The sequence below is a fragment of the Schistocerca piceifrons genome, chromosome 6 (assembly GCF_021461385.2).
Source record: "Schistocerca piceifrons isolate TAMUIC-IGC-003096 chromosome 6, iqSchPice1.1, whole genome shotgun sequence".
NCBI classification, from domain to species: domain Eukaryota; kingdom Metazoa; phylum Arthropoda; class Insecta; order Orthoptera; family Acrididae; genus Schistocerca; species Schistocerca piceifrons.
Genome location: NC_060143.1, coordinates 288,653,841 through 288,798,019, shown reverse-complemented (window position 1 = coordinate 288,798,019; position 144,179 = coordinate 288,653,841). Strand labels below are relative to the sequence as shown.

Here is a 144,179-nt window from a genome sequence, read left to right as displayed (position 1 = left end):
GAACAGCAAAGTTTAAAACGAGAAATATACAATCCAGAAATTTACAACCCGAAGAAAGAGACTTTACGACAATACTTTGAACGCTACCTAGACAAAACATTATATTGGACAAAACCAGCAGATTTACCAGACGTAATTAGAACACTTAAAAGCCACTTACCATTTCCTTAGCATGATAAATTAATAGGAGTGTCCGAGGACAACATAAAGAATTTTTTTAGCTATGTTGATGAGACAGATGTTGATTACAGAGATGAGATCAGGAATTTCAATCAATTGTATCCGATCCATCCAAGCAATTCGCGTACGCACAACAGAAATGACAGAGGCTATTGGAATCCGCCTCCGACACCACAACAAAACACTCAAAGAAACAATTCACACTACACTGGGACAAATCCATTCAACATTAGGAGAAACAACTCGCAGCATTGGCAAGGAGACAGTAATTATTACTATAATGGTTATCCGAACAGTAATTACAATCAGAACAATAACAGTTATATTCAAAATAACAACAGAAGAAGGAACCGAAATCATAGAGATCAAAGAAGAGAGGATAACAGGTACCATCCAGGATATTTTCAGAGAAACAACATCCAAACATGTATTGCAGGAATAACAGTAATGACAATACCAGTTACAGTCATGGGCGAAATAATGTATGTGGACCACCGCCACGACACATGCAATACAGCAACCCTCAATTCGTACCTAACGGAACTCCCAATGCGACGCGAGGTAATGTCAACAACCAAACAGCTGATACTTGGGTGACGCGCGACAGAAATGTAAATATTATTGAGTTGGGCAATGAACCCAACCCGCAGCAACAACCGAATTTGCCGGAAAACGAACGACGACCGAGGTAAGCACTCGAGTTACGGTCAATAGGGAGCAGAGCGCAACGGAACCGACAATTTGTTTTCTCTGATGTGATGACAGTAAGAAAATAGAAAAAGAATTATATCAGGATGTAGATTTTAATAGTACCAGTAAAACAAAGAAGATTATTCAGGCTATAACACGAGTTATGGTTGGTAGTTATGAAGTGGAAGTAATGTTAGATACAGGAGCAGCAGCACGTGTCATTTCAATGTCCTTATATAATGAACTCAAACAAATAATGAACATACAAACATTGCCAGTACAGAATTGTCACATTATAAGTGCCACCGGTAACAAATCAAAGAATGTGAAATTTCAAGTGCTAATTAACTTCACATTTTCAAATATACCACTCAATTACAGTTTTCTGGTAGTAGACAAATTAGTTATGCATTGCATATTAGGAATTGACTTTTTGAATGAATATCAAGCAATCATAGATTTAGGAAAAGGGAAATGTCATTTAACTGTAAACCAACAACAACTGACAATAGAGTTAACACAGGGTAAAAACTTAAACAGTAAACAAGGTAAATTTGAACAGTTACATTTTGTGTATCCACCAGCAATAAACATATGTGATTTAACTTTTAATGAAGCTGTATCTCAGGGAATTAAACCTAATGATTTATATGAGAAATGCACAGAATCTGAATATCTGACGAAGGAACAACAACTTGAATTACTTGAAGTTTTGCACCAATTTGCTGAGGTATTTGTGGAGGAACCTGGAATTATTAGAGGCTATACTTATGAGATGGATGTTAAACCACACAAAACATACTGTAGAACATATTATAATATTCCTTGGTCAAAGAAACCTGCAGTTTTGAAAGAGATTGAAAAAATGCAAGCTTGGGGTATCATTGAAAGGTCACATTCACCATATTGCAGTCCGATACTAGCAGTTAATAAAGAGGATGGTAGTGTAAGGTTAGTGCTGGACGCACGAGAAATTAACAAAGTTATAATCCCAATCAACACACGACCTATTAATTTGGAAGAACAACTCTTAAAATTTCATAATGTACAGTATTTAACCAATATCGACCTCCGCTCATCATTTTGGCAGGTGAACCTCCATAAAAACAGTCGTAAATACACTGCATTTCTATGTGAGGGACGTAGTTATCAATTTTGTGCTCTACCCTTTGGTCTACGAGTGAGTGCTGGAGTATTTATTGAAGCCTTAGCTGCTGTTCTTGGACCACAATTCTTATCGCAAATCACAGTTTATGTTGACGACATCGTCATTGCCACCACTACTTGGGAAGAACATGTAAATCTTTTGAAGCAACTTCTGACTAAATTTTCTGATGCAGGTGTCACTATCAGTTTATCAAAGACGAAATTAGGGAGGAGAGAAATCAAATTCCTTGGTCACATCATATCAACTGAAGGCATTCATCCAGACTCAAGAAAAATTGATGCAATAAAGAATTTTCCATCCTCACAGAATCGTAAACAACTCAAAGCCTTTCTTGGTCTATCTTCATTCTTCAGGAAATTTGTACCCTACCACCTTCTTAACAGTCCACATCTTCTATCTTTACTCAAAAGAAATAATATTTGGAAATGGACAGAGTTCTTTCAGACAGATTTTGAAGCGATTAAGAATGCTTTAGTTAATGCACCGTTGTTATGTCATCCTGACATGACGTCAGACTTTTGCCTAGTAACAGATGCAAGTTCCTATGGGCTCGGAGCATTTTTATTCCAAATTCATGTAGAAGATGAACAAACAGTCATCAAACCTATAAGTTTTGCTAGCCGCACGCTCACTGAATGCGAAAAGTCATATTCAGTGACCGAGCGCGAAACACTTGCCATAGTATGGGCATTTCGCAAGTTTTGCTACTTTCTATGGGGAAAACGTACTAAGCTTTATACTGATCATCAAGCTCTTTCTTTCCTGCTATCATGCAAGTTATTACATTCACGTCTTGCACGCTGGTGTGCATCACTATAAGAATACGATTTTGATATTATGTATATAAAAGGAGAATCCAACATTATAGCCGATGCTCTATCTCGTTTGCCACAAGGCCTACAAGAATTTTCAGATGTGACAGAACAAACATCAGATTTCAAAATTTTACTCATGTATGACGGTACATTTGCACCTTACTACAAAAACATGTGCAGGAAGTTAGCCATATTGCAGGACAATGATCCCAGGTGGATCCAGATAAAGAATAAATTACGTGCAGGAACAGACCCACATCTTGAAAAATATTACACGTTACACAAGGAAGTATTATTTCACCGACGAAACCCTGAATCACAGCATTGGTGTGTTTGCTTACCTGAAGCTCATGTTGATGATTTCATTTTATTTACACACAGAACTTGGGGACACTATGGTGTAACCAAATGTACAGATAAGATTATACAATATTGCTACTTTCCAAATTTAAGCCGAAGAGTATTGAGTAATATTAGGAAATGCATCATATGTCAGAAAGCCAAATATTCTAATCACACAAGCATGAATGAATTGCACCCAATCATACCTAAGAGGCCATTACAGCTAATTTCTTTAGATATTGCAGGACCCTATCCACAAGCACGTGGAGGAATGAAATACATCCTTGCTGTGTTAGATGTTTTCACAAAGTATTTAAAATTATATGCTTTACGTTCAGTTTCTACCACTGCTATTACCAGACATCTATTAACAGATTATTTTTTAAGAATAGGAAAACCTGAAGTTATGATCACGGATAATGCAGCATATTTTACCAGTTTAAAATGGAAGACTTTTATTGAAGAAGAGAATGTTAAACATATTTTAATTTCAAGATTTCACGCAGCAGGAAACCCAGTAGAAAGAACATTTCGAGAATTTGGACAGTTTATGAGAACACACACACCAGAGAAGCACACAAAATGGGTAGAATACCTAGCACCATTTGAACAAATAGTGAACAATTTAACTCACATTTCTACTGGATACACACCAACTGAATTAATTATGGATAAAACAGAAAGAAATAAATGGACAGACCCTCTACCTAAATTTACAGCAACAACAAATCATGTTAGTTTAGAAGAAAAGGCAAGACAAGCTTACACAACATTATGTGACAAAGCTAAGGAAAGAAAGCAGAAATATGACAGAGGTGTCAGGAAAGCACAAACATTTCAAGTTGATGAGTTAGTTTTACTAAGAACACACCCTAAACCCACAAAACTGAAACATTTAAACAGGAAATGGCAGATCTTATACTCTGGACCATACCGAATTGCAAATATTCCACACCCTGGCTGTTATTCATTAGAATATCCATTAACATATAAACCCAGAGGTCTACATCCACACAGACATTTGAAAAAATACATACAGTAAAATGTTAGCTAATGAGGAGAAGATAATTAATATGATATACAGTTATGATGAGCCTACATTTAAGTTATACAGATACTTACAATCTAATGAATGCAGGTAAGTCTAGAAAGCAATGTGAGCCATCCAATAGCTAATAAGATATTTGGTTATAAGAGGAGTTGCTATTGAGGCATATACACATTAGAGGAGGCATATACACATTAGAGGCGGCATATACACATTAGAGGAGGCAGAGAACTGAACAGAATTATTTTCTTTAGGAGGCATGTAATAATAGTAATGTTGATACGAGTGATGTGACTGACTGAATGAGATGAGTGAATGTAATTTTAGTTTAATAAGAGGACAAATAGTAATACGGAGAGAGGTAAATGGAATATAAGATGAGAAAAGGGTATTATTATTATTATTGTTGTTGTTGTTGTTGTTGTTGAAGTAAAAAGTAAGTGGTGATGAATAAGAGGAAAATATATATATAATGCTGAGGAATAAGTATGTTATTTTGTGAAGAATGAATAATGGATAGGTGAGAATGTTATGAGTAATTGAGAATATGTTGAGAGGAGAGAAACTAGATTTGAACGCTATATCACACGTACTCATGGAATACAGAATGAAAGTAGTGGAAAGAATATTATTTATTGAAAGATTGGTATGCCTGAGAGAATAACTTATGTGGTGTCTTATATATTCTTATAACTAAAGGTGAAAGTATAGATTTATGTAGAAAGAATTATTTACAGCAGCCACTGTTGGAAATATACCAGAAGATTTAAATCTATAACACTTTAACACTAATCTAGGGTTGACAGAAGCGTCCGATCCCACGCGTCGGCTCTGACCCGTGACGTAAGGGTGTTGTGTGTGACGTCATGACGGCGCGGAGTTTGGTTTCAGTGTGGCTGTCTCCAGTTCTGTTTGATCTTATTTTATTTACTTTTCTGATCTGTTCGTTCTATCTCGTGAGATTTTTTTAAAATTTAAAAACACTTATTACTTATTTTAATTATCTGTTTCCTCGAATTTCTGTTTTAGTTTATTATATTTATCTTTCTGATCTGTTCATTCTATCCCGTGAGACTTTTTTTTTTTGAAAGACAAAAACACTAATCAGCTACTGAAGCATCTTTATCTTCTATGGGTTGCAGGGGTTACGACCCCTGGGGAGGTGGGTGGGTATTCATGCATGGCTGTCTTCACTTACACGTTGTAGCTACGCAAGGCGTCTAAATTTGTTTATATTTAGTTTGCCCCCCACCCAAAACACCCCATTTCCCGCGCTTGTCCCGTTAGTGTCATTAGGCTTCTTGTGGAAAGTGTGTGTGTTTGTTTTGTTTCCACCATATTTGTGACGTCATGGGTCAAAGCAGACGGGTGGGATCGGACGCTTCCGTATTTCCCTAATCTAATGGGAACTTGTAATGAAATTTTTGGAGTTATGTAGGCTTGACACTTCAGATTGGAAGAATTATTTAAGAGAACATATTTAGCAGTCATCTAATGACATAATTAAAGCTCATCTACTGAACTGAACTAATGCACCATTAAATAGAAAGGAGAATAAGGAGAAAACAAAACGTCAGTCCTCTGTTGCGGCTCATACTCTCATCCCTCCCTTAGAAAAATTTATACATGTTGATGAAATATTTGACATTATATATGACAGTATGGAGAGACATACACAAATATTTATTTATGAATAGAATTTTACAGGTACCACAAGGTAAATACAGAATGGATATACAGCATGGAACGCAGCAGCAATTATCGAAGAAGATTTATTTATTTATTAAGTAAAACATTTATTTATATTGCTTGATACTCATGAAGGAAGGAGATGAACTACACAAACTTTATAGGAACATGATTGACTTGAACTATATATATATGGATATATATGTGTGTGTGTGTGTGTGTGTGTACCCGTCCTTTTTTCCCCCTTTCCTGATGAGGCAACAGTTTGTTGCGAAAGCTTGAATTTTGTGTGTATGTTTGTGTGTCTGTCGACCTGCCAGCACTTCACTTTCATTTGGTAAGTCACATCATCTTTGTTTTTAGATATATTTTTCCTACGTGGAATGTTTTACACACACACACACACACACACACACACACACACACACTCTCTCTCTCTCTCTCTCTCTCTCTCTCTCTCTCTCTCTCTCTCTCTCTCTTACCACACTGATGTACATACTTGTAGGATCCTAAGATATTTAGAGGGGCACTGCTCTTAGAAATGGTAATAGAGGGGTACCACTCTTAGAAACAGAAATAGTGGGGACACCAAAGCAAGATGAATTTTAAGTTGAATATTCTAGCGAGCTGCCACAATTATCTTCAAATGTTGCAAGTGTAACGGAAAGAAAAAAGAATGAGCTAACAAATAAAATAAAATGTATATTTCAATCTGAATGTAATGTAATTCACATGTCAGCACAATGATATTGAATGTAACGTAAAAATTTACTATATTTTTCATATAATTCTGTATATGTGCTATATGACAACAATGTAACTATCTCAATCTCATGTAATGATTAATTGTAAATGTTTGTATATTTATGTACTTACTATATCAAGAAATGTATTTTAAGTAGATGTTAATCAGCTGCAAAGGACTTGTGCATGTAGCACATGATTCATATAAATGGAACTGAAAATGCAAAGAAGAAACCAACGTGATGGAACACTGGTCAAGCAATATTTACGTAGAGTCAATATGCTTTGAAGTGTATGGTGTTGTGGAAGCCGGCAGGTCTTCAGGTTGGTGTAAAAGACAAGCTCATCACCTATCGTAGGCAGTGAGGTGTTTCCTGTGCCCTCATTGACCATTTATACCCCGGTAGGCACCACCAACATTCGACTGCTGGAGATCACAATTTCGTGTTGACACATTGAACAAACTTTGGATTTTCTTCAAGTCACACGCAAGAGATCCAGGCAGTACACACACACACTCAGAATCCGATACTACGTTTAAAGACATTGGAGCAATATAATAGAAACATTTATTTTTCGAATTAATTCCATTGTAAACACGAATCATGTGAACTGAATTCAAACGCTGTGCTAAGCAACGATAATACGCTGCAATTCAAAGACATTAATGTTACGACTCCTAAAGAAGATACACACCAAAAAGACTGTATACAAAGACTGATATGCAAAGAGCATTGTGCTCAGAAATATTTTTTGTAATATGTAAATTTCTTATTTTCTCATATATATATATATATGTATCTATGTAAATTTTCTATACTGCCACGCTCGCTTGCGGAGCGTGTCAGTAGAGGAGGCATTGTAATGGTACTTTGACTTCCGCGCCTCCGCCAACACAAAGATATAATTTACGATCGCGCACGCAGAAGAGCGCTGCGCCAGCGACCGATTTTATAAATAATTTTGTTCGTCCTTTTACTTTTGCGTAGGTTTTTGTTTTTGTTTTTTAAGAACTAATTGAGGACTCTCTCGTCTTCATACGAAAGATGTGTATTTTTCCGCGCTGTGTTGAATGTGCCTTTGGGTGAAAATTAAAATTACATTACAAAGCGAGGTTGTTTCAATAGCTAATGAGGAGAAGATAATAAAGGTAACACTACAATGGCACTATCGATAGGAGATGCCACTGTGTTCAGCATAAGACTGGTGCACTGTACTGCACCTGCAGCATCAATCTGAGCAGCAGTTGGCACCACAGTGACACAACAAACTGCTACAAATCAGTTACTTCAAGGTCATCTTGTGGCGAAGCAAGCTGGGATATTTTTACTTCCCCTCTTGTTTTGCCATCTGCCTCCTTAAAATTCATTTTTTTTGCTTTTAACTCACTACTATTAACATACGTGAATATAATCTGCATTTTCAAAAAAGAGAAAGGTTGGCTCTTCGTTTTAAAGAATATAACACCAGATCTAATTTTGTGCTTAGTTTTATGTATTTAATTGATTTTCTAATTTATTTTGACTATGCCTAATTAGTATTGTTTGTTTCAGGGCAAAACCAGTATTTGTTTCATAACTTAAATTGTATTGTTGACATATAACCAAATATAAATTCTGTAATGACTGTAAACATTTTTGAAGACGGAATACTAGTCATCTTAAAGTATATATTCAGCTCTATTCGAAAACATGTTAGCAAAGCCAGCCCTTAATTAATCCCCAAGTACTTTTCAGTTTTGTCAAAAGTATTGTTTGCGTACTTATATTTGTTAATTCCATGATTTAAACAAATAATTCAACCTAACTCCTGTAGTGGAAGAAGCTGTTAAAAAGAACCAATTTTTTGATGTATTCAGTTGATTTAATGAGTTAAGTTTTAATTGCAATTTCTGTAAACAATGTGTAGTTTCAGCACATATTATTGTGATAATATATACGGGCCCGATTTTTGGTCACGAGACAGTCAGTCCACAGCCGAGTTTCAGACGAGGAACCTGTGTTGGTTGGAATGACAACAATACATCAACTTAACAGTGAAATAAGTGTTAGACCAATAGGCCGTGGGCAAAAACAATGACACTGTCTGTTTCCATATGTACCTGTTTACGGTTCAAGAACTGTGAATTATGTGGTAATGTGTTTACTGCTCGTTGATGTTCAACAGGAAACTATTGTAACAGTATGTGGATGTTCATGTGCTAACCATTAATGAGGCGTATCGAAAGTTAGAACAATAGTGCACTGGCCATATATAACCATGTATTATTGGGGGGGGGGGGGGGTTGTGAAAAGTGAATGTAAGATACTGAAACGCAACTGTGCATCTGTCAGCAACATCATTTACAGTATGTTGACATCCAGGACAATCAACAAAGAAATAACGCACGTGGAATAGCTCACAAACTGCGAGCCACATGCCCTGTAGTGTGCTTTCCACTGAACCCAAATCGCTGCCATTTGTGACTTCTCTGTTGTCAAGAGAGAGATCATTGGAGGTCACTTGCACTTTCTGACGAAAGCTGGTTTTGTCTCGGTGCCCGCGATGGCCAGGTGTTTTAGGAGGGAGCCAGCTGAGGGCCTGCAACCAACCTGCCTGCATGCGTGGACCTACAAAGGGAGTTTTGGTCTGGGGTGCAATTTTGTATGACAGCAGGACGACTCTCATGGTTATCCCATGCAGCCTCACTGCACATTTGTTTGTCATTCTGGTGATTCAACCTGTTGTGCTGCCATTCAAAAACGGCATTCCAGGGGATGTTTTCCAACAGGATAACACTCACCCACATGCCATTGTTGTAACCCACCACGCTCTGCAGGCTATTGACATGACGCCTTGGCCTGCTTGATCACCAGATCTGTCTCCGATTGAACACATATGGGACATCATCGGATGACAACTCCAGTGTCGTCTACATCCAGCATTAACCGTTCCTGTACTGACTGACCCAGTGCAGCACGCACGGAAATCCATCTCACAAACTGACATCCAAAACCTATATGACATAATGTATGGGTGTTTGCATGCCTGCATTCAATTCTTTGCAAGTTACACCAGTGATTCGTGTACCAGCATTTCACATTTGCAATAGCTCATCTCCTGCTTACATTAACCTGGGATCTTGCAATGTTAATCTCTTAAATATGTTGCGTAGACAAATTTATTTCCAAAACTACATTACTCTACATTAATTATTTTTTGGTGCTGTGATTTTTTTTCTGTCAGTGTCTGTTTAAACTGTGTACACAATGTAACAGCATAATGACAGTCTGCACCCAACATTTCATAGTTACGGAGTACAGGATCTCTACATGGTATCTTTGGTATTACACCATTATATATCATGTGACTAAATGTTTTATGAATTATTCATTCAAGATGGCACATCTGAATGAAGTGCTACTTCTTCACTTCATAAATACAGGCTGTCCCCACATAAAACCAGTACACCTCACATCTGAGATTCAAGCAACAACGAAGAGACACAAACTAACCCAAGAAAGCCTTCTTACAAAGGTTGAAGATCCAATTTTAAATGATGACTAAGTATACTACAACTGTCTACATATTACACAGGTAGGGATTGTGAGAACAAGACCAGACTAATTACAGCATGCACAGAGCCATTTAAATATTCTTCCCATGCTCCATGTATTAATGTAATGGGAAGAAATCCCGATAACCAGTAATGCAGTTAAGTACCCTCGGCCATGCACTTTACAGTGGGAGTATGAATACAGATATAGATTCCTGTAACCTGCAGTATTAAGCGAAAAACTGTTCAAAACCTTCATTCCCAACTAAGGCACACACTCCGTTTACTGTAACTAGTGTTTTCTCCTATACTTTCAAAGTAACTTCTTTCAAACCACATTTCAGTACACACAGAATATCTGTAAACCAGTATACACAACAAAATGCAATCTGTATCATAATAACAAAGAACTATGTCATGCTAAAACTTTTAGAATGATACACCCTTATTTCAGCTTTATTCACTCAGCTGTCCTCATGACAGTCAGTCCCTTATTAACTGAAAAATTTCTCACTGCAATTAGTAAAGCCATTCTTCTCATTCTAACATTCAATTTTAGTAACATTATGTAGAGGACAAGTGGTTATTTTTAGGAAATATGGTGCGAAATTGTGATTTAGTGTGTTTCAGTGCACGATGCGTCAGCCTCACGGCAGGCGGCGGACGAAGCCTGGCCGGCGCGTTATGCAGGCGACACAGTTTGCAACGAGCGAGTGTATGTGTGCGGCAGCCATCAACAGCCAGAATGCAGCATTAGCAGAATTACGCAGGCGCGGGCTGCGTGTGGTGTGGCTGCGTTAGCCAACTCATCGAGAACGTTCTATTAAACACGAAACACGGCGCCGCGTAACCGGCAGATTCAGCAGCGGTCTGCACTATTTAAGGGCATCAGAGGTGGGCATCGGCATCAATTTGACCGATTGGGGGTTCGGTCGCTGTTACGTCGTCGGCATCAGTGATGCTGTCCCTGAGGACTGGCCGGCGGAGGTGCTGCACCGGTGGCTCCCGGCGTCGTCACAAGCCGCCGTGTCTGCAGGAGGCGAGCTGGGCCGGGCCTTGTGCTGCTAACCTCCTACCTACCGTCTGCGCAGCCGCTGACCGAGCACGGTGTCGCGTTCCCCGGGCTGCATGCATCAGCACGTCTCCACCACGACACGAGCGGTGGGGCTGAGCTACCAGAAAATGCATTGGGAGAACCAACAATAAAGAGGAAGATTACTATAAGCAGCTACCTTCTTCTACCCAGCCACGCCCTACAACCCCGACCACGTCACCTGCTCCGGTCATCCTATTACAATTATAAAATGACTCATTCCAACACAGGCTTAAGATGAAATTCAATATTTCCTCAAAAATAATGCCTGAGGCCAAAAGCTACATGCAAGCATTATGCAGGGAGCAGATAATTAACCATACTTCCCCAGCTGTGTGCTAATCTGATTTAATATGATAATTGTCACTTTTCATTCACAGACAAAAAAAAAAGCTTAAAATTTGTTGGTTTTTAATATTACGTAGTAATCAACAAAAGCAAAATCAGGATAATGGAATGTAGTCGAATTAAGTCAGGTGATGCTGAGGGAATTAGATTAGGAAATGAGACACTTAAAGTAGTAAAGGAGTTTTGCTATTTGGGGAGCAAAATAACTGATGATGGTCGAAGTAGAGCGGATATAAAATGTAGACTGGCAATGGCAACTAAATCGTTTCTGAAGAAGAAAAATTTGTTTACATCGAGTATAGATTTAAGTGTCAGGAAGTCATTTCTGAAAGTATTTGTATGGAGTGTAGCCGTGTATGGAAGTGAAACATGGACGATAACTAGTGTGGACAAGAAGAGAATAGAAGCTTTCGAAATGTGGTGCTACAGAAGAATGCTGAAGATAATGTGGGTAGAACACGTAACTAATGAGGAGGTATTGAATAGGATTGGGGAGAAGAGAAGTTTGTGGCCCAACTTGACTAGAAGAAGGGATCGGTTGGTAGGACATGTTCTGAGACATTGATGGATCACCAATTTAGCATTGGAGGGCAGTGTGGAGGGTAAAAATCGTAGAAGGAGACCTAGAGATGAATACACCAAGCAGATTCAGAAGGATGTAGGTTGCAGTAGGTACTAGGAGATGAAGAAGCTTGCACAGGATAGGGTAGCATGGGGAGCTGCATCAAACCAGTCTCAGGACTGAAGACCACAACAACAACAACAGCTGTTACTGATATTTGAGCAAAGCAGTGGGTATGTTTCGTCATGATGAGTGATGGTGAGTAAGAAAGCTGGTAATTTTATGAGATGTCTGTTATATAATGGTGTAGAGAAGTATGTTACAAATGTATGCAGTGCCAGTATGTAACTGTATAATGAACGTGTTTCTATTATTTTGCTGTATGTAGAGTCTGAGAGCATGCATTACATTTCCTAATTATATTTAAAAAATGTCTCAATTTATTACATTTATGCAGCAGAAGAGCTTTCTCTGCCTCATCTAGTACTGGATGTGAGATTTTCACACCAGAGCAAAACACAACATTTCTCTCTTCCATTTTAATGTGTTTCAGTATCTACATTTTTGAACCCTCCTCCTATGATGACTAATTTATGATTAAGGTAGTCAGCTAATAGATCATAATTGCATGCAGCCTCACCAAAAGCCTCCCACATTCCATTGCCGTACAACCCGTAAAGTTGAGAGACTTCAAGCATCCTGGAAGCTGTCAGAGATGTGTGACACTCACGGTCTAAGATGTGATTGGATTGTGTCTGTTCTAATATCTCTGTAGCTCTTAAACTACCTTATGTACTACATCCACGTTCTGGCAGACATTACATTGATCTAAGGTTTGCTGGATTTGTGCAACTTTCACAGTTTGAGGTTTCTTAGAACTATGGTTCTTAGGCTTACCGTCCACTTTTATTGTTACACCTCCACCAAAACTCACAAGCTGTGTCAGTTGGTGCAGGAACTCAGTATCATGCACTACATGCACAAATACATTGGATTTGCACAAAATAATGTATCGACAGTAAGAGTCACCAACCACCACACCAGTGTTGTCTGCATGCCACTCATGTATACCATATTTAAAAATATTAATAATTTAAAACAGGTACAACTTTGTAAAGCACTCTATAGTCTTTCTCAGGGTTCAGGCTATGTTGTTGTTGTTGTTGTTGTCTTCAGTCCTGAGACTGGTTTGATGCAGCTCTCCATGCTACTCTGTCCTGTGCAAGCTTCATCATCTCCCAGTACTTACTGCAACCTACATCCTTCTGAATCGGCTTAGTGTATTCATCTCTTGGTCTCCCTCTATGATTTTTACCCTCCACGCTGCCCTCCAATGCTAAATTTGTGATCCCTTGATGCCTCAGAACATGTCCTAACAACCGGTCCCTTCTTCCTGTCAAGTTGTGCCACAAACTCCTCTTCTCCCCAATTCTATTCAATACCTCCTCATTAGTTATGTGATCTACCCATCTAATCTTCAGCATTCTTCTGTAGCACCACATTCCGAAAGCTTCTATTCTCTTCTTGTCCAAACTATTTATGGCCCATGTTTCACTTCCATACATTGCTACACTCCATACAAATACTTTCAGAAACGACTTCCTGACAAATCTATACTCGGTGTTAACAAATTTCTCTTCTTCAGAAACGATTTACTTGCCATTGCCAGTCTACATTTTATATCCTCTCTACTTCGGTCATCATCAGTTATTTTGTTCCCCAAATAGCAAAACTCCTTTACTACTTTAAGTGTCTCATTTCCTAATCTAATTCCCTCAGCATCACCCGATTTAATTTGACTACATTCCATTATCCTCGTTATGCTTTTGTTGATGTTCATCTTATATCCTCCTTTCAAGACACTGTCCATTCCATTCAACTGCTCTTCCAAGTCCTTTGCTGTCTCTGACAGAATTACAATGTCATCGGCGAACCCCAACGTTTTTATTTCTTCTCCATGGACTTTAATACCTACTCCGAACTTTTCTTTTGTTTCCTTTACTACTTGCTCAATATACAAATTGAATAACATCAGGGACAGGCTACAACCCTGTCTCACTCCCTTCCCAACCACTGCTTCCCTTTCATGCCCCTCGACTCTTATAACTGCCATCTGGTTTCTGTACAAATTGTAAATAGCCTTTTGCTCTCTGTATTTTACCCCTGCCACCTTTAGAATTTGAAAGAGAATATTCCAGTCAACATTGTCGAAAGCTTTCTCTAAGTTTACAAATGTTAGAAATCTAGGTTTGCCTTTCCTTAATCTTTCTTCTAAGATAAGTCGTAGGGTCAGTATTGCCTCCCGTGTTCCAACATTTCTACAGAATCCAAACTGATCTTCGCCGAGGTCGGCTTCTACCAGTTTTTCCATTCATCTGTAAAGAATTCGTGTTAGTATTTTGCAACTGTGACTTATTAAACTGATAGTTTGGTAATTTTCACATCTGTCAACACCTGCTTTCTTTGGGATTGGAATTATTATATTCTTCTTGAAGTCTGAGGGTATTTCGCCTGTCTCATACATGTTGCTCACCAGATGGTAGAGTTGTCAGGACTGGCTCTCCCAAGGCCGTCAGTAGTTCCAATGGAATGTTGTCTACTCCCGGGGCCTTGTTTCGGCTCAGGTCTTTCAGCGCTCTGTCAAACTCTTCATGCAGTATCGTATCTCCCATTTCATCTTCATCTACATCCTCTTCCATTTCCATAATATTGTCCTCAAGTACATCACCCTTATATAGACCCCTCTATATACTCCTTCCACCTTTCTGCTTTCCCTTCTTTGCTTAGAACTGGGTTTCCATCTGAGCTCTTGATATTCATACAAGTGGTTCTCTTCTCTCCAAAGGTCTCTTTAATTTTCCTGTAGGCAGTATCTATCTTACCCCTAGTGAGACAAGCCTCTACATCCTTACATTTGTCCTCTAGCCATCCCTGCTTAGCCATTTTGCACTTCCTGTCGATCTCATTTTTGAGACGTTTGTATTCCCTTTTGCCTGCTTCATTTACTGCATTTTTATATTTTCTCCTTTCATCAATTAAATTCAATATTTCTTCTGTTACCCAAGGATTTCTATTAGCCCTAGTCTTTTTACCTACTTGATCCTCTGCTGCCTTCAATACTTCATCCCTCAGAGCTACCCATTCTTCTTCTACTGTATTTCTCTCCCCCACTGCTGTCAATTGTTCCCTTATGCACTTCCTGAAACTCTGTACAACCTCTGGTTTAGTCAGTTTATCCAGGTCCCATCTCCATAAATTCCCACCTTTTTGCAGTTTCTTCAGTTTCAATCTACAGTTCATAACCAATAGATTGTGGTCAGAGTCCACATCTGCCCCTGGAAATGTCTTAAAATTTAAAACCTGGTTCCTAAATCTCTGTCTTACCATTATATAATCTATCTGATACCTTCTAGTATCTCCAGAATTCTTCCGTTTATACAACTTTCTTTTATGAGTCTTGAACCAAGTGTTAGCTATGATTAAGTTATGCTCTGTGCAAAATTCTACCAGATGCCTTCCTCTTTCATTTCTCTCCCCCAATCCATATTCACCCACTATGTTTCCTTTTCTCCCTTTTCCTACTCTCTAATTCCAGTTACCCATGACTATTAAATTTTCGTCTCCCTTCACTACCTGAATAATTTCTTTTACCTCATCATACATTTCAGGCTATCTCCATACCAAATACCACTGTAATCGGTTCAGAGGTAGAGTCATGAAAACATAGCAGACAGAGTTACTTTCTCTTTTATATTATTATTATGGGAATATGGATTGACACAAATTAAACATGTAGGGGACCTGTATAAGCATTCTATTGTAGCCATTGCCCACAACTGTCGTCACGTATCAGTAAAATGAAATGGGCTGGGAGACAATGGTTGGGCTGTTCAGGAGCTTGGCGCGAGTATTTTTCTGTGACACCACTTCAGGAGCTTGGTGCGAGTAATTTTTCTGTGACACCACTTCAGTGATTTGCATGCCGATGATGATGATGATGATGATGATGATAAGATGAGGACAATGCACACACCTAGATGTGAAAAGAAAAAAAAACTGGCATTTGTAGGTACTGTGTTTGGGAACCATGATCTGGAAACAGCAATGGTAACCACATGACAACGACCTGTCGCTGAAATTAGAATGCAACAAGGAAATTATAAGAAATGATTGACACTTGGTGATTAAAATCTGATGGGTTTGTGACTGATATTAGTATGGAAGTATGGATTAAACATGTAGAGAATTGTGTAAACATTATAATCGTTACATTGAATCATATTACTGAGAACATATCAAACAATAAAAGCATTTTCAGAAATATGATAGAGTTCGGAAGTCAAAGAGCAAATAACTTTCTCAAAGACTAATTATTGTTCCATATTTTGCATTATATTCTTCAAATCAATAAATATGTTGTACTATATACTTTCTAAAATAGCCTATATTCTTCCTCGGTGTTCAAATTATTTCCATAACTTATTTTATCAAAATCGGTTCAGCAGTTTAGTTGTGAAAGTTTAACAGAGAGAGTTACTTATGCATTTATAATAATAGTATGTATTTGCCAGTTGTATTGTAGCAAAGCTTACATTATCAAGTACTGTAGTTAACTGTTTTGTAGCAGATTGTGATGGCAATCAATGCTATGGAGGGCTTCAAGAGCTGTTTTTCTAGCGGTCAGGACAACGATGGCTTTCCCCCCTGGACACTGTGTTCAATGGGATGGCAAGGGGTAGAATTGAACGTTGTGAGGAGAAGTTAGCTGCAGCAAGACAGACGGTGCACATGTGAGCTGTTTATTACTCCCAACAGGATACAGCAGTTACAGGTGCTCTCTTGTTCAGTGCCTGGCCTGGTGTCCGTCCATGGTGCTCATTTCAGTCAGTCTTGTAGCCCACAGTGGTGAGAATTGGTGCCATAAGTACGACAGTAGCAGCTGCCCCAATAGTGTCAAGGTCTTGTACGGCATGGTCAGCATACCTTGGAGGTGCTGTCAGACGTAGCAGCCTTATGTTGTTTACATGCCACGTGGTGGTAGAACACACATATAAAAGACTGTTGTAATTGGCCAATTACAACAGTCTTTTATTTGAGTGTTCTGCCACCGCTTGGTGAGTAGATCTTTTTATCTATCCAATTAAATAATTTTGTCAGTAATTGATTGTTTTCACTGTTATAAAATGTCTCGGTTGTATGCAAGCCTCTTATGTAAATGCCACACCTTCTACAATTTGAATCCCAGTGTTCTCATATACATTCAAACATGTCCGTACCACACACACATATATGTGCACAAGAAGATCTTAATCTAAACAATACACAAAAAGTTAGTAATCTCCGATCGAGTCACTTCAGTTGTGTTACAACACCCCTTCGCGTCGGAGAACTATCATTTAAACCTAAAACTGTATTATTTGCCCAAAGAGACCTGTACATTGTATTATGATTCATGACTCCTGTGATCCCACTGAGCTATTTCACCAAAGGCACTTTTCCAGCTACAACCTGTCTCTCATAGCACACATATATCACTCAAAAAAACTTCGTAGTTTCTGATTTGTCCTCCCTTACACTGACTCCGACTGTTGTACCTGGCAGGTTTCCTACTATTATGTGCACCATTTCTTGGCAAACTTGGAGCAGTGACAAAGTCAAGGCCATTGTGATCTCTCAGGTTTTTCCAGCATGACTGTTTAATAGTGAGCTTCTGGTTGTTCAGCCGACTTTTTATTTCCATTTTCTGCACAATACTTTTAAGACTGACCCAGCCACTGTCTTCAGGTGGTGTGAGTTTTCAGGGTAGCTTTTCAAATCTGGGGGAAAAAATTCCCTACGAATTCTAGTTGTGAGGAGGAAGATAGTGTCAAGAAGATCCTGATAAATTAATGGTGAGTGGGAAGGGGTCAGCATACCACAATGAGCTTTCTTTCCTCTCAGATGGGCTACATACTAGCCATAAAGAGCAGTTCAACAACAGTTTTTAACCGTTAATAATTTATATGGAATAATATTCATGTAATTAACACACTTTGAAATACTAATTATTTTAAAATTTGTGGTATGAAACTTAATAAAATTTCATTTCAATGCTAGGTTAAAAACTCAGAATTCTCTGAGATTTTATGAAATTCCTGGAATTTCCTAAGATTTCCCCAATTTTTTCAGGTAAAATTTAATTCCTTCAAAATTCCACGTTTTGCAGAAGAATTGCCTCCATGATTTTGCTATTATTTGTACTTGATACCTGGACTTCAACCAGACTGTTAGCTATTGTTGGTCTCACTCTGCTATTCACAGCTGAGTTTGATTTCCGACAACCACGGCATCCTCTGATGTTCTTTTGTTAACACAGCATGGGCTGATACTCTGTATAATGCAAATTCACTCACTGTTTTACAACTTTGATGGATGGCAACATTTTAATATACTGAATGCCGAACCTGAAGTGTTATTTACATTGAAGCCACCATCCCTGTTTATTAGATTTCCTGACATCTTTATTTTGACAGACTCTTAATTAAGGTGCCCAGAAACTTGGAACTTGCACCATGATACTGCTCTCAGCATATTCCATTTCATCATTATATTTGAGGCAGTGCTCAATGAAAGCTGATTTGCTTGTTTGTTTTAGTCAAGTGTGTCACTGATATTCCTTGCATCTTTTTTCAACTGTTCTCGTCGTCTGCCCACTGGAAGACATGCCACATTCGCATGGAATATGATACACACCCCGCTTTCAGACACTTAGGTGGTCTTTAACTTTACAAATAATACTTTCATCTTAGCTGAAGGGAGTGAAATACACTGGATGCCACATTCTGTAGGAGTCTACCGATCTTTCCGGATACTGGGCCAGCACAACGCAGTGCAGGGTTCAATGGACATCGAAAAACAAACTTGGCTATAAAGAGTGGGGTGAGACCAACAACAGCTCTCAGTCTGGTTGCAGTCCAGGCAGTGAGGACACACAACAGAAAACTCACAGCCCCTGTGGAAGGTGGCACTATTGGTCTCTGAAATACTGTGCAGAAAATGGAAACAACAACTCTGCTGAATGCAAGGAAGGTTACGATTAATAAAGGCCCTCAGCGTACTGCTGCTTTGAGTCACTCCGTATGATATAAAGACAAGAGACCCAAACCATAAGATCCTGCTGTGACACTGTTCTACCTTTCACTATGTGTCAGTGCTGTCCAAAGATTTGCAACTGAATTACCAGAACATAGAGTAAGCAGTAGGAGAGCGGGACAAAAACGAAATAAGAAAACTTCTGCACACAACTAGGCACTCTGTGGACGAAAAACCACATATTTACTAGCATAGACCCTCTGAGAACTCTTAATTCAGAAACCTACATGACAACAATAAATGACGTCTACATTTGCCTACTATTTACACAACCTACTTACACTTGCCTATATCTCACTTGCCTTCATTTCCGAGATATTCTGCACAGAAAGTGAAAAAAAAGGAGACCGAAACAAAGACAAGTACAATGGGAACAAGGACCCTACAAGCAATTACGTAAACACATATGCAGCTACTTACTTGCATTGCCGATGATTGTAGTGCTTTTGCCCATCCCACTGCTGCCACCAAAATGTAGTGGTGGAATAAGATGGATGGCTGCTTGTGCCCCATTGGGTGCCAAATGTAGCAGGTTGGGGTTACAATGGCCAGTACAGAGGGGTGGAGCATTTCTTCTAGATCACAGGAAGGCTACGGTTTTCTCACCTGAGCACTGTGGGTTCGATGGGTTGGCAAGCACTAAGGGAGGCCGGGCTGAGGAGAAGGTGACTACAGCAAGACAGATGGCATGGTTGTAAACATATTATTACTCCAATAAGCTACAGCAGATCGTGGTTCAGGATAGCGAGAAACGGTGTCACGGAGGTGGTGATAGCTGCTGCCCCACTAATGCCAAGGCCTTCTGCGGTAGGCATAACCTGCCAGTGCTGTGTCAGATGTGGTAACATTATGGTTTTTTTTTTTAACACAGCTGGTGGGCCAGTTACATCCTGCCCAGCTGAGTGTAGGGTGCTGCCAAGTCCCAGCAGCTCGGTGACTTGGAGGGCATCAGTTCAACGCTTGCGCCGTCTAGCAGTGGCCTACAGCAAGAAGAAAGTTGGCAGTATCATGGCATTATCCAACACACAGGAGGTGCTGATTCAAAGCCCGGCTGACATGGCCAGCTTTCATGCAAGACAAAACTGTCTCTGTCGCAGGGAGGTCATGTACGCCGCTCACCAAGCGCTGTCAAAATCTCTCAAAATGCCAGTTATTGCCATTAGCGCCAGGAGTATGATTGTAGAGCTGCTGGCATGGTGTAACAGGGTGTGTACATGGACAAGGGGAAAAAATCCCGGATTTCCTGGTTGAAAATAAACTTTTTCCGTGTTAAGTGACAGTACACTTTTCCTCGGCACTGTAAAACTTATCAATCCTTTGATCGTTTATGGTTTTATTCACCGACGTAGAATTTCCCAGCACTTTAGAAAACGAAACTAAGGGGGAAACACGTTTTGGAAAGATCTTTGACGTGCAGCAACATGTACGCTACATATTTTCGTGTTACAAAGGTATAAATTCGAATTCCACCAAACACCGCATGTTACTTTCCGAAGCATAGAAATCGAGATTGCGACGCGCTTTGGTAAGCCAGTCATAGCTCATGTCACGTGATCTCGCCAGCTATGACAGCATAGGACACGTGATGTAGTCGGCCAATAGCAAGATCACTCTTAAGTAGCGCGAACACACAAATTAGAAAAGTTAATGGTTTAAATTAATATGCACAGTGTTTCTACAAGAGAAACAAACCTTTCACATATAATATTGGTCTCTAAGATTAAGAAGCTGCAAGAGAAGCTAAGCTTCCACGTACAGGGTGCGGCAGCGTTCATAGTAGGATATTAAAAACACACCATCAGGCAGCAACTGTAATTTATTTATTAACTCTTATGTCAATTAATAGTTAAAGGTATGTCATTTACTAATGTGTAAGTCATTGTCCATTGCATGGATTACTTTTTGAATATAACTCCTGTCACATGATGCCCCCTCTGCACAACACATTGATTTAGGCGGTGATGGAAGCTTTCCATAACTCGGCGTAACGTATTCCCTGGGAGGGGACATTACCGATGGCAGTTTTGATGCGCTCCAACTCAGGAATGGTCGCCAGAATTGGCAGACACTTCCCGGTAGAGTAATTTCCTGTTCCGGTGACATTTCCTGGCCACCTCGCTCACCTGACCTTTGATGTGCAGACTTTTTCCTTTGGGGCTACCTGAAGCAAGAAGTGTTCCGAACACGTTGTGCCACCATTCTGGAGTTGAAGGATTGCATCAGAAATGCTGACAGTAATGTCCCCTCCCAGGGAATACGTTACACCGAGTTATGGAAAGCTTCCATTGCCACCTACATGAATGTCGTGTGCAGACGGGGGCATCATTTGACAGGAGTCATATTCAAAAAGTAATCCACACAATGGAAAATGACTTACACATTAGTAAATGACATACCTTTTACTATTAATTGACATAAGAGTTAATAAATAAATTACAGTTAGTGCCTAATGGTGTGTTTTTAATATACTACTATGAACGCTGCTGCACCCTGTATAATGTTGATCTTTTGCACGTGTTACACTTTAAGATACATCACACAAATGTGCCAGTAAAATTTTTAATAATGACGTAAATGTCTGATCTTCTGGGCTCGGAATTCTTCTAGATGGTCGTCCTCAAAGAGTTGAATTTCATAAATCACAGAGTGTTTGTCTCATTTAAAAATCATTGTACATTCTCGCACATAGTTCATCTTGGGTAAAAGGAAATTTACTTTGGAAGTAACGCTTTTTAAACCACCATTCGCAATATTTTACCGTGACCTGTTAGAAATTGGTTCGTTTCAGTAGTGGTCAGAGAGCGCCAGATAACAGGCGTCACTGCGCTTGCGCAGCTGCGATGACGCAGGAAGCCCGCATGTTCGTACATGTAAAACATTGAAAGATCTTGCATTATGTCATAAAAGAAACAAGAGCATTGAATTTCTTGAACCATACTAAAACGCATAATTCGGTTTAAAGTGCACATTAGTATGTCCAAATTATCTCATGTTTGGTTCAATGAGCTACAAGATGGAAAACATGCACTTGAAATGCAGCGAACAGTTGAAACTAGTCAACAGTGTGAAATTAAACACTTCGTTTCAAATAAATTGACTGCCTTGGCGGAAAGGATTAATAAAAGCCAAATCTCTTTAGCAAACCGACAACAGTAACTTCAATGTTCTGCAAGGCAATTAATGCTCGACTGTCAGAAACGTGGAAATAAAACCTGAAATTAGTAACATATTTTAGCCTTCCGTAATTATGCGAACGTATTTTAATTCATTTGATAGCTCCCGGCCACAGAAATCCGTTTTGTTTTCATTTAATGTGAGAGCAATAAATGAAGAGGAAACAGCAAAATCAATAAACGTAAACACAGATCACGTGGAGACTACCCATCTCCCCACTACAACTCTAACTGCTCTGTGGGTCAGCCCCGGATCTCCGATATTTCCGAACCGGGGCAATATTGGAGTGGCGCCCAGCCACATGTCTGTAGCCAGAAGCGGGAGAAGGTACTACTCATACGCGACTCAACTGCGGGTGCACAAGAGCCCGCCAGCAATTGCTCAACGAATCTAATGTAAACAGCTGTTGTGTCACGCTCATCGGACGCAATTTGTTGTTAGGAAGCATTGCATAGTCTTCCTAAAGCCTTTGTTACACTTTACTGTTGGCAGACACTTGTATGAGCACTGTTTTGTTGTTGTATATGGCGTATTTCCTTTGCGGTGTATGTTTTATTTTCGTTTTTCTCTTGTTCATGTTTGGTTGCTGCAGTATTATTCTGCAGAAGTGGGATACAGCAATATCCTTTGTCAGAGCATTGGTTCTTACCAGTCAAAATCACAAAAACTTAACTGAAAACTAAAAGAATGAAAAATTCCCGGAATTCTAAAAAATTCCCTTTTTTCCGGTTTTCCCTGGATGAAAAACTTCCTGGGTTTTTCCCGGATCTCCCGGGTCGTATACACCCTGCATAAATACTGAGCTTGCAGGTGTTGGCAAGCATTTGGGTATTTGCATCAGGTTCCGTCTTATGACCAAGCTGTTACAGTTTCAAAGCCAAAGACTCCTCTTTTCTGCTAGAAAGTTTTTCCATGCATGAAAAATCCAGAAAGAATAAGATGGGATGATAGTTCTTATTTCCACTGATCTAATTTTGCTCTTCTTTCATTAAACATAGGCAACAAATTATTCATTACAAAGAACTTTTTGTGTCCTTTTCATTCTCATGCCCTTCTCCCATAAGGTTAAAATGGCTGTCATATTATTTTAGTCTAAAGAGGTAAGTGATTTTCTCCTGATGGTAGTTCCAAACGCGAGGTTTTAGTTGGCCGACAGGGTTGTTAACAGTAATAAGTGGTGGTGCTAGTCCTTATGGGTCTGGTCTCTGTCCTATACACAGCTCCTTGTGAGAGGTGTGAACAAGTTCTGTCACTGCAGCACACAGCAGTAAAGCTAGACAGCAAACACTGTGTCCTTTGTCAGCTAAAATTATTTTGCATTGCAGTCTAATCAGTAAGTCACGTACCCTTTCTTTACGGTCATCTCTGGCCAGTGGTGGCATCTTCTGCCTTCTTCCAAGTATATCCTGATGTTCCACCACAGGCTCGTCAGTGTGCTCCAGAAGACTGCACTCCACTTTCACACTTAACATTACTTCTGCTGAATTTATGTTGGATGTGGTGTACTGTGAGAACAGCAAACCATTTGACAATCAATTGAAGGAAACAGGGAACAATTTTGCTTGTAATTGCTGTAGTGTGACTGTCTGTTGGTGAAAACCATGTGACCAGGCAATAAAGTGAGGCCTTGGCATCAGTAAAAGATCAGGAGGGGTGTCTTTCTTCTTTTTTCTTCATACTGTCGATAGTCTCAGTAAGTGCTAAATATTAGGGTGCTGTCAGGTCTGTATCCAAATCGACAAATGACATTAATTTTAAAAGCACAGGAATGATATAATATTTAAAGAAGTTACAGGGAAACTGAGTGCAAAGTACTGTTCAGTTGATTATAAAAAGGTCCTCTACTTTTTATTTAGACTTACAGGTTGTGCTAACTGGTTACAAGAGCTGACATTCGTGGTGCTACTGGCAGAAAATGGGGCCTTTACGATTAATATGCCGATATTAGACTAGCTAAGAGTTTTTCTGATTTAACTACATACATGTAAATTATGATAAGCCAGTGATGGTGTGACCATTTTTGTAGTGTACTTGAATCTTCTGCCCACAGTGCAGAATTTATATAAGCTGACCAGTTAGATAGGATAAAAGGATTTTGAACATTACTTGATAAAATTGCAAATTTTTATCTAGAATAAGTCTCTTCATAATAAATTTGAAATCTTTACAAAAAAGAGTCCATCTTACATAGATATGTAGGAAAAAGAGAACAGCAATCATGAAAAGCACTCGTTTGTATCTCAATAAAGATGTTCCATTGGTATAACCTCAAAGCAATATACTTGGCATTTTGCTAAAAATTTAAATAATGAACAAAATCACTGATATCTCTTGAGACAAAAGATGTGGCACCTATCCAAGGGGAGGAGCATGAAACATTCGGTTGGCAAGTAGCCCTCTAGCTATCTTCCATTTGCTCAACACTGTATTCATCTTCTCTCACTAACATACTCAGCAAATTGTAATAGTTTTAATTTTTCACCGTGTATAGCAATTTATGAATTAGAATAGTACAGTTTTCTTCATAAGATGTTTCTACAAAGGAAGCTCCAGGTTGAAATATCAAGTGTAAAGAAAAGAGAGGCTCGTACTTACCTTTATGACGACACATTAAGTTGCAGCCAGGCACAATTAAAAGACACTTACAAATTAGCTTTCAGTCACAGCCTTCATCACAAAGAGGAAGAAAAACATGCACACATCCATTCATGCAAGCAAGCACACCTTATGGATACAGGACCAATCTCTGGCAGCTCAGACCAAAATGCCCTGTTTTTTAGCCACCAACCTACACTAATAATAAAACTGTAGAACCACTGTGTCTGTTGACTGAAGGTATTTGCCAAAACCTGACTCTGGGTGATGAGGGAGTGTAACAGAATACAATAAGACTATTTTTAAAAACTTTGTCTGGTTGTACACGCTAATCTCCAAAACTACTAGACGAATTTGCATGGGGGTCTCATAAGTAATCTGAGTAAGGCTTGGGGCCACACACAGGCTTGAATTTCATCAAAATTGGAATATGGAAAAAAAGATAATTTAAAGTTTTAAGAGTTTGCCCAGCCTAGTAGTTTGTATGTTCACCACAGTGACTATCATCATGGCATAATACACCAAAGAATCAATAGAGTGCACCAGTGTTCGATTTGTAGAAAAGAGGTTCTGGTACTGGTACTGCGACCTCCTGTAGGTGTTTTTTTTTTTAAATTTAAATGTCTTAAAAAATTATTTTAATGCTTTATTTTTGTTCTAGGTACTGGTAGGCATACTGTCACATATAAAGCACTGGATGGCATTGTTCATTTTCTTTTATTATTATTATTATTATTATTATTATTATTATTTTACCTCAGTGACAAAAGTATTTCTGGAAGTCTACATCAGTGACAGAATTAAGTGCTGCAATCCTATCTTTATGACTACAAACTGACATTGAATTTACTTGGCTAAGATATACGGATTTACTGATTTTACTCTGTGTATTAAAAACTTAAACAGAAATGTTTTCCTTCTTTCAAGAGGTTTAATTTATATTGGTCTTCTTGGGTAGGAAAAACGAATTTTTGCAATTTGAGTGCCTACTTATAACATTTTGATTTCGTTTAGTTTATGAATAAAAGTGCGTAAAATGGACAAATTTTTTTCAGTACACTAGAATGGGTGAAAGACTGAGGGCTGTATGGTCTCAAGAGTGCAGTTAAGGTCGTGAGGTGAGATTTGCTGCAGCTCAAGAAAATCAGGCTTTACCTTGTGCTTTGGAAACTCCTCCCAAAAGTGAGGTGGGACACAATTCTAACAGAGTGTCACATATTACCTTGCTCCTCACTACATATTATAAACAACTCATCTGGCTATAGATATTTAGTGCCAACCATGTGAAGCTGTGGTGGGTTGCTTGTCTGCAATAAAGTTAGCACTTCTTTATGAAATGATAAAGTTTTTGTTAATGCAATTTCAGCATCAACTGTCCAAAGACATTATGAAACAAATTCCTAATTTTTTCATTCTTCTGAAGTAAAACGCGAACTTAGAGCAATGAGCAGTTACTTCCAACAACTGTTGTCGAAACTCCCATTACTGAATCAGAAATGGCAACTGACAAGACTATGTGACTCAACCCATTTTGACGTGTCTCACTGGCTGAACCTGCTCCATTTTCTGGAGTTAGCTATCTGAATTGAGGGTCAGGAACAAGAATTTCTTTTATACAGGGTGGTCCATTGATCTAGAACGGGCCAAATATCTCACAAAATAAGTGTCAAATGAAAAAACTACAAAGAACGAAACTTGTCTAGCTTGAAGGGGCAAACCAGATGGCGCTATGATTGGCCCACTAGATGGCACTGCCATAGGTCAAATGGATGTCAACAGCGTTTTTAAAAATAGGAACGCCCATTTTTTATTACATATTCGTGTAGCACATAAAGAAATATGAATGTTTTAGTTGGACCACTTTTTTCGCTTTGTGATAGATGGCGCTGTAATAGTCACAAACATATGGCTTCAATTTTAGATGAACAGTTGGTAACAGGTAGGTTTTTTAAATTAAAATACAGAGCGTAGGTACATTTGAACATTTTATTTCGGTTGTTACAATGTGATTACATGTACCTTTGTGAACTTATCATTCCTGAGAATGCAGGCTGTTACAGTATGATTATCTGTAAATACCACATTAATGCAATAAATGCTCAAAATGATGTCCGTCAACCTCAATGCATTTAGCAATATGTGTAACAACATTCCTCTCAACAATGACTTGTTCGCCTTCCGTAATGTTCGCACATGCATTGACAATGCGCTGACGCATGTTGTCAGGCGTTGTCGGCGTATCACGATAGCAAATATCCTTCAACTTTCCCCACAGAAAGAAATTCGGGGACGTCAGATCTGGTGAATGTGCGGGCCATGGTATGGTGCTTTGATGTCCAATCCACCTGTCGTGAAATATGCTAGTCAATACCGCACGCGAGCTATGTGGCGGACATCCATCATGTTGGAAGTACATCGCCATTCTGTCATGCAGTGAAACACCTTGTAGTAACATCGGTAGAACATTATGTAGAAAATCCGCGTACATTGCACCATTTAGATAGCCATCGACAAAATGGGGGTCAATTATCCTTCCTCCCATAATGCCGCACCATACATTAACCCGCCAAGGTCGCTGATGTTCCACTTGTCACAGCCATCGTGGATTTTCCGTTGCCCAATAGTGCATATTATGCTGGTGTATGTTACCGCTGTTGGTGAATGACGCTTCGTCGCTAAATAGAAAGTGTGCAAAAAATCTGTCATCGTCCCGTAATTTCCTCTTGCGCCCAGTGGCAGAACTGTACACGACATTCAAAGTCGTCGCCATGCAATTCCTGGTGCATAGAAATATGGTACGGGTACAATCGATTCTCGTGCAGTTTCTCTGCTACTGATGTGCGGATTAGCCACGACAGCAGATAAAACACCTAGTTGGGCATCACTTGTTGCAGGTCGTGGTTGACGTTTCACATGTGGCTGAACACTTCCTGTTTCTTTAAATAACGTAACTATCCGGCGAACGGTTCGGACACTTGGATGTCGTCGTCTAGGATACTGAGCAGCATACATAGCACACTCCCGTTGGGCATTTTGATCATAATAGCCATACATCAACACGATGTCGACCTTTTCCGCAATTGGTAAACGGTCCATTTTAACATGGGTAATGTATCACAAAGCAAATGCAGTCCACACTGGCGGAATGTTACATGATGCCACGTACTTATACGTTTGTGACTATTTCAGCACCATCTATCACAAAGCGAAAAAAGTGGTCCAACTAAAACATTCATATTTCTTTACATACTACATGAATATGTAATAAAAAATGGTGGTTCCTATTAAAAAAAAAAAAAAAAACAAAAATGCAGTTGATATCCATTTGACCTATGGCAGCGCGATCTAGCGGGCCAACCATAGCGCCATCTGGTTTCCACCTTCAAGCTAGATGAGTTTTGTTCTTTGTAGTTTTTTCGTTTGATGCTTATTTCACGAGATATTTGACCCGGTCACTATCAACGGACCACCCTGTATAGTATGACTGACTTTCAACAATTACATCTTCAGAATAATTAAGCCACAGAAAAGTAACCAATATATATTGTACTCCAATATTTTGATGCACCAAGAATAGTGTATCACAAGAAAACTTATCTCAATGGGCAAAACTGACCTCAATTTTCAAGTTCAGCTCCCGTGACTAAAACCTCCTTCAAATTCTTTGTGACGAAAATTGTGATGAGCAGCGAAAAATAAGTCAGGTCTTCGTTGGGCAAGGTCAATATGATACTGACTTCAGAAAATATTTAGTTACGGTGTGGGACATTGGGTATTATGGCAAATAATGCCCGCAAAACAGCTGTTGGTGTGTGGACTGCTTCAAACAACTTCTCCACAGGGAGAAACAACAGCCGGGAAAGAAATACCAATGTTAGGGCATAGTGGTGTTGGAGAAAATGAAACATGCTAGAAACATCAGGTACATGGAGCAATGTGTTTGACAATACACAACAGAAATTTCCATCTGCCTCATGATTAATGACATCTGAAGCGACATAGGGCTAGTCAGAGGGTTTGGTGTCATAAGCAGGCATTTTACAACAATTCACCAACTCAGTGTTATGCCAATGCACTGCAGCCCACCTGCATGATGCTGCCCCAGCTCTGCTGTAACCAGAAGCCCTTTGATATGTGAGCAAATGCGACTTCAGTAGCTGTAATGCCACAAGAGACCCACTTTTGAGAGTATAAAAACTGACCATGCAGATCCCTGAAGTATCATGCTGGCTTCTGCTGAGAGGCTACTGATGTTTTGCCTTCTCAATATGACACCCAGCCCAGTGGTCCAGCTGCAGCCTTGACAGGCCGAGAGTTGAACTACAGACCTCCAGCCGTGAGTGAATGGGGTCCGCCAGGGTCAGCCAACCCTCTCCACTCACCGGTCTGGGGTTTGACTCTGAACAATACCACTGGGGCTGCATGCTGACTTACTATAATCACAATTATAAGAGTTTAGCTGATGCTGCCTGATGCAGCATTACATGGCAGTTCAGAATGCACTGCTAGCACGGTCAACGAGCTGCTATGTAGATGAGAGATGCTGTCATCGGTGTTTCTGTGCAATTTCGTCTCAGCCAGAGGATCACTCTTGCTGCTTCCTGTTGGTGCGCATTATCTATGCCTGTCTGGTAAGAAAAGAACCACTTGTCCACATCCACCTATGCCATTACAAATTTATGCAAACTGCCCGAGAGAGAAAATACATACCAGTTAAATTTCACTGAATCATCTTGTACTCAATACAACTTCTACTGAATATTATATCTTAAGGCACAAGAAGTATGAAGCTCTAGCATTTTGCCGAGTACAATTGGATCAGTTATGATAACATGATGTTATACTAAGGAAAGTCAAATAAGAGTCTTGCAATCTTGTGCATACCTGCGGAAAAAGTGACATGCTTTACATGATGATGTGGTTTTCAGACCAAATACTGATTTAATGCAGCTCTCCACACTGATGTACCCTGTGCAGGTCTGTTTTATCTCTGGGTAACTACAGTGATTTACATCCATCTGAATTTATTTACTGTAGTAAAAGTCTTTAACTCGCTCTATAGTGTTTAGTCCTCAACTTTCCCTCCACTAGCAAACTAATGATTCCTTGATGCCTTAGGATCTCCCTCACCCACGGATCCCTTCTTTTAGTCAGGTTGTGTCACCAACCCCCCCCCCCCCCCCCCCCCCCCCCCCAGTTTGATCAAGTGCCTCCTCATTAGTTACTCTATCTTTCCATGCACCCCTATTCTCCTGTAGTATCACATTTCAAAAGATTTTATTCTCTTCATGTCTGATTGTTTAACACACACGTCCCTTACATAAACTCGAGACAAATGTCTTTCAAAAAACAAATTTATATTCAGTGTTAATAAATTTATCTTTTTTTTGGCCCAAATAGCAAAACTCATATCCAGCTTTTTGTGCGGCAGTTCCTAATCAAATTTTACCAGGATCACCCAATTTAATTCAACTACAATATTTGTTGTGTATTGTTCCTTCTCCAATGTAAGAGAGATCCTGAAGGCCTTATTTGCTTAGGCTAAATAAGTAATAAATAAATACAATTCTTTTACTTCTGTTATTCATCTTATAATCTCTTTTTCAGGACTCCATCCATTCCATTTAACTGATCTTTCCAAGTCACTGGACATCCCTCAGGCAATTACAGTGTCATCAGCAAATATCAAAGATTTTTTTCCCTTCCAGAACTTTTAATTCGTTTTTCTAATTTCTCCTTGGTTTCCTTTACTGCTTCCGCAATGTACAGACTGAATACCATTGGGGATAGGCTACAATCTTGCTTCACTCCTTTCTTAACTACTGCATCCCTATGTCCAATTCTTACAACTGAAGTTTGGTTTCTGAACAAGTCATAGAAAATCTTTCAGTGCCTGTTTTCTATCTCCACTATCTTCAGAATTTCAACAGCTGTATCCAGTCAGCATTATTAAAAGCTTTCTCTGTATGTACAAGCATTCGCTCTTCTCCCACCTATCTTTTGAGGCCAGTCGTGGATCAGTACTCTCTCTCTAACATTGTTCCACTTTTTCAGAACCCAGACGGGTGTTTCTCAATGTCAGCTTCTCCAAGTTTTTCTATTCTTTTGTAAAAACTGTGTCATCATTTTGCAAACATTACCTATTAAAATTATGGCTCAGTCATTTTCACAAACTTCTTTGTAACTTGATTTATTCTATTCAATTCTGGGAGTATTTCAACTGTCTTACATCCTCCTTACCAAGTGTCTTTTACAACGATCTTACGAGGGCGGTTTGAAAAGTGCTCAGAACTAAATACAAAAAAAGTACTTACATCACTGAAACTTTATTTTTCAATGTAGCAGATTAATGCACTTGGTCCAATAATGTTCCAGTGCCTTGATCCCATGTTGAAAATGAGTTTCCTCCAGGCCTGCAAAAACTTTGTCAACTCCAGCTATCAATTCTTCGTTTGAAGTGAATCTTTGTCCACCAAGAAAAATTTTCAGTTTTGAGAAGATGGCAGTCTGATGGAGTCATATCAGGTGAAAAAGGCAGGTGTGGCAACAATTCATACCTTAGTTCGTGTAATTTTGCCATGGCGATGGTACATATGGGCTGGCGCGCATTGTCTTGATGGAAGATGATATTCTTCCTCATTAAACCTGGCCTTTTTTCACCTAGCTTTTGTGGCACTTTGTCCAGGAGGTTAGCATAGTATTCTCCAGTAATTGTTTGCTCAGTGGGGAGATATAATCTAGGAACAGAATCCCCTTCTCATCCCCAAACAGTGATGCCATGACCTTTCCCGCTGAAGGGATTGTTTTTGCTTTATTTGGTGGTGGAGAATCAGCATGTTTCCAGTGCTCTGCTTATTTTGTCCCTGGGGTGTAGTAGTGCACCCAAGTTTCATCTGTGGTCACAAACCAGTCCAAAAAATCTTGTTCGTTTCTCCTAAAATTGGCCAAACACTGTTCCAATATGTCCATTTTCGTGCGTTTTTGATCCAGCATCAAGAGTTGCGGCACCCATCTTGTAGATAATTTTTTCATTTCTAATTTTCCAGCTAAAATGTGATATATCCTTTCAGATGACATCTGGCAAGCATGAGCAATTTCACACACTTTCAATTGGTGACTCTCCATGGCCATTTTGTGTGCTTTTGCAATGATTTCTGGAGTAGTGACACACCTTGGCCAACCACAGCACGGATCGTCATCTAAGCTCTCCTGACCAAATTTAAATTCATTGTCCACTTGGCAACAGTTGAATATGAAAGAGCAGAGTCCCCCAGTGCATTCTGGAAATCGGCATGAATGTCCTTTGCTTTCATACTTTTCTTTACAAAGTACTTAATCACTGCTCAAATCTCTATTTTTTCCATCTTCGTAAATCACTACACGGGAACAACAACAGAGCCACGTCACCGCCACAGCTGTCTTCCAAGAGGACTGATACGACTCATGTTTACAGGCAAAAGTTCAATGAATATCACGCGAACAGCTTGTTGAGCTAACACTGACCTCTCATGGTGATTCCGAGAACTTCTCAAACCACCCTCATAATAATTCTAAGGGAATGTGGACTTCTACAGTGCCTCGTTTGGACTTGGGTCTCTTAATGCTCTGTCAAATTTTTTCTTGCAGTGTTAAGAGTTCCTGTATCATCATCATCATCATCATCATCATCATCATCTTCTTCTTCTTCTTCTTCTTCTTCTTCTTCTTCTGCTCCTCCTCCTCCTCTTTCTATAATATTGTCTTCAAATTATTTTTGCTTCTATATATTCCTTACAGCTATCAGATTTCCCTCCTTGGCTTGGTATTGGCTTGCCATCAATTCATACAAGTGCTTCTCTTTTCTCCAAACATCTCTTCAGTCTTCCTGTAGGTGACATCTATTTTTCCCCTAGTTATGCATGCTAATACAGCCACACATTTGTCCCCCAGCCATACCTGATTTGTCATTTTGCACTTTCTATCAATCTCATTTTTTAGATGTCTATTCCCTCTTACCTGTTTTATTATTTTATTTTCCCCTTCCGTCAATTAAATTCAGTTTCTGATGTTATATGAGGATTTCTACTGGGCCATGTCTTTTTTCCTACATGATATGCGGCTGCTTTCACTATTCCAGAGCTACCCATTCATCTTCTATTGTATTACATTCCCTTCTTTCAGTCAATCGTTGACTAATGCTCCCTCTGAAACTCTCGGCAACCTCTGTTTCTTTCGATTTACCTAGGTTCCACCTCTTATTCCTAACTTTCTGCAATTCTTTCAGTCTCAATCTGCAGTCAATAACTAGAACCATCTTGGTATTAGCCTTAAGCGATTTAGTGAATTCATGAAAAACCACAGTCTGGATGATTGATAGGGGATTTGGACTGTCGCCTTCCCGAATAAAAGTCCAGTGTGCTAACCACTGTGCCACTACACCCTGTCTTTGCAGTTTAAAATCTGGATTTGAAGTCTCTGTGTTAGATTAAGAAATTTATCTTAACACTAGAAAACAGAAGAGGTCAAAGTTACGCCCCACTTCTTTCTCCATCATTGCATTCAATAATTTTTACCTCAGTCATGAAATTTTAGAACTTTCTCTAATTTTTCCTCCTCTTTTCAAAGATGCTTAAAGATTTTACAAAATATATTTTGTTGGACATTTCATTTGCTACATCTAGAATGGTGGAAGTGGTCAATCTGACACCACTGTAATTTCTCTTGTGAATATATGTAAGTAAACTAACAATGAATTTGCAACAATCAGCACTGTTGTGGAGTTGTTGCAGTTCATTGTTGTATCTTGGCACATACACATTCCAATCTGCAACAGTTTATATCTTGTAATTGGATACATGAAAAGTCTCACTGAGCAGGGGCAGGAGCACGCACATATAAAGGTATAGAAATTTACAAGCTTTCGGAGCAGTACATGGTGATGAAAGGAGCAGAACTTCGAAAAAGCCCGGAATAAAATTTTCAGTGCGATGGGGATTTCCCAAAGTCTTTTTAAAATTATTAACTGAATATGTCTGAAATTCTCAGTATGTCGACTAGTGATTCAGAAAATGAAACTGAAAATTTGAATCAATATTTTTATTATTTCTTAACAGACTTTTTTCCTCCCTGATTCCCTCTCTCTCTAACAATAACTTATAAAAACGAAAATAATAAATTTTTGACAATATAATGTAAATGGATAGATAAAAATCGAATCTCCAACCGGCGGCAGGAGAACACGCACATAAAAAAAGGTTTTACTTACACAAGCTTTCGGAACCAGTGGCTTCTCCTTCCAGCAGAAGGGTTGAAGGAGAATGAAGAGGGGTGTAGGAAACACACTGGAGAGGTTTAGGAAAAGGGGTAGAGTTCGGAAAAGTCATGCAGAACTCGGGATCAGGGGAGACTTACTGGATCGGATGAGAAGTCACCTGTACAGAAGACTTGTTTATGTGCCATATACCACCAATCCCCACTAAAGTTCCATTTCTGATTTGTAACTTACTTACCCTACCCACCCAATTAGGGGCTCCAACATTTCATGCTCTGACTCAGTATTGCAGGGCAAGATTAGTCAATCATCCAGCATGTTGCCCTGAAAAGGTTGCCGATCCTCTTCAGAAACCTTGTTAGTCTGGCCTCCTCACAAATATCCCTTCAATGTGGTTGCAGCTACAGTATGATTACCTGTATTATATATGCAAGCGAGCCCTCACACAATGAGTGGACGAAATAGTTAATTATTAAACTACAGCCACTGTAATGAGGAATAGATCTATTTAGGACCAAGTAAATATACAAATGAAGTACGATAATACGGGTAAAAATAAGAAGGTGCAGATTAGAGTTACATATTTATTTGTTCACATCAATATTGGAATTGACATCTCCAACTTAGATTCTGCTGTACAAACCAATAGCATACAAGATGTCACAGTACTTCAGTCATATTTTGTTATATTAATTCTGTAAGAATATTCAATTCCTGTATATATTACTTCACAAAACAAACGATCACATAATTCGATTGCCTATTCCTTTTATGTGAATGAACTTCCTCATTTCAATAAAAGGTAAACCATTCCGTAATGATACAAAACAATTTAACTTCACAGACACTTTCTGTAAATAACACAAATTTTAAAATCTGAAAGCACATTTCCATGCATGCAGATTGTAAAACTTCTTCACAAAAGAAGGCAGCAGAAGTTTACTTTTCATTTAAATTTGTTTTTTATGATAATGTCAGTGCCTTCAATTTCTATCTGTTCATAAACAAATTTCCTGTTGACTCTGGAAAAGAAAAAAATGTTTGTAATTTTGTTGATACTCATTATTCAGGCTTAGCAAATAAAAAATATAGTCTTAATTTGAAATATTTTATTTCAGCTAATATCTAACACATAAACTAAAAATTCGAAAATGGGTGGCAATGGCAAAGGGCATAGGGATCTTAGTGCACATTGTATCAAAAAAACACTTTACCAACTTCAGGTGCACATTATTTACACTAGAACAAGGAAACAAATACAAATAAACATATCCTCAAAACAATAATCATATTGAGTAATTGAAAAAGTTAATGTTGAACGTGTTACACATCTAAAATTTTATTTGAACTTGTAATACTTGTGCGCAAAATACTTTTTGCCACATATCGTACTATGGCTTGCAGAATACAGACGTAGAGGTAGAGAAAAGCTGAAGGAGTGTGTGAGAAAAATTAGGAAAGATGCAAATTGCAATACAACAGAATAAGGTGAACTAAGTGAAATATGTGCTACACTCTTTAGTAAACAAGCTGATCTAGCTTTTATAAGGCACGTTAATGCTTATTATTGTAATTTTTATGTTTCAATCATTGTAAGAAGGGCCATTTTCAAGAACATTTTCCCCACACAAGTGACTTATTATTTAACACGCCCTCCTACCACCCTTTTCCCTCGTACACCATCATCTGTCAGTTTTTACTACTAACTATGACACACTGTATACTAATCTTGCACTTGTTGTCCCTTTCAACTTGGCACCTCAACCACTACAAACTGTGATACGTCCTGTAACATATCTTACAATTCTGATACCTCTAGCATCCCAAGCAATGGCTTGTCATTTGGGCCTACTGGCCCTGATTGTAACTATTGATTCATTATACTATATGCATACATAATTATCATTTTATGGAACCTATGTTTGTTAGTCATAGAAATACTGTCAGATTTCCAGTATTATGTAACTCACTCTCGAAGTGAGAACAGAGACACTGTTGTTGTGGTCTTCAGTCTGAAGACAGGTTTGATGCAGCACTCCATGCTACTCTATCCGGTGCAGACCTCTTCATCTCTGAGTAACTAATGCAAGCTACATCCTTCTGGATCTGTTTACTGTATTCACCTCTTGGTCTCCCTCTACGATTTTTATACCCCCCCCCCCCCCCCCCCCCCTCCACGAAGTACTAAATTGGTCATTCCTTGATCTCTCAGAATGTGTCGTACCAACCGATCCATTCTTCTAGTCAAGGTGTGCCACAAATTTATTTTCTCCCCAATTCTTTTCAGTGCCACCTCATTAGTTACATGATTTACCCATCTGTTCTTCAGCATTCTTCTGTAGGATCACATTTAAAAAGCTTCTATTCTCGTCTTGTCTAAACTATTTATTGTCCATGTTTCACTTCTGTACACGGCTACACTCCACACAAATACTTTCAAGAAAATACTTCCTGATGCTTAAATCTATACTCAATGTTAACAAATTTCTTTCCTTGCCGTTGCCAGTCTACATTTTATATTCTCCCTACTTCAACCATCATCAGTTATTTTGCTGCCCAAATAGCAAAACTCTTCTAGTACTTTAAGTGTCTCATTTCTTAATCTAATGCCCTCAGCATCACCTGATTTAATTCGGCTACATTCCACTATCCTTGTTTTGTTTTTGTTGATGTTCATCTTACATCCTTGTTTCAAGACACTGTCCATTCTGTTCAAATACTCTTGCAAGTCATTTTCTGTCTCTGACTGAATTACAATGTCATTGGCAAACCTTAAAGCTTTTTATTTCTCCTCCTTGAACTCAAACTCCTAAACATGAAACTTTCTTTTGTTTCCTTTACTGCTCACTCGATATACAGACTGAATAACATTGGGGATAGGCTGCTACCCTGTCTCACTCCCTACTTCCCTTCCATTCCCATCGACTTATAAGATGGAAGTGGCAGAAATGAGAATGTTAAGGTGGATGAGTGGGGTGACACGAAAGGATAGGCTCAGGAATCAGTACATCAGGGGAACAGTGAAAGTGGGGCCCAGAGGGAAGAAGATCCAAGAAAGTAGGCTAAGATGGTATGGACATGTGCAGAGAAGAGGGGAGTACTATGTGGGGAGAAGGGTTTTAAGACCTAGAAATTGATGACTTAAGGAGAAGAGGAAGACTGAAACTGAGATGGAAAGACAAGATAGCAGGGGGCCTACAGGAGAAAGGGTGGCTAAGAGAAGAAACACTAGATAGGCATTTATGGAAGAGAAGGATCCAGCAAAGCAACGCCAACCCCACATGACATGGGAAAAGGCTGAGATGATGAGTACCACAATCAGTCTGAAACCTGCCAATGTTTCCAGGTTCCTTCCATGTATATAACCTTCTTTCAAGATTCTTAAACCAAATGTTAGCTATTATTAAATTACTCTCTGTGCAAAATTCCAACAGACAGCTTCCTCTTTCATTCCTTTCCCCTAGTCCACATTCACATACTATTTTTCCTTCCCTTTCTTTTCCTACTATTGAATTCCAGTCCCTCTTAACTATCTGAATATTTCTTTTATTTCATAATATATTTCTTCAATCTCTTCATCATCTGCAGAGCCAGTTAGCATATAAACTCTCACTACTGTTGTGGGCGTGGGCTTCGTGTCTATCTTGGCTACAATAATGCTGACACTAAAAAAAGCCAAGCCACAAATATTGGTAATGTAACTGGAAAAGTAATAATGTGTGTAGTTATAATTTGATAATTCATAATTGTTAAAGACAATCACAATAAAACTTAAAACTGTATCATATTTATTTCTTATTTCTGAGTATACCTCGAAGTTAACTTGCTATTAGCACTTCAACACCATGTGCATCATATTTGACGCACATTAATTTTTCCATTTTCGCCATGTCCATCATATTCGATCATGCGAGGGTTTGAGAGTATTTGCCTGTGGTGCATACACGATCACACCTGCGTTGGAATCAAATCGGCGTCGAATAATACTGGCCAGTGGGAGAAGTACTGTGATGTTGGTTTTGTAGTGGCAGCAATGGCTGACAGGCAATTGTTACCCGTTTACAATGTAGCATCAATACATGTTCCTTGCTGGCACTGAAATTTTGTTTACAGATGTGGCGTGAGTAGTGCTTGTTTTCAGTAAGATTTTGTGGATGTATGGTGAAAAATGGATTCACATGAGGACAGAATCCGAAAATGGTTGGAGGAATCGAGTTTATCAGGTGAATCACTGTTTGGAAGTGGTAGCGATTCCGACCCAGATTACTGTGCTCATTCCTTGATCGAGAGTAGTAGTGAAGATGAAATAATTCCTCTGAAGAAACAGAAGGTACATATGCAAGTTACGAATAATACGTCTATAAATGTTGCAAACAAAGTTTCATCTTCCACTGACAAAAACCGTGAAAGTGAGACGTTACCTGAAGAGATCTCTTGTGCTGATGGGTTCCCTACTTCATGAATGAAGTGGTTTGATGTAAAGGGAAACCTCAACTTTTTTCTTCTGGTAACTGTGGAATAAGCAATGCACTTTTGGACAATCTACCTGCAAATAGTCATCCCATTGATGTCTACAATTTTTTTTTCTTGGTGAAGAAATGTGCAATCTCATAGTGAATGAAACAAACCATTATGCTGAGCGAAAGATTGTTAGTGGAATAGCTGCATGAACATTATCACCATCATCCAGACTGACTTTATGGAGTAATATCAGTGTTGATAATTTGAGGAAATTTATGGGGCTTATGTTGTGATGGGGCTTGATCATAAACCAAGATTGGAGGATTCTGGGGGCCAGAATCCGCTTTTCAAAAAACCAGGTGTCTTCTATCAAGTCCTGAAATATGTTTGATTTGTTCCTCAGTTGCATACATTTTTGCGACAAAACAAAGATGAACATAACAAGGTGTCCAAAATTAGGAAGCTTGTGAATTCTCTGAACACAAAATTCCAGGAAGCTTTCATTCCACGTGAAGCTGTTTGTATCTATGAAACAATGGTTCGATTTCGTGGAAGGTTACGATTTCACCAGTACATTCCTGGAAAACTGTTTTCAATATGGAGTGACATTATACAAAGTGTGTGCTGTAGGTGAATATACTTGGAATGTTAAAGTGTATTGTGGAAAATAAATTATGCTATAGACTTAACAACAGCAACTTTTTAGAGTTAATGGATTCACTTTTGAATTCTGAAAGGACACTCTTTGTAGATAACTTTTACACTTCTATGAAGTTGGTGCACATTCTTCTAGAAAAACGAACTCATCTGGTGGGAACACTATGCGCAAAGAGGAGGAGTAATCTGAAAACTTTCATGACAAAAAAGTTGAAGGGGGAAACAATGATTGCAGAAAGCAATTCAAAGGTGGTTGTTAGAAAGTGATGTGACAAGAGGGACATAATAATTATTTTTTTGACAACCAAACACAAACCTGAGCTTGTGGCTGTGAAAACAAGGAGAGGTGAAGTGAAAAAACCAAATGCAATCGTGGATTACAATGTAGTCAAGCGCTTCATTGATCTTTCAGATAAAAAGAAAACCTATGGCTCATGCTTGAGGAAGTCAGTGAAGCGGTATCACAAAGTGGCCTTTAAATTACTATACAATACTACTCTTGTAAATATATATGAAAATAGTAGCTGTTCTTTAAAGAACAGATACCATTGATGACCGTGCAGCTTCTCTAGAATAAATGATAATTAATTGAAACCCTCAGCTGCCGACAGGTGTTGTTGACATACAGTACCTTGGTGGGGGCAGCTGAAAACGTGTGCCCCTACCGGGACTCAAACCCAGGATCTGCTGTTTACATGCCAGACGCTCTATCCATCTGAGCCACCGAGGACACAGATGAATAGCGCGACTGCAGGGACTTATCTCTCTGATGCTTCTCGTGAGACCCACATTCCGAACTGTCCACAATGTACATAAGTAATGTTCCTAATAGGTACTTTGCCCATCCACTCATTAGTCACGCCTACTAAGGTGACGATTCGGCAGCTGGGGGTTTCAATTAATCATCATTTACTCTTGTAAATGCTCATACTTTGTATGTTCAAATTACAAAACAAAAAATGGGTATCACTGCTTTCCCCAAGGCTGTTGCAAATGCGTTACTTGGGATTGACGATGTTTGGGAGACATCAATGAATGGCAATCACAAACTGGTTGAAACTCCAGTGATAAGACATTTTAACAGCTGATACCACAAACTCTCCAAAGCAAGTGGGTGAAAGCATGCCATCAAACATAGCAAGCAGGTGTCAATGATATGCCAAATTTGTCCACATAGTTTCATGTGCATGGAATATTTTTTTTTCTGCAATGCATAAATGTGTAAAAATGTAAGTTTTTTATTTTGATAGTTAAAGCAATTATACAACAGCTAGTTGGCGTTTTTATTTTCCAATAATAACCTCTTCCTCAAATATATGGGTGTGCATCAGGAAAGATGTTCATTTGCATATAAAGCTTCTAGTTGCATCAGAAGTTTAAAATGGGCAATGTGTATCATGTTTAATCATACCGCATTTATCAGGTTAGAACCTGATTTTTTACAATGTTAAGCATGATCACATGTAAGAACTTCAATGTTTTAAAATAATGTGTAGGGAAAAAAACATGGCCAAAATTTTAATTAGTTTTCGTTATTGCCAACACAATTTGCATGTTGAGAATTAATTATTTTTCTTCATTTTGTTGTTGGATGTTGTGCAAGTTTTTTTTTATGAACACACATCAAAAACAGTTTTCCATCACCCCGGTTCCCAGAACTCTTGAAGACAGATGTTGACTGTGGATATTATATCACAGACACAGTCCCTTTGACTGTTCACAGATGTCTCTAAACCCGCCCAAAGATGTAAACAACCATGCCTGAACAGCGCGTATTAGATAGAGGGGGTCTGACAGCTGATCAGTTCCATTCACTCCACCAGGAAGGAGGTGCACCGCTTCTGTTGTCTGTAGTTCAACTACGCCTAGTCTGTCAATACCGCGGTTTGATCGCATCTGTACTGGTACTTTGTGCCAGGAAGGGCTCTCAAAAGGAGATGTATGCAGATGTCTCTGAGTGAACCAAAGTGATGTTGTGCGGACATGGAGGAGATACAGAGACAGGAACTATCGATGACATGCCTCACTCAGGCTGCCCAATGGCTACTACGGCAGTGGATGACCGCTACCTAAAGATTATGGCTTGGGGGAACCCTGAGAGCAACACCACCATGTTGACTAATACTTTTCGTGCAGCCACAGGACATTGTGTTGTGACTCAAACTGTGCACACTAGGCTGCATGATGCGCAACTTCATTCCTGACATCCATGGCGAGGTCCATCTTTGCAACCACAACACGATGCAGCATGGTACAGATGGGCCCCCCCAACAATGTGCTGAATGGACCGCTCAAGATTGGCATCACGTTCTCTTCACTGATGAGGGTCACATATGCCTTCAACCAGACAATCGTCTGAGACGTGTTTGGAGACAACCCAATCAGGCTGAACGCCTCAGACACACTATCCAGCGTGTGCATCAAGGTGGAGGTTCTTGATGTTTTGGGGTGGCATTATGTGGGGCTGACGTACGCCGCTGGTGGTCATGGAATGACTGCCATCCTCCAACCAATAGCGCAAAAATATCAACAGCATATTGGCGAGGCACTCATCTTCATGGACATCAATTCATGCCCCCATTGTGCACATCTTGTGAATGACTTTCTTCAGGATAACGACATCGGTGGACTAGAGTGGCCACATGATCTCCAGACATGAACCCTACTGAACATGCCTGGGACAGATTGAAAAGGGCTGTTTATGGACGACGTGACCCACCAACCACTTTGAGGGATCCATGCCGAATCGCCATTGAGGAGTGGGAAAATCTGGACCAACAGTGCCTTGATGAACTTGTAGAAAGTATGCCACTTAGTATACAGGCATTCATCAGTGCAAGAGGACATGCTACTGGGTATTAAGAGGTACCAGTGTGTACAGCAATCTGCACGACCACCTCTTAAGGTCTCGCTGTATGGTGGTACAACATGCAATGTGTGGTTTTCATGAGCAATAAAGAAAGCGGAAATGATGTTTATGTTGATCTCTACTCCAATTTTCTGCACAGGTTCCGGAACCGAGGCGATGCAAAACTTGGTTTGACGTGTGTATGTTCCACGTATCTTTTTTTTTAAAGTAACATTACAGTAATTACTCTTTGCCCAGTAAGTTGTTTCTTGTCCAAGCACGCTGGATGTAAAGATGTTAACATGTGCTCCTGTAAACATCACCAAATAGATAGTTGCAACTAAAATCGAAATTTATCGACAGGTTATGGGCCAGTCTGGAGTAGCATCACTGAATGAAGAGGATGTAATTATTTTATTAATCATCAATAAACACACAGTTAGGGAAGTCAATTATACACTTTAACGTCACAGATACTAGATATTTGTCTGTTTTCAACGGATTCTATTAAGTCATAAATGGAACTTTTGTCAGAGAAACACAATGGAAATGTCAATTACATCTTTTAGCAATTTAAGCTAGACTTAACATTAAAGTCTAAGAAGTTGTATAGAAACAATCCATGGTAAGAAATAAGATTTAACCACTGAAGGTTTGCAAAGAAATTTTTTGCTCCTAATACAATACTACTATGGCCATCGCAAAATTGAGACACCTCAAGGTCACACCCACTCCCTGGAATCTGCCGGCACTATGCCTCATGACTTTGTAGCCACACGTACACTGTTAACAGAGCACAAGGTCAGTGCCAGCTGAATGATCTCTCTTTCTGTGTGATATCATCTGTTCATGGGTGGTTTCAATCTTCCATGGCACAGTTCACAGTAGTGAGTAAAATGCAGGAGCATGGGCCCATGTGTAATGCTACTCCTGTTGGTGAGTGCAAAGGGTGAGAAGACATTTGGAAGCAATATAAAATTGTCACATCAGATGTACTGCAGTTTTTTACTGATCTGGCTGAAAGGGAAGAAGCCAGGAATAATGTAAATTTTGTGCAGTAACGTCAGCAGAATCTCTAGATATGAGCACCAGTTTTGAATTTCCAAGAAAAAAATATAGATGAAAACTGGAATTACAGAATTTGACAATTCTGAAAATAAGTTAGTGCGTAGAACTGTGCTTCGATACTACGGCGGAGAAGCGCATCCAACAGGTGGAAAAATAAAGGGTGATCTAGATGAAAAATGTTTGTTGGTTGGTTGACTGATTGTTTTAGGGAGGGAACCAAACAGTGAGACCATTGGTCCCACAATCTAGGATGGCAGGAATCAAGGAATGAACAACACAAACAGCACAGCCCAGTCAAGGAAAGGGATAACGTACAAACAATGAGGGAAAAGGGGCATCAGGGCAGCATGAAGAAGAAAGAAGAGGCGCAGGATAGGTGGAAACTGGGAGAGCAGGGGTGCCCCAGAAATGCTATGCATGATAGGGCACCAGTACCACCACAGACTCGTTCCAACACCCACATCATACCATTATCACAACAGAACAGGGACGACACCTGGGGAAGAAGGCACAAGAAAAGGGGAAACAAATCAGACAAAAGTAGAGAAAAAAGGGGGGGGGGGGGGGACCTGGCCGGGGTGGAGGCATGGCGAAAGACTCTGTAACCAATGCCTATGCTGAGAGACTCAAATATGCTAGAGGAAAATTCAAGGACATATACCTGAAAGCACAAACGACTTTCATGAAGAAAACTGAAAACAGCCTAACCATGCAAGGATTGTTCGCTAACATCTGAGACAAAGAAGGTGGGAGGGCATATTTAGTGCAAAAGGCCGAAAGGCAAGGGCAGTCCAGCAAAATATGGATCACTGTGAGCGGAGCCCCACAACTGTAAGGGAGGCAGGGGGCTCGTGACGGAGTAAAAACCAATGGGTGAACCTAATATGGCCAATACGAAGATGGCAAAGGATAGCAGATACTCACCAGGAGGGACACAGGGAAGAATGCCACATGGTGGTGGTCTCCTTTATGGTGCCAATTTTATTACACAGGGGCATGACCTCCTAAGGGTCAGCCCAAGATTGAGCAAAAAGACATTTGATGTAAAGCTGTGAATCTGTCCCCAGAGGGGTCATGGAGAATGGGGGATAGGTGGTTGCGGCCCTCAGCCAGATGATCAGCAATTTCATTACCTGGAATACCTACATGGCCAAGAACCCAAAGGAAATCAACTGAACAAGCAACATCACGATTAGCTAGGAGGTCACGGATGGCATAGACCAGGGGTGGCAGAAAAACACCGAGTGAGAGCCTGAAACCCACTCACTGAGTTTGTGGCTAATAAAACTTGGGTGAGGTAGGACTGTTTAATAAATCAGAGACCCCAATAGATGGCTACCAATTCCACAGTCAACACCCCACACGTGGCAGGCAAGAGATGGTTTTCTGTGCCAATAGAAGACATATCCCACAGGATCATCAGCAGATTTAGAGCCATCAGTGTAAAAGAACGTCATCCTGAAACTCCTGTAAGAGCATCTGGAAGAAACAATGGAACACTACTGGAACAATGGAGGCATCTGGTTCCTGATCAAATCCATCTGAATCCGAGGCCGAGGAACTAAGCAAGGCGGGAGGAGGGGGGGGGGGGGTCGGGAAAGAACGTGGGGAAGAGGATAAGGAGGGGAGATGGAAGTCATGCTGGAGAGAAGTGAGGCAGAGCCCAACTGGTAAACCCACCCGAAAGTGGGCTGTGGAAGGGTAATGACCTGAAACTGTGAAAAAAATAGAATAGGAAGAGTGAGCAGGGGATGAGTGATACTGGTGGCATAGGAAACCAGGATCTGGGACAGCTGAATCTAAAGGGGAGCAATCCCAGTGTCAACCAGAAGACTATAAACAGGGCTGGTGTGGAAAGCACTAGATGCTACACCGATATCACAATGGTGAACTGGGTGCAAGAGGAGCAGCATGGAAGGGGCAGCTAATCTATAAACTTGACAACTGTAGTCCAGATGGGACAGAACTAATAGCCAGTAAGGGCAGAGAAGGGTTGAATGATCTACATCCCAAGAGGTGTGGGCACGAAAGCAATGAACACCGAGTTTACACGTACAGCCAACCTTCAGATGACTGATAAGGGGGCAAACAAGTAAGCTTGTTGACAAAAAGAAAACCCAAGAAACAGAACTGCAGGACCACAGTCACGTGTTGGGCATCTAGGTAGAACTCTGGTTCAGGATGAACCATAGTATGCCAACAGAAATGCACCATCGTTGACTTACTTGATAAATGCGTGTGAATGTCCACATGGAAGCATGCCGGTTGGCATCCTGGACCTGTTCTGCTGAGCTCTCCAATTGGGAGCTAGCCCAAATACAGAAATCACCCACATACAGAGCAGAGTGATCAATGATTTGGAAGAGGTCAAAAGTCCATTAATTTTGATTAGAAAAAGGACCTTAATACAGAACCCTGTAGAATGCCATTCTCCTGGGTCTGCGGAGAACTAAGAACAGAGCCAACCTGGACTCTGAACGACCGGTGGAAGAGTAACTGGGGAATAAAAACCAGGAGGGAGCCCTAAGATTCCACTCATCGAGCATAAGAACGATGTGATGGCACCAAACTGTGTCGTAGGCCTTACAAATATCGAAGAAAATTGCAATAAAATGGCAGTGCTAAGAAAAGGCCTGCTGAACTGTGGCAGATGATCAACTGGAGACTGCCCCTCCTGAAAGGACAGAAAAATCTAGAGGAGGCAAAGTGTTAGTGCTCCACCACAGAACTGGCCGACGGTGAACAGGGCACTTCAAGTGAGGAATGGCAATGCTGGCAGCACGGATTATTTTATCAGACACATCACAGACAACTTCATCTATACAACCTGAGAAAGAAGGTGGAGAAATGACCTGTGAGGTCAATTGGCACAATGGGAAGTCCAGTGGCGAAACCTGGACATTGGGAGGCAGGAAGGGAATGAGAGAATCACTGGAAAGCGGTCACTACTACACAGGTCATAGTACGGTGACCAGTATAAGAAAGGAAGTAGGGGAGAAGAAGAGAGCAAAAGCGTAACTGCAAAGAATGTGCCTTATGTAGCACTAAAATGAGCAGGGAAACCATTATTCAGAAGGCACAGGTCGTGGTCCACAAAAAATTGGACAATGAGGAGCCCCCAACAAGATGACGAAGCACTGCCCCACAAACGGTGATGGGCATTAAAATCCCTAAGGAGAAGGGAGGGTGAGGGGAAAGCGGGAGTTGCTGAAGAAAGGCAGTTAGGAGGGAGACACCGATTGCAGACCGTGACCACAAAAAGTGGGACCATACAGCAACCACTTCCGATATGATATGAAGTGGGATCCGTGCACTAACAATACCTGTATGGACCAATGCACAGACATCGCCAGTAGCCCTAAAAGCACTGACCTGGTTCTGGAAGAAAGCACGAAACCCGTAAAGGGTTGGTGAGTGAGCATCAGTAAGAGGAGAATCCTGGGGAACAATAGAAGCTGCTGAGTAATAGGCAATAAGAGATTGCACCGAGGTGATGGTAGTATCCATTACAGTTCCACTGAATAATCATGGAGTGAGTATCCAAGTGGGAGGCGGACGGGCTGGAACCAATCACGCTACTCGGTCATCATCCTTGACCAATGACAATGGGGTGACATCCATAAGACAGATGTCAGACTAAGGTTGTGGGTGGAGGGGTGAGGGAGATAGTCATCCAAGGGGCAAAGGGAGGAGCCTTCTCCTGGGACTTGGGTTTCCTCTTCTGCTCTTTCGTAGGTTGAGGAGGGCAGGGCACAACGTGAGAGCAGGCTTCTGTAAGATCCCGAACTGAAAGAGAGTGGGTGACCTTGGGGTGCACTGAGTGTGTGTCATGTGTCTGAGTTGTGGTAGCAGGCAATCTTTTTTTTCTTTTTAGTGGCTTTGTGGTGGTGAACGACCCCCCCCCCCCCCCTACCCCGGCTGTCTTAGTACAGACCAGGTACAGGAGAAGTGTGTCACTCCAAGCTGATGACTCAGGCCATCCTCTCCAGCAAAGGAAGGCAAGAGTCCTAATAAGCAGAATTCGATTATCCTCATTACCACTCAAAGAGACGGCTGTCAAAGAACGGTCAGTTTATTGGAGCTTAAAGCTCTCCCCGTGGGTGCCATCCAGCCACTGTAAGGGCCACCTAGCATGGAGGCCGTTGCTAGAAGTTCCTATGCTCCAGAATACCAGCAATCATTCTTGGGCATACCTGGGGTGGCAACAGCTCAGGTATTGGAATAGAGATCCCTGTGTTGTCAGAGGCTCAGCCAGATGGGTACATAAACAGCCCCACCACATGGACTGGCTACACATGCTGGTGGCCTAACGGGGTGGAGGGGGGCTACGGCGGGGAAGGAAGAGGGAAAGTAACAGGGGAGAGGAAGCCAAGCCACAGATGCTAATGAGCAAGTTCTTCGACAGAAGGTTCACACTACAGAGGGAAAATTTAGAAGTGGGGATCAAACCCCTAAGGGGACCAAAAACACAAAAGGATGAAAGAGAAAATGCTTGGGAAACAAAATCGCAAGGAATACAGGAAACCAGGTGGACATAAGTAAGAACACCGAAGGAGAGGCAGCTGTGAAGGAACGAGGATGGGGGGGGGGGCCACAAAGAAGGAAATGCAGCTTGAGTAGGCGAATGGGCTGCAGTAGCTTGGGGCCCTGTGAGCGCCACACAAGAACTCACGAAAGAACCATGAGCCCCCTGAGGGGGTTCATGAAAAAATTAATTATTCTGCCTCAGAGACCTCCATTGTCAGTCTTCTCTGTTCACGTGGTTTTTTATTCAGAAAGTGTAACGATGGAGAGACACTGCAGCAGCAAGAACAAAGTTTTGTCTAGAATGCACTTACTGCATGCAGAGACCAATACTCTTTGTAGTGCACTTTGATATAACTTGGGTTTTACAAAGCCACATGCAAAAATACATTTTGTTCATTTTCAATGGCAATACTGGCTGAAAGTAGCAAGAGTTACTTCTGTACAATGTATTGGGTTACGGGTGCAGTGAGGAGGGGTCAGTGAGAGCTGCAAATAAAAAAAAATTCTTTAGGTAGGGAATATTCTCGGTACTATTTAGGCCAGCTGTCTGAACTAAAATCCTAGCAGCAGCATACCCTATACTTGTGCACTGTTGTGCACAGAGTCTCTTTTAAATAAAATGTGTTCATAGGTGACAATACGTTAATGATATCCTGGCAACAGCATACGCTATACTTGCGCACTGTCGTGCACGGAGTCTCTTTTAAATAAAATGTTTTCATAGGTGACAATACAGTAGTGGTATCTCGGCACGACCAACATTAAATTCATAGTTTTCTTAACAACATTCTCACTGGAAGTTTCTACAAGGTCCAACGGAACAACAAGAATTAATTTTTTGTTACACAGGCAGATCAGTTTCCCACCTATTTTGGTATTTTATTTTTTAATTCTGAATACTTTTACATTCTCATGATAAAAGATGGATCACATGCATCTATAAAATCTGAGACTGTTTTTATATTATTTTAGTCAAAATATGTCAGTTCTGCTTCTTCCAGTGTGATGAAAAAAAATTTTTTCTTCAAAATTTCTTGTAAGATTAGTTTTTATATTTCTCCGTAGCAGCTAGCAAGAGTGTTCTTAAGGAATGTACTCCAATTCTAGACTGAAAACACACGTATCTAATATTTTATTCACAGCTTTTATTAACATTTGACATTACCACAACTGGTAATGCTGTATGACAGTGAGATGGCTTTCAGGCACCTGTTTTCATGATACTGCCTCAGCAAATCAGCTATTCAAACTGTATGCAGATTCAAGAATACATGGAAGTTCTAACAGCAGAAGGCATATCTCGGAAAGAGAGCTCAATTTTGTCATGAATTCTTGGAACGTTACATGCGAAGCTTCACCATTTTCGTACTGCATGGGATAATGTAGCAGCAGCTGACAAAAATGTTGACATTATTTGAATGTTTGCAACTGGAAGAACATAGATTAACTGAGGCAAAACAGTCAAATACATCCCAAAATACTTTCATCTCTAAACAAAATAAGCAATCTGTCAAAACAAGCCAGCAGCAAAAGTTTACAGTTCTGTGCTTCACATGCAACAAAAAATGCGTATGTAGAGAAAATTGCAGAAATAAACCATATAACAAATATTTAGCACATTGTAAGCAAAGAAAATCAATCTGACAGCTGCAAACAAAAGGGTCATTTTGTCAGATAATGCCAAACATATCCTAAAGACAGAAATCAGGCAAGCGAAAAACCCAAAACCGTACAGAATCAAAAGATTTTAAACACAAAGCACTAGCCACTGCTATATTATCTACTGCCAATATAAAGGACAAGTTTACAATCCGACTGAGAAAAATATTTTGGCGCAAAGATTGTAGTGCCACGCAACATATGACATTTAGAACGGACTGGCTAATAAATTACATAAAAATAAATCAGTATATGAAAGTTTTGATTGGCGACACTATTGCATTAGAAGCATATGGAGTTGGGAATGTCAAATCAGAAGCCTTTGATGTAGAAGTGGTGTAAAATAGTGGAAAATGTTTTATTTGACTGAATATAAACTTTATTTACTGTTTCTCAAATCTTATGCACAGGCTTTGTTCAGACTGCAAATGGAGACATCTCAATTTTCAAAACTGCTGACATTCTGGAAACTGTAGGAACAGGTAGACATGAGTGACAGCTGTAAAAAATCTTGTTTTGTAAGAGATGACGTAACAAATGTTTGACAGCAATCTCAATTAAAATGTGGCTTAGAAAATTAGTACATCAAAATGTGATGTACTAAAAAGAAATGGCAACGGTTATATTCATGATTGGAATATGTATTGTATGTGTGTGTATCTACTGCAAACAACATCACAAATCTCATCCAATAAATATGAATGTTGTTAAAAATATTCTGCACGCATTTCTTGTTGACTGGTGTGAAATGAATCTCATATGATTAAGCGGAACAAGGTATTTTTTGTTATATAAGATGATTTTACCATTTCTGCACTGTTTATTTTCTGATGACTTAAGAGGAAGCTGTCTCCAAATTAGAAACTTCGAAAAAAAAAAATAAAATTAAAAAAAATTGGTGCAGTAACAGCCAGCAGTGTTAAGCCAAGAGCCCCATTGCGCAAAGACAGGCTGCGTAGGGAGGGGCCAGTGAAGATGCTTGTTCCTTGAATTTCTGACCCATAGCTGAGATATCACAGAGATTTTCTTGCCTCGGGGTACTACGAAGGCGTTTGGAAAGTCTGTGCAAAAATAAAAACCACTTATGTTTTTACGATAAACCTTTTTATTTTTTGACATAGTCTCCTTTTAGACTTATACACTTCGTCCAACGCTGTTCTAATTTGTTGATCCTTTCCGAATAATATGAATTGTCCAAGTCTGCAAAATAGCTATTAGTTGCTGCAATCACCTCCTCATTTGAATAAAATCTTTGTCCCACCTGCCATTTCTTCAAATTGGGGAGCAAATACTAGTCCGAGGGGGCCAAGTCTGGAGAATAGGAGGATGTGGGGAGGGGGGGGGGGATGATGATGTGAAACGAGTTCCATTAATTTTGTGACCGCAACTGCTGAGGTGTGTGTGCGCTGGTGCATTGTTGTGATGGAAAAGGGCTTTTATGCATCCAATCGCCAGTGTTTTTCTTGCTGCTCTGTTTTCAAAAGGTCCAATGATGATGAATAATATGCAACTATAATAGTTTTACCCTTTTCCAGATAGGGAATGAGGATTATCCCTTGCGAATCCCAAAAGACAGTCGCCATAACCTTTATGGCCGACGGAATGGTCTTCGCCTTTTTTGGTGCAGATTCTCCCTTGGTAACCCATTGTTGTTTGGCCTCAGGAGTATAGTAATGTATCCATGTTTCACCCAGTGATGAAACGACGCTTAAAGTCCTGCGGATTCTTCCTGAACAGCTTCAAACCATCCTTGCAACAGTTCACACGATTCTGTTTTTGGTCAAGCGTGAGCAGTTGCAGAACCTATCTTGCGGATAACCTTCTCATGTCCAAATGTTTATGCAAAATATGTACCTGTTCCTTCAAGATGCCCACAGCACTAGCAAACTCGCGCACCTTAACTCTTCTGTCATCCATCACCATATCATGAATTTTGTGGTGTCACCGCCAGACACCACACTTGCTAGGTGGTAGCTTTAAATCGGCCGCGGTCCATTAGTACATGTCGGACCCGCGTGTCGCCACTTTCAGTGATAGCAGACCGAGCGCCACCACACGGCAGGTCTAGAGAGACGCACTAGCACTCGCCCCAGTTGTACAGACGACGTAGCTAGCGAGGCACACTCACGAAGCCTCGCTCATTTGCAGAGCAGATAGTTAGAATAGCCTTCAGCTAAGCCAATGGCTACGACCTAGCAAGGCGCCATTAGCCTTACATAGCTTGTATCTAAAGAGTCTCACTTGTATCGCCACAATCTCCAGATGTAAACAAGAATGGATTAAAGTTAAGTATTCGCGAAGCTACGTACTTTTCTTTATAGCATTCATTACGTATCCTGTTTCAGACCTCACGCCATCCTTCGTGAGCTTATAGCGCGCATTGCGGTGTCCTCAAACCACACTGTGTCGGCACTTCTGTCGACACATCATATGGCGACGAGTCAAAAAAGGGTCTTGTTCTTTCTACTTGCTTACATTTACTTGTGTCATGGCTTCGCCAGATGTTCTGTCCGAATTTTATCGCTCGCAGAATCAGCAGACGCAGGCGTTATTGGATGCCCCTGGACAGCTCGTTCAGGGTCAACGTGCAATGCAAAACGATGCGGCAGCCGCCGCTTCACCGCTACCGCAGCCACAACATGCAGTTGCACCCCCATTTTGACTGTATGATGCGGCGATGGAAACATGGACAGAGTGGTCATGCCAATTTGGATTTCATCTCGCCGCCTACAGAATTCAAGGTAACGAGCGGCAGCCTCATTTATTGGCGTGTGTAGGGGTGCAAACGTACCGTGTGATAGAGAAATTATTTCCCCGACGCGACGTAGCAACTCTGTCCTACGACGAAATTTTGTCGGCATTAGATGCCTATTTCAAAGAAACAGTCAATGTCGTTGCAAAAAGGTATACGTTCTTTCGTACGAAACGTACGGCCGGTCAGACTAATAGGGAGTGGGTTGCAATATTGCAAGGCCTTACAAGGGATTGTGCTTTTGAGTGTGAATGTGGACTCCCTTATTCAGATACAATGGTACGTGATGCAATTGCACAGAACGTTTCTGATGTTCGTATACGGGAACAGATTTTGAAACTAGTTAATCCCTCCCTTCAACAAGTAATCGACATATTGGATAGGCAAGACACACTTGACTTTGCACAGGAATCATCTGAAACTTCGCCAGCCGTGTGTCACATTAACCGGCCCGCCGGGCGCGCTGCACGGAACGATAAACAGCCCTCGCGCTTGTCCGCGCAGCTGCCGCCTAGCTCTCCACGTGTGCCGCGTAAGCGAGCAAATGCAGTGAAATCATGCCCGCGGTGTGCAACTAGACATTCGCGTGACACTTGCCCGTCACGCCAAGCTATTTGTTTTTACTGTAATAAGAAAGGACATGTTCAAAGTGTTTGCCAGAAAAAGCTCAGAACAATCACAACCATTCCAGGCCCTTTGCTTCGCGCCGGAATCGAACCAAGGACAATCAGGCTCGTGGACCTTCGCCCATGGACATTCATGTAGTTAATTCCATTCCGTCCAGTGCCACTTTCTCTAACAGTGACTGTGTTCGTCCCACAAAACATGTGCGTCGACGTCGACGGAAATCCCATCAGGTCGCAAGTGCTTCTGTACCTGTATCAGTTCAAATTGCACGAGACAGTCGCTCTTGTCGTCGGCAGGACAATAAACTTTTTGTAGACTTGGACTCTGAAGGCAAAGTGATCCCATTCCAGCTCGATACCGGAGCTGCAGTTTCATTGATCAATCACGACACGTACAAACAACTGGGCAAACCTCTGTTGCGTGCCGCAACCGTTCAGCTCACTAGTTATTCAGGACAGCATATCCCTGTGTTAGGACAGTGCAGTCTTCTTGCAACATACAAGGGACAAACAAAACTTGTGTCATTTTACGTTCTTCGTTCTTCTACTGCAGTGAACTTGTTTGGTTTAGATTTATTTCAATTGTTTAACATGTCTATAGTCAATCAGTGAACGAGACTGTGCCTTTCGCCAGTGTTTCTCGTCTATGTGAAGAATTTGCAGACATTTTAGCACCGGGCCTTGGTTGCGCTAAGAACTATGAAGCACATTTGGAACTGAAAGTCAACGCGCAACCGAAATTTTTCAGAGCGCGCAATGTTCCCCACGCATTGCGTGATGAGGTAGCAAGAACATTACACGATTTGGGATCACAAGGTGTGACTGAATGTGCGCAATGCCTCTTCTCTTTCAGCTCCGCTTCATCGCTTACGCCGTCAAGGTGTTCCGTTTGTCTGGACGATGGAATGCGAACGCGCCTTTCGCCAGTTGAAATCAGCGTTGCTTTCTAATACTTGGCTTACGCCATTCGATCCCCAGAAACCCCTTTTGTTGACGGTAGATGCATCAGATTTCGGGATCGGTGCTGTGCTTGCGCACAAAGATGGATTGCATGATCGCCCTATTGCCTTTGCGTCAAATTAGCTCTCATCTGCGCAAAGAAATTATTCACAGATAGAGAAAGTAGCTTTGGCTCTCGTATTTGGTGTTACAAAGTTCCATGATTTCTTGTATGGTCGTCACTTTACCATCATCACAGACCACAAACCTTTGACATCACTTTTTCATCCGAACAAGCCTGTACCTCCACGTACAACGCAGAAATTCATTCGCTGGTCAATTTTCCTCTCGCAATACCGCTACGATATCTTGTATCGGTCCACTGCTAAGCACGGAAATGTCGATGCGTTGTCCCGTTTGCCTGTTGCCGAGGATAAAGCATTCGATTCTTCCGAACTTGCTTGCATGTTCATTGATGCGGAAACCGATGACGTGGTCGAATCGTTTCCGATTGATTTTCGTCGTGTAGCTACGGCCACAGCTGCTGACCCTGTCCTTGTTACCATTTTGCGTTTTGTTGCTACGCAATGGCCCTTGTCAAAGTCACGGATCGAGGATCCGTTGATTCGCCGATTTTTGCTCACAAGGAGAGACTTTTTGTACGACATGGTGTTTTGTTGTTGCGTTCTGATAATGATCAGTCCAGAGTCGTGGTCCCACGTTTGTTACAGTCCTCTGTCTTACGGCTTCTTCACCAAGGACATTGGGGTATAGTGCAAACGAAACAACTTGCTCGTCAGCACTGTATTTGGTTCGGAATCGATGCTGCGATTGCGAATATGTGCTCTTCTTGGATGGCGTGTGCCGAACAACAATCCGCACCCCCGCGGAACTTCTTTGCATGGCCAAAAGCCACTTCCCCTTGGCAACGCTTGCACATCGATTTTGCTGGCCCATTCTGGAATGCTCGATGGTTGGTTGTGGTCAATTCTTTCAGTAATTTTCCTTTTGTTGTCTGGTTGTCTTCCACGTCGTCATCTGCCACCATCCAAGCGTTATCTGCTATCTTTTGCATTGAAGGCCTTCCAGAGACTATTGTTTCAGACAATGGCCCACAATTCATGTCCGCAGAATTTCAGTCATTCTGCAGGGCCAATGGTATTCACCATCTGACATCCGCGCCGTTTTCGCCTCAGTCGAACGGTGCTGCTGAACGATTGGCCCGGTCTTTCAAGTCACAGATGTTTAAGTTGAAAGAGTCGCATTCTCGGGAGGACGCGTTGTTGCTCTTTTTGTCTTCGTATCGCTCTCAGCCCCGTGATGGTCGCTCGCCGGCTGAGTTACTCCACGGTCGTCCTCATCGAACCTTGATGTCTTTGCTGCATCCGCCGAATCAGGTTCCTGTGCAGCGGCAGCCACCTGCTTTTGCTCCAGGCGACGTTGTCTATTATCGTAACTATCGCGGTTCACGGCGTTGGCTCACAGGGTGCATTCTTCGCTGCCTCGGCCGCGCGATGTATTTGGTTTTGGGGGCCTCTGGTGAGGTGCGTCGGCATCTCAATCAGCTGCGCCTCTGCCGTCGCCCGGGTTCTGCCGCTCCCCGTCTGCTTTCAGCGACGGTGCCGTCCGGTCAGCGCCCTGGGGACCCATCTACTGGCTCGCCTCATCCCCAGGTGTTACCGACGCTGCCTTCCATTTTGCCCCATGGCGGTGCGCCGCCGCCGCCGCCAGCGGTGGACGCGTCGCTGCTACCGCCTGGCGCCTCCCTGGGTCACGCGCCGCCGATCGTCTCCCGTGACCAGATGTCCTCCGCCATGGAACTTTTGCCCGCTCCGGACCAGATGTCGTCTTCGCCCGTCGGGTGCCCGAACGCAATGGAGGTCGACCCTTCGGCCCCTCCTATATCTCTAAGGGCGCATACACCGCATGTTGACGTGCACCCTGGACTAGGTTTTCAGGCGTTTCCTAGCTCCCCTCGGACCGAATGGCAGGGTGCAGGTGGCACAGCCTCGCCTGTTGTTGGGCTCCCCACCTCATCGCATACGTCAACATGGGGTCCTCCCCACGGCGGGCAGAAGCCTTATAACACGACCGTTCGCCGATTTGCGGGGGAGGAATGTGGTGTCACTGCCAGACACCACACTTGCTAGGTGGTAGCTTTAAATCGGCCGCGGTCCATTAGTACATGTCGGACCCGCGTGTCGCCACTTTCAGTGATAGCAGACCGAGTGCCACCACACGGCAGGTCTAGAGAGACGCACTAGCACTCGCCCCAGTTGTACGGACGACGTAGCTAGCGAGGCACACTCACGAAGCCTCGCTCATTTGCAGAGCAGATAGTTAGAATAGCCTTCAGCTAAGTCAATGGCTACGACCTAGCAAGGCGCCATTAGCCTTACATAGCTTGTATCTAAAGAGTCTCACTTGTATCGCCACAATCTCCAGATGTAAACAAGAATGGATTAAAGTTAAGTATTCGCGAAGCTACGTACTTTTCTTTATAGCATTCATTACGTATCCTGTTTCAGACCTCACGCCATCCTTCGTGAGCTTATAGCGTGCATTGCGGTGTCCTCAAACCACACTGTGTCGGCACTTCTGTCGACACATCAAATTTTATCAATGATTTCTGGAGTTATAAACTCCACAGGGCATCCAGAACGTTCAGCATCACTTGTGCCCATATGCCAACTCCGAATATTTTGAAACCACTTATAAACTGTTCTAATCAAAGATGCAGAGTCATTGTAATGTTAGTTCTCTTTACTCTCCCGAGACATTTTACCTTTCATAAAGTAACGTTTAACCACTACACAAAATTCTTTTTCGTCCATTTTTGACAATCACCCGACTTCCCTGATTCACACCAATGCCAAACACAAAGAAATAGACCAATATGGCTGAAACTTGGTGTGCGTTCTTTTGAAAGATGCTACTAACTAAACATGACCTTGATACGTGCCGGTGGTGCCATCTCTCTGACTTTTCAAATGCCCCTTGTAATTTGTCCACTTCAGAGTAATCTGATTGCAACTCTGTAACGCTTGCAAGGAAAGTGACAGACATAATATGGGGGGTAGGGAATCTAAAGCCCCTTAGTTGCTCTAGCTATGCATGAAGCACCATCAGTTACTAGCAGCAAAATATTGCCTCTATTCACACACTTTGGTCACAAGAGCTTCACAGACTTGTCAAACAAAATGGCAATTAAGTTGTTTACTCTCTTGAGAGCTTCACTTGCTAGCATACGGATTGACACGAGTTCCCACACTTTTGTTTGTCGCACCCCTCTACTGCCAAAAATGGAAACTTATGGATTCATAAAGACTCACCATTACAGCCCCAATTTTCGTGCCCTATCGTATCTTAAACGTGTGTATTAAGTAACTGTCACAAGATCAAAATAGCACAATGAAGCAAAAAACAATATAAATACACAGTATCAAAATTCAGTTTCAGTTTCATATTTATATTTATTTCACGTTGGCACCTGCTTTTATCCAAAACATTGGCCAATGGGCATTAGTTCCATTCTGTAGGAAGTACACACACCTGTGGGTTGACAGCACCTATGTGGAGTCAAGTCGACATTCCCCCTCTCACAAACACGGAGGCTAAACACACTCCCTCTGCATCACACACACCTTTGAGGTAAGTGACTCATAAAATGGCACATACAACAACAATGTCTGCTCTTAAAAACTTTTTCCTCAGTTCATTTTGGGACAAGGTCTCAAGTTGCAATACTGGAAAGTGCGATGAGCACACTTCACAGTTTTACACAAATTTATACTGATGTTTGTGTGTTCATTGGATTATGAGCAGTGGAGTATTTGTTACAGTACAAACATTTGAAGTTAGTGTTTTATCTCGAGGGCGTGAAGTTGGAGGAGAGCAAGAGAGTACCACTATCACTGCAATAAGATGAGGCTTGAGAGGGGGAATGTCTATCTGTCTCTGGTTTGGAACTGCTAACAGACGAGTTCATACACACTGTACCAAAAAGATACAATGGTATAAATTTGACATGAAAGAAACAGGTTTGAGATTGCTCATTATACAGACAGATGTTGATCTTCAAATGTGTTACTCACATGGATAAAGGAAAATGAGACTGTTTTAAAGGTGTTCTAGCATTAAGAAATAAGAACAGAAAAATGACACTTCAAAAACGATCTGACCATTCTAAGTGGTGACATAATCTTATCAAAATACAATTATTACCACTAGTCATTATCACTCATTTCGTTATTATTTACACTGTCAATGCCAGACACTACACCACGGCAAAGCACCACTTCCCTCACATCTTTAGTGCCACAACAGTAAGATTTTGACTATGGCACCAATGGAAAAAAAAGAGGTTTAATGATACAAAATATTCTGACTTGTTCTGAAAAGCCATGGGAATAGCTGAAAATGCGTGTTCTGTAGTTCTGTCGGCCACTTTTCATTGTGGGTGACAAGGAAAAACTTTTGTTTTGTCAATTAACATCTTAACATAGATGTGATAAGAAAATGGTTCAGGCCTATTGTGCTCTATTTTACACACAATTCTTTGAAACAAAGGCCTCCAGAAACTGCCAAAATTTCTCAGTTCTAAAATAATAATTAAGTCATCCAAATTACCATAAATTTTACATAATCTTCAATTTGATCATAATTCACATGAGAAATGAGTGTACCTACCATGTCTATGCAAGCCAGGAAAATTAACTGTATCCCTTATAAATTTCTAAATATGAGATATTAAATTAAAAAGTCTTTGACATAAGAATTTATTCCCTAAAATGGTCAATACACGCATTTGCTTGGAAATTCAGGCTCTGGCCGTTATAGAGCTGGCCAATTTCAAATGTGACACTTACTTGTAGAAAATATTGTGGAAAAAATTAAGTCTGCTGGAATACATCACAGTGAATAGAAGAAAAATGATAGATCAGTGAGGCTGCAAACAGTCAAACACAAGACAGCTCGCACAAAGTGCTTCGAATGGGGGCAATATTGGATGACAGGACTATGGATTGTTGCAACTATTAGTGCAGCTACGGGTAATAATAAAAAATTGTAAGGGAACGGGTGAAGTAGGCAAGCAATCGTTCACCCTCCAGCGTGGTACACATATTTCCGTCACCGCTGATTCCGCATTGCCGGGACGCTGCCCACGCAAGTCAGCTAGCAACGCAGAATAAAAGTGGGTCTTTCTGTCGACCGGGTGGCTGTTCTCATCAGACACCCTGCTGCGTCGTCAGACACCAGGCTTCCGCATCGCGTTCAGGTCGGTAGGCTGCGAGGACACTGACCGCTTCTGAGTATGTATGTAACGAGTTTTTAATAAAAGTTAAAGTAAATTATTCGAATGTGTTCAAATGCTGATCACCGGCTCGCCCTAAGACTATCACGCACATCCGCTATCATCCTGACCAGTCAAATACCTTATAAAATGGTGTCAGAAGTGGGATCCTCTGGAAATCCTTTCCTGGGGAGAGAAGAAAACCTGGTCTTCTAATAGGGTATAGCGATGATTGGCATTGTTCACGAAGTTCGTGTTTCGTATCCGTACGTGGAACCAGCACAAGGCAGATACTATCCTCTGTCGGAGCACATCTCTGTAGACGATGCAACGGAACGAGACCCAGCACTGAAGGTAGGACTGCAGCAGATACTGGCTTTGCTTGGCGTGCATGCGAATGACAGTGATGGCAAATTTTTAAATAAATAGAGTGACCGGGTTATTCAGTATGGCAGAGGCACAACAAGATTTGCAGACTGTTATAGCACAATTACGAGAAGAAATGCAGCGATTGCAAACAGATGCAGAAAGTAGAAGGGATGTGGGACAAGTGAATAGTAGCCTTCGGAATGTAGCCGATGAAAGCACAACAGATTCCACAGTAGTTAAAAATTTTTCTTTGAACCCCACAGTTCCGGTCTTTCGTGGGAAGCCTGATGAGGATATTCATGTGTTTTTTAGTAAACTGGAAAACACAGCAAGTTTAGGATCCTGTAGTGATTCAGATAAAGTAACCGTGGTGAAATTGTGAATTCAAGATGATGCACTCTATTTTTTTACGTGTGATACCATGTGCACTAGAGCAGCTACCTATGACTTTTTAAGCAGACACTGGTGCAACGGTACAAAGGGAAGAAGACAGCAAGATTTTACAGGGAACAACTGCACAACATGCGTATATTGGACGGAGAATCTATTGAGCATTTTGCTGATCGCATTTGAAAAGTTAACGCTAATACACATGAGCTCAGTGAGAGCGATTCGCACAATGAGGAAAAATTGTTTGAAGCAGGACAAAGGGCATTAGATAAGTTTTTGAATGGGTTACAGGGTGAAGTTGGTCATGCAGTCAGATTGGCACGTTGTGAGACATTTGAAGAAGCCACACAGACGGCCGTTCGATTTGTGGAAGAGCTACGGAGACCTCAAATGGACCGCAAACCGGATCGGCGTGTGTTCGAAGCTTATTCAGGAACCAGTTATCGTGGGAATGGGCAACAGGCGGCCAATACTCGTGGGAAGAAGATTCGATGTTTTGTTTGTGGAAGGGAAGGCCACATAGCGCGGAACTGTAGAGGAAGGAATGCAAGGAGTACGTTAAACGACAGAGGGCACGGGAGGGTCACCACTACTTCCGCCCCCAAGAAGCAATAGTTACTGCGAGCTCCATAATGACAGTTCTGAAGACCTGCTTGTTAACGCAATTTACCGTGGACAGGGGCTCAAATTTCTCTAATGTGGTGCCATGTGGTTAAAGAGAGAAGCTGGAAGCAGCTGAGCTGTACCATTAAAGGGTTAAGTGGCAACCAGGTGCACAATTACGGAAAAGTTGTGATTAACTTTGTGATAGGCCAAGATGAATATGAGGCCGGAATGCAAGTGATAAGAAGTAGAGAGAAATGCTACGAAGGTATACTAGGGTTGGATTTCCTTTCAGCTAACCACGCTCAGATCGATGTAGCAAAGAGAGAAATCCGATTCGGTCATAATGATTATGGCTGCAATGGGAACTCTAAGAGTCAGACTCAAAAGAATGTTAGGGACACTGAGGTAATGGGCAAACCGAGTAGCATCACAAGTATACCGTTCCGAGTCGACGTACATTTGACTAAAAGTGAGCGCATCCCCCCGGGAAAAGGAAAAACAATCTATATCGACGTGAAGATACCGAAGTGCCGAGGAAGTAATTTGTTGTTAACAGAGCCATCAGTAAACGGTGATATGCTAGACCGGAAGCACTGTTACGTAACAAGAACTGTCAGTGTTATTGAGGACGAACCAAATGGCAAACTGCGAGTTCCAGTGAACATTGCTAACATGAGTAATGCGGAAGTGGAACTACCACGCGGAACTACTGTGGCAACAGTATCGAACCTAGACCCACAAGACATGATAGAAATCCCTACTAAGGAGAAAGAGGTACAAGTAGCAACTTATGGTCCACCGAATGTCAATACAGGAGGGGCAACGGTCGAAGCATGTGGATCAATCGAACAAGAGCTGGTTACTAAATTATACCATTTATAGCCGGAGGATCGGGAAATAATTTTACCAGTGCTACTTAGCTACTCGGATCTCTTCCGTCAGCAGGATAATCTTCCAGCAACTCCATTAGTTCAACATAGAATACATACCGTAGGAGCAGCACCCATCGCTCAACGACCATGCAGAATTCTTTACAGCCAACAAGCCTTAGTCTATTTGAGTAACCCCGTGTTGAAGAAGGGTCACGTTAAGAAATTTAAATTGCATTGGAAAGGGCCATATAAGGTCCTTGAAATTATCTCCCCGGTCACATTAAAAGTCCAATTGCCGTTTCGCTCTATCATAGTGCACGTGAACCGTGTAAAGCCATTTCTGAGCAATCCAGTGCTAGAACCAGCTGATGAACCAGAAGAACGACCCCGAGGCAGACCCCGGAAGCAGCTGAGACATCCGCAGAGAGACGGTAACCAGCCGGTGTGCCGTCAACGCCGAGATCCACAGTTCGATGCTGAGGAGCCAGGTTGCCACCGAAAGTGCCCCGGTGCGGCCCCGAGCTCCCCCTCGTCAAGGTATCTGCTACGGCCGAGACAATGCTAAGCGTGTGCAAAGTGCGTATACATCGTTTACAGCAGTGTGCAGTGTCTAATTGCATATGTGCAGAAGTGGAAGTGTATTATTCTGGTAACAACCGAGTCAGTGTTAACATTGTTCTTATTGCAGAAGACTAACTTCTTGCCTTTATTATGATAAATTTAAGGATAATGATTGATTTTGCTTTGATCACTTGCTTTTATTTTAGGTTTTGTTTGTCTTTTAGAATCCTTCTGCATCAATCTGGTGTTCTTTTCAAACCACAAACTAATATGGTAGTAGCTAGTGGTAATTTTAAGATTATTTTGAAGTATAACCTAAGTGAGGTCGAAGAGCAGTTTCAGAACATAAGGGTTTTTTTTTTTTTTTTTTTTTTGTGGTTTTAGGGCGCAAAACTTCTATGGTCATTAGCGCCCAGCCCGTGACATAGGAAACAGGAAAAAAACGAAATTTAAAATCAGCAGAAATGGGAACAAAGTCATAAAATTTGAGAAACTAAAGGCAGAAGGAATGCTTAAAAATCCACTATAAAAAGGGGTTGGTTGTCCCCTAAAAAGCTTCAAATGACTGACGTCATTTCACTGTCACTAATAAACTGTAGAACGCGGTCAGCTGAGCGCGTGTCATGTGCTAAAATAGACGATAGATCAGGCGATAGCTGTAGACGGGAGCGTAACGGATTAAAATAGGGGCATTCAATTAAAAGGTGTCTGACCGTCCACAGCTGAGAGCAGTGGGGACAGAGTGGGGGAGGATCACCGCTTAAAAGATGTCGATGGCTAAAAAGACAGTGCCCTATCCGGAGTCTAGCTAAAATTACCTCCTCCCGACGACGCGTTCCGGAGGAAGAGGTCCAAGCGCAAGGAAGGGCTTTCACTTCCCGCAATTTATTATGGGGAAGTGTTGACCAATGCGCATGCCATAAATGAGCAACTTGGCGACATAAACTGCTCCGGAGATCGGTAAACGGAAGAGACTGAATAGCTGGCCGAGGAAGAGAGACTGCAGCCTTGGCCGCTATATTGGCCGCCTCATTCCCACAGATACCAGCGTGTTCCGGGAGCCAGAGGAACACCACTGAGACACCCCCCAGGTGGAGCAAGCGTAGACAGTCCTGAATCCGGTGGACCAGAGGGTGCACAGGGTACAGAGCTTGGAGACTTAGGAGAGAGCTGAGAGAATCTGAGCAGATTATGTACTGTATCCGCTGATGGCGGCGGATGTAGTGGACAGCCTGGAGTACAGCGTAAAGCTCCGCAGTATAAACCGAACACTGGTCGGGAAGCCGAAAGTGGTTTGGGGTGTCGCCAACAATATAGGCACTCCCTACACCTAACGATGTTTTCGAGCCATCTGTGTAAATAAATGTGGCTTCCGTCATTTGTGCACATAGAGCAGCAAATGCCCGACGGTAAACAAGTGTAGGGGTACCATCCTTGGGAAATTGACATAGGTCTCGGAGCAAGTCGATCCGGGGACGGAGCCAAGGCGGTGCTGTACCCCAAATTGTCAAGAAGGTTTTAGAAAAGCGGAAGGAAAGAGAATGGAGCAGTTTTTGACGGAAGCGGACTCCCGGGGGTAGGAGGGAGGAGGAGCGGCCTGCATACCCGACATCAAAGGAGGCGTCGAAAAAAAGGTCATGGGCTGGATTAGCAGGCATGGAAGACAGATGGCTAGCATTACGACTCAGAAGGACTGCCCGCCGATTGGACAGCGGAGGTTCAGCAGTCTCAGCATAAAGGCTTTCCACAGGGCTGGTGTAAAAAGCTCCAGACACTAAACGTAATCCACGGTGGTGGATAGAGTCGAGACGCCGAAGAATAGACGGCCGAGCAGAGGAGTGGACTATGCTTCCATAATCCAATTTCGAGCGCACTAAGGCGCGATAGAGGCGGAGAAGGACCACTCGGTCCGCTCCCCAGGAGGTACCATTCAGGACACGGAGGGTGTTAAGGGAACGCAGACAGCGAGCCGAAAGATAGGAAACGTGGGAGGACCAGCACAGTTTTCTGTCAAACATAAGATCCAAGAATTTAGCGACGTCGGAAAACGGAAGGTTGACAGGACCTAGATGTAAGGAGGGCGAAAGAAACTCCTTACGTCGCCAAAAATTAACACAAACGGTCTTACTGGGTGAGAAACGGAAGCCGGTTTCGATGCTCCACGAGTGGAGGCGATCGAGACATCCTTGAAGACGTCTTTCAAGAAGGCTGGTCCGTTGAGAGCTGTAGTAGATCGCAAAATCGTCCACAAAGAGGGAGCCCGAGACATCAGGAAGGAGACAATCCATAATTGGATTAATGGCGATGGCAAAGAGTACAACACTCAGCACGGAGCCCTGGGGTACCCCGTTTTCTTGGGAGAAAGTACGGGAGAGAGTAGTGTTCACCCGCACCCTAAATGTGCGCTCTGCCATAAATTCGCGAAGAAAAAAGGGCAGCCGGCCTCGAAAGCCCCAAGAGAACAGTGTGCGGAGGATGCCTGTCCTCCAACAGGTATCGTATGCTCTCTCCAGATCAAAAAATATTGCTACCGTTTGGCGTTTCCGGAGAAAATTGTTCATGATATAAGTGGAGAGAGCAACAAGATGGTCAACGGCAGAACGATGCTTTCGGAATCCGCATTGGGCTGGTGTTAAAAGACTGCGGGATTCCAGCCACCAAGCTAAACGGTAATTCACCATACGCTCCAAAACTTTACAGACACTACTCGTGAGAGAAATGGGGCGATAGCTAGAGGGGAGATGTTTGTCCTTTCCAGGTTTCGGAACGGGAACGACAATAGCTTCCCGCCATCGCCTGGGAAAGGTACTGTCGGTCCAAATTCGATTATAAAGGCGAAGGAGGTAACGCAGGCTATGGGTTGATAAATGCAGCAACATTTGGACATGGATACCATCCGGTCCTGGGGCGGAGGAGCGAGAAGAAGAGAGGGCATGTTGGAGATCCCGCATGGAGAAAACAGTATTGTAGCTTTCATGATTTTGAGAAGAGAAAGCAAGATGTCGCACTTCCGCTGCACGTTTCTTCGGGAGAAACGCTGGTGGGTAATTTGAAGAGCTCGAAATCTCAGCAAAGTGCTGACCCAATGAGTTAGAAATTGCGACGGGGTCCACTAAGGTATCATGCGCAACAGTGAGCCCAGAGACCGGGGAGAAACTAGGCGCGCCTGAGAACCGTCGAAGCCGACTCTAAACTTCCGAGGAGGGAGTGAAGGTGTTAAATGAGCTAATAAAGAATTTCCAGCTTGCCTTCTTGCTATCGCGGATGACGCGACGGCATCGTGCACGGAGCTGCTTATATCGGATACAGTTGGCCAAAGTTGGATGGTGACGGAAAATGCGAAGAGCACGTCGCCGTTCACGTATTGCGTCACGGCATGCCTCGTTCCACCAAGGAACTGGGGGGCGCCGGGGCAATTCGGAGGTGCGTGGTATTGAACGTTCCGCAGCTGTGAGAATAACGTCAGTAACATGTGTGACCTCATCGTCGACGCTGGGAAAGCGACGGTCATCGAATGTCGCTAGAGACGAAAAAAGTGTCCAATCGGCTTGGGCAAACTTCCAGCGTCGCGAGCGCATATATGGCAGTTGAGGCTGCAGTCTAAGAACACGTGGAAAGTGATCACTCGAGTGTGTATCATCAAGGGCGAACCATTCGAAGCGCCGAGGTAGCGGAACAGTACCGACCGCAAGGTCCAAATGAGATAAATTTGTTGTGGAGGCAGACAAAAATGTGGGGACCCCAGTGTTTAGGCAGACTAGATCCGCTTGGTGGAAGACGTCTGGCAATAGTGAGCCACGTGGACAAGGATGTGGAGATCCCCAAAGCGGGTGGTGGGCATTGAAGTCCCCAACCAGCAAATAGGGGGGTGGAAGCTGATCAAGAAGATGAAGGAGATCAGCTCGTGCCATTGGTGTGGACGATGGAATGTATACTGTACAAAGAGAGAACGTGTATCCAGAAAGGGAAAGACGGACGGCGACAGCTTGGAAGGAACTGTTTAAGGGGATTGGGTGATAATGGAGAGTATCATGGAGCAGAATCATGAGTCCTCCATGGACTGGAGTGCCTTCAACAGAGGGGAGGTCGTATCGGACGGACTGAAAATGAGGGAGAACAAAGCGGTCATGGGGACGCAGCTTTGTTTCCTGAAGACAGAAGATGACCGGCGAGTAGGATCGTAAGAGGATCGACAATTCATCCCGATTGGCTCGAATGCCGCGGATATTCCAGTGGATAATGGACATAGGGTGAACAGAAAATGGAGGAACGTGACCAAGGGTGCTGTCAACTCAACGACTGCTCAGAGCTTGCGACTGACAGCATGGAATGGCATTCAGTCGAAGGCAGAAGATCCTGATCCATAGGTTGGTCAGGAGCAGCTCCTGCCACCAACGATCGGCCAGTTGACCGGCCACCAGCAGTGCGCCTCGATGACACAGAAGACGGCCGAGGGCGATTTCCGCCAGGTGGTGCAGTAGATGGGACACGCCTTGGCGGAGAAGGAGAGGAACTGTGTTTCTTCGTAGCCTTCTTGGAAGTATGATGTTTAGATGAAGGAGGAACCGATGGTTGTGAAGTTGCGGTACGTAAAAACTCATCACGAGAATGCTCTTTTTTCGAAGACTTGGCGTCTGACTTTTGGGCTTGAGATTTAGCAGAACCCGACGAAGGGTGAGCCATAGAGTGGGCAGGCGAAAGAGGTGAGGTTGAACGGGCGATCTTTGCGCTGGCCGATCTGACGACCGTGGTACTAAAGGTGAGGTCGCAAGTCTGCGTGGCCGCCTCCTTTGTTGTCCGAGGAGAAGCAAGGACAGTGCTGTATTTTCCTTTCTGAGGCACGGTGGGCTGTCGACTGGCAAGTAACTTTCGAGCAGCAAAGGTCGACACCTTTTCCTTCACTCTTATTTCCTGGATGAGCTTTTCGTCCTTAAAAACGGGGCAATCTCAAGAGGAAGCAGCGTGGTCACCCATACAGTTGATGCAGCGAGGGGATGGAGGTGGACAAGCACCCTCATGGGCATCCTGGCCACACGTAACACATTTGGCCGGATTGGAACAGGACTGGCTGGTGTGATTGAACCGCTGACATCGATAGCAACACGTAGGGTTTGGGACATAAGGGCGAACGGAAATTATCTCATAGCCTGCTTTGATTTTTGATGGGAGTTGAACTTTGTGAAATGTCAAGAAGACAGTGTGGGTTGGAATGATGTTCGAGTCAACCCTTTTCATAACCCGATGAACAGCTGTGACGCCCTGGTCAGACAGGTAGTGCTGAATTTCTTCGTCAGACAATCCATCGAGGGAGCGGGTATAAACGACTCCACGCGAGGAATTTAAGGTACTGTGCGGTTCCACCCGGACAGGGAAGGTGTGGAGCAGAGAAGTACGCAGCAATTTTTGAGCCTGGAGGGCACTGTGTGTTTCTAACAACAGGGTGCCATTCCGTAATCTGGAACAAGACTTTACAGGACCCGCAATTGCGTCGACACCTTTCTGAATAATGAAAGGGTTGACCGTGGAAAAGTCGTGACCTTCGTCAGACCGAGAAACAACAAGGAACTGTGGCAACGATGGAAGAACCGTCTGTGGCTGAGACTCAGTGAACTTACGTTTGTGAGCAGACATAGTGGAAGGTGAGGAAACCATTGCGGAAGAATCCCCCATGATTACCGGCGTCTCCGATGGCGCGCTCCTCCCTTGTGGGGGCCCTCACCGAGGGCACACCCGCCCTAGGTGATCGTTCACACCTCAGGTCACACCTCCCGACAAAAGGACGGAGGGACCAATCGGCACTTTCGGAAGGTATCAGCTAGGGTAATCACCCCTCCCTGGGCCTGGCCGTTACCAGGGGGTACGTACGTGTCCTACCTGTCTACCCGGGGCGGGGAATTACGCGTTACCCTGTCACCGGCTACGCATGGAAGTGCGTGGGTTGGCCTTCAGACACGCACAGGGAGGAAAAAAGAGAAAGGGAAAGGAAAGAAGAGGGGGTCTCAAACGCCGCAGCGGAGAAAAGGGCAAGGAGAAGAGGGAAGGAAAAGGGAAGGACAGAGGAAGGACGAGGACTTGCACATGTAGAAAGCAAGGAATTTGGAACAGTTTCGAGCGTCCATCTCCGGACGTAGGCACAAACCATACTCCCAGAGGGGGAGAAAGGGAAGGAAAGAGCCAGAGGTGAGGGGGGGGGGGGGGGCGAAGATGGGGGACGGGGAGGGATGCGGAAAGGGAAGGGAAGGTATGCAGCCCGGAAAGGAAGGAGGGCCACATTAGCTCGGGGTCCCGTGCTCGCTACGCACGTGTCCACAAAAGAGTTGTGGACCCCCTGGGGGGCAGAACATAAGTGAACTCATGAACCTTACTGAGGCAATTCCAGTCAACCATACGATATGGGATCCAACACTGTCATGGTATCATAGTTGGGTTATGGCTAAAAACCAAGTCAAGGTAGCATTTACTGCGTATAGAAGGGAAATTGATTGCTTTTTAAATCTTTTACCCCACAATAATTTTGTTAGACGTAAGTGGGCTTGGTTTGAGTTTGGTGGCAATATACTCAGAACTGTCTTCGGAACATTAACTAACAGGGACTTGGTTGACGTGAATAACAAGTTAGAGCAGCTAGGGGAAGAAGTACATTCCAATGGTAAAGATCTCTGAACATTTAGTGATACTACGCGATATGCAGCAGATAATTACCAATAATACCATGTTCCTTGGTAAGGTTGTTAAGCAGTTCATAGCTCATTTTAGGGATCTGTACAATGAGACTACAAGAGTCCAAAGGGAATTATGGAACAAAGTCAATATCTTGAATGCCCATGTAGAATTAAATACTTTGTTGTTTAGGATTACAGATAGTTTGTCAAATGCAGGACTATTGAAACTAGCTCAGCTAATCATTTGAACTGTGTTTTCCTGCACCCTGAAGATTTTTTGGCATTGCTAATAGCTATGGAAAGGAAACTAATTAATCCTGCGACTATGATCCTACCTGTCAATATGCAAAATATGTATTTCTACTACCAATTGAGTGATGTAGATGCAATCATGATGAACAATGAATTGGCTCTAATTGTCACCATTCCCTTAGCAGACTCCAGACGTCACTTTGAAGTTTACCGCATGTATAACTATCCAGTATTTTGGGCGCCCCTCCATACCTATGTTCAGTACCATCTGCGGGAGTACTTTTTAATTAGTCAGGACCAAAGATATTTCTTAGCTCTATCTCAGAGCACTTTTCAAGAATGTGAGCAAACAAAAAAACTTGTTTGTCCTTTGAATATCATATTTTTCAACAGTCGTGTATACAGCTGTGAGAGAGATCTTTTCAGGAATGTTCAACCCTGGAACTACTGTCACAGGAACCTGAAAACACTCACTCAAACCTTCCTACAACGGTTCGCAGAAGGTATCATCTACTTTTTCAACTCAACAATTGACCTGACCTTCATGTGTAACAAGTCCTTCTCCCCCTTTATTCAAAAGATACAAGGTAGTGGTTTTGTGGTACACATAGAAAACTGTGAGCTGTCAAGTGACTTTTTCCATGTACCCCAAATATCCCAGGGCACCTTGTATGTAGAAGGCAAGTTATCTGTAACTCCGATTTCTACTGTGTTCCACAATAATACTTACTTATTTGAGTCAATGAATTCATTCAACTTTAATTTAAGTGGGACAGTCGAACTGTACAACCAATTAGTTCAATCCATAAGTACTAGTGGCAACGATTTGAATATGATTCATGCTTTTACCAGTATTAACCAGTATCAACAAACTACTCGGAGTACCATTACTTTAAAGCTTTCCATTGGACTAACTACAACTTTTGCAATAATTTTGTTATGTTTGATCACCTTTGGTTTTTATGTATTAAAGCGGTCAAAGCCCTCTGCACCTGCTGAGCTCAAATGCGTTACTGCAGGTGACATTGTAGTTGACTTGGCACCTATTGTGAATGAAGCCTAAGGTTATTAGAAGTTATTTGGTAAAGGATTGTTAATGAGCCACCAGGTAGCTCAATTTTAATTGGGAGGGTGGTGTAAGGGAACGGGTGAAACAGGCAAGCGATCATTCACCCTCCAGCGCTGTACACATATTTCCGTCACCGCTGATTCCGCATTGCCGGGACGCTGCCCGCGCAAGTCAGTTAGCAACACAGAATAAAAGTGGGTCTTTCTGTCGGCCGGGTGGCTGTTGTCATCAGATACCCTGCTGCGTCGTCAGACATCAGGCTTCTACGTCTCATTCGGGTCGGTAGGCTGCGAGGACACTGACTGCTTCCGAGTATGTATGTAATGAGTTTTTAATAAAAGTTAAAGTAAATTATTCGACCGTGTTCAAATGCTGATCACCGGCTTGCCCTAAGACCCTCACGCCCACCTGCCATCATCCTGACCAGTCAAATACCTTATAAAATGTTAATAAATTAGTAATGTAAGTATTTTATTGTAGACATGTACAATTTGCACACACATTTGGTAATAAAAAACAAATACATCAATGTAATGAAAGAGCTTGCATATTTTTGCAAATATTTTCAATTCTTGGTTGAACAGAAGAAAGTGCACGAGGTAAATCATTAGCAATACTGAGTTTGCTGCTTTTATTTTGATCGCTACGACTGCTGAAGATGCTCTTTCACATAACTAAGTGCTTGAAAAATGATAAGTTGCTGTGCTTGCTTTGCTATGCTTGGATAAACTTCAAGATATTTTATCCAAGATAATGACTCATCCATCTTCTCTAAGTCATATTTGGCTGCAGAATCTTTTTAATTTCCACAGCTTGTTCTTGTAGTGTTTCTCACAGTATATCAACATGAAAAGGATCTGTTGCCAATCTGTAAATCACATGAGGTAGGTAAGTAGCATTTGAATTCGTCAGTGAGATGCTGAAAATGATTTGATATTTTAATTGTAGTATCAGATTGCTTAAATATATCAAAGCGCGATTCTTCCAGGAATCCAAGTAATGTGGGAAAACAGGAATAATTGCAGGGCTACAATTTTATATTTCCGAAGTTGCAACTTGTCTGTGATCGCATCCTGATGACAAATTATGTTACAATCTACACCTTGCAATTTCAAGTTCACAGAGTTCAATGAGCCAAAAATATCTGACAGGTAAGTCAACACAACTTTAACACTTGGCTTATAGAGTTCCACATACAATTCAGTTTGGTGTGGATTTTCCAAAAACTGAACCACCTCATCTCATAAGTTCAAATAATCTAGCTAACATATTTCATTTCCAGAGCCAGTGTACTTTTATATGAAATAGCAATTTTTTACGTTCTGTTCCCAAATCTCCACAAAGGGCCGTAAAAATACAAGTATTTAACACACTCTTTTTAACATTATTCACAATTTTGATGCATAATTTTAAGATGTCATTCATTTCGTTTGGGAGCGTCTTAGCTGCCAGGGCTTGATAGTGTATAACAGAGAATTGAAAAAACACTGGTTCTTTTCTCTGACCATCTGCACGAATTCTGAGCGAGATTCCCGGTTTCCCAGTTAAAAATACACTTTCTCTCAGGTGAAAGTACATTTTTTCCGTGTTAAGTGACAACATTACTTTTCACTGGAGCTGTAAAACTTATCAATCCTTCAAATGGTAAAGGTTTTGTTTGTCAGTGTACAGCCTCTAGGCACGTTAGGAAAAAAACCATTTTGGAAAGATCTTTGTTGCATGACAATACGCACACTGCATAAATGCAAATTCCACCAATTACAGCATGCTGCTTCCGAAGCACTGAAATACAGAGTGCGATCTCACCACCCAATGACAGCACATATTCAGAGAATATGGCACGTTATGTAGTCAGCCAAATGGCAACACCAGTGTTTAATAGTGTGACCACACAAATACATACACTATTGCTACAAGAGAAGCTAAGCTTTCACATATAATATTTGTAGTCAAAACTTTTTTGCTGTTTTTTTTTTTTTTTCCAAAGGCTGTGATTAAGCAAAATCCTTAGGGCACAGCTTAATTTCAGCAATTGAATATTTCTAACAAGCAAGATTATAAATTTCACTGCTGCATAGCGAACATCTTGTGGATTACCTGGTTGAATATATGTTCTATCAAGCAATTCAACTTTTACATTGGAAAGTCAATTATGAATAGACTTGCTCAAGAACTAACCCCACACTTTTAAGGATAATTATACTCTTTGCCATCAATATTATACAATTTGTAAGCTATGAAAGACAGAAAACAAATGAGAAAAACTAAACTTGAAGCTTGGCCTTTCTGGTGTGTGTTAACCTTAAAGATACAGAAAACACAAAAGCGCCAGTAAAATTTGAAATAATGGCATGAAATGCTGGTCTTCTGGGCACAAAATTTTGCTAAATGGCTGGTCCTCAAAGTTAAGTTTTAAGTGAGAATCAAATGCTCTTAAGATTTAAGAAATTCATCACACAGTCTCGCACATAACATAATTCGTTTTGCTTAATACGAAATTTAAAGTAACACTTTTTATATTACAATTCGCAACAGTTTCCTGTGACCTGTTAATAATATAAACAGCTGTATGTGTTTTCTGTTGTAAATAGCCTATTTTCTTTGCAACTACAGTTTTATTTTGCTCCTATTATCTCATTTATGTTTTATTGCTGCAGTATTACTGTGCAGGAGTGGGCTGAAGTAAAATTCTTTGTCAGAGTATCAATTCTTACCAAACAAAATTACAAAAATTACAACAATGAAAAATTCCCAGAATTCTAAAAAATTACTGGATTTTTCCTGGACGAAAAAATTCTGGTCTTTTCCAGGATTTCCTGGTGTGTGAATATGTGTGTGTGTGTGTGTGTGTGTGTGTGTGTGTGTGTGTGTGTGCACCCTGTATTTGCAAAAGAATTCAAATATTACTGTTAGTATACAAATTGCTTTTGAAGTAGTCATTAGCTAAGCAGAAAATAGCATCTAATAATTCATTGTTTCATTTTATATTTCAACATTTGCACTCCTGTATTGTGAAGAATTCTGATTTTTTCACAGCACACACACACGCACACACTACCTGATTTTTTACGCCTTTAGTCATACTATCAATATGACATTTTGCAGTACTATCAGAAAGCGACATTTATGAGTTTTTGTTTACCTTCTGTTCCAAGAACTAAGTAGCTGCTTTCAACAAACAGGATCTGACAAGTGTTTCTCTGACAATTTGACTTTTCTTAGCCTCTGAGATGAGTAGCGATAACTCGTAGGAACCTAGGATCGCTTTATTAGAAGACTGAGCAATGGATACAGTACTATCAAACTTCATAAGTTTTCAAACTTGTGCATTTTGTAGCAAAAAAACTCCATCAGGTTCCCTTTTAAAGCATTATGTTTAGTCCACAAATGCTGTTTGAGACAACAAGGTCTCATGGTATCACTGCTCTCAATACTTTATACATAACAAATAATACACTGTGGCTGGTTGACACCACTGTTTTGTACAGTGACAAAAATGTATTTAATGCAATCACCACCATATTTGCATTTCTTCGATAAAACCCACGGCGAAGTACAGAAGAAGAAGAAGAAGAAGAAGAAGAAGAAGAAGAGGAGATAACAAATCACTTTCAAATCAGAAGTAAATACGACTAAACTGCTTGTTTGATCACTACTGACTGAACAACTCGATCCAACTAAGACTGGAGTGCAGGGTGTATATGTGGACAAAGAAAAAAAATTCCCGGATTTCCCGGGTAAAAATACACTTTCTCCCGGGTGAAAATAAACTTTTTCCATGTTAAGTGACGGTCTACTCTTCCTCGGCGCTGTATAACTCATCAATTGTTTCAATGTTTTTATATACCGACGTAGAGTTTCCTGGCACCTTAGAAAAGGAAACTCAGGGGGGGAAAAACACTTTTTGAAAGACCTTTGATGTGCAGCAACATGTACGCTGCATATTTCCGTATTAAGAAGGTATAAATTTGAATTCCACCAAACACAGCATGTCACTTTCCGAAGCATTGAAATCGTGATTCCGATGCGCTTTTGTAAGCCAGCCATAGCTCATGTCACGTGATCTCGCCAGCTGATGACAGAATAGGACACGTAATGGAGTCAGCCAATAGCAAGATCACTCTTAAATAGCGCGAACATACAAATAAGAAAAGTTAATGGTTTAAATTAATATACATAACATTCACATATAATATTGGTCTCTAAGATTAATAAGCTGTAAGAGAAGCTAAGCTTCCACATATAATGTTGATCTTCTTTGCACGTGTTACACTTTAAGATACATCACACTAATGTGCCAGTAAAATTTTTATTAACGACGTAAATGTCTGATCTTCTGGGCTCAAAATTATTCTAAATGGTCGTCCTCAAAGAGTTGATTTTTAAGTGAAAGTCAAATGCTTTGTAATTTAAGAAATTCATCGTTCATCTTGCATAAACGGAAATTTGGTTTGAATATAACGCTTTTCAAACCACCATTCGCAATATTTTCCTGCGACCTGTTAGAAATAAGTTCGTTTCAGCAGTTGGAAGAGAGCGCCAGATAATAGGTGTCACCGCGCTTACACAGCTACGATGACGCACGAAGCCCATATGTTCGTACGTGTTAAACATTAAAAGATCTTACATTATGTCATAAAAGAAACAAGACATCAGAGGATACTTAAAGAGCAGCGCAATTTCATTAACCATACTAAAATGCATAATTCTGCTTAAATGCACATTCATATGTCCAGATTCGTATGTAAATTTTCTTGGAGTACCAGTACTGTATTATCTCATGTTTGGTTCTTTATTATGGCATAATGCCATAGGTGCACTTAAAATGCAGCAAACAGTTGAAACTAGCCAATAGTGTGAAATTAAACACTTCGTTTCAAATAAAGCAGAAAAAATTAATGAAACCCAAATCTCTTTAGCAAACCGAAAAAAAAAATAAAAAAAAAAATCATTGTTTTGCAAGGTGATTAATGCTTGACTGTCAGGAAGGTGGAAATAAAATGTAAAACTAATAACGTATTTTAGCCTTCCGTAATTATGCGAACGTATTTCAATTCATTTGATAACTCCCGGCCGCAAAAATCCGTTTGTTATCATTTAACGTGAGAGCAATAAACAAAGAGGAAACAACAAAATCACTGAACGTAAACACAGGTCACGTGGAGACGACCCATCTCCCCACCACAACTCAGACTGCTCTGGGCATCAGCGCCAGCTTTTCTATATTTCCAAACCGGGACGATATTAAGTAGTGGCGCCCAGCCATACTTCAGTAACCAGAAGCGAAAGAAGGTAGAACTCATACGCGACTCAATTTCGCATGAGCACGCCCGCAACTGATCAAGCGAATCTAATTTAAACAGGTTGTCACGTCACGCTCATCGGAGGCAATTTGTTGTTAGGAAGCATTATAGTCTTCCTAAAACCTTTGACACACTTTGCTGTTGGCAGACGCTTGTATGAGCACTGTGATTTGTTGTATACGGCGCATGTCCTTTGCAATTTAAGTTTTATTTTCATTTTTTTCTCTCTCGTTCGCGTTTTGTTGCTGCAGCATTATTCTGCAATAGCGGGATACAGTAATATCCTTTGTTAGAGTATTGATTCTTACCAGTCAAAATCACAAAAATTTAACTGAAAACTAAAACAATGAAAAATTCCCAGAATTCTATACAATTCCCGGGTTTTTCCCGGTTTTCTCCCGGAATTCTATACAATTCCCGGGTTTTTCCCGGATTTCCCGGGTTGTATACACCCTGGGGTGCCAATGCTTCTTAGAAACAAAGCACTACTGGCAAAAATTACTATATCGTTAAAGTTGTGAGAAATCCTATCCAGAGGACAGTTGGCACACAAAGGTTCCGAATCAGGCAGACATGTGACAATCTGCCAAGTTTTTGCACGTCTACTGTATTCGTACACTACGAATTCCAGCCATCGGGTTGGCTACTGTTACTTACTGTACTTACATTCAAGCAGATGACCCAAGATGAAAATCGACCTCAGTACACAGGAAATACCGGATATCCAGCAAATGGTTCATCGTAAGTACTTACACATCTGTCTTTATTAAATAGCTACTTTTTTAACAACATAATGCACTGGTACTGTTCATCCCAGCTGCATCCCATTTTAAACGTCCCCAGAACCCACTTGGGGTGTGTGCCCCACAGTTTGAAAATCAATGCATTAGGAGGAACATTTCTCTAGGCCTGTCAACTTTTAGAACACCCCGAACAATGCTACCCACAGCCCTAGCCCATCCACATTGGTGGTTTCATCTATGGACACCTTGATCTTTAATCAGCAACACTAATTCGTATTTTGTTGAGTGCCTCACAACACAGGGATAAATAGTTATTTCTCAGTGTACAGTCATCTGGACCTGGATATGCTGTGTACTTCTCCACAAAGTGCTGGATGTGTTGATTCTTTGGCTTCTCCAATGGGATTTCACAAGAGACCATCCTCTCGCACAAGTCCTTGAAGAATGATTGCAGATGGACTTGTCTGCTCAAATTGCAGTGTTTGTCAGCTGTCATTTTTGGCAGTTGTCCTTACATACCTGCTGTGTTTGGTAACATTACACTTATGTTGCACATTAAAGCACTTTTCTGTCTTACATAGTTTACAAAATAAAATTTTCCTGTTAGTGTTGAAGGATTGTGGAAGTCGCCAGCAGAACATCCATAGATGCACAGTGAAGGATAGCATTATTCTGTGGCGGCACACACAAAGGACAAATTGTTTATTCTTTGATTATATATAATAGTTCTGTTATTGATTCAATGTTAACATGAGCTTTTCGTTGCAATTAAAAATAAATAAATAAATAAATAAAATAAAAAATTGTAGCCTAACTACTTTGTGAGTCTTTCTGAAGATTGTAATGAGTAGTATGTGGCTAAAGTGGTGACCCCGTACAAAGAATTTCGTTGTAGACAAACAAATGCAGCCCAGTTCAATTTCATCTAAGGGTTTGCAATATTGCTTCGTGTACCTCGACGACATCTTGGTTTTTTCGTTGTCTGAGGAATTGCACGAACTACATCTAAGGACTGTTTACCAACATATTGGGGCATATGGCATTTCGACCAATGAATCAAAGTGTTTACTTCGACAACGTCAGGTGCCATTCTTGGGTAACTCAGTGACTGCAGCAGGTATCAGCCCACTCCAAGACAAACTCCACCTTATCGAAGAGATGACTCGCCCCATCGACTATCGTCAACTACGCCGGTTTCTTGGAGCAGTTAACTTCTACAGACAACGTCTGCCTAATGCGGCGGCCATTCAAGCACCTTTGACATCAGCACCAGTCGGCAAGGATGCAGTAGGCAAATGACCTTTACAGTGGACATCAGAGATGCAGATGGCATTTGACAAGATCAAAACCTGTGTATGTTAGGCAATAATGTTGGCACATCCGGATCCTCAAGCTTGACTGGCAATTGTTGTGGATGCGAGCCAGCAGGCGATAGGTGCAGCTCTACACCAGAAGGTGAGAAACAATTGGCAGCCCCTAGGTTTCTTCTCCCGCAAGCTTACATCATCACAAGTAAAATGGAGTGCCTATGATAGGGAGCTACTGGTAATTCATGAAACCATCAGGCATTTCTGACTGCAAGTAGAAGGCAAACCATTCACTGTTTTCACAGACCACAAGCCAATTACCTTCGCTTCAGTAAGAACAAGGATGGTTGCTCACCACGACAATTTAGAGAACTTGAGTTTATCGCCTAGTTTTCGACAGACCTGCAGCACAAAAAAGGAGCTGAGAATGTTGTGGCAGATTTCCTGTCTAGGTTGGAAACAATCTCTCACACTATTGACTACAAGGAAATACCTGCAGCAAAGGAAACAGACCAGCAATTTGCTAAACTCTCTCGTGATAGTATGTCCGGGTTACGCTTACAACGAATACAACCTACGGGTGAACACTTCTGAGTTTGGTGTGACGTAACGCAAGCAAAACCGAGACCGTTCGTACCTGAGAGACTGCGACGACAATTATTTGATAGCATCCACGGACTGGCTCATCCGGGAATAAACGCCAGCATCAAACTAATGACAGACAGAGTCATGTGGACCGGTATAAATAGAGACTGCCGTAATTGAGCAAAAACGTGCCTGGACTGTCAGAAGGCCAAGGTGGGACGACATGTGCATGAAGCGGTAGGAAACTTCCCACTTACCACACAACGTTTCACACATGTGCACCTGGACACTGTGGGACCGCTTTTGCCGTCGGAAGGATACCGTTATCTCCTCACTGCAGTGGACCGCTTCACCAGATGTGCAGAGGCGATTCCGTTAGCGGATATTTCAGCAGAAACGGTGGCATGTGTATTTCTTTCATCTTGGATCGCACGTTTCGGCTGCCCTTTCCATGTCACCACAGACCAGGGGCATCAGTTTGAATCGACGTTGTTCTCAGAATTGGTCAACCTCTGCGGGTTCCAACATCATCGCACCACAGCGTACCACCCGGCAAGCAATAGGATGGTGGAACGCTGGCATAGAACATTAAAAGCTGCATTAATGTGCCATGCACAATCTTGGTTGTCAGCGTTACCACTAGTTTCGTTGGGCCTATGCACAGCATTGAAAACGGATTTAGGGGCATTCACCGCAGAATTGGTTTATGGTGAACCCTTAACGACTGCCTGCAGAATTCTTTACCGATGAAGAAGGGGCACGACAGACCAAATTGCCGTTTACATTGCAAATGGTAAGCGAGCATTTGGTCAGACTTCGCCCATCTCCTGTCTCGAGACATGGAGCAGTAAATACATTTGTGCACAAAGATCTACACTCATGTACACATGTGATGCTACGGACGGACGCTGTCAAGTCACCGCTGCAGCCTCCATATTCTGGACCTTACAGAGTGCTCTCTCAGGATGAACATGCCATGCAGATAGATCTAAATGGAAAGAGTCAATTGGTATCATTGGAACCGCTCAAATCTGCACATATGTTACTGACTGAAGAGGACACAAAGGTCAGGCACCAAGTGCCACCTTCCACACCACTGGACCAGGATGACACCACCACAACAGGAAGCAGTACCGTCACTACCAGCAACAGAAGCTGAAGAAGTTCAACCAATGCCTTCAGTACACACAAGAGCTGGGCGTTGGGTGAAATATAAATACCCCTACTTTCCCAGAGCTCTGCTCTATCGGAGGGGGGCTGTGTGGGAGTCGGCAGCAGAACAACCGTAGACGCACAGTGAAGAATAGCATTATTCGGTGGCAGTGCGCACAAAGGACAGATTGTTTATTCTTTGATTATATATAATAGTTCTGCTGTTATTGATTTGTTAATATGAGCTTTTCGTTGCAATTTAAAAAAAGTATTATAGCCTAACTACTTCGTGAGTCTTTCTGAAGATTGTAATAAGTAGTACGTGGCTAAAGGATTTTTCCTCCAAAATCATGAACAAAACCTTGAAAATTCATGCTGTTCGAGCACTTTACTTTCAGCATGTTGAACTAGATTGAGTCTGTATTGAAACTGAAAAGACACAACCCATATGTGATGTTTATGTTGTTAGCCACCTTTGTTTGCTTTGTTGAAGCTGCGCAACAATGTCTTAAATCAGTGAATCGATTACTGAGTTTACTCTAAAATTCAAGAAGAAAATAAAACTTGTCATTAAAATCCAGGTCCTAATGATGGGTCATTGGGAAAGACTTAACTCTACTGAAGCTTTAGGGAGTCTATTGCGCCTTGCAACATCATCTTGGCTGGATATTAGTTTTGCTATTAATTACTTAAGCAGCTTTAGTAATAAACCAATGGTTTGTCACTGGAAAACGGTGAGACATCTTTTGGTGCCTATAAGGAACTATGAAGTAAGGTATATTCTTTGATAGAAGCTCAACACTGCTCTGACTATGCTGATTATGATTATGAATGCGATATTTCAATTAGAAGTGCCATCAGTGAAGTTCTTATCATGTGAGGAGGAGCCACTGTCTAGTACACTCTAAAACTCAAGAAAAGTACCTAACTACCTTTCTTCGATTGATGATATATATCGGATATGATGCCTTGTACAAGAACTTGGAATTTCAGGCTCGAATCAACTGACAAAACTGAGAATTGTCAATCAAGCTGCCATACGTAGACTAATATCTATGAAGTAAAAATAACGAGCGTCAAGAAACATACTGAAATTACGTGGATGTTTATTCAACAACATATGGAAATGACTATCAAACTGAAACATGTGGAAATTTCAAGTCCATTTGCTAACACACTGACTGAACTACAGATTTGTCAAGTCTCTAAGAATTAAGAAGAGAGATAATTAAGGAGGAGTGTCGAGAGAATTATTTTTGTATGTTTTATTTTTTACATGTTTGTTCGAAGTGTTTTTATGTTTGTTCCAAGTATTTTTTAAAATTATGCTGTAGTAATCACTCTTTGCTCTGTCAGTTGTTTCTTATCCAGGGATGATATATGTGTGTAGGTTGTACTGAAGTGTACACCTTTAAACACCACCAAAACTAATTACTTATCACCGAAACTAGAATTTATCAAGACTGTATTACCTTTAATTAACATAAAAATACTTCGGCAGCTGCACCCACTAAAATAGTGCAAGTTTAGATCAGAGGAGTGCAAGACCAATGTAGCACAAGATCAGGTTAAAACTGTCTTGATTTGAAGAAAAATTAGTGAAGAAATTTTGTAAAATCATTAAATGTAAAATTCCAAACTTTAAATACAGGACACACTTTCACTTTTCAGGCACAATATCCTTCAATTGTGGCAAGTTTCATAATCTCGTAGAAGTAAGCGCAATTGATGAACATTTTTGTTTCAATTACTGGCAGGGGAGTGCTATAACAAGCAGCATAGATGACACATCTTGTGCACTAAAGGAAAAACTGCAAGCAGCATGTACAAATGAAACACAGGATGATATGAGTCCCTCCATCAAATTCGTGACAATTGGTACATTGCCAGGCAGTAAAGACTTCGGTCTGAAATAGTAGCAGTCCATGAATTATCCATAACATCCCAGTTGATCACACTGGCTGCCAACCTTTATTTCCATTACTTCCGTGACCACAGAACCTCTAAGGTATAAGGCTGTGTTCAGAATATGATTGTCTTGTTTCCATGTAATAGCCAGTGGAAATACCTTGTTTAGCCCCTGCAGATTTTTTTGGCTTGAGTTTTATAGATTCTTTTTGTAAAAGAAAATTATACTTCACAATACCCGTAAGAGATGCTGGTAAGTGCAAGATAATTTTCACATGCTACAGTTTGATCATCTGGTGGCGATAAAGCATTAATAAACATCAGCTTGTAATTTCCTGCACCTGTTGTTTGATACTCTTTCTTCACCATGACTTTTACAAATCATATTTCTACTTACAACATACCTGCACTCCTGCCCACATTTGTTTGAACGACATTTTGGGCATGGGAAGTGGCAGCCAACACATGTCTCATCTAGGCAATCACAAAGATCCTTTCCAGTGGCAATATAGATACCTCTGTCATCATATAAACTGGCAGCTTGCCTGCGCCTGTAACATACACATAAATACTGCATGTCAAACGAATTTATTTTATAAGAATAATCAACAGACTGGACATATTAAATTATACTGATAGGTAACCTAAGTCTTTCTGAGTATCATTATTAATCATACATTTAATTACATAATTGCTTAATACTGATATTATTAGTAAGTATTTTCCATTTTCTGCTCTTACTGCTTAAAAATAAATAGTATTTATCATAAATGAATGTGGGGCAGTAGAAGATTACCGATAACAATTACATGTTAAGGGTGGCGAGCACCAGCCAGGAGTAAGTGAAACTAAAGTAGTATGTCACTAAAAGAGAAGGAAATCGGTGACTTCCAGTTGATAGTGCTGAACTAAAGGAGTCAATTAATCCAGGAGTAAATTTTTCATTTACTTCTGAAGTAAATTTATTTACTCCATTACTGGTGGAGAGCATGGCTGAAGAGTATGCTACTACATTAGTAACTTAAGGAGGATAAAATGCCAAAATTTACTCCCAGACAGTAGTAGGAGTAAAGTAAGAGAGTAAGGTGCAATCTGAGTTCTGTGTTTTAAGCATAGACTGCTATGGATTACATGGACTCTGAAGAATATATGGAGATGGAAGAAGTAGTGAACATACCAAGAATGAGGGTTGTAATGGAGAGGAGAGATCCACTTGTGATGTATAGCGACAGTGATTTCAATGAGTGGTTTGGGTTTCATAAGGAATCTTTTGAGTTGCTGCTTGGTATACTGGAGCCATTACTGCAGCATAATTCTGACAGGAACCGTGCTTTGTCTCGTAGGCTGAAACTACTTCGTGGACTGCAAATCTTTCCCACAGGTACTTAACAAATCATAGCAGGGGATTGTACTACTGCTGGAAGAGCTTTTAACAGTGTGATAAACTGTGTCATTGCCTTAAAGCCACTGTACGTGTCCATGCCACAGAGCCAAGAAAATATACCAAAGAATTCTATCTAACGGGTGGATTCCCAAATGTCTTAGGGGCCATAGACTGTGTACATATACCCATACTTTGTCCTTCTGGAGTACAAGCAGAACTATACAGAAATCTCAAGGATTTCTTTTCTCTCAATACACAAATCATCCGTGATGCTAATAGGAAGATTTTAAATGTGGCAAGCCGTTGGCCAGGTTCTACGCATGATGCACACATTTGGGACATTAGTAGAGTTGCCGCAGAATTTGAAAATGGACAATATGATGGGTTGCTTATTGGAGATAGTGAATATGCTCTCTCCAAACATCTTACGACACCTGAGTTCCGAGCCCACACAGGAGGCGAATGGAGCTACAATTGAGCCCATATTGCTACCACATGTGTAATAGAGTGATCGTTCGGTGTCCGGGAGAAATGTTTCCAAATTCTCACTAAAACAATGCGATTTAAACCAAACAAGTGTGGGAATTTTATTGTGGCTGGTGCAGTTCTATACAACTTTGGAATAGATGTTAGAGATGTGTTTCACCCTGATGCTGTGGAGGTGAATGACATCGAACAATATGCATTTCAGCCAGAAGCAGATGATGCAGGCCAAGCTGTCAGAAGGTCTATTACACTTAATTACTTTAATTAAAAATTGTACCTAGTTTGCTAGTAAAATTAGAAGTAAAATAAGCCATAGGATTGTTATTACTGCAGTGAAAAATGACTCATTTTATTTATGTGTGATTTATAGTTACATTTTTTCCTTTCTTTTTTCCTAGGGAATTAACATTCTCATTTTATTTTGTAACTGAGCACACAAAGTCATACAATGTTTCAATTATTTAAAAAAAACTTCTTTTATAATATTGATAATTCAGATAAATATTAGAATGTGGTATTAACAAAAATTATTACCGATGCTGAAATGATAAACAGAAATATTATGCCATGCAAGAAACAAGAACATATTAACTATTTGAAAAAATACCAAGGAAATAAAAGATGTTTTATGCATATTAATATTTTCTTATTCATTCCATAAAACCCAAATTTCTTGAGCACACTGGTTGAAGGACTGGAACCTGAAGATTGCACCATTACGTTCTTGAATTTATTCATAATTTCCATTTTAAGGTTAAGCTCTTCTTATATGATTTCTCTTTGTCTTTCTATTAATAAATTTTTGCATTGTATTCCTCTTGTATTAAACGCATTTTTAAGGAATGAAGCTGATCTGCTTTTTTCAACAGCTCCCGGTTCTTCACTACAACCGCATGTCCTCTCCCTCTTTTGCTGGGTGCATCTTCTGATAAGCTCCCGCCTGAGAATGCAGGCTGAGGTTCAATGACTACGGGATAAAGTTCCTCCTTCAGCAGTTTCATAGCCACTTGCAGAGCAGTTATCATCAAAATTGCTTGAAAGTATCACATTACCTTCAGATGTGTCATTGTCATTAACTCCAGCTATTCTCTCGGAAACTTGTGGAAACATTTCACTAATTATTTGGCTTATATCATCTATCTTCATCTCACTTACTCCATTGCCAGTTTGAAATTGTTCTCGTATACTTCCAGCTTTTGTTTTCTTTGCTTTCACTTTCTTTTCCTTCCACATTACTGTAAGCTGCTCTTGTGAGCTTTGTGTAAGAGCTTCTGTGTTGTATTCAACATGTATTTTTTCCCAAGCATACTTTTTCCTTTTTAGCCTGTTGACATCGTGCTTTTTAGATTTAATAGTAGTTATGTACTTTTTCATTATTTCAGGAAACTATTCTTTTTCATTTTCTAATACGGCTTTTGAACATTTCTTGGCTAACTCCATGTTGCTGCTAGCTTGTATCTCAAACTGGTACTTAAATTAACACGTGTCACCAACCAACCATGGACAAAGGTAGCTGTAGATGGCAGGATTAACAACAGATTCATCCATTAATAGAAGATTTCTTTTTCTTAATACACAGATCTTGTCTTTAATTAGTAAAATAGCATTTAGATTTTCCAATTTTAACAATTCAATTTAATGATCCTGTCTAGCTTCTAAAATTATAGCGATGAAAATAAGTTACGCAAAAAGTGATGCAATAATGTCTGCTGACAATCAATATTTTCCGAGAGGGAATGTAATGCTTGTGCCAGCAGTGTGCAGAAATGGCTTACTTTTTTAGTAAAAAGGCGTTACTACTTTAGTTATAACTACAGAAGTAAATAGAAATTGAGCTCTCCAACGGTTACTAAAAGAGTATATTACTACAGAAGCAATTTACTACAGTAGTCCAGAGTAAAGAAGTAGGAGTTACTACAAGAGTAATTTATACTCTTGGTGGTATAAATAGAAAAATTTATGTCGCACACATTATTCCACTGACCATTGCAACTGTTTTGATGGAATTGAATGAAGAGTATGGAGACTTTACGTATTACTGCAAAGTACATCAGTTAAGTCAAGGGGCAGATTTGGAATGATTTTTTGATTTAAAACTTGGTATTGTTGAATTTAAGCAGGAAAAGGAATGCAGGAACTAAAATTAAAACATCCAAATGGACTGCAGATCTCGCATTTTAAGTGGACTTAACTGCACAATGCTCACACTGCAAGGCGAGGAACAACTTCTTTCCGATTTGATGGGAATGTCTTTAAAAAGGAAAATTGTGTTATAGAAGGGACACATTTTGACAAACAGTCCAGTTCCTTAAGCTCACTATAGTTACAGAAAACACAAGGTTTGAAGAATTCATTGTGGCCTTCAAAGAACTGTAAAGCTAGTTTCCTAACCGTTATGACACTGTCAATTTTCCAACTGTTTTCCAGACTACTGGCCTTTCAGTTGAAAGCGCCCTTATGCATGTGCAGACGCAACTGAGAGATATGCAAACAATTTCCTTTTAATGACAAATTGTTTTACATTAAAACTGTACATGATGTCTACATTGCGTTCCTCATGTAGAGCTCCCACATTTCACAATGAGATTCCAAAAATGCTACATATTTCAATCGAATCTTTGTGTGAAAGACCCTTATTTGATTATGAAACTAAAGAAGTCATGATTAGCAGCAACAAGATGGCGCAAATATGTGAAATTGTCTGTGCCTGTTGATATGCCAACAGTTTGTACCAGAGAAAAATTATTCGTCTTCAGTGCTCCAAAAATAATTAAATAATACCAAAGATTTGTTTTGTTTGTGACCTATGTTGCTGAAGAACATGAAATATAAAGCCAAGTCATACAGAGTGTGACTGCATTGCCATTTAAATGCTTCTCTCCCTCCACCAGCTGAGAGACTCTGTGTAATGTGGCAATGGCGGGTGGGGGGGTGGGCGTGGGGGTGGGGGTGGGGGCGGATGTGCAACGACGCTGAACACTATGGCACTTGTGACAGGTCACAGACCAACAGCCCAAGAGCCAAAATCTTGGCCACCCCTGCTTTGAAAGAAGCTTGCAAAATAAATAATCACTTATTCATTATCAGTGCAATTTAATATAATTAAGTGAGTACCTGTTCAAGGGGTGCGACAGGTACCTATCATATTATACGTAATTGTTTCATTATGAGTGATAATAGGAATCTGTGTCGATAGTGTATTAAATACGTTGATTACCTAAGTACTAAACGACCAGTTATTTTCCAAACCTTTTATTCACACTGATAATCTCTATGTCACTACGCAAAAACAAATATATTTTTAAATTTGAAAACAAAACTGAATTAAGAGAAAATATTTGCTATTGAATACTTCAAAAGTACTGTTTTATTGTAAAGCAAACTGCAGTTTGTTAGAAACAGTGATTACCTGAAGTCAAATGTACCATGACAAGATACTGCAAGTCAAATAAAAGTGCCCCCAGTCTTACATGGTGAACCTGCCACACTATCAGGCACACAGTCACAATGATGTCAGGTGCTGTAATTTAGTGGATAAACACAACTTGTTGGCAATAAGCATGCCAGTATAGAGGGGCACCTTTGCATTTACAAAGGCCATCATTGAAAACTTTGTAACTTGGCAATGGCTGCTGCTGTCAACAAAACAAAGTGACACCACATTCAATGTTTACTGCTGGCAGGTAATGAGATACAATGTTCACTATTCTACTACAAAATTTATATGCCTACCATGCCACTGAGATGGCAACGCCCTGTTCACACATGCACATTATCACCATCTTAATGCTAAACATTCACTTTTTCTTCGCAGTGCCACAGTTTTCACAATTATATTATCTGCATATCATATCTCATTATAGTTGAAACATCTAATATATTTCACCTCACTTATTGGCGACAACCTCAATGTTCTAGCATCGGGTTACTTGTAAGCTATCCAACACAGTTGCACTTTTATTTTCACAGTACTTCAATTCTGGTAATTGACTGGTTTTCTTGTCTTCCCCCCCCCCCCCCCTTTTGGAACCATTTCTTCCTTCACTCGACAGGTAAAACTGCTTCACTAAGTTATTTGTCCATCATTGTTCTCCACTCAAAGCCTGTTCTCTATCTATGTGTTGATGTGTTCAACATCAATTAACAAAATATCCTTCACAGAGGATCATCTATTTTCATAGTTGCATCTTTGTCTCCACTAGACTGTTTTGACAGTTTCTCTGGTCCAGTCTACATACTACTTTATTAATTTACTGTTATTTGTTCCCAACAGAATACACAATTAGGATGGATGAGCTGGTTTCCCCAAAATATCTCTTGTTAACAAACACTTCCAACCAACCACCTACAGCCTAGCTCCCCATATTAAAGACACAAACCATCTCCTTCACTGACTCAATCATCCTCACTCCACGTCCCTACTCTACATTGTTATCACTGACTCAATCATCCTCACTCCACGTCCCTACTCTACATTGTTAATGTCATATCCCTACACACCAAGATCCGGATAGCATAGCTTTGCCACTGTCTAAAACTAACTCTTACAAAGTCCTTCCAACTCCAAACACAACTCCTTATTCCTTATACGCCTAGCTAAATATATCTTCACACACACACACACACACACACACACACACACACACACACACACACACACACACACAGAGAGAGAGAGAGAGAGAGAGAGAGAGAGAGAGAGAGAGAGAGAGAGAGAGAGAGAGTCAAATGCTCTCTGTGCAGTCAGTGCTTTTATACACTATCCATCAATCAGCTACAGATAAATGATTACCCTTTTTATTTACATGGTGAAATTTCTGGTGTTATTACAAACAAATACTTAAGTATTGACAAAAATCAGGAAGTGGTAATACTACTTAGCTTCTTTTAAAACAATCTGCCTCCACATTTCAGTGTACTTTAAATCACAGGTTATAAATTCAAAGAAATACATTGTTAATGAAGCTGCATTGCACACAACCATTTCACTGTTAGTTTTTTTGGTTCAGTCAGCAGTGTTGTACAAATAGTGGTGAATTTAGTCATACTTCTCTCTTCTCTTCATCTAATAAATACAACACTAAGCTATCTTTCATCGATTACTATCCTGTAATCAATTCCTTTCAGCTGATGTGACAACTAAGGTCAGTGAGCTGGGAAGAAAAGACCACTATTACTCCCATGTTCTCTGAATGACTCTTCTTATTTGTAATTCTCCATCCCACATTAGTTAACAGCATTTCCAATTAATGTTTAATTCATACTATTTTAAGTATTTCCAATTATCTTTTTTTTGTGACTTTCCATCAGCAGCTTTTCATCTCAGTTTAGTGCTGCACATTAATCCAGTTTATATTTTTGTTACTGCAATCCATGAACTTTTCTTGTTGAAGTAAGTTATGATCTACGTATGATGTCGGCAGTAGAAATTCAAAAAATAAAATCAATAAGAACTTGCACTGCTTACCCTCCATGACTGATTTTTCGTGTCAGTTTCCGTTTCTCTCTGTTACTAGTTTCAGGGTTGAAATTTTCCATAAATTTCATGTCCTGGTTTCTTGTCAATTTCTTCAATACAGGATTTGACTTCTGAAACACAAATTTTGACTTTTTGTCATGTAAAATGCTTATTATCCCACACAGACACACGATATAAATTTATTTCTACTTTGTTCCATTTCTTTTGTTGCATGGAACTTTTTCTTTTGCATGGAGGACATTCTTTTCATGTGCAATCATATTCCAAAATATTTCAATGGATAGTCAAGATAACTTTTTAAAGAAACAAGAAGCTTATCTTTTTACAACACCAAAATTCTTATGTGGAATGTCAAGATCACTGGTATTTCTATTCTGTAGTGATCGCTCAGGTATCCAGAGTATGACGCACAACACGACACTGCTTCCTACATGTTTTTATTTCTGCTCGGATAACAATTTTGTGCATTTTTACTGATACGTGATCAGTAACATGGATCTATGTTGGTTCCACCAATAAGGAAAATTATAAAATTGGAAAGAAGTACCGTAAATCTGCAATTGTTTGAAGCCAGCAAACATTGCACCAATACGGTTACAGCTAAATACTCTGGACATAATAAACAAAGAGAATAAACTCTTACATGTGCCTGTTTTCTCTGCAATCCATTATCATTTTGTATAGTGCAGTTCTATTTTTATCGACATCACATCAAAAGTGTTTTATTACTCTACTCAAGCAACATTATGCACAAAGGTATTCTTACAGGTTCTGTTCAAGTTACTTGCAATGTCTCACTGCAGAGGAATGTACGGGAAATTAAAAGCATATTTAATCTAACAAGCCTCTTTTGCCTGAATAACTGTTCATTATAAAGAGAGGCGAATACTCATGAAATAGAAGAGTCAGTCAGTAAGTACACACACTAAATGACAAAAAACTGTTACTAAGCTTCATCTCAATTTTCCTCCAGTGCTCTCTCACATCCTCCCTCCCTTATCAACCCATATCAAATTCTGCATTAGAGGGGAAACTGGGTGTAGCAGGGACTGAAGTGGGGTCTATTACTGTGAAATAATAAGGTATTTAATTTATTTATTTAATTTATCAGGTCATGGAACAAGTCATTTCATAATTCACAGAAAGCTTGTAAGAAAATTTAATACAAAACCAATATATTTACAATAGTACTGACAAATATGTTACAGTAAACGGCACTAAAATTGTATTAGGAACTCTTTTACAACATTACAGGAGTTAATGCCAACATAAGTGAGCTTTACAGCTTACATATGAATGTTTTAGGTTTATTGACTGAAATTTTTCCATTCTGCTGGCAGCCAGCTGAACAAGAAACTTACAGAATAGTGAACACCTTTCTGCACACTAAAAGTGTGATCCAAATACAAATCATTTCACAGAATACGGCCATTTGGATATGTGGAAGAGACCAGTGACTTTTTATCAGATTAGATTTAAAAGTCAATGGATTGCTCACATGCTACTTTGTGGACTTATTAAATGTGTGGATAAAGTGAACAAGTTAACAGAAAAATTACAACAGCAACACAGAGTTGCACAGTCAATACATGGAAGAATAAGAGCAGGAACTGCATATTTATACAGAGGAAACATGTTTTTCCTTACTGACTAACTGAAACATGATTTCATTTTTTTCTAAAAATTTTGCTCTCACTAACAGTTCTTTTACTACATTTTTGAAATCTACATACCTTAATTAGGTTCAGAAAATAATCTCGTGAGATATGTTCTTTTTGCCAGACTCTCCTGAATGTAACGGTTGGCTCTCTCTAACATTTTATTTGGCATAGCTTCAATTTCCTGACAAACTAATATCTTAAGTCATCCACTGTGCACGGCTTGTTCATGTACACACTCGATTTAAAGCTGCCCCACAAAAAGAAGTCAAAGATTGATAGATCACATAAGTGTGGGGGCCGTGGAACATCACGATATTGTGAAATGACATTTCATGGGAACAACTGTCAAATCACTTCCATGAATGTTTTTGCCAAGTGAGCTATGGCACCACCATTACAGAACCACATTTCTCTCATGTGTACATGACACCTTTGACGTTCTGGATGAAGAATGTTCCTTAACAAGTCAATGTAGCACGCTGATGTCTTAGCAAATGCGGTTCCTCTGTCTTCAAAAAAGTGAGGTCGAACAACCCTATTTTCTAGGTTCTCTGCTAGGGCATCACTGGCTAAAATTGAGGGTAATGAATCAGGTAGCCTTATCACAACAAAAGTTAGGCACACTATTAAAATACGTGCCACGCCACTGATAAAGGGGCACCACAACTGCAGTAATGGGGAGCTTTTTGAGAATGTATTTATGAGTCAATCCATACCCCAATTGAAAATTACTTTGTGATTGCTGTTGCAGCGAGTCGGGTGTTCAGACTAGAGACCAGGCACTACCCAATCTTAGTTCTTTCTTGTGCATCACATGCTGCCTGTGTTGCTTATTTTGCAGCTTACATGCAACGCGTTGTGACGACTGGCCGGCTGCACAGTGGCAACGCTGCACCCCCGCCACTGCAGTTGCTACACTTTTAATCTGAGTATAGTGTGACCAAGACAGAGCTGGCAGTTAATTTTAGGTTCTCAACAGGACAACCTGCATGAAGACGTCTGTGCAGTAGTTTTTTTATTTTATGGTACATAGCTAAAGCACATTACTCTCTAATAAATAACACTAGTTGTTGGGATAGGGTCCTATATAGGTCACGAACCAGTATCTGCAATTCTAGGGTATCCTTTTTCACAGGCTCTTGTCAAATGATCTGAAAATTTGTTTTCTGGGATTTTGATGTGGCTAGAGGCCCAGATAAATAAAATCAACCATCTGGTGCTTTGAAACTCGTGGGAGAAGTCTTGACTGACTAAAACCAATAAGTGTCAGGGATAGAGTTTGAACTTGTAAACTGTTCAGAGCTCCAATGACCTAGTGTGAGAAAAGTGCAACTGTATCTTACGCGCACTATCACGAGCAATACATGGGTGTGTGATGTCTTTTGGTATGAAGGCTGGATCTAGATGAAGTTGTGACCAACAGATCCTCTTAACAGGGTGTCTGTGAGGATGACAGAGACACGTCTCAAAAAGTGTTCTGTGTAGTTCAGAGGCTGGACCATAGACAAGCTGATACTGAGACAATGAACAGCATTTTTGTGCACGCCTTGTCCTTTTATCCAGGAAGAGAACAAAGCGATTTGGGTGTCCTTTGATGCCTCATTCATGGGCAACACAGTTAAATAATAGTTGGGGCTGTCTCAGTATGGTCACCTCCATCAAGTTGTTATCTACAGGGCTCTTCCAAAGGTGGTGTTGCGAGTCTTCTAATCCATGAGCCATGCTACCACAGTCCAAGAGGGGTGGTATGAGACCTCTTTGAAGTCACAAAAAGGTGGTCTGATCAGTGTCCCAAGAAGAGTTGGTGAAGCAGTGAAGGATATTAAGTTTTGGCTGGCATGTCTCTTTCAGCTGGTGTTAGGTTAGCATAAACATTAATTCTATGAAGTGATATGTTTCTACTACTATAAGTGGTTTAACATGGAAGTAAAGGTTCTGCTGTGGGTGGACAATTTTGCAATGACTGAAATGCATTATACAGTTTGGAAGCAGTGAACTAGATACCTCTGGTGAGGGTCAATCCGTACAATATACTGAAGTTAGCATTTTACAACACTTACATCTGAAAAACTAATTTATACTACTAAATAGCTAAAACTGTCACTTGTTCCCAGAAGCAGGTTGCTTATCTAAAGGCTTATATGGGTAACACAAATTTTATTTTCAGCATTTCATACAATTATTGACCAAATCTAAAAATTTGTCAATCTACTCATTACTAGCTATACGGTTACATTAAAGGTTTCACGCAATACACCAAGTACTAAAGTTAGAAACTGTGTCTATATCTTGGGGCAGCATAACATCAGACAAATTACACAGCCGTATTCATTCAGTTCAGTAATTGAAAGTGAGAGCACTTAGAACACTTGTGAAACATTTCTTACTGACACAACCCATTAAACAATAAAACGAAAAGTTTACCATTTATTACAATTTTGCTTTTCAAGCAGTAAAATTTCATCAACAAGCAAGGTGTTTTATTACTTCTTTATTATTAATTTTATTTGCACCACATTTTGAAGATTATATCCACACTGTGTGTACCTGCAAAGTTCGATCACTGTTCGACATATCTTAAGGAGATATGATGTCATGATCACAGATGAGTGACGAACTAGTTTGTAATGCAATCAAGTCAATAAGAGTACTAAAAGCACAATACCAGTGGGTACTGATATCCTCAGGTGGGTATAAATAAGCCTGTATATTCACATTATACATACTTGAATTAATGTTGAAGCATTTTAGTTAAATTTATGTAAATTCATGTTTGTTAATTGTTTCAAAGATGTGCCAACAATTATTATCAATGAAGTTGTAAACTCTTTGACATTGTTAAGTCTCTATTCTTCAACGTGCAATGTCTTAGTGGGAGAGTAGTTTTAAATGGACAGTCTTGGTAGGAATGTGATATGAAATGGACAGTCTTGGCAGAAGAGCTATTGTAAATGGAGCTAATGTGTTTTTGTGATAGCACTGAAGGCAGAAATATTTTGTACTAATAATCCAATGTGAGGAAATATTAGTGAATATAATTATTTCAAAGTTTAGAAACATTATTTCATTAAATAATCACTGGAAGCCACCTGACTAATACAATCCCTTAACCAGTTAATATTTCTTCATATCAGAAGTAGGATCCGACACCAACATCATATTATCCCACAGAAGACAATGAGGCCACAAATAAAATAATGTGGTAAGTGATATTTTATAACTCTAGATGTGGATGAGGGATTCAATCCAAGTACTTAAAATAAATGATCAACATCTTGTTAGAAGACGTAACTGAACATTAGGCATTGAAGAATCCCATCACAATCTTTTCTTAAAATGGAAAATGGAGTGCAAATTAACTGAACTATATTAATCTATATACGTGGGGTGTTTGAAAAGTCCGAGCAAAGTCCAAGAGATGGCACCACCGGCAAGTATCGAGGCCATATTTAGTTAGTAGCATCTTTGGAAAGAACGCACACCGAGTTTCGGCCATACTGGTCCATTTCTTTGTGTCTGGCATTCGTGTGAATCAAGGAAGTCAAGTGATTGTCAAAAAAATGGATGAAAAAGAATTTCATGTGGTGATTAACCGTTACTTTATGAAAGGCAAAACGCCTCAGGAGACTAAAGAGAAGCTCCATAAATATTATGGTGACTCTGCACCTTTGATTAGAACAGTTTATAAGTGGTTTCAAAATTTTCGGAGTGGCCATATGGGCACAAGTGATGCTGAACGTTCTGGCCTCCCTGTGGAGGTTGCAACTCCAGAAATCATTGATAAAATTCATGATATGGTGATGGATGACAGAAGAATTAAGGTGCGTGAGTTTGCTAGCGCTATGGGCATCTCGAATGAACAGGTACATAATAGTTTGCATAAACATTTGGACAAGAAAGCTATTCCCAAGATGGGTTCCGTGATTGCTCACGCTTGACCAAAAACAGAATCATGCGAACTGTTGCAAGGACGGTTAGAAGCTGTTCAGGAAGAATCTGTAGGACTTTAAGCGTCGTTTTGTCACTGTGGATGAAACATGGATACATTACTATACTCCTGAGGCCAAACAACAATCTAAACAATGGGTTACAAAAGGAGAATATGCACCAAAAAAGGCGAAGACCATTCCTTCGGCCGGAAAGGTTATGGCGACTATCTTTTGGGATTCACAAGAGATAATCCTCATCGACTATCTGGAAAAGGGTATAACTATTATAGATGCACATTATTCATCGTTATTGGACCATTTGAAAACCGAGCTGCAAGAAAAACCCTGGCGATTGGACTGCAAAAAAGCCCTTTTCCATCACAACAATGCACCAGCATACACCTCAGAAGTTGTGGTTGCAAAATTAATGGAACTCATTTCACATCCCCCCTATTCTTCAGACTTGGCTCCCTCGGACTACTATTTGTTCCCCAATTTGAAGAAATGGCTGGCGGGACAAAGATTTTATTCAAACGAGGAACTGACTAAAGCAACTAATAGCTATTTTGCAGACTTTGACAATTCGTATTATTCGGAAGGGGTCAACAAATTAGAACAGCGTTGGACGAAGTGTGTAAGTCTAAAAGGAGACTAAGTTGAAAAATAAAAAAGGTTTAACCCAAACACGTAAGTAGTTTTAATTTTTGCACGGGCTTTTCAAACGCCCCTCGTGTATGTTCTCATTACATGAAAGTGAAGCTGTTTAATGTATGGGAGTTAAATGCTTTAAGAGTGTGTGTGTGTGTGTGTGTGTGTGTGTGTGTGTGTGTGTGTGTGTGTGTGTGTGTTTCATGGAGACACTTTTTTACAGAATCATTACTGTTCACACGTGGTACTTATTTGTGGCAAATAATATGAAACCAAATTAATCCAGTCCTGACACAAATATTCAATGAGTTAGAGAGGAATAACATTTAAAATGTGCATTAAACTTTTACATCATAAATAGTGTAGCCTGGCTGTGTGATATAAACTGAACATCGAGTACGTATGTACATAAAAATCAGGATAAAATCAAACTTTGATGTTAAATCAGACTTAATCAGAATTAGTAACTAGTTTTCAAATTTAGATTCTGATGAAAGGATATCTAGGCTACATCTTTCAGTTGGAAGCAAGTTGCAGTTTATCGATAATCAGAGCTTGAAAGTCTGGCTCGAATGAGCTCGACTTGACCCTCAAGTCCTCAACACAAAGCCTGTTTCTGCATTTATTTATAATGTACAAATCAGAAAACTTGCTTTCACACACTTATGTAGTAATAAACGGCACCAAAAATCAGACTGCTTGTTTGAAAAGAGAATGTATTCTGTTTTTGGTCACGACCTAAAGAAAGCAAGAGGTTCCTTCCTGAAAGCACCTTCCATTGAATTGTCACTAGTCATGTCCATTAAAGTGACTTTCCGGATTATTTCTTCTAACACTTTTCCTGAAAATCGATTTCTTATTCAGTAATATTTTGTGTTATCTTCAGGAAAGTACTTTTCAAACCTTTATAGGACCTCTAAAGGAGTAATTGTGCCTCTAATTATATCTTCTATGGGACCTAATTAAATTTTTTCGAAAAATGATGCAAGAAAGTTATTGCTCAGTACTTGTGAACTAAAATGAGTTAACTTTCTTTTAAAAGATGTTATTTTGTTACCCGTTACGAAATCTGTTGTGCCACGCCCTTACAGGCCAATATTCAAAATGTGAAGCCCGTCATAGATATCAGCTAAATTGCCTAACCGTGGTAACCATTGATCATTGTTAAAAAAGTTAATGACATTTATTTTGTCACTGAGAAATGCAAACCTCTCAGTTTAAAATATTCACTTTAAAATCTTGCCGCCAGAGCGCCATCTTACTTCAGTATGAAGAAGCTAATTTTTAAATTTACCTCCCATATCCTCACACAACGTGAATAGTCGTGAGTTAGGAGCCTTTAATGTTTCCAGCATCCGTCGGAAAAGAAAGAAGAGTTAGGCCATACTTTATAAGCCAATGATTTCGGTGTATTATATGTTGTGTGCTTCGACAGTCAAACCCAACTTTCTTAACTTTTGATGTTGTTGTTTGTTGTTGTGGTCTTCAGTCCTGAGACTGGTTTGATGCAGCTCTCCATGCTACTCTATCCTGTGCAAGCTTCTTCATCTCCCAGTACTTACTGCAACCTACATCCTTCTGAATCTGCTTAGTGTATTCATCTCTTGGTCTCCCTCTACAATTTTTACCCTCCACGCTGCCCTCCAATGCTAAATTTGTGATTCCTTGATGCCTCAAAACATGTCCTACCAACCGATCCCTTCTTCTAGTCAAGTTGGGCCACAAACTTCTCTTCTCCCCAATCCTATTCAATACCTCCTCATTAGTTACGTGTTCTACCCACATTATCTTCAGCATTCTTCTGTAGCACCACATTTCGAAAGCTTCTATTCTCTTCTTGTCCACACTAGTTATCGTCCATGTTTCACTTCCATACACGGCTACACTCCATACAAATACTTTCAGAAATGACTTCCTGACACTTAAATCTATACTCGATGTAAACAAATTTTTCTTCTTCAGAAACGATTTAGTTGCCATTGCCAGTCTACATTTTATATCCTCTCTACTTCGACCATCATCAGTTATTTTACTCCCTAAATAGCAAAACTCCTTTACTGCTTTAAGTGTCTCATTCCCTAATCTAATTCCCTCAGCATCACCCGATTTAATTTGACTACATTCCATTATCCTCATTTTGCTTTTGTTGATGTTCATCTTATATCCTCCTTTCAAGACACTGCCCATTCCGTTCAACAGCTCTTCCAAGTCCTTTGCTGTCTCTGACAAAATTAAAATGTCATCGGCGAACCTCAAAGTTTTTACTTCTTCTCCATGAATTTTAATACCTACTCCGAATTTTTCTTTTGTTTCCTTTACTGCTTGCTCAATATACAGATTGAATAACATCGGGGAGAGGCTACAACCCTGTCTCACTCCTTTCCCAACCACTGCTTCCCTTTCATGCCCCTCGACTCTTATAATTGCCATCTGGTCTCTGTACAAATTGTAAATAGCCTTTCGCTCCCTGTATTTTACCCCTGCCACCTTCAGAATTTGAAAGAGAGTATTCCAGTTAACATTGTCAAAAGCTTTCTCAAGTCTACAAATGCTAGAAACGTAGGTTTGCGTTTTCTTAATCTTTCTTCTAAGATAAGTCTTAAGGTTAGTATTGCCTCACGTGTTCCAACATTTCTACGGAATCCAAACTCATCTTCCCCGAGGTCCGCTTCTACCAGTTTTTCCATTCGTCTGTAAAGAATTCGCGTTAGTATTTTGCAGCTGTGACTTATTAAACTGATAGTTCGGTAATTTTCACATCTGTCAACACCTGCTTTCTTTGGGATTGGAATTATTATATTCTTCTTGAAGTCTGAGGGTATTTTGCCTGTCTCATACATCTTGCTCACCAGATGGTAGAGTTTTGTCATGACTGGCTCTCCCAAGGCCATCAGTAGTTCTAATGGAATGTTGTCTACTCCTGGGGCCTTGTTTTGACTCAGGTCTTTCAGTGCTCTGTCAAACTCTTCACGCAGTATCATATCTCCCATTTCGTCTTCATCTACATCCTCTTCCATTTCCATAATATTGTCCTCAAGTACATCGCCCTTGTATAAACCCTCTATATACTCCTTCCACCTTTCTGCTTTCCCCTCTTTGCTTAGAACTGGATTGCCATCTGAGCTCTTGATATTCATACAAATGGTTCTCTTCTCTCCAAAGGTCTCTTTAATTTTCCTGTAGGCAGTATCTATCTTAGCCCTAGTGAGACAAGCCTCTACATCCTTGCATTTGTCCTCTAGCCATCCCTGCTTAGCCATTTTGCACTTCCTGTCGATCTCATTTTTGAGACGTTTGTGTTCCTTTTTGCCTGCTTCATTTACTGCATTTTTATATTTTCTCCTTTCATCAATTAAATTCAATATTTCTTCTGTTACCCAAGGATTTCTATTAGCCCTCGTCTTTTTACCTACTTGATCGTCTGCTGCCTTCACTACGTCATCCCTCAGAGCTACCCATTCTTCTTCTACTGTATTTCTTTCCCCCATTCCTGTCAATTGTTCCCTTATGCTCTCCCTGAAACTTTCTACAACCTCTGGTTCTTTCAGTTTATCCAGGTCCCATCTCCTTAAATTCCCACCTTTTTGCAGTTTCTTCAGTTTCAATCTGCAGTTCATAACCAATAGATTGTGGTCAGAATCCACATCTGCCCCTGGAAATGTCCTACAATTTAAAACCTGGTTCCTAAATCTCTGTCTTACCATTATATAATCTATCTGATACCTTTTAGTATCTCCAGGATTCTTCCAGGTATACAACCTTCTTTTATGATTCTTGAACCAAGTGTTAGTTATGAGTAAGTTATGCTCTGTGCAAAATTCTACAAGGCGGCTTCCTCTTTCATTTCTTCCCCCCAATCCATATTCACCTACTATGTTTCCTTCTCTCCCTTTTCCTACTGACGAATTCCAGTCACCCATGACTATTAAATTTTCGTCTCCCTTCACTACCTGAATAATTTCTTCATCATCTGCAGAGCTAGTTGGCATATAAACTTGTACTACTGTAGTAGGCGTGGGCTTCGTTTCTATCTTGGCCACAATAATGCGTTCACTATGCTGTTTGTAGTAGCTAACCCGCACTCCTATTTTTTTATTCATTATTAAACCTACTCCTGCATTACCCCTATTTGATTTTGTATTTATAACCCTGCAATCACCAGACCAAAAGTCTTGTTCCTCCTGCCACCGAACTTCACTAATTCCCACTATATCCAACTTTAACCTATCCATTTCCCTTTTTAAATTTTCTAACCTACCTGCCCGATTAAGGGATCTGACATTCCACGCTCCGATCCATAGAACGCCAGTTTTCTTTCTCCTGATAACGACGTCCTCCTGAGTAGTCCCCGCCCGGAGATCCGAATGGGGGACTATTTTACCTCCGGAATATTTTACCCAAGAGGACACCATCATCATTTAACCATACAGTACAGCTGCATGTCCTCGGGAAAAAAATACGGCTGTAGTTTCCCCTTGCTTTCAGCCGTTCGCAGTACCAGCACAGCAAGGCCGTTTTGGTTAATGTTACAAGGCCAGATCAGTCAATCATCCAGACTGTTGCCCCTGCAACTACTGAAAAGGCTGCTGCCCCTCTTCAGGAACCACATGTTTGTCTGGCCTCTCAACAGATACCCCTCCGTTGTGGTTGCACCTACGATACGGCCATCTGTATCGTTGAGGCACGCAAGCCTCCCCACCAACGGCAAGGTCCATGGTTCACGTGATCATATACTGCCCGACTTCCGTCTATGCATGTACCACAACGTTTTTGGCAAGAAATACCTAATTTTAACACACAAAGGGCATATTGAAAATGTTTTGTGCTGTGGCATTTTACTCGAGCTGTCTGCAAAATAAAATCTCGTGTATTGTCATGATAGTCAAAACGTATAAAAACCAGTAACTGAGGCATGTTTGTCACATTTGTACTCTTTTCTATTTGAAGAGCGTAAGACGTGACCTCTTACAGTTGTAATCACAATGTTTCTTCAATGCTGGAAGTCTTATTTTCCATTCTCCTTTTCACAGTACTGACGGATAACTAAACGTTTTGTATTTCTTTGGCCACTTTTCCCCAAAACTGCTTGGGCCATGTGTGTACCCGCGGGTAGTAAGAGACTCACCAACCGTGTGAGATTTTCCTTCCTTTGCAACTCTAAAACTAACCAGTATGAGAATTTTATAAAGATAGTATTAATAAAATTTGCTGTACGTTTGAATTTTTTCAAAACGCATATTTCTTTTGAAAAAAGTCTAGAGGTTTACCAAGTAACTCCTAGTGATGAGTATTTTAATGACACTTCAATAGAGAGGGCTTCATGCTTTGATATGTATGGGTTTCTAAGGACACTACGCGTTGGAGAACTGGTAGGCATTGTTGGTTTCGGTTTCTTTAACTGCATCCTTGGAGGTAGAAGGGCCTTCCTTGCTTAAACGTCACTTCATGGTTAACTTAAAACACGATCCTGTAGAAGTCACACAATCAAGATAAACTTCACATCACAATTATAACACTAAAGAATCAGCTTGGTGCAATAAGTTCACTCCCGTTCTATACGCAGGCTTTCTTCCCTTTTACAAGAGTTGGGGCGTGGGGGTGTCACTCCCGCGTAAGCGCTTGCTATTGGCTGGACGCCACTGACGTCATACCGAGCAGCATTGTGATTACATGGGAAATTCGCCGCACACAGACACTGTGGCCGCGTGGCGTGTTAGTCGTTCATTTCGGTTTAGCTCAGTACACGGTGTCTGACAGATTTATTACACACTAGAACAAAATAAATGATAATTATGATTAAAAAAATAAGTCACTCATTTGTTGAAGTAGCAGATTTTTATGTAGCATGTACCAGATAGAAATCTGTTATAGGCCGGTATTACACTATCAAATTTCTTTGTCCAATATCTTTGTCAAAGAAATTTGATGGTGTAATAGGGACTTTGTCAAATGTCGTCCAATATTTGATCAAATCTAGGGCCTCGCTGTATATTTGATCAAAGAAATCGCCTGCAATGTGACATGTTATCACATGGAGCACTAGCATCGCTGCAGTCTGTCGTCTGTAGTGTTTTTATAAACATTGCCAGTAAATACAATTGGTGTGTGCCGACAACTACAAAATTAATAGAGATGTATGAAGCTGATGAGGCGCTTTACAACGTGAGGCACCCTGAATACAAAAATAGATTAAGAAGATTGGAGACCTGACCTGACCTAACCTAATGTAACCCTCTTCTGTAGCAAGTAATCTGAGTGTTACAGTGAGCCTGTCTTCTGAAGATGTAGCAGTTCTTAAGTGAATATTGTGCTTTGTGATATGAGGATACATCTCACAGAGCACATACAGAAATGTATGCTCATCCATTCTTAAGTAATTGATGTACAACCTGATGTCTTCCACTGTAAGCCCACCTAACAACTTTTGTTGAATGCTTTTATCGTGTAGTCGTAAAACCCACGGCTTCACCCAGATTAGATTACTTTTTCGTTCCATATATCCGTGCTGAGGAGATCCTCGTGGATGTGGAACATGTCAATTTTTTTTTAAGCTGAAATAACAATACTAATAGTATGAATAAATACATCATTTGTTTCTATTAAAAATTTCGTCAATGGAGTAGAAGGAGTTGGCCACTAGTAAGTCTTTCAGGTTTCTTTTAAACTGATATTTACTTGTAACTAAAATTTTTATGTTTGCTGGCAAATTATTTAAGATGAGTGTTCCTGAGTAGTGGACCCTTTTTTGAACTAATGTAAGTGCTTTGAAGTCCTTGTGCAGATCATTTTTGTTCCTGGTATTGTATGTATGAACTTAGTTGTTTGTTGGAAAAAGATATATATTATTTAGGGCAAATTTCATTAAGGAGTAAATATACTGAGAGGCAGTAGTTAGTATACCCAGTTCTTTGAAGAGGTTTCTGCAGGTTGGTTGATCAAATCTTTGACAAAGAAATTTGATAGTGTAATACCGGTCTTAAGATGCATAGCTGCTTCCTCCTTGGGCACATTTCTTCATGGCTTCCCTCTTTGCTTCTCGATTCAGATACCCTAATCCTTATAAATGTTCTTGTTCTTAGATGTAGAGCCATAACTGTGTCATGAACATCAGGAAACTTTCGTTACAAAATAAGAGCACAGAGACTTTACAGTTTTTCTTTGCCCAATCGATTTCCATGAAAAGCAGCATCATCTTCAAATACTACGTGACTGATATCAGTGAGACAATACTGCTGGAAAACGTAACGATTTATGGATGTTTTGGCACTTAAATGCAACATAGGCTGCAATGTGTTTCACTGTATCTGGAAGAACATCTGAGATTACAGAGTCGTCGCACATTATTACCACATCTATTAATAAATTTTCTTCGATGTTCACAGCTTCTGGGATTTCTAGTACTGCCTATTTATTATCAACATAGAGCTCATTCGTAATTAAACTTAGTGGCGCAGAATCTGAAGCGGGCCATAGAAGGCCAATAATATTGTGCAATATTATTGATGTTCTCTCTACCCTGCTCAATAATATTGTGGTTCGGGCTGTTGACGATGTTTCTGTGACAATTGATCTACTCTTTTGTGAGCAGAAAAAAGAGGAGATGAAAAATTGGGCCAAGGAGTGTCAAAGATCAGTCACGGAAACATATTGGCGGAATTTGGGTTGGAAAAAAGTAACTTTTTATGAGTTGATAGTCCAACATCTGATACACTACTGTGAATGATTCTCAACATATTTCGGCGTTGCCGTACATAGGCATTTGCTCCCCCCTTCCCTTGCTCGTGGATTCTGGTGTACGGTGATTTTATTCATTATAAAATTCTTATACACATGTTGAAGTAATGTCTTGTGCTTCTGTTAAACTTATCGTTTAGTCAAATGTGGCATTACGTGGCTGATATCAGTGAGACAATACTACCGTTTTAGCGATAATTGAATAATCGTTTGTTTGTTGTTCTCATTTGGTCATCAAAGTAATTTTCGGGATATGGTTTTGTATCAAAACTTATCAAATCTTTTATATCAAAAATTCAAATTTTTGAGTCTTGCACCGCTCCCTCACCCATGGTTCAATTTATGCAGATGCTCAAATCCCCATGACATTTAACAAAAATCTGTACGAGACGTAATTCCCAGTCAGCAATTACCTATTATGCTACAGCACCTTGCCATTGGAAATTCTTTCGTTGTCTTTCTATTAGTGCAGTGTTACCCTAAAGCTTTGATACAAAATTATTACGCTATCTCTCAGTTTCACAACTACAAATTCAATATTATTAGGCTTCAGGAAATATTGCACAATATTACTGACGGTCTAGGGACCGCTTTAGTTTATGTCACACGGAGAAGATCCTCCATTTAACTCTTCAGTAACCGGCGAGTTTCCAGAGGAAGAAGTATCACTTTTGTTATCCTCAGTATAACAAATTACGCCCTGTTCCTTATTTCAAACAGCGTAAGGTCATTATAAAATGTACCTAATCCTTGCACCTCAGGCAAAAAATTTCCACGCCATCTTGATTTGGTCAAAGTCAATATGTGGCTGACATTTACGCTTTTTAGGTTTACGTAAAGATCAAAGAGATTTTATTTACTTGATGAAACCGTTTTGGAAAGGCAACAATCTGTCTCCATCGCCAACTTCTTTAGTGTATTCACCTAAATTGTAAGATTAATTCCTAATCCACGATGCAGAGGTGAGCATTCATGTTTTGGAGCTGTTGGGAGTTCAAGACATCAAAGACGTCGTTAACCAGGGCAATTAAATTACTTTCAATGTCCTTGTGAAGGACATACTTCAAAAGTGCGCTACAGTAATGCAGTGTGTTACCCTACGTTTAAAAAGTTTTTATGTAACAGCCTTAATTATTTTGGACCCATTGGGTAGCTTAATGAGATGATTCCTCAATAACTTTGGCGGTTAATCAATTTCAAATCACCCAATATAAATAAAATTTGTTGCATAACACTTTTTATTTTCCTGATTTTTTATCGTGAGTTTCCCATAGGTAGACAAGCACAAAACACCGTTTGAAAAAATTTTATACGCCGCAGTTTTTTTCTGGCCGTCATTTTTAAAATGGCGGTTGGGCAAGTTTTAATGGAAAACGAGATTTGCAGAAAGTTTAAATGTCAAGTTATTTTAAAGTATCAGAATAATTCAAAAACCAGTGTGTTCAGAAGGAAATGAACTTCAAGCATACATTTTTAAATTTTTTTTATCATGCAAGAGTCAGTCAAGCCCATTCCGGAAAACAAAATCATCAATCGTTAATCATTAAGACCATAATTTTGTTTTATGAAGGAAGACAGACTCACTAATAATATGTTAGTTCTGTATTGAGTACTTACAGAACCACTTGCAGTACACGTTTTAGTACTGAGAATGCACACCTTTCTTTACTAGATAATTTCAAAAAATGGCCGAAATCTTTATACGTCAATTTTCGCAGGTCACTATCTAAGAAAAAAAAAGTGAAAATTTTACAGAATGTTCTTTGTACCCACAGGAATATTTCACAAAAAAAGTTATGACAGACTCAACTACATTGAGAGTAACAGAGCAGTGAATTTCAGTAAATCACAACACTTATATATGATCGTTCAATGCCAAGTTAATACACAAAGGCTTGAATATTTAAATCATTGCATACAATACATGATCAAATATTTCTACTTTTAAATAACAAAAGGCAGTCATAACAGGTTAGATCTCTACTTCTTAAACTTAACTTACTGATACATTTGTTGTACTATGTATTTAGATTTAAACTGTAGGTGTGATTTACATCCCAGATACAATTTTCATTAGAGTGTTAAACAAACCTGATATTTCATTGCATAGTTTATCAGTATGTCCTACCAGACACCATCGTGAGTTTCAATGGAGTCACTTTCTGTACTATTGTCTTTGCAGGTACTCACACAGTATCATTTTTGGAAAGCTGAAAGGCAGTTTTTGGTCCATAAGGGTGAAAGAAATGCACCAAAACAACCTTGTTATCTTCACTTCTATCTTCAGTTATTCCAAGCCACTACTTCTCATAATATATACAAACACAAAAGTCATTATTTGTCAAAGAGGATATGTTTGTAAAAAGTACTGAAGTTTGATGATAATCAAACTTTGAGCCTGTAGAAGTAACAATACATCTTATTTGATTGTCACTTATAGGGATGTATCTGTGATGGCTCCTTTTTTCTTTTAACTGGTACACAACATTCAAATCCGTCAGTTTTGTTTCAATTTATTCAATTTCAGGTAAAGAAAGAAATATATATCTCCAACTTCAGTAATATTCAATATTTGAATATACCTTGTGGAGTCAGTATCAGTTCTACGTAAGGTCTTTAAAGGGAAGCTCGTGTAACTTTCCATGTTATGAGGCACAGTCTACTATACTAGTAAATCAAAGTCATTTTTGTGTTTGGAAACATTAATGAAGTTTCCTTTTTGTACTGGCTGCTTGCACCACTGCTGAAGTTAATAACCATTTCAACATTATTATGATATTCTTAATTTTCCGAACGAGGTGATTGTTGGTTGGATTAAAAGAGGGGGAAAGGGACCAAGCTACAAGGTCATCAGTCCCTTGTTCCAAATAAAACTGTGGTGTCACCGCCAGACACCACACTGCTAGGTGGTAGCTTAAATCGGCCGCGGTCCATGTAGTACATGTCGGACCCGCGTGTCGCCACTGTGATCGCAGACCTAGCGCCACCACCAAGGCAGGTCTCGTGATACGAGAGTGGACTCGGCCCCAGTTGTACGAGAACCAAGCTACCGCCCAGTTGTACGCGAACCTAGCTATCGCCCAGTTGTACGAAGCCTTTCTCTCTCATTAGCCGAGAGACAGAATAGCCATCAGCTAAGTTAATGGCTACGAACTAGCAAGGAGCCATTTGTATCAGTGCCTATAGCTTACGAGTATTCAAGAGAGATGTATTCCAAGGAACCATTAAAAGATAAGTACTAAGCATCTACATACTTTTCTTCTTATTCATTTATAAGTTCTCATGTTCCAGACTTCACGCCCGTCTGCTTTATGCCGTGCGTGCACTATCGGCCACAGCGTTAGTCTAGCTTTCTTTTTCAGCAATCAACCCCATCACGGTGTCGGTCCAGCTACCGACACTACAATTATTGGCGACGAGATAAAGACTTTGTATTAATTCATTTGCACCATTGGCCGATTTCAAGTGTTCTGATTGCTTACATTTAATTGTGTCATGGCTTCGCCACAATCTCCAGATGTACTGTCCGAATTTTATCGCTTGCAGAATCAGCAGACGCAGGCGTTACTGGATGCCCTTGGACAGCTCGTCCAGGGTCAACGTGCGCTGCACCCCGATGCGGCTGCCGCCGCTTCTTCGCTACCGCTGCCACTGAACGCTGTTGCACCTCCCTTTCGACCATACGTGGCAGCCGATGAGACCTGGCAAGAGTGGTCTCGTCAGTTCGCCTTTCACATGGCTGCCTACAGAATTCAAGGTAATGAGCGGCAGCCGTTTTTGCTTTCTTGTGTCGGTGTGTCCACATACCGTGTGATAGTGAAATTGTTTCCCCGGCGCGACGTAGCAACTCTGTCATACGAGGAAATTTTGTCTGCCTTAGATGCCTATTTCAAAGAAACAGTTAATGTGGTTGCAAAACGGTATACGTTTTTTCGTACAAAACGTACGGCCGGTCAAACTAATAGGGAGTGGGTAGCAACATTGCAAGGACTTACTAGGGACTGTGCCTTTGAATGTGACTGTGGTCTTTCTTATTCAGATACAATGGTGCGTGATGCAATTGCACAGAACGTTTCTGATGTTCGCATACGGGAGCAAATTTTGAAACTAGTTAATCCCTCCCTTCAACAAGTGATAGACATATTGGATAGACAGGACACACTGGACTGTGCTCAGGAATCTTTTGAAACTTCGCCAGCCGTGTGTAACATTAACCGGCCCGCTGGACGCGCTGCGCGGCCCGGTGACCGGGCCTCGCGCACGGCCGCCCAGCGACCGCCGCGTGCTAAGCCAGGTGTGCCGCGCCAGCCCGCAAATGCAGTGAAATCATGCCCGCGGTGTGCTACTAGACATTCGCGTGAACATTGCCCGTCACGCCAAGCTATTTGCTTTTTCTGCAATAAGAAAGGACATGTTCAAAGTGTTTGCCAGAAAAAGCTCAGATCAGACAATCACAATCATTCCAGGCCCTTTGCTTCGCGCCGGAATCGAACCAAGGACACTCAGGCTCGTGGACCTTCGCCTATGGACATTCATGTCGTTAATTCCACTTCGTCCAGTGACAATTTCTCTAACAGTAACTGTGATCGTCCCACAAAAACTGTGCGTCGACGTCGCCGGAAATCACGTCCATTAGCAAGTGATTCTGTACCAGTGTCTGTTCCAATTGCACAAAACAGTCGCTCTTGTCGTCAGCAGGACAATAAACTTTTTGTGGACTTAGACTTTGAAGGCAAAGTGATACCATTCCAGCTCGATACCGGAGCTGCAGTTTCATTGCTCAATCACGACACATACAAACAACTGGGCGCACCTCCGTTGCGTGCCGCAAATGTTAAGCTAACTACATATTCAGGACAGACAATTCCTGTGTTAGGACAGTGCAGCCTTCTTGCAACATTCAAGGGACAAACAAAGCTTGTGTCATTTTACGTTCTTCGTTCTTCTTCTGCAGTGAACTTGTTTGGTCTAGATTTATTTAAGTTGTTTAACATGTCTATTGTAAATCAGGTCCTATCAGTGAATCAGACTGTGCCTACAGACAGTGTTTCTCGGCTGTGTGACGAATTTGCAGACATTTTTGCACCGGGCTTAGGTTGCGCTAAAAACTATGAAGCACATTTAGAACTGAAGGTAAACGCGCAACCGAAATTTTTCAGGGCGCGCAATGTTCCCCACGCATTGCGTGATGAGGTCGCAAGAACGTTACACGATCTCGAATCACAGGGTGTAATTGAACGTGTGCAAGCTTCTCTCTGGGCCTCACCCTTAGTCATTTTGCCGAAACCTTCCGGAAAATTGAGACTTTGCGTGGACTTCAAGGCCACAGTGAATCCACAGCTAGTGACTGCTACTTTTCCTTTGCCCCGCCCGGAAGATCTTTTTGCTAAACTGTGCCCGGGAAAATATTTTTCAAAGTTGGACCTAGCCGATGCGTACTTGCAAATACCGGTGGACGACGAATCCCAGCGCGTATTGGTGGTTAACACGCATCTTGGATTGTACCGCTTCAAAAGACTGCCATTCGGGTGTGCATCCGCCCCTGCCTTGTTTCAGCAATATTTACAAACTGTTTGTGCGTCGGTCCCTACTGCAGCAAACTATCTGGACGATATAGTGATCTCCGGACAGACAGAAGAAGATCATCTTGCGAATTTACGAACATTATTTCAGGTCTTGCGGCAAAATGGTCTTCGCTTGAGGAAGGACAAATGTGTGTTTTTTGCTCGTGACTTACCATACCTGGGACATGTCATTAATGCCCAAGGCATACATCCGAGTCCAGAGCTCCTCCGTGCCATCCAAGACTTGCCGTCCCCTCAAAATCTCAAACAGCTACAGAGTGTGTTGGGTAAAATTAATTATTATCATAAATATGTGCGCAATGCCTCGTCCATTTCAGCTCCGCTTCATCGCTTACGCCGTAAAGGTGTTCCGTTTGTCTGGACGACGGAATGTGAACGCGCCTTTCGCCAGTTGAAATCGGCGTTGCTTTCTAATACTTGCCTTACGCCATTCGATCCCCAGAAACCCCTTTTGTTGATGGTAGATGCATCGGATTTCGGGATCGGTGCTGTGCTTGCGCACAAAGTTGGCTCCCATGATCGCCCTATTGCCTTTGCGTCCAAATTGCTCTCGTCTGCGCAAAGAAATTATTCACAGATCGAGAAAGAAGCTTTGGCTCTCGTGTTTGGTGTTACTAAGTTCCATGATTTCTTGTATGGTCGTCACTTTACCATCATCACAGACCACAAACCTTTGACATCGCTTTTTCATCCGACCAAGCCTGTACCTCCACGTACAGCGCAGAAATTCATTCGCTGGTCTATTTTCCTCTCGCAGTACCGCTACGATATCTTGTATCGGTCCACTGCTAAGCACGGAAACGCCGATGCGTTGTCCCGTTTGCCTGTTGCTGAGGATAAAGCATTCGATTCTTCCGAACTTGCTTGCATGTTCATTGATTCGGAAACCGATGAAGTGGTCGAATCGTTTCCGATTGATTTTCGTCGTGTCGCTACAGCCACAGCTGCTGACCCTGTCCTTGCTACTGTTTTACGTTTTGTTGCTACGCAATGGCCTTTGTCAAAGTCTCGGATCGAGGATCCGTTGGTTCGCCGATTTTTTGCTCACAAGGAGAGACTTTTTGTTCGACGTGGTGTTTTGTTGTTGCGTTCTGATAATGATCAGTCCAGAGTCGTGGTCCCACGTTCGTTACAGTCCTCTGTTTTACGGCTTCTTCACCAAGGACATTGGGGTATAGTGCGAACGAAACAACTTGCTCGTCAGCACTGTACTTGGTTCGGAATCGATGCTGCGATTACGAATATGTGTTCTTCGTGCCCGGCGTGTGCCGAACAACAATCCGCACCGCCGCGGAAAGTCTTTGCATGGCCAAAAGCCACTTCCCCTTGGCAACGCTTGCACATTGATTTTGCTGGTCCATTCTGGAATGCTCGATGGTTGGTTCTGGTCGACGCCTTCAGTAATTTTCCTTTTGTTGTCCGGATGTCTTCCACGACGTCCTCCGCCACCATCCAAGCGTTGTCTGCTATCTTTTGCATTGAAGGTCTTCCGCAGACTATTGTTTCCGACAATGGCCCACAATTCATGTCCGCAGAATTCCAGTCTTTCTGCCAGGCCAATGGTATTCAACATCTGACATCCGCGCCGTTTACGCCTCAGTCCAACGGTGCCGCTGAACGATTGGTCCGGACTTTCAAGTCGCAGATGTTGAAATTGAAAGAGTCGCATTCTCGGGAGGACGCATTGTTGCTCTTTTTGTCTTCGTATCGCTCTCAGCCCCGAGATGGGCGCTCGCCGGCTGAGTTGCTCCACGGTCGTCCTCATCGCACCTTGATGTCTTTGCTGCATCCGCCGCATCAGGTTCCTGTGCAGCGGCAGACTCCTGCTTTTGCTCCAGGCGACGTTGTATTTTATCGCAACTATCGAGGTTCACGGCGTTGGCTCGCAGGGCGCATTCTTCGCTGCCTCGGCCGCGCGATGTATTTGGTTTTGGGGGCCTCTGGTGAGGTGCGTCGGCATCTCAATCAGCTGCGCCTCTGTCGTCGCTCGGGTTCTGCCGCTCCCCGTCTGCTTTCAGCGACGGTGCCGTCCGGTCAGCGCCCTGGGGACCCATCTACTGGCTCGCCTCATCCCCAGGTGTTACCGACGATGCCTTCCATTTTGCCCCATGGCGACGCGCCGCCGCCGCCGCAGCAGCAGCAGCCGCCGCCGCCGCCGCCGCTTGTTCTCCCGCCGGCGCCGACCGCATTCGACGCTTCGTTGCAGCCGCCAGGCGCCTCCCAGGGTCACGCGCCGCCGATCGCTTCCCGTGCCCAGCTGTCCTCCGCCATGGAACTCCCGACCGCTCCGGACCACATGACGTCATCGCGCGTCGGCTACCCCGACGCAATGGAGGTCGACACTTCGGCCCCTCATGTTTCTTTACGGGCGCATACACCGCATGTTGACGTGCACCCTGGACTAGTTTTGCAGGCGTTTCCTAGCTCCCCTCGGACCGGATGGCCGGGTGCGGGTGGCACAGCCTCGCCTGTTGTTAGGCTCCCCACCTCATCGCATACGTCAACATGTGGTCCTCCCCACGGCGGGCGGAAGCCTTATCTCACGACCGTTCGCCGATTTGCGGGGGAGGAATGTGGTGTCACCGCCAGACACCACACTGCTAGGTGGTAGCTTAAATCGGCCGCGGTCCATGTAGTACATGTCGGACCCGCGTGTCGCCACTGTGATCGCAGACCTAGCGCCACCACCAAGGCAGGTCTCGTGATACGAGAGTGGACTCGGCCCCAGTTGTACGAGAACCAAGCTACCGCCCAGTTGTACGCGAACCTAGCTATCGCCCAGTTGTACGAAGCCTTTCTCTCTCATTAGCCGAGAGACAGAATAGCCATCAGCTAAGTTAATGGCTACGAACTAGCAAGGAGCCATTTGTATCAGTGCCTATAGCTTACGAGTATTCAAGAGAGATGTATTCCAAGGAACCATTAAAAGATAAGTACTAAGCATCTACATACTTTTCTTCTTATTCATTTATAAGTTCTCATGTTCCAGACTTCACGCCCGTCTGCTTTATGCCGTGCGTGCACTATCGGCCACAGCGTTAGTCTAGCTTTCTTTTTCAGCAATCAACCCCATCACGGTGTCGGTCCAGCTACCGACACTACAAAAACAATACTCCTAAGTGTGAGAATAAAACAAACGAGACTGGGAACTCAAAATGGAATGAAAGGAAAAATCACAAGAACGATGAAGGGCGACAAACATGTAAATGGACAAACGGGGACAACAAAACCACAGAAGCGGAATGAAGAGATTAAAACAACAAAGCAGATTACCATGGCTGGATGACCATGTGAATAAAAAAGGGGAAGCCAGCCACTCTGCAAAACATTAAAATTTCCAACCTAGAAGCTCTAGGGTGGAGGACACAGAGCGACAAATGAAATGCGCTAAAACTTAGGTCAAATGATAAAACCCATCTTAACGAAAAAGACGTAAAACTAAATCAGCCGACGAGGCCTTGTCAGATAAAATTAGTGGCAATGAGTCCAGTAACCCAAGACTTTGTTGCTGGGCAGTCAAAGTGAGACAGTGCACCAGAATATGGGCCACTTTCAACCGGGCGCTGCACCCACACTCAGACGGGTCTTCATGGCGCAGGAAGTGACCATGGGTCCCCCAACCGTGCCCAATGCAGCTGATTCCTTGCAAGAGGTCCGCATGGAAGACTTCCACACATTCGTAGTCTCCTTAACGACACGAAGTTTGTTCTGTGTACTCTTATGCCATTCCGTCCCCCAAAGCTGAAAAACCTTACAACATAAGTCAGAACGCAGGTCAGGTTCAGAGATGAGAATCTCCAGAAGCAGTTTCTGCATAACCTGTTTGGCCAGCCTGTCGGCAAGTTCATTGCCTGGGATGCCGACGTGTCCTGGGGTCCACACAATCACCACTGAATGATGGGACCAGTCCAGGGCATAGATGGACTCCTGGATGGATACTACCAAAGGATGGCGAGGGTAGCACTGGTCGATAGCTAGTTTGCTGCTCAAGGAGTCAGTACACATAAGAAACGATTCCCTGGGGCATGAATGGATATACTGAAGTGCACGAGAGATGGCCACCAGCTCTGCAGTGAATACACTACAGCCATCAGGCAAGGAATGCTGTTCAAAATGGCCTCTGTGGATGCAGGCGAAGCCAACACGACCATCAGCCATCAATCAGGCGAAACTGAAAGGTGTACATAGTCATGGTATTGTGATCAAGGTGGTCATTAATTACACAAATAGATTTGCATCACACTTTGTCGTAATTTTTAAAGTAGGTGACAAAAGAATGCAGTGTTGGTTGTGTTTTAGTCCAGTGAAAACTTTGAATTTCATCCTGTAATGTAAATGTATAGTTTTCTGCAAAATTAACAATCATTTCCTTGAAATTTTGGGTTAGAGCTTTTATGATAAAGTGGTAGGTTTTTAAAAGCACCAGCTTATCAACAACAAGAGAATGTAAAAATCCATCACTGGGGATTACCTGTGTAGTGAGCTTTGCTCTATTGGTTTGTATCCAGTGTTGGAAAATTACTTCATCAGGCAAGATGTCAAGTTCCTTTTTTAAGACGACAAGTAGGTTATTTGGTCCAGGAAATTCTCCACAGGTGCCAAGCATACATTTTTCACTGTTAATGTCACATACCATGAAAGCTATCATGTCTTTATAATTTGCATTAAGATGGTTGGTTGGTTTGTGGGGGTCGAAGGGACCAGACTACATAGGTCATCGGTCCTTTGTTCCACGACTGTAAAAACTCTCAAGGCATAAAAACAAGTAAAAGAGGTAAGAAGGGACGACACAGAACAAGAAAGACACAGACAAAGACCAGAAAACAAAGAAATAAAAGCACAGAGATTTACAGCGGTTGGGCGACCATGGAAACAAAAAAAGGAAAACCCAACCACCAAGAAACACACTAAAAACCACAATCTAAAACCGTAGGCCGAAGGTCAGACTTAACACAAAAAACACAAATCCTTAGATCGAGCGATAAAAGCCCCCTGCACGAATAAAACTCAGAACTAGTTCTGCCATTGCAGTGTCATCATCTGATAAAAGTGCAGGGAGCATACCAGGCAGCGTAAACGTCTGCCTAAGTGCAGTTAAAAATGGACACGCCAACAGGATGTAGACCACTGTCAACACTGAGCCACAGCGGCAGAGAGGTGGCTCCTCATGGTGCAAGAGATGACTGTGCGTCAGCCAGGTGTGACCAATGCGGAGCCGGCAGAGAACAACTGAGTCCTTGTGGAAGGCTCGTAAGGAGGACTGCCACACACCGGTAGTCTCCTTGATGGTCCGAAGTTTGTTGGGTTAAGGCAGGGTGCGCCATTCTTCACCCCAGGTGCGAAGTACCTTCTGCTGCAAAACTGACGTGAGGTCACTCTCTGAAAGGCCAATCTCCAAGGCTGGTGCACCGACAGCCTGTTTGGCCAGCGTGTCAACCAGTTCGTTTCCTGGGATGCCGACATGACCCGGGGCCCACACAAAGACCACAGAGCGGCCGCAACGGGCAAGAGTACGGAGGGACTCCTGAATAGCCATCACCAGACGAGAGCGAGGGAAACACTGGTTGATAGCTCGTAAACCGCTCACGGAGTAACTACAGATAATGAAGGACTCACCTGAGCAGGAGAGGATACACTGTAGGTTGCGAGAGATGGCGACCAGCTCGGCAGTGAAAACACTGGAGCCAGCCGGCAATGTGTGTCGTTCATAATGATCCCATAGAGTAAAAGCATAACTGACACGACCAGCAACCATCGAACTGTTAGTATAGACAACGTCAGAGCCTCGAAACGCGGCAAGGATTGAAAGAAAGCAGCGGCGGAGGGCCTCAGGAGGGACTGAGTCCTTCGGGCCCTGTGCCAAATCGAGCTGAAGGTATGGGTGGAGGCACACACCACGGGGGTAGACACATATGGGACCGGAAAACAAGAGGGAGAGGGCAAAACTCAAGCCCAAAACTCAAGCCCAGAGAGAAGAGCCCAGACACGAACTGAGATCGTACACCCTGATCAGGGCCGCCACTCTGGCAGATGGACAACTGAGTTGGGGAGTAGCAGACGGTAACTGGGATGCCTGGGCAAGCTACAAACATAGGCAGCGTAAGTGGCCAGCAATCACTGGCGCCGGATCCGCAATGGAGAGACACCAGCCTCCACAAGTATGCTAGTGACAGGGCTTGTGCGAAAAGCTCCAGTGGCGAGTCGGATTCCACTGCGAAGGATGGGGTCAAGCAACCGCAACACGGAAGGGGATGCCAAACTGTAAGCAAGGCTCCCATAATCTAGATGGGACTGGATTAACGCCTGGTACAGCCGTAAAAGGGTAGACCGATCGGCACCCCAGCTGTTGTGATTCAAGCAATGAAGAGTGTTAAGATGCCACACACGCGTTTGCTTAAGCTGCCGAATATGAGGAGCCAAGTCAACCGGGTATCAAAAACCAATCCCAAAAACTGATGTGTGTCTACCACTGAAAGAGGTTCGCCGTCAAGATAAAGCCATGTCTCAGGGTGAACAGTGCGACGCCGGCAGAAATGCATAACGCAGGTCTTGACAGTCGAAAACTGGAAGCCATTTGCTACAGCCCAAGACTGCGCCTCACGGATAGTGCTCTGCAGCTGCCGTTCAGCAGCTGCAACATCAGTGGAGCTATAGTATAGGCAGAAGTCATCAGCATACAAGGAAGCTGAGACAGACGTTCCCACCGCCGCAGTGAGCCCATTAATTGCAACTAAAGAGAGGCAGACACTCAAGACGGATCCTTGTGGGACTCCATTCTCCTGAACACGAGGGGGGGGGTGGGGGGGGGGGACTATGGGAGGCCACAACTTGCACGCGAAAGGAACGAAAAGACAGAAAATTTTGAATGAAAATCTGGAGCGGACCCCGAAGACCCCACCTATGAAGCGTGGTCAGGATGTGATGTTGCCATGTCTTATCATACGCCTTCTGCATGTCAAAAAAGACGCAACCAGATTTTTATTTTGTTTTTTTTTTGTTTTTGGTTTTAGGGCGCAAAACTTCTATGGTCATTAGCGCCCAGCCCGTGACTTAGGAAACAGTAAAAAACCGAAATTTAAAACCAGCAGCAATGGGAACAAAGCCATAAAATTTGAGAAACTAAAAGCAGAAGGAATGCTTAAAAATCCACTACAGAAAGGGGTTGGTTGTCCCCAAAAAAAGCTTCAAATGACTGATGTCATTTCATTGTCACTAATAAACTGGAGAACGCGGTCGGCTGAGCGCGTGTCATCTGCTAAAATCGACGATAGATCAGGCGATAGCTGTAGACGGGAGCGTAACGGATTAAAATAGGGGCATTCACTTAAAAGGTGTCTTACCGTCCACAGCTGAGAGCAGTGGGGACAGAGTGGGGGAGGATCGCCGCTTAAAAGATGTCGATGGCTAAAAAGACAGTGCCCTATCCGGAGTCTAGCTAAAATTACCTCCTCCCGACGACGCGTTCGGGAGGAAGATGTCCAAGTGCAAGGAAGGGCTTTCACTTCCCGCAATTTATTATGGGGAAGTGTTGACCAATGTGCATGCCATAAATGAGCAACTTTGCGACATAAACCGCTCTGTAGATCGGTGAAGGGAAGCGACTGAATAGCTGGCCGAGGAAGAGAGACTGCAGCCTTGGCCGCTATATCGGCCGCCTCATTCCCACAGATACCAGCGTGTCCCGGAAGCCAGAGGAACGCCACCGAGACGCCCCCCAGGTGGAACAAGCGCAGACAGTCCTGAATCCGGTGGACCTGAGGGTGCACAGGGTAAAGAGCTTGGAGACTGAGGAGAGAGCTGAGAGAATCTGAGCAGATTACGTACTGTATCCGCTGATGGCGACGGATGTAGTGGACAGCCTGGAGAACAGCTTAAAGCTCCGCAGTATAAACCGAACACTGGTCGGGAAGCCGAAAGTGATTTGGGGTGTCGCCAACAATATAGGCACTCCCTACACCTAACGATGTTTTCGAGCCGTCGGTGCAAATAAATGTGGCTTCTGTCAAGGCGGTGCTGTACCCCAAGTTGTCAAGAAGGTTTTGGGAAAGCGGAAGGAAAGAGAATGGAGCAGGTGACAGAAGCGGACTCCCGGGGGTAGGAGGGAGGAGGAGCGGCCTGCATACCCTACATCAAAGGAGGCGTCGAAAAAAAGGTCATGGGCTGGATTAGCAGGCATGGAAGACAGATGGCTAGCATAACGACTCAGAAGGACTGCCCGCCGATTGGACAGCGGAGGTTCAGCAGTCTCAGCATAAAGGCTTTCACAGGGCTGGTGTAAAAAGCTCCAGACACTAAACGTAATCCACGGTGGTGGATAGAGTCGAGACGCCGAAGAATAGACGGCCGAGCAGAGGAGTAGACTATGCTTCCATAATCCAATTTCGAGCGCACTAAGGCGTGATAGAGGCGGAGAAGGACCACTCGGTCCGCTCCCCAGGAGGTACCATTCAGGACACGGAGGGTATTAAGGGAACGCAGACAGCGAGCCGAAAGATAGGAAACGTGGGAGGACCAGCACAGTTTTCTGTCAAACATAAGACCCAAGAATTTAGCGACGTCGGAAAACGGAAGGTTGACAGGACCTAGATGTATGGAGGGCGGAAGAAACTCCTTACGTCGCCAAAAATTAACACAAACGGTCTTACTGGGTGAGAAACGGAAGCCGGTTTCGATGCTCCACGAGTGGAGGCGATCGAGACATCCTTGAAGACGTCTTTCAAGAACGCTGGTCCGTTGAGAGCTGTAGTAGATCGCAAAATCGTCCACAAAGAGGGAGCCCGAGACATCAGGAAGGAGACAATCCATAATTGGATTTATGGCGATGACAAACAGTACAACACTCGGCACGAAGCACTGGGGTACCCCGTTTTCTTGGGAGAAAGTATGGGAGAGAGTAGTGTTCACCCGCACCCTAAATGTGCGCTCTGCCATAAATTCGCGAAGAAAAAGGGGCAGCCGGCCTCGAAAGCCCCAAGAGAACAGTGTGCAGAGGATGCCTGTCCTCCAACAGGTATCGTATGCTCTCTCCAGATCAAAAAATATTGCTACCGTTTGGCGTTTCCGGGGAAAATTGTTCATGATATAAGTGGAGAGAGCAACAAGATGGTCAACTGCAGACCGATGCTTTCGGAATCCGCATTGGGCAGGTGTTAAAAGACTGCGGGATTCCAGCCACCAAGCTAAACGGTAATTCACCATACGCTACTCGTGAGAGAAATGGGGCGATAGCTAGAGGGGAGATGTTTGTCCTTTCCAGGTTTCGGAACGGGAACGACAATAGCTTCCCGCCATCGTCTGGGGAAGGTACTGTTGGTCCAAATTCGATTATAAAGGCAAAGGCGGTAACGCAGACTATGGGTTGATAAATGCAGCAACATTTGGACATGGATACCATCCGGTCCTGGGGCGGAGGAGCGAGAAGAAGAGAGTGCATGTTGGAGTTCCCGCAAGGAGAAAAACAGTACTGTAGCTTTCGTGATTTTGAGAGGAGAAAGCAAGATGTCGCACTTCTGCTGCACGTTTCTTTGGGAGAAACGCTGGCGGGTAATTTGAAGAGCTCGAAATCTCAGCAAAGTGCTGACCCAATGAGTTAGAAACTGCAACGGGGTCCACTAAGGTATCATGCGCAACAGTGAGCCCAGAGACCAGGGAGAAACTAGGCGCGCCTGAGAACCGTCGAAGCCGACTCCAAACTTCCGAGGAGGGAGTGAAGGTGTTAAATGAGCTAATAAAGAATTTCCAGCTTGCCTTCTTGCTATCGCGGATGACGCGACGGCATCGCGCACGGAGCTGCTTATATCGGATACAGTTGGCCAAAGTTGGATGGTGACGGAAAAATGTGAAGAGCACGTCGCCGCTCACGTATTGCGTCACGGCATGCCTCGTACCACCAAGGAACTGGGGGGCGCCGGGGCAATTCGGAGGTGCGTGGTATTGAACGTTCCGCAGCTGTAAGAATAACGTCGGTAATATGTGTGACCTCATCGTCGACGCTGGGAAAATGACGGTCATCGAATGTCGCTAGAGACGAAAAAAGTGTCCAATCGGCTTGGGCAAACTTCCAGCGTCGCGAGCGCATATATGGCAGTTGAGGCTGCAGTCTAAGGACACATGGAAAGTGGTCACTCGTGTGTGTATCATCAAGGGCGAACCATTCGAAGTGCCGAGCTAGCGGAACAGTACCGACCGCAAGGTCCAAATGAGATAAATTTGTCGTGGAGGCAGACAAAAATGTGGGGACCCCAGTGTTTAGGCAGACTAGATCCACTTGGTGGAAGACGTCTAGCAATAGTGAGCCACGTGGACAAGGATGTGGAGATCCCCAAAGCGGGTGGTGGGCATTTAAGTCCCCAACCAGCAAATAGGAGGGTGGAAGCTGACCAAGAAGATGAAGGAGATCAGCTCGTGCCATTGGTGTGGACGATGGAATGTATACCGTACAAAGAGAGAACGTGTATCCAGAAAGGGAAAGACGGACGGCGACAGCTTGGAAGGAACTGTTTAAGGGGATTGGGTGATAATGGAGAGTATCATGGAGCAGAATCATGAGTCCTCCATGGGCTGGAGTGCCTTCAACAGAGGGGAGGTCATATCGGACGGACTGAAAATGAGGGAGAACAAAGCAGTCATGGGGACGCAACTTTGTTTCCTGAAGACAGAAGATGACCGGCGAGTAGGAGCGTAAGAGGATCGACAATTCATCCCGATTGGCTCGAATGCCGCAGATATTCCAGTGGATAATGGACATAGGGTGAACGGAAAATGGAGGAATGTGACCATGGGTGCTGTCAACTCAACGACTGCTCAGAGCTTGCGACCGACAGCATGGAATGGCATTCAATCGAAAGCAGAAGATCCTGATCCATAGGTTGGTCAGGAGCAGCTCCTGCCACCAGCGATCGGCCGGTTGACCGGCCACCAGCAGTGCGCCTCGGCGACACAGAAGACGGCCGAGGGCGATTTCCGCCAGGTGGTGCTGTAGATGGGACTCGCCTTGGCGGAGAAGGAGATGAACTGTGTTTCTTTGTAGCCTTCTTGGAAGTATGATGTTTAGATGAAGGAGGAACCGATGGTTGTGAAGTTGCAGTACGTAAAAACTCTTCACGAGTATGCTCTTTTTTCGAAGACTTGGCGTCTGACTTTTGGGCTCGAGATTTAGCAGAACCCGACGAAGGGTGAGCTATAGAGTGGGCAGGCGAAAGAGGTGAGGTTGAACGGGCGATCTTTGCGCTGGCCGATCTGACGACCGTAGTACTAAAGGTGAGGTCGCAAGTCTGCGTGGCCGCCTCCTTTGTTGGCCGAGGAGAAGCAAGGACAGTGCTGTATTTTCCTGTCTGAGGCACGGTGGGCTGCCGACTGGCGAGTAACTTTCGAGCAGCAAAGGTCGACACCTTTTCCTTCACTCTTATTTCCTGGATGAGCTTTTCGTCCTTAAAACGGGGCAATCTCGAGAGGAAGCAGCGTGGTCACCCATACAGTTGATGCAGCGAGGGGATGGAGGTGGACAAGCACCCTCATGGGCATCCTGGCCACACGTAACACATTTGGCCGGATTGGAACAGGACTGGCTGGTGTGATTGAACCGCTGACATCGATAGCAACGCGTAGGGTTTGGGACGTAAGGGCGAACGGAAATTATCTCATCGCCTGCTTTGATTTTCGATGGGAGTTGAACTTTGTCAAATGTCAAGAAGACAGTGCGGGTTGGAATGATGTTCGTGTCAACCCTTTTCATAACCCTATGAACAGCCATTACGCCCTGGTCAGACAGGTAGTGCTGAATTTCTTCGTCAGACAATCCATCGAGGGAGCGTGTATAAACGACTCCACGCAAGGAATTTAAGGTACGGTGCGGTTCCACCCGGACAGGGAAGGTGTGGAGCAGAGAAGTACGCAGCAATTTTTGAGTCTGGAGGGCACTGTGTGTTTCTAACAGGGTGCCATTCCGTAATCTGGAACAAGACTTTACAGGACCTGCAATTGCGTCGACACCTTTCTGAATAATGAAAGGGTTGACCGTGGAGAAGTCGTGACCTTCGTCAGACCGAGAAACAACAAGGAACTGTGGCAACGATGGAAGAACCGTCTGTGGCTGAGACTCAGTGAACTTACGTTTGTGAGCAGACATAGTGGAAGGTGAGGAAACCATTGCGGAAGAATCCCCCATGATTACCGGTGTCTCCGATGGCGCGCTCCTCCCTTGTGGGGGCCCTCACCGAGGGCACACCCACCTTAGGTGATTGTTCACACCTCAGGTCACACCTCCCGACAAACGGACGGAGGGACCAATCGGCACTTTCGGAAGGTATCAGCTCAGGTAATCACCCCTCCCTGGGCCTGGCCGTTACCAGGGGTTACGTACGTGTCCTACCTGTCTACCCGGGGCGGGGAATTACGCGTTACCCCGTCACCGGCTACGCATGGAAGTGCGTGGGTTGGCCTTCAGACACGCACAGGGAGGAAAAAAGAGAAAGGGAAAGGAAAGAAGAGGGGGTCTCAAACGCCACAGCGGAGAAAAGAGCAAAGAGAAGAGGGAAGGAAACGAGAAGGACAGAGGAAGGACGAGGACTTGCAAGTGTAGAAAGCAAGGAATTTGGAACAGTTTCGAGCGTCCGTCTCCGGGCGTAGGCACAAACCATACTCCCAGAGGGGGAGAAAGGGAAGGAAAGAGCCAGAGGTGGGGGGGGGGGGGGGGGGGGCGAAGATGGGGGACGGGGAACGATGCGGAAAGGGAAGGGAAGGTATGCAGCCCGGAAAGGAAGGAGGGCCACATTAGCTCGGGGTCCCGTGCTCGCTACGCACGTGTCCACAAAAGAGTTGTGGACCCCCTGGGGGGGGGGGGACGCAACCAGATGCTGATGGCGGGCAAAGGCCATACAGATGGCAGACTCCAGGTACACCACGCATTCGAGCAACTTGCAAAGAACGTTGGTGAGGCTAATGGGGCGGTAGCTGTCCACCTCCAGTGGGTTCTTGGCAGCTTTCAACACAGGGATTACGATGCTTTCCTCCCATTGCGACGGGAACTCACCCTCAACCCAGATACGGTTGAAAAAGGTCTAGGAGGCGTCGCTGGCAGTCCACCGAGGGGTGTCTGAGCATCTGACAGTGGATGCAATCTGGCCCGGGAGCCGTTTCAGGGCAAGCAGCTAGGGCACTTTGGAATTCCCACTCACTGAATGGAGCATTGTACGAGTCAGGGTGGTGCGTGTGAAATGAAATGCTCCGACGTTCCAACCACTCTTTCAGGGAGCGGAAGGCCTGCAGGTAATTCGCAGAAGCAGAACTCTGAGCGAAATACTCTGCGATGTGGTTTGCAATGGTGTCTGAGTCAGTACAGACTGCTCCATTCAGTGAAAGTGCAGGTACGCTGATGGGGGTCCAACAGCCATAGAGTCGCCTAATCTTGGCCCAAACCTGCGATTGAGAGGTACGGAGGCCAATGGTAGAGATATACCTTTCCCAGCACTCCTGTTTGCATCAGCGAATGAGACGGTGGGCTCGCACACAAAGCCATTTAAAGGTGATGAGGTGTTCCAATGAGGGATGCTGCTTGTGACACTGGAGGGGCCACCTGCAATCTTTAATCGCCTCAGCAATCTTTGGCGACCACCAAGGCACAGTCCTCCGCCGAGGGGACCCAGAAGAACAGGGAATGGCAGACTCTGAGGCAGTAACGGTGCTGGTGGTGACCGAGTGAACCACCGTATCAATGGCATCATTGGAAAGAGGCTCAATAGTGGAAATGGAGGTGAACAAGTCCCAGTCAACCTTATTCATATCCTATCTGCAGGGGCACCCAGAAGAGTGACACTGTGGCAGTGACAGGAAGATCAGAAATTGGTCACTACCGCACAAGTCGTGCACACTCCACTGGACACACGGTAATAGGCTAGGGTTGCAGATCGGAAGGTTGATGGCTGAGTATGTGTCATGCGCCACACTGAAATGTGTGAAAGGCACCATTATTTACAAGAGAAAGGTCGAGCTGTGTCAACACTTGCTCAACGACGCTCCCTCGGCCTGTTGCCACTGATCCACTCCACAGAGGGTTATGGGCGTTGAAGTCGCCCAGTAACAGAAAAAGTGGTGGCAACTGGGCTATCGGCGCAGCCAGGACATGATGCGGGATATCACCATCCGGTGGAAGATAGAGACTGCAGACAGTAACAGCCTGAGGTGTCCACACCCGAACAGCGACAGCCTCTAAAGGTGTTTGTAGAGGGAGACACTCACTGTAAAGAGAGTGAAGGACAATGATGCAGACGCCACCAGATACCCTCTCATAAGCTGTCCGGTTCTTATAATAACCCCGATAGCCACGGAGGGCAGGGGTTCGCATCGCCGGAAACCTAGTTTTCTGAAGAGCAATGCAGAGGAAAGGGTGAAGGCTGAGAAGTCGTCTGAGCTCAGCAAGATGGTGGAAAAAACTGCTGCAGTTCCACTGGAGTACGACATTGTCCATGGCCGAGAAAGGCGGCGCGAAGGGACCGAGGAGGCAGATTACGCTGCTGGGTCACCTGCTGCCACCAATGGAGTACCTGTGTGAGTGACATCGATTGTGTCTGAAGGTCTGGCAAGATCCAGGTCCTCACCAGACGCCAGAATCTCTACCCCGTCCGCAGACGCAAAGCTTGTAGGTAGCAATGATGTGGGTGCCACCACAGTTCCCTTGGTCTTGCAGACCTTCTTTTTGGATTTCTCTCACTGTTCCTTGGGTTTTCCTGGCTGGGAGGATTTTGTTGATTCAGTCTCCAGGACTGAGGATGAGGGACCAGCTGCTTTCAGAAACCTGGGAAGGGAGTGACCCAAGGGACCCTTTCCTAGCGAGAGGAGCCAAAAAAGACGTACGCTTCTCTGGCTAAGAAGTGGGGACTGATATCCCCGGTGGGAGGGGGAGGTTTGCTCCTGAAGTAGGTGGTGCAGGAGCAACAGGGAGGGAAGTGCCCCCCAGGGGGCAGGTGTAGTCTTCTGGTTCTGAGAGGCGACGGGAATGCAATGAACTGATGGGGAGACAACTGTTCTCGTAGCGGCGGTGTAAGAGGAGGTCGTAGCCACAGGTGCTCTAATTTCCTCTTAGCCTCAGTGTAGGTAAGTCGGTCCACGGTTTTATATTCCATGATCTTCCTCTTTCTGTAAAATCCTGCAGTCTGGCGAGCAAGGTGAATGATGCTCTCTGCAGGTGACACAGATGGGAAACGGGGCACACGGAGTATTGGGATGTGACGGACGTCCACAATCTCAACGTGTGACACTGCAAGTACAGTGGGAAGGCATATGGCCAAACTTCCAGCACTGCATCGAGGGAGGGGTATGCGGCTTGATGTCACTGCAGTAGACCATCACCTTGACCTTCTCGGGCAATGTGTCACCCTCGAAGGATAAGATGAAGGCAGCAGTGGCAACCTGATTATCCCTCGGACCCTGATGGCTGTGCCGGATGAAATGAATACCTCACCGCTCTAAACTGGCGCGCAGCTCGTCGTTCGACTGCAAAGAAGGTCCCTGTGGAATACAATAGCTGGACTATATTTAAGCTCTTATGGGGCGTGGTGGTAACAGAAACATCCCCCGACTTGTCACAAGTGAGTAATGCCTGTGACTGAGCAGAGGATGCTGTTTTTTTTTTTCAAGACTGACCCAGAGTACATTTTGGATGAGCCCTCCACCTCCCCAAACTTGTCCTCCACATGCTCCACAAAAAACTGAGGCTTCATGGACACGAAAGATTCGCCATCAACTCTCGTAATACGAGGTACCATGGCAAATAAGCTTCACAGCCAGCCTTAGCCTGGCATTCCTCCCATGATGTGGCCAGGGAGGGGAACAATTTGGGGTCTTATTCCTTAGCATTGAAGTTAGACTTTGCGCACTTAGAGACTGCTGGTGGCGGACCACCAGCAAGAGATGACATACTACGCTTAATGGCACGTCATCTGCACAGATGCCACCCACTCCGACCAGGGGTCCTCCCCACAGGTGCCACCCAGCCTCAGCAAGGGCCACCTGGCAGGATGGCCATTGCTGGGAGTCCTGATGCCCCAGGGAGATGGGCATCTACCCCATGGCATACGTGGGGAGTTAACGGAGCAGGCATCAGTAGAGCGATCCGTGTTTGTCAGGGGGCTACAACCAACGGGGTACATGTTGACCCCACCACAATGGACTGGCTACCGTGCTGGATATTAGGTGCAAGGAAGGCCATGGTCATCGTCTCAGCAGAAAGCAACACTGCACAGTACATGGTGGAAATCACACCCAGTAATGTATCCTCGCCCAAGAGATGGAGAATGAGCGGGACTGCAATGCGACGGTGAGAAAGCTGGCTAAAGATTTCAATGCACGATGGACACAATGCACCACGTAAGGCACCCTTCCCCAATTAGCTCGCTCATCGGGAAAATTTTGACAGATGGAGGTTGAACCCAACAGGGGACCATCAAAAAGGCCGAAACGTGAGAGACTCTGTTTAGTCGCCTCTTACCACAGGCAAGAATACCTTGGGCATATTCTAACCCCCGGACCCGCAGGGGGGGGGGTGGGGGGGGGGGGGGCATCTGGAAAGTGGCAGGTAGTGTGAAGTTATACGGCTGGAGCAATAGCTGAAAGTGAGTTCCAGCAGGTAGGGTAGAGGGACGCACCCCATACTGGTGGCCAACGGAGTTATTAAAGGAGGCGTAGGATGAGTGGTCAGACATGGCATGGCAGACAAACGGCATGCGTATCTACTTAAAAGTCCACCATACCAGTATGACAGTGACAGTTCAGCAGCTTCTGCATAGGGACTCAACCTAGCTAGCATAAAAGGTGCTGGTGGCCAAATGGATTCCACGATGATGGAATATATTTAGATGGCATAAGATGGACAGATGTGCAGATGCATAAACGAAACAACGGAAGTCTAGTTTTGAACAGGCAAGGGAGCGGTACAAAAGGAGGAGTGTGGTCCGATCCACTCCCCTGGAAGTACTACTTAGGACACATACGATATTGAGGGACTGGGTACAGTGGGTGGCCAGATATGACATGTGGGAGGACCAAGACAGTTTCCTCTCAAGCATGAGCCCAAGGTATATTGTTTGTGCGAAAGGAAGAGCAACAGGCCCAACACAAAGGTGGTGGAAGAAACCCACTGCACTGCCTGAAATTCAGACAAACAGTTTTGCCAGTGGAACAGCAAAAGCCCTTGTCAATGCTCCATGAGTAAGGACGATCAAGACATTGTTGAGGACCCAGCTAAAGGAGACAGGTCCATGGAGAACTGCAACTGATCACAAAATCATTGACGAAAAGGGAGCGGGTGATGCTTGGCGCGAGGCAGGCCATAATAGGGTTAATGGCTACAGCAAAGAGGACAACGCTCAGAACAGAGCCCTGTGGCACGCCGTTTTCCTGGATAAAGATCTGCAATGAGGCAGAACCCACATGAACCTTGAAAACTCTGCCTTAAAAAAATTCCAGAAGGGAATGGGGCAGGCGGCCTCGGGAGCCCCACATGTAGAGCATATGGAGGATACTAGTCTTCCAGCAGGTGTCGTAGGCTTTCTCCAAATCAAAAAGCACAACCACAGTCTGGTATTTCCATAGAAAACCATTCATGACATGGGTCGACAAAGTGACAATATGGTCAACTGTAGAATGGTGCACCCGGAAACCATGTTGTGTAGTGGTTAGTAAATTGCAAGAGTCGTGCCACCATACCAGCCGGGCATGAGTCATACATTCTACCACCTTGCAAAAACAGCTGATGAGAGAAATGGGGGCACTAACTAGAAGGAAGGTGTTTGTCCTTACTGCGCTTAGGTAGGGTGACAGTGGTTTCACGCCAGTGTCTGGGAAATGTGCCACGTGCCCAGATACGCTTGTACATATGAAGGAGAAAGTGCTTGCCTGTTAGAGAAAGCGGCTGCAACATTTTAATGTGAACACTGTCCGTCTCTGGGGTGGAAAGTCGGGATGAAGTGAGAGCTTGATGGGCAGCACTGTAACATTCACGATTCTGAGAGGAGAAGGGTATCACCAGAGCTGCCTCCACTTGTTTCCGATGGAGAAAGGCAGGGTGCTAGTGGATGGAGCTTGAAATCTCTACAAGATAGTGGCTTAAGGTGTTGGAGAAAGCTGTAGTTCCATATGAAATCATCTGCTATGGTTGGATTGGAAATTGGGGAATGGACCTTGGTCCCAGAGAGCCGCTAGAGGTTGGCCCACACAATGGAAGGAGTGTAACTGTTGAAAGAACTAGTAAATGAAATAGAGCTAGTTTTCTTGCTGTCCTGAAGAATGCGACAACACTGCACATGCAGCTGTTTATATTGAATAGGGTCTGCCATCATAGGATGACTGATAAAAACGTGGAGAGCACATCTCCATGGGTGAATTGCATTGTGGCATGCCTCAATCCTCCAAGGGACTGTGACATGGCACGGTAAGGATAACATTCGTGGATTACTCTACCTGGTAATCATGACTCAGGAAATGTTGTTCGGTGAAGGTTATAAGGGAGGAGTAAAACCTCCATTCAGCATCAGAAAGCTGCTAGTTGGGTTTACATGTATGTGGGGTAGGACCAGCAAACAGATAGCAGACAGGAAGTAGTCACTCACCTAACTGTCAGAGAGAACGGATCACTCAAGATGGCAGGCAAGCTGGGCAGTGCAGAACGAGAGGTCCAAATGGGAATAGATGTGCATGGAGTCAAAGGAATGTGGATGCTTCAGTGTTAAGGCAGATGAGGCCGAGTTGATTGAGAAAGTCAGCCAAGAGGGCACCTCTCAGACAGGTTCCAGAAGAGCCTTGGGGGATGGTATACAATAAAGTCATCAAGCAGCAGAAAGGGGTATGGGAGTTGACCAATAAGCTGGAGGAACTCGTCCCTGGTGACAACATATGATGGAGGAATGTAGACATTACAAAAAGAAAAGGTGTAGCAGAAAGGAAAATATGGACTACAACAGCTTGCAGCCGGTTTGACTATGAATGTCATCGCGGATGAGCAGCATGACTCTCCCAGGAGATTCTATTTGTTCTCGAGTGGGAGGGTGTCAAAGTGGACCGGAAAGAAAATCTGAGAGGTTAAAGGGGTCGTGAGAACACAAATTTGTTTCCTGGAGGCAGAAAACAAGTGGACACTCCTTGTGGGATCTAATGCTGTGAACATTTCACTGGATGAGAGGCATGACGGAAAAAGGGGATGAAGGAAAAAAATAGAAGACTGTCACCTCAGCAGCTGCTGAGTGCCAACCTTTGAAGACTCAATGCTACAGGGCAACGAGGCTGAAAGATCCTGTTCCATGAGGTCGAAAGAGGCAGTGGCATTTTCACTGGGTCGGCCTGCAGATTCCAGGGCAGAATAACGATTGGCAGTGTACATTGGAGAAACAGAGGTCGACCGGGTGAGGGCTATCATGCAGGACACCATTGAAGAGGATCATAGAGTCAAAAGTAGATGACCGTTTGGCTTTGTTTGATTTATTGGAGCCTTTCCAGTTGGCAGTGGAAGACTCAGATGATTGTTGGCTGGAGGGACGTAAAAAGTCATCATGGGAGTATTCCTTCTGTCCTTTCTGGCCTACCAGTTTTGTAGCAGTGATTTCGCCATTTCAGGCAAAGGTGTGGTAACTTATGGCACAGTCAACAGGGCATTCAAATGTAGTTGTAACACTGATACTGATAGCAATGCCATTGAGTTTGGAATGTTTGGTCAGACCGTGATGACTTTATAGCCTGCTTTGATTTTTGATGGAAGCAATATCATATCGAACGTGAGAAAAAGAGTGCATGTAGGCACCAAGGTTACATCAACCTTTGTCATTACCCAATGGACTGCAATGAGCCCTGATGAGAGGTAAGTTTGGATTTCTCCCCTGGTCAGACTATCAAGTAGCCTAGTGTAAATAACATCACACAAAGAATTCAGCATTCGATGGGCCTCAACACGAACAGGATAGCCACGGAGGAGTGAAGCTGCAAGCAGTTGTTTGCTTGATACTTACAATTCTCCTCCAAAAGCGAAGTGTCATTTTGTAAATGAGAGCAGGATTTCACTTGACTGGCAACTGTATCAACACCAATCTGAATATTAAATGGAGTAACTGTAGCAAAGGACTGACCTCCTGAAGTCCATTATACCATGAGGAACTGAGGTACAGCTGGGAGAGTCTCAATCTTTAGCCTAATTCCATTTACATTTCATACATATAGACTGAGAAGACGATTGGCTCATTGCGAGAAAATTCCCCACGATTTCCAGCATCTCCAGTGGCAGGCTCCCTTCAACTGCAGGGGGGGGGGGGGGGGGGGGGGCGCACTCACCCACCTTAGCCAATTGGTCACACCTACTGAACTGACAAAAGGGACCAACAGGAAATTTGGGAGGGTAACAGCACAGGCAAACATCCATCCCTGGGCCTGGCCTGTATCAGAGGGTACATGTGAACACTACCTGTTGACCCAGGGCTGGGAATTATGTATTCTGATGTCAGGCTACTGAAAATTCACAACACTTTCCCAAAAAGTATCATGTTCCCAAGGGAGCGGAAAGAGAGTAGCAGGAGGATGGACGTGCAACACGGAAGGGAAAAGATGCTGCAAAGTTGTGGTAACCAAGCATGAACTCGCCAAAGAGTGGTGAGTGCCCTGGGGGCACCAAAAGACTCAAAAGACTGACAGATAGCCAAATAATAAATAAAAAATTTCTGAATGACAACACCTTCTATTCAATACATGAATTTTTAGAAATAAATTAGTAACCTTTAAAAAAAGATCTCTGGAGCAAGTATTAATCCAATCCAATAAATAGGACTCACTGGTGATCTGTTCTGGAACAAGTAGCATATTTTCTCTTTGATTAATGTATCTGTTTTCCTCCCATGGCATACCTACAGGAGAAAATGTATTTGGATTATATCTCTCAGCATTTTAACTGACTTATCTTTTGAATGACACTGCTGCAGTGGATTTGGGGGGGGGGGGGGGGGGGGGGGTATGAGCAGCAGCTTGCGATAGTTTTGTCCATCTTGATGCCACACACTCAAGCCCAGTGCTCTTTTGATGAGCAATGCCACGACAGATTGCCTACTGGTATGGGTATTTGTTGCACGGAGTTCTCTGGCTCCAGATACGATGAACACATACTTCTAGGCGCACAGGGGCACCAATAGTTTGCAGTGTCATCCCTGTGTGGTTGGACAACAGTCAAGCAGGAATTTAATAACTGGTCTGATTTCAGTGTGTTACAGCCTAGGTTCTGATGTGAGATTTCTACTTACAAATTATCTTTTTCTTATGTTGAAATATACCACAAAACACTGCCTGGGATCGCCTCTCATCACTCCGCATTTTGCAAACATCTACCAAACCTCCGTATTATTTAAGGCTTACATCTACATCTATACTAGTAAAGCGACTGAAATACATGGTGGAGAGTACATCCCATGGTGCCAGTTATTATGGTTTCTCCCTGTTCCTATCACACATGAAGCATGAGAAGAACGATTGCTTGAATGCCTCTGTGCATGTAATTATGCTAATCCTGTTCTCACAATCCCTATGTGAGTGATACATGGGAGATGTAGTATATCCTTCAGAGTCGTCATTTAAAGCCAGTTCTTGAAACTTTGTCAGTATTCTTCTCACGGTAGTTTACATCTTCAAGAGTCTTTCAGTTCCGTTTCTTCCGCAGCTCTGTGACACTCTCGCACAAGTTCAACAAACTTGTGACCATTTGTGCTACCTTCTCTGTGTATATTCAGTATCCCTCTTAGTCCTATTTGGTACGAATCTCAAACACTTGAGCAACATTCTGGAATGTGTCACGCAACTGATTTGTAAGCAGCTTCCTCAACATTCTACCAGAAAAGCAACGTCTATCGGCTGCTATACCTATGACTGAGCCCATGTGATCATTCCCTTTCATATCCCTATAAAGTGTTACACCCAGGGATCTGTAAAAGTTAGCCAATTCCAACAGTGACTCATTGATATTATAGTCATAGGAAACGATGATTTTCAATTTTTTTGAAGTGCATGATGTTTCATTTCCAAACATTTAAAGTAAGATGCCAATCTCTGCACAACTTCGAAATCTTAACATCTAACTGAATAATTATGTGGCTTTTTTCAGGCAGAACTTCATTACAGATAACTGCATGATCTGCAGAAACTCTGCTGCTACTATTAATTTTTGCAGTAAAGTGACCACATCAAATGTTCAGTCCCAAAGTACCACATTGCTGTCCTTAATGTTCAATATCTCTACTATTGTTGTCACATCACTTCATAAGGCTAGCTTTGATGCGTGCGCGCACACACACTACAAGATTCTGGTCAGAATCAATTCTACTCAATGATGCAATAATCTGAAATGCATAACAGATACAGTTTTTCAATTAAGTGGGTTGGAACAATGCACAAAGCTATCGCAATCCACAACACTTTTAATTTTTCTGTTTATTTGAGTATTATTTACAAAAGATTTCTATCCTTTTATTTATTAGTACAAAGTGGTTCTTTTAAGGTGAATGAGCACCACATTCTGCAGAGAGGCAATGTTGTGAAGTTACAGATTTGCTCAGTTTCTCTTAGCCCCCAATCACAAGCTGTAAATGCTGTCTCCTGGCAACAAACATTAATGATTGTACGATTTATGCGGAACCTGTATCAGCTCTGCTGCTGACTTTAAAAACTTACATAGAAACAATGCAGTATGGCAGCATCACTCCAACAAATAAGTTTCCACCACTACAGGTCAATATGGCATTCAATGTAAAAGACATAAAATTAAATGTTGACAGATACCTGAAGATTAATTAGTTGGTTGAACACTGTAACAGCCCTACAACCGTATAAATTGAGTAGACTATCAAATAAGACTGGGTGGTGATCCTATCACGTCATTGGTACCATTGCAGACATGATAGAAACATTAGAAACATCATAGTGGGAATGGCATGACAGGTTCAATTGTGAGAGATTCTGCCAACATCTTTATTGTGTCAACATGACATCTCATAAATGCAACAGTGAAGGTGATGTCAATCACATTTAATCATAGAAGCCATCAAAAAACTAAGACTCTGATATAGGCCCCTAGTGTTTTGTGTCCTCTGAAAATGATTTACAAACATACACTGAAACCCTTTTTAGCAACAGAAGACGAAAGATTTGTAAGCTTCCATAGGATTTTGTGGCAGAGGGTCAAATAAGAAGATATGAAAAGGAAACATTAAAAAAGTTAGTTGTGTCTGTAACAATTACATGTATTTCATTATAATGTTTCAGAAGAAACTGAAAACAACTATTTTGTGTATGCTAAAAAACTTCTGGTGAGAAAGAGCGATTTCGTGCAACTTAACTAAAAATAGGTGCTGCACATCCAATTTTACAAACACTAACTTACATCGATATTACAAAACTTTTCACTAGCGACTCCGAACTCTGATACTAAATAATTCCTTTTCATTCACAATGGTGTACGAAAAATGACTAAATTATATCTGCACCAATTTTCGTAGTTTACAGCATGTAGCCTACCATTCGTTAATGGGGAACCACATATTGTCATACAAAGTACGAAACTTCAAAATCCAACTTTTAATCTGAGCTGCTTGTTCCGACGGCTGCGTTTCACTGCATTTATTGCTATTATATGCTTCTGTAGACGGAATACAAGACCATGAATGTAGCAAACGTCACATGATAAACAACACCGTACACTCACTTAACGTAAAGACGCTCGTATCAATTTCACATAAAGTAATTAACTCTTTAATAGACAGTGTTCCGTGTCATCATTTGACGGTGTTCGTCACTTCTTACACACAACGTTCCAAAAATTTACATGCAGCAGTGTGTTGTGCAAATGAGAAACAACCTCGCCACATCTAAAACGAGAGTTGCCGCCGACATTTTTGCTACCTACAGCATCAAAGACTTACGCACGTATATGCAACCGATGAATGAATTACATTTTGTCAAACAACAATAATAACAATACCAACACAATGTACAGTACGAACGTTTCAAACAAAGAGTTACGTATGAACGCACTCCACTGCAAGTACAATGCTTACAACTATCCGCTACATTTATATGTGTTGACTGAGTATTACCGATTGCGCTGACTTCGTAGTGTTTTCATTGCTGGCCTCACTCAAATTAGAGGAGTCTTCACATGAATCAATACTCAGAGCCCTAAGTGATCTTTCCATCGCATTCACAACAAAACATCCGAACTCGCTCCTTTTTCCCAACGATACCACTTCTTCGGAGTTAAAATTTCACGTATATCGATTGTTAAAATCGTTGAGGGAAATGCTGTGAAACGTTTGTTCATTGGTTTTTCCCGGTTTCTCTATACCGCTGCCCCACAAAGTCTATAGTTTAGTTTTGTATTATTATTTGACATTGTCAAATAGGGTGACAAGCGATCTGTTATGTTGAAATGTATGGATTAAAAATCCTAGTTCACAATCGTAAAAACATCTTTATTGACAACTTGTTTCAGCTCATGAGCAATCTTCAGACCTTGAACGAAAAAATTATCAAGGATGATTGAAGAAAACTGCCCATGATCTGAAGGTGTCCCATGTCTGTCCTACAGAGCCGCTTTGATCACTACAGGGACAGTTTTTGTACATGGGTTTCCGCCTGTATTATCACACTTACGATACGGATGGTTTGAAAATGGACTTTAGGTGGCCGAAATTAGTCATTGTGAAGAATAAGGAAGATACTTTTTAATGCATATTATGACGGAGCTAAAACCATTTATTTCAAACATAAATTGCAGTCAGGCACTTCGTTTGGCTTCAGGAAGCAAGTTTCCACAGAAAATGCTATTCGTTCTCTTGTATATGAGCCACTATTTTTTGTATGAAGCACTAGCAGGTCTAAATGATAGGCTGAAGACAGAGTTATTTTACTTGATATTTTAAAAGCATTTGATTGTGTGAACCATAAAATATTTTTGGATGAGTTTGAACAACATGGGAATAGGGAAAAACTCAACAGCTGTTCACTTTGTATCTATAAAGTAGAAAGTAGATGATTGTCCTCCATTGTCAACAAATAGGGAAGAGGTCTGAATACGACTAGGGTCATGTAAAGAGGGGGGACACAACAAAAGTTTTGATCTGGGCCAATTTCTTTTCTTCATATATATCAATGGTCTTCCAGTAAACATAAAATATGACACAAAAATTGTTCTCTTTGCATATTACTCAAGTGTTGTAGTGAAAGATTGTGAATGTAATATAAATAATGTATCTAATAAGATAGTCAATAACTGCAGTATGTGGCTTTCAGAGAATAGATTAATGCTTAATTGTAACAAAATGCATGACATTCAGTTTCATGTAAAAGCAATACTTTACTGTCCAAAAGTGGACATTCACTCATATTAACTATCATATATCAGATTCACATTCAACATACTCTGTAGAAGCTGTATGCTACCCTCTCTATAAGAATTATCTACAATATCTCTGGCACTGAAACATGTATGTTGTTATATTTTGAGGCAACTCTGTGGACCCAAACAAAATCTTTTAGTCCAAAAATGGGCAGTCAGACTCATCTACAGGGTCAGTAAGCGAATTTTGTGTAGTTAGTGGTTCAGGTGTCTTGAAATTTTAACTTTTCCCTCACCATACATATATTCCATCATCAGATTTCTTGTTGACAACACTAAGTCATTCAGAAGAAACTACAACATTCGTTCTGTGAACACTAGATGGAAAAAGTATTTACACTTGAATAACACTCCCTTAAACAGTGTATAGAATGGTTTGCACTATCCAGCATGTTCCATTTTCAATAAAACTCAGCAGAACTTATAAAAAATACGTATGAATACGAAGCATTCACAAATTCAAGACGTATTGTCCCCTTGAGGCATATTTCAATTACTCTGTACATGAGTTCTTCACAGTAAATGGTTACTTGTTCCATGGATCAGATTTGCAATAAAAATTATTGTGTGGTACATGTCAACAGAACAAATGAAACACTTATATATGCAACTAAAAATAAAATATAATATTTACATTGCTACATGTCAGCCAATTACAGTATTTTTCTTTAAAAATTACTAATTACTTGAAGAATTTGCTATGGTACAGAAGGAGCTGTTAAGAAGAAACTTTTTTAATCTACATTTGAAGATACAGAAGTTACTTTGAGTGTGCCCCAGGGAAGTGTGTTGGGATCCATTTTGTTCATGTTGTATATTAATGACCTTCCAGATAAAATAATAGTAAAATCAGGGTTTTTGCAGATGATGCAGTTATCTGTAATGAAGTGCTCTCTAAAAGAAGCTGCATAAATATTCAGTCAGACCTTGAGAAGATTTCAAAGTGGTGCAGAGATTAGCAACTTGAATTAAATGTTCAGAACTGTAAAATTTTATGCTCCACAAAACGAAAAATCATCGTATCCTGTGACTATAATGTCAACGAGTTCACAGTTGGAATCAGCCAACTCATACAAATACTTGGGTATAACACTTTGTAGGGATATGTAATGGAATGATCTCGTAGGCTCAGTCTTGGGTAAAGCAGGTGATAGACTTCTGTTTATTAGTAGATTACTGGGAAAGTGCACTCAGTCTACAAAAGATATTGCATACAAATTACTCGTGTGACTGATTCTAGAATGATGCTCAAGTATGTAGGACCTGTACCACATAGGACTAACAGGAGATATTGAACACATACAGAGAAGAGCAGCTCAAATGGTCACAGCTTCGTTTAATCACTGGGAAAGTGACACAGAGATACTGAAGGTACTGAACTGGAAGATTCTTGAAGACAAATATAAACTATCCTGAGAAAGTCAATTAACAAAGTTTCAAGAACTGGCTTTAAAAGATTACTCAAGGTAGGAATATACTACAACCTCTTATGTATCATTCACACAGGGATCGTGAAGATAAGATTAGAATAGTTACTGCATGAACAGAGGCATTCAAATAATCGTTCTTCCTGTGTTCCATATGTAAATGGAACTGGAGGAAACCCTATTAACTGGTACAGTGAGCTGTACCCTCTGCCATGCATCTCAAGGTTGTTTGCAGAATATAGATGCAAATGTAGATGTAAAGGAAAACACTGCTATCATGCAGATATTTTATTTCCAATGATAAGTTATCAAAGAGTTCTATAGTTTTGTATTTCTGCCAGTTTCTGCGCCAAAGTTGGATTCATTAATGGGTAAGGCAGATCATTTTTCCTTTTAATGTCGTACTTGTGAATATGTCTGTTGATCTCAGACTGACTGTTGACAACAAATTTCATAACTGAATAAGACTGTGATTAATATTCCCAACTGCTTAAAGAGCAAGATGGACTCCACACACAATTCTAAATACTTGTTTTGTGGAATGAATATTTTTTGCCTAAGTGAGCAATTACTGAAGGATATTATCCCTGAAGACATCAGTGAATCAAAATGTGCAAAATATATTTACTTACAAGAGTATATCCCCGATATTGGCAATTATTCTTATGGCAAAAATAGTCGTACTGTGGCAGAATGCCACATATATTTGTTAAAAAATAAAACAAATGGAGTTATTGTATTCTGATGAATAATTCGTCCTGTGACGCTAGAAGTGTTAAAGTGCAATATGTTTTGTGCAACGAACATTAAAGTTTGAAAGAAAAAAAATGATTTCTAGTGAACTAAAGATAATGATATCGAACCTTTACTTTATCTGTGTTGGTCAATGAAAAAGACCAGATTAATTGTATCATATTATGCTCTTGTCTTCGATTCTTGTATGAATGATAGGGGCCATTGTACACTGGATAGAACTGTGTGTGAGTTCTGGAATATAAATAATATTTTCATGTAATAACATTTACTTTTGTACAGCTCACACCTCTCATATCAGTGAATCAACATTTTGTGTAAATTTGTTGTTTTATCGTGTACTCTGGAGGGGACCATCATTTCTACATTTACATCTACATTTATACTCCGCAAGCCACCCAACGGTGTGTGGTGGAGGGCACTTTACGTGCCATTGTCATTACCTCCCTTTCCTGTTCCAGTCACGTATGGTTTGCAGGAAGAACGACTGCCGGAAAGCCTCCGTGTGCGCTCGAATCTCTCTAATTTTACATTCATGATCTCCTCGGGAGGTATAAGTAGGGGGAAGCAATATATTCGATACCGCATCCAGAAACGCACCCTCTCGAAACCTCAACAACATGCTACACCGCGATGCAGAGCGCCTTTCTTGCAGAGTCTGACACTTGAGCTTGCTAAATATCTCCGTAACGCTATCATGCTTACCAAATAACCGTGTGACGAAACGCGCCGCTCTTCTTTGGATCTTCTCTATCTCCTCCGTCAACCCGACCTGGTACGGATCCCACGATGATGAGCAATACTCAAGTATAGGTCGAACAAGCGTTTTGTAAGCCACCTCCTTTGTTGAGGGACTACATTTTCTAAGGACTCTTCCAATGAATCACAACCTTACCAACAATTAATTTTATATGATCATTCCACTTCAAATCGTTCTGCACACATCCTCCCAGATATTTTACAGAAGTAACTGCTACCAGTGTTTGTTCTGCTATCAAATAATCATACAATAAAGGATCCTTCTTTCTATGTATTCGCAATACATTACATTTGTCTATGTTAAGGGTCAGTTGCCGCTCCCTGCACCAAGAGCCTATACGATGCAGATCTTCTTGCATTTTGCTGCAATTTTCTAATGCTGCAACTTCTCTGTATACTACAGCATCATCCGCGAAAAGCCACATGGAACTTCCGACACCATCTACTAGGTCATGTATATATATTGTGAAAAGGAATGGTCCCATAACACTCCGCTATGGCACGCCAGAGGTTACCTTAACGTCTGTAGATGTCTCTCCATTGAGAACAACATGCTGTGTTCTGTTTGCTAAAATCTCTTCAATCCAGCCACACAGCTGGTCTGATATTCCATGGGCTCTTACTTTGTTTATCAGGCGACAGTGTGGAACTGTATCGAATGCCTTCCGGAAGTCAAGGAAAATAGCATCTACCTGGGATAGCATCTTGCAGCATAGGTCGGCCATTACGCTGGCAAAAGAATTATTCGTATTAAATGATTTATTCAACCTATCCCCAACTGTAAACACACCAACCAGGATCACAAAAAATTCAAAAACAACTCTAGGCCAGATTTCCATAAACACAGACAAGCTACACCACTCAATCGAAGTCACCAGCACAGGTTACAGTGACCATGAAGCCCAAATACTAACGGCGAATTTAAATTACATAGGACAACATCCCACAATAACTAAAATGCAAAGGCAATTTAATGATGATAATATAAGGCTTTTTAACTATCTGTTAAGGGCCGAAAACTGGGCAGAGGTCTGTAAAGAAAATGATGTAAACTACATATTTAATTCGTCCTATGAAACATTTCTCCACCACTTCAATATTGCATTTCCACTGAAATCCAGGAAAATCGGAAACAAACACACAAAGTCATGGGTAACAATAGGGATAAGGATTTCCAGCCAAAAAAAGCTTGACTTAAAAAATCACATGAAACACCATGAAGTTGATGATCAGTTTAGGTCATATTGTAAGACCTATTTTGCAATCTACAGAAAAGTAATCCAACAAGCAAAACGATTATACAATGATAAATTTATAAAGGAATCTAACAATAAAATGAAAGGCTTGTGGACAGTTGTAAAAGTGAAACAAACAGTAAGGAGCATGTTATTAACAAAACATTAAAACTAAACCTAAATAATGAAGTCACATCAGATCCCCAAAAAATAGTAAATTGTTTTAATGACTATTTTAGCAAAATAGCAGAAAACCTGATAAAGAAAAACTGCCACAGGCCAAATACTCAACACCAAACACTAATAGAAACCATACCAGTAGAGGCATCAATGTTTCTTCTCAAAGTCTCCAATACTGAAGTACTTACAGTTACAAAAGGACTCAGGAATAAGTACTCCAGTGACAGTGACAACATTCCTGATTTATTTGTAAAGAAATGTGGAGAATCCATTGTAGAACCCCTAACCCACATAATAAATGCATCCTTAACAAATGGTATTTTCACTCACCTACTAAAGACTTCTAAAATTACCCCACTTCACAAGAAGGGCCCTAAAAATGATGTAGCCAATAACACGCCCATTGCACAACTCAGCTCATTCTCAAAAATATTTGAAAAATTATTTTACACCGATTGGAAGACTTTACTAATAAACTATCCTTATTTAAAAAAAACACCAGCATGGTTTTAGAAAGCAAAAGACAATTACCACAGCTATTTATATCTCAACAAAACCTTAAAAGCACTGGATAGTAAGGAAATCACTACTGGTATCTTTTTAGATTTATCCAAAGCCTTTGATGTAATTGACCATACCATACTCCTTAGGAAGTTAGCAAATAAAGGTATAAGAGGAATGGCAAACAAATGGTTAGAATCTTACCTGTCAAACAGATTTCAAAAAGTTGAAATTAATTTTGGAAAAGAGAATACAACCACCCATCAATCTACTGTCCACTCTTATGACACAATCCTATTAGATATGGTGTGCCACAAGGCTCAATCCCGGGACCCATACTGTTTCTGCTATACATTGATGACATAAGCATGAAGCTTGCTACAGGACATACCACACTATTTGCCAATGACACTGAAGTGTTGGCAGAAGAGCCAACACCGTGTTGCTAGAGGAGGCCGGATTTATCCTCGTCGCCAACTGTAGTGACTTGGCAAGACAGCCAAGACACTCGGAGGTAGCCGAAAGGCACGCGTTTAAGCTCACGCAGACTGGCGTGAGGTCTGGAACAGGACAATGTCTTGAGAATTGCAAATAAAGTACGAAGTTGATGTAATACTTAACTTTAATCCATAATTGGAGAACATCGCTCTTGATACATAATTATAATCTGAATATAAACTGGTAATGGTGCCTTGCTAGGTCGTAGCAAATGACGTAGCTGAAGGCTATGTTAACTATCGTCTCGGCAAATGAGAGCGTATTTGTCAGTGTAGCATCGCTAGCAAAGTCGGCTGTACAACTGGGGCGAGTGCTAGGAAGTCTCTCTAGACCTGCCGTGTGGTGGTGCTCGGTCTGCAATCACTGACAGTGGCGACACGCGGGTCCGACGTATACTAATGGACCGCGGCCGATTTAAAGGCTACCACCTAGCAAGTGTGGTGTCTGGCGGTGACACCACAGACACAAGTATACTAATAACAGGTACTGAACAGAGGACCACAACCAAAAAGTTAAACCCCTTATGTCGCCACTCAGCAAATGGTTCGATGAGAACAAACTGATTACAAATATACAGAAAACAATGTACATGAACTTCAGACTCTCATCCCAAAAACAAGAAATGCCCGATGTGGTTCTAAATAACCAAGAGCTTATGTGTGTGGAGTCTGTCATGTTTTTTGGCATATGGATTGAAGAAAATCTTAAGTGGGAGACACAAAAATTGTTGTTGTTGTTGTTGTTGTGGTCTTCAGTCCTGAGACTGGTTTGATGCAGCTCTCCATGCTAATCTATCCTGTGCAAGCTCCTTCATCTCCCAGTACCTACTGCAACCTACATCCTTCTGAATCTGCTTAGTGTATTCATCTCTTGGTCTCCCTCTACGATTTTTACCCTCCATGCTGCCCTCCAATGCTAAATTTGTGATCCCTTGATGCCTCAGGACATGGCCTACCAACCGATCCCTTCTTCTAGTCTAGTTGTACCACAAACTTCTCTTCTCCCCAATCCTATTCAATGCCTCCTCATTAGTTACGTGATTTACCCACCTAATCTTCAACATTCTTCTGTAGCACCACATTTCGAAAGCTTCTATTCTCTTCTTGTCCAAACTATTTATTGCCCATGTTTCACTTCCATACATGGCTACACTCCATACAAATACTTTCAGAAACGACTTCCTGACACTTAAATCTATACTCGATGTTAACAAATTTCTCTTCTTCAGAAACGCTTTCCTTGCCATTGCCAGTCTACATTTTATATCCTCTCTACTTCTTCCATCATCAGTTATTTTGCTCCCCAAATAGCAAAACTCCTTTACTACTTTAAGTGTCTCATTTCCTAATCTAATTCCCTCAGCATCACCCGACTTAATTCGACTACATTCCATTGTCCTCGTTTTACTTTTGTTGTCGTTCATCTTATATCCTCCTTTCAACACACTGTCCATTCCGTTCAACTGCTCTTCCAAGTCCTTTGCTGTCTGTGACAGAATTACAATGTCATTGGCGAACCTCAAAGTTTTTATTTCTTCTCCCTGGATTTTAATACCTACTCCAAATTTTTCTTTTGTTTCCTTTACTGCAAACTGTATTTACTGTTTTGTTAAAGATAGCTAACTTCCCCAATACAAAATAATGTAAAATGAAGAAGAAAATCTTAAGTGGGAGACTCACACAAATTATACCTCAAAAAAGCTGTCAACTGTGTGTTACATTTTAGGGATACTCAAAAAATCAGTCACAAAATCTGTTCTCTACATGTATATTATGCTTACTTCCATTCTACATTACAGTATGGAGTCATATTTTGGGGGAACTCACCTTTAGGTAGATATATTTTCAAGATGCAAAAAAAGGCAATATGCATAATATGTAACCCAAGACATAACGAATCATGCAGAAACATTTCAAAACAAATGGCATTATGACACTGCCCTCTACTTACATTTATAATACCGTCTCATTTGTCAAGTTGTACCTGTTAAACAATGACTGCACATTAAAATTCAATGGAGATACTCATAACTATGCAACAAGGCAACAATCTGACCTACATATGATTCAGTCCAGAGCTACCTGCTACCAAAAAAGTGTTTTAAATGCTGGGATACAAATGTATAATAATTTAAGAAATGAAATCAAAGCAACAAAGAACCCAAGAGCCTTCACACATAAGTTAAAAAAATATCTCTTGGACCATTGCTTTTATGCAGTTGATCATTTTTTTGAAAGGTGTTAAAATTGTAAACAATTTTGTGATAAATGTTCAATTAGGTCTGAAAATTATATAGTGTGCATGTCTAAGAAATATACTGGATTATTATATAATGTGCATGTCTATGAAATATACTGGATTATTTTACTATTACATTTGTTTTGGCTGTTTGTATTTTACTATACAACATTTGTATTTACGGTTTTGTTAAAGATAACTAACTTCCCCATTACAAAATAATGTAAAATCAATTTATTAAAAATTACTTGCAAATATGTTCTCATGACCTGTCCAATATCATATGTACAACTGTACAGTTCTATGATTTGTATTAACCGTTTTGTTTAAGCTAGATAATTTCCTTGCTACAAAATAATGTAAAACTCAATTTGTAAAAATTACTTGTAAATAGCTCTCTTGACCTGTCCAATATCATATGTACAGCTGTACAATACTATGATTGCCTGGATCAATAAAAATGCAATACAATACAATATTAAATGTAAATGTGAATGCAGGAGAGTGTGTTTTTCTCATTCAATGTACTAAAGCCAGTAAAATTAAATGAAAGCTCCAATCATTAATATTTTCATTGCATTGAGTTCAGTAAACTTTCGACTGGCCACTTAATGGCAGATGACGAGAATCTCCTTAGCTTTACCTTGCTAATGAAAAATAATCAAAGCAGTTGATTACTTTTCATGAATACAGAAATATCTCAGGTATCAATTGTCGTTTTAAAATTGGTACATAATTAAACTAGTTGCCATAATTCCCCCTGAGAACTAATTTTTATTACAACTTTGCGCATAATATATGCAGACTTTTACTAACAATAGCAGACACTCAAGCAAACATAACCGGAGGAGGCAGTGAGTCACGCACTGTGTTCAAAAATTGTTGCATATGCACTGTGGAAAATCCAAGGTCTACGTAAATGCTTGTGTTAGTATTAAGTTTGCTGAACAGTCTAATGCTAGCCAAAATCAGAACCCAATGCTAATGATGACCATTTCTTTTTAAATCAAGTACCACAACAGAAATAGGAAGTTACAATATTACATAATATTATCATCCACCAAATAAAAATATTATTTTTTATATATACCACCACAGGACCTAAACATTTTTCTCGGTTAAGTTTTCTTCAATATACACATCTAAGAACTTTCAGTTTTTTACCACATTTATTATTTCTTGTTGGTATAGTGGATTTACAAGAAGTGGGAAATATTTGACAGTGTGAAACTGTGTGAGCTGCGATTTTTCAAGGTTTAGAGTTGGTCGATTTGACCAAAACCATTCAGAAACTTTCCAAAAAATCATCATTTACTATTTTCTGTGTTGGCACTGCTTGCTTAGCTTTACAACAGTACTTCTATCATTCTGCCTCATGACTGAAATAAAATGGCCAATCATTAACATAATTCAACAACAGTAGTGGGCAAATGATTAAATCCTGAGGGACTTCCACTGTAATATTTCCCTGTGCAGATGATGTTGCAGCCCTCTTTGTACTACTTGAATAGCCTAGCATAACTTATTGCATTCTGTTTCGTAAATAAGAACCGAAACTACGAATTTGCTGATTTACATATTCCATAAAAATTTAACTTCTGTAATAGAAAGCCTTAGATGAATCACAGAAGATCACCACTGGTAACAATTTATCATTTAAAGTTTTGTAGTAAATGCTCAGTAAAGTGATAAATAGCTGCCTCAATAGAAATGCTCCTTTGAAATAAAACTGTGATTGGTGAACTGTTCCACACTACACAGGTTGGTGACATTGTGGAGTACAAAGTTTTAGAAAAATGAAATAAGTCATAGTTGAGAACGTTTGTATACAGGGTGAAGCAAAATTCGCGCACTCGGGCTTTATAGCATGACTCCTTACATGCCAGCGATAAAAAAAAGTCTGTTACGAAATTTCATCCGGCGCATACACCTAGCAGAAAATGGACATTAGTGTGTGGCAATCTGGCAACACTGTAACCACATGTATGTTAATGAGCTCTCTCCACACGTATTAGTCATGCTGTACAGTGGATAGAGTTTTGGGTTAGCATGCAGGATGTCGATGGTTCGATCCTGGGTTGATACATATGCTTTTTATTTGGTATATATAGTCCAGGTGGTATGGTATCTGGCATCTTAACTGTCAATACCAATTGCAGTGGGTCCTCTAGAAAACATTTGCGCTTACATACTACAATTGTAGTATTGGATGATTGGACAGCTTTGAAGGAAACCCTTTCACACCACTTCATCTACTAGATGCGAAACCTGTTTTCTTTGTACCCCCTCCAGTGGTCCCATAGATTAGTACCAACTATTATTCTTGCTTTGTTCAGGTCGATTACATTTCCTTAGTGTCCAAACTCAGTTACTCTTTGTATGTGTTATTACCATTGTCCCACTAATTATGCCTTTCAACATTGAGTTTGGTAACTGCATGCAGTTTAGTAGATATCTCAATGCATTATTATTATTATTATTCGATCAATGGGATTGTGTAAACATCAGGTCTATTACCGTTAGGCAAAAAGTGTAATTTGATACCAAACATTTCACAATTAGTGGTGTCGGGATGAATGATGCAGAACAATATCTGCCAGAAGGGTAATGGGCATTAGATGGAACAGTGCACAAGAGCCTTGGTGCATCTCATAACCAGACTGGTGCTGCGACTCGTGAATATGCTGCTAGACATCCTCATTGATGCCATCCAGATAAAAATGTGTTTTGTTGTCTGGTGCTGCGCCTTTGGGAGTCAGGCTGTTTCCTTCCACCATCGTGTGACAGAGGTCATCCAGGGAATCACTGTACTCCAGGTACTGAGGAAGCTATTCTGGAGGTCATACACCAGAACCTCAGCAAAGTACACATAGCGTAGCAAGGCAGCTGCGTGTCTCACAACGCACGGTCGTTAACATGCTGCACGAGCATGGGCTGCACCCTTATCATTATGCTTTCATGCAACATCTGCATCCTGCAGATTGCTATCAGTGGATGCAATTCTGTGAATGGTTACAACAACAACAGGAAGCCAACGGTGACTTTGTGAACACCATAATATGGTCGGATGAAGCAGCATATGAACAATGCCCACCATTGGTGTGAGGTTAACTCACACGTCACCTGCGACTATGGATATCAAGTTCACTTTGGTATCAACGTCTGGACCGGAATAATAGGTGACAGGTGTTGGGCCCCTACATGTTGCCTGACCGGTTGACTGTATCATGCATTCCTCTCAAACTATCTGCTTGATGCATTCACTGGAAGATGTTCCGCGACATGTACAGCAGAGGATATT

At 41.8% G+C, this 144,179-nt stretch overlaps 1 protein-coding gene across 1 annotated transcript; it reads right to left on the bottom strand.

Moving 5' to 3' along the window:
* Positions 1–34,934: 34,934 nt before the first annotated feature.
* LOC124802774 (ARL14 effector protein-like) lies at positions 34,935–132,136 on the bottom strand. Its single transcript, XM_047263770.1, has 4 exons — positions 131,987–132,136; positions 88,311–88,432; positions 81,378–81,524; positions 34,935–35,386 (listed from the first exon to the last, which is right to left on the bottom strand). Exons 1-4 carry the CDS (start codon positions 132,083–132,085, stop codon positions 35,311–35,313), a joined length of 444 nt encoding a protein of 147 aa, XP_047119726.1. The 5' UTR covers positions 132,086–132,136; the 3' UTR covers positions 34,935–35,310.
* Positions 132,137–144,179: the final 12,043 nt, after the last annotated feature.

What these genes read in the sequence shown, in the direction of transcription:
- LOC124802774 (XM_047263770.1), bottom strand. Translation starts at nt 132,085, where the DNA reads ATGGAAAGATCACTTAGGGCTCTGAGTATTGATTCATGTGAAGACTCC. An exon ending in CTACGAAGTCAGCGCAATCG is followed by an intron (nt 88,433 to 131,986) that starts GTAATACTCAGT and finishes TTTGTGTTTCAG; the next exon opens with AAGTCAAATCCTGTATTGAA. An exon ending in AAATGTGGGCAGGAGTGCAG is followed by an intron (nt 35,387 to 81,377) that starts GTATGTTGTAAG and finishes TTTCTTTTCCAG; the next exon opens with AGTCAACAGGAAATTTGTTT.